We start from the raw sequence: 144,179 nt of genomic DNA, 5'->3' as shown, positions 1-144,179 counted from the left end.
AAATTTGCCAAAGAGTTTGTAACTAAACAGCCACCCAAAGATGCTGCCTGATGATTGTTTTTATCATAAAGGTAATAATGTTGTTTTTCTTTTCTGGGAAAATGGATATTTAATTTTTTATTATTTTTAAACCAGCCCTAGTATGCAGGCAATACAACTGACTGATATACAGATGTGTGTAGATATTTGCCAGCTTGAGTTTTCTGTAAGTGCAAGCAAAGATCTGCCCACTGAAATCTTCAGTACATGTGTAAGCAGAGATTTGCTTCTTCAGGTGTATGTGTAGGATCTTTGAACACCTGCTGGGTAAGAAGGGGTTCAGTGCTGATGGCAGCAAACTTCTGACTGCTGAGCACTATCTGAGCTGTCCCTTCATTGTTATACTTAGGGATTTCACAAACACTCACTCTGTTTATGAAACACTTGGCAGGTTGTGGGAATATCCACCTAGACAGGGATGATACCATGACACTGAGGCACATCCCAGCTTGTGAGAGTGATACATTTAAATATTTGGCATATTTGAATGAATCTTGATCACTGATTCATGTCTTGCTATCTGGTTAAAACTAGAGTGGAAGATCAGGACAGGATGATACCACAGAAGCTGCGCCTTTTTTTTGGGTTTTGGTTTACTTTAAGGACGCATGTATTTCCCTAAGGACCTGGTTTTTGTTGTAGGCAATGTAATTAATTATATCGTGTAATCAGATACATTTTCCATTTAGAGACTGTGAGAAGGTTGTATTGAGGAAAACGAGGTGTCTTAATTTGTCTGTTCTTATTTCCAGCCATTTGCATATGTGCAAGCAGCAGGAATTGTGCTGGCTGGGCAGGTGACCTGCAGTACCAGTGGTGATTATAGATGATGCTTCTCTTCTTGCATATTTAGGTTTGATCAATTCTCTTCTGTGCTCTTCTACTGAAAAAAGGTATTGACTTCTTCATGATCTGACTTCAGTGCCCACCAAATCTATTTGCTCAGGGATAGGTACCTGCCAAGGAGCATGTTTCAGTGGTTTTCTGTAAGCAGCATTAGCGGCTTCCCAGTTCCTAATTCACTTTTTGGTGCTGTTCCTGTGTGATGTCGGTGTGATTTGAGAGCCATCCATCTGAGATCATCACTGCTTTGAAATCAACAAAAACAGTGTTTAAAAATGCTGCCATCCACTTGTTGGATCAAGTGAGGTATTGGCATAATAATTTCTATATTAAGGTCTTAATTTGCTCCTTCCTAAAACTCAAAAAAAATTGTTGACAAAATAAATGCATTTTAGGGCATAGCATGAAGTCACTGTTTTCCTTGAGAATTTAGGAAGTGTAGAGAGTAAGGACTAGCACTAGTGATTGGAGGAAGGTGTTATCCTTAGTTGACTGCTTTTCTAGTTTGCACTATGTGAAATTGATGTTGACAAAACATTCTTTGAAAAATGTCATAAGGTGCTTTGTGTTGCAGACATATTCTGCTTTTGTCTTGTTAATCTAAAACCAGCATAAAGAATAGGCAAGGCTTACTACCCTGTGTCCCACCTGTTGTGTGGTGTTTAAGCAGACCCAAAATGTGCCATTACAGTCACCCAGGAGCACGTGTATCCTTTAAAGATACTAGGAATGAATCACGGAGTTGTGAGTTACGGGAATTGAGTACTCACACTTATGTTAAATGCAAAAGTTTATCACTGCATGTGTAGTCTGGTGGGAATAAACAATAGTATCTACTCAGTGAATGCATTTGTGCTCTGGACCTTTCCTAATTATCAAACTGAATCAGCAATTTAAGATTCAATAGTAAAGATGTCCAAATATTCAGCTACCTGCTACCTGCTTCTACACATGGGTAACACCAAAAAACATGTGCTTTTCAGTGGCAAAATCACTGGAGAAGAAAAGCCTTTTTTTTATTTTTCTTAAGGTTTAAAACCTCCAGGGCAGTTAGATAACCATGTTTTTCATTGAACTGTGTCTTTTTGAAATTCACAAGCCTGACATGTCATTGGCATGACGTGTCTCAGTCCGTTACACAGAAATGCCACATTACACTGTGTGACGTGACAGGCTGACAAAAAAGGACACGACGCACCAGCCCAATGGGATGTCAAGCCTGAGAAATTTAAGCCATGCTGTTGTTTAAAAAAGCACAGAGCAGCAAGGGGGGCACACTCCATGCTGATATCCAGTACTGTTGGATTTTACACTTTCTAAAGGTTTTCTTGGTTCTGTCAGGCTTCCTTCTTGTGTTTGATAATAAATCATGTAAATCCAAGTCTCTGCTTTTGTATGTTTTATCTTGTGACACAGTCTTGAGTTCCTCCAGAATCCTTGGCAAACCTTTGCAGAAATCCTATAGACTTGGAGTGGTTGTGACATGGGGATCTGATTTCCAGAAGTGCTTTGCTCTACGTTTGGGATTGCTGCAAGCATAAACAAGGATTGTTCAAAGATCACAGTGATAACATGACATGCTGTAAGTCACAGTTCAAAATCTGTGAAGGGTTTTAAAAATTCTTTATGCTTCTGAAGAAAGTCTAGATAGAAGAAGTCTATCCAGGAGAGGACAAATGGAAGGATGGGAGAGCTTAAATGAATTAAAAGATCATTAAGAGACAAGTTTTTTTTTTCTGGAAAATGCTTTCCCTTGATACTTGTTTTCTTTAAGTAGCAGCAAAAGTATTTCAACAGTCTCTAAAGAGTTTAAGAACAATATACTTAATTACTGTGAGTAATTTCAGAGCTAATTAATGTGATAAATCTCTATAGTGAAATATTCTTAGTCAACGTGAAATAGATTGAAGTCAGTGCAGATGTATCTTCCAGTTAATTTTACATTTGTTGTGGAGTGGTGAAAATAAGCATAAGGCATATGTACACATCTTAGTTCGGAATTTGAATATTTGGGGTTGCATCATGTATGTATGCTTTTTATGCAGTCATTTATGTGCAGACTTTGGCATGGATTTTTTAAATAGGTTGCAATAATGGGTTGATTTAAAATAGACAAATTTAGTATTCTTAAAAATCTGGCATGATTGTTCATCTATTAAAAAAATAAGTTACTTAAAGGCAAAGAGTGCAAGAAATAAATTGCTGCATACATTTTTGTGAGTTTCTTTGTATTTTATGCATTGTAAAAGTTTTATATAGAGATAATCTAAAATTAAGTTTGCTTCGTCTCAGTTTCTAAACATATGGAATGAACCTGTACTACAAGAGCATAAATCAGCTAAAATACACTTTTGTAATGTTAGTGGGAGTGCTTCTGTAATTCCTGGTGCTAAACAATATCCTTCTCTCATCAGTATGCTTGGAACTGATGAAAGAAGTTGGTCTGTAAGTGCAAATTCTGCTTTGCAGAATAATTTCCCATCTTTTTGCAAATAGACTTTCCTGAAATACGATTGGTTTCTGTTTATGTACAGCTTTTGCCTTGACTTAGGTGTACTTTGGCTTGTGTCCAAGAATATATTCTTTTTTTTCGTGAGAATTCTGGTTCTAGCTTAAGCCAGCAGTGCTGTAGAGAATCTTTTTCTCTTCCCAAAATGTTCATACCCATCTCCTAAGACACGGATACAGTGTGTGAATAATTGTCCATGGCAGGTCCCTCTGACTTTCCAAACCTTTATTTCCCTGTGTGAGGGCAGGCAAAGCATCTGAGGTTGTGTCCTGTGGATGTCTGACTTCATCTGGTACTGAGGTCTCAAACTACCTCTAGGCCATCTTGTACCGATGGCCACTGTGAGAATAATGAAGTATAACATCAAAAAAAGGGGCTTGAGCAGCAAATGCTTTCCCTTTTTCCCCAGGGAACAGGGGAGAAACTTGAGAAGGGAAGCAGAGGCCAGGAAGGAGTACCATGAGATGTCATTGCCAAGCAGAGCAATGGAGGTTTGGTACCTGCACTGCCTCTTTACCACTGCATCAAAAAATTAGTGACTGCAGACTGGAATTACCTGTTCTGTCAGCTGAGGGCCAGCATTTTGGGGAGGGAGTAATCTTTACACAAATGCAGGCATGCATAGATTTTGACACGTGGAACTGTAATATATAAAGCAGTGTGCAATTTCAGCAGAGAGAGGTGTAAAAGGTAGTTGTAGAATTGTAAGGTCTGGCTAACCAGCACTACCTAAATTGTTTAGCTTGTCTGTTTGCTGCAAAAGCATCTAGGTTCTGTGGCTGAACTTGAGACCACCAAACTAAGGTCAGGAGCTCAGACTTTCTGCAATTACTTCTGCATAACGTGGCTATTAAGGCTTGCCTGTGCAGCTTCTACTATGGGACCTCTGGGGAGAAGGCTTCAAAATTAAGTTCAAAGCTATTAAAATTATTTTTTAAAGACTTTGTGCATGCAGGCTCATGTGGTAGTGCACCTATGTTACACAGTCATTGAGAAATGAGACAACTATACAGGTATCCTGTATTTTTCAAATGGAAGTAATAACTGATGTCCCTGTATTTCTGAAGCTGGACTTTCAAACGTGACTGTTTTTATCCAGATTCAGTTCTGCCATTCTCAACTCCCGGGTGTAACTCAGCCTTAGAGCATAATGAACCTATTAGTATTTTATGAATTGAACTCTTTTTCTCTTGGGGGAGGAAGGGCCTCCTGAGTATGTTAAGCAAAGCAGAATTCATGTGAATCATATGGCTGAATTACAGTACGTCTACTTATGCCCTTGAACTTTATGATCTGCTGCAAAAGACACGAACATTTGAAAAGGTATGATCTGAGATCAGCACTCAATATGTCAAACGTTAATTAAAGCTTACGAAATGTAAGTTTGTTATTGAAACAAAGAGAAACACAGAACAGAGTCTGCTGGAACCCAGGTCCCTGAGATATTCAGGAATTCTGCTTTGAGAATCTTAAAATCACCTCCCAAAATACATTTCCTAAACGTTCTCTGGTGTTTTCAACTTCTGTATTTTGAATTCTGTTTGGAGAGTCCAGACTCTCTCTACCTTTAAGTTTTATGTTGCCATGTATTCCTGAAGCACAAGAAGGATTTGAAACTATAAAGCCTAATGAAACTGCTTTGGATTTTTAGCTTTAATGAACAAGACTTCTTTCAAGGCTGATATGGTGTAGGTTAGCTTGATATGTTTTGGTTTGTTTTTTTTTTTCTTAAAGGTGTGGGTGTTAGTTGTTTCTCCCCCAACCCCCTGTGTTTGTTTGTTTGTGTTTTTTTTGTTTGGTTGGTTTTTGGTGTTGTGTTTTTTTTTTTTTTTTTTTTTTTTTGTATGTGTGTTTTGGGGTGGGTTTTTTTTATGGCCAAGTAAAATTCACCACAGCTGCTTTGGTAGAGGCTGTGCTCTTTTGAGGACTTTGCTTTTTAGCCATATCCTTTTTGTTATTGTATTTTGAGGCATAAGATATACTTGGGGGGTTTTGCCTGTGACTTTTGGAATCTTAACATTTAAAAAAAAAAAGTGTTCTTGGGTTTGGAGGACTGATTTTTTTTTTTTTTTTCCAGAGCCTTTAGCCTCAGCTTTTGTTTACACAACATTATTCATGTAATTTGCAGATGCAAATGGTAATAAACGTTTTTTGCTGGACAAAGCTTAGAATTTGTGCTCTCATTCACATAATAGTGCAGCACATGAACTGAGTGGCTCCAAATTCTGCTTGAGTAGAAGCCTGGTAAAGCACAGGAACTCTAAAAGTGCACGTATGTTTTCTTAAATCTGCACAACACGATCCGCTGTGAAGACAGCATTCAGCTGCATTTGCTCAGAGAGCACACTGATAGACAGATGGGCTTAGAGAACAGAAGTGACAAATGTCATAAATTTCTCTTAAAGAAAAGTGCTATCGTTTCTGCTACTTGCTTACATATGTTTTCAAGCATGACTGTCTTAAGTGTTGCTAAGTTACATCGCACTGATAATTCAGTTGCACCTTGGGGCTTTCAAGAAAGGGTTAAATTCTACAAGAATTCTGTTACTCTGAGTTTTCCTACTGATTCATGCTCAGCTAATGCAGTCAAAGCAAGATTGTTCACGTGACCCTACTCACTGGACAGATAATTACACTCTGAAAGAATACAGGTTGTCATGGTTTGTTTGGTCTGTTTGGGTTTTTTTCAGTTTTTAATTGGAGCACATTGCTGTGAGTGTTGTCTATTTTCAAAAGGTTTTTCTGAGCACAAGTATAAACAGGCCTTTTCTTAGATTGTTCTCACTTGCTATGAACTCCTCCTAGCTCAGGAAGTTGATCACTTCTGTCCTGACAGGGTTCCCAGAGAGCGTTGTAAAATATGCTAATAGTAGCTTGCCTACCCAATTGTATCTGCTCTGGCTTTCCTTTGTTAGAATCCCCTCCTTTATTAGAGGAGACCTTGTTCAAAAGAAAAATAAAACAACAAAGAAACACCTCCCTTGTGTTATCTTCCATTTCATAACCTCAAATGTTAACAATTGAATTTCTCTTGAGCTCATAAACCACCTGACCAAGAGCTGCCTCCTGCAATGTAGGAGGGGAGAAAACAATGAAGCTGTCCTAAAATGAATTTTCCTTCAGGAAAGATCAGGTGGAAGGTTACCCAGGCTGGCTGAACTTACTCAAGGCTTCTGCTGGCTACCACTTCCGAATGAAGGTTTGGGATTATGCAGCTGCACGTGTGTGTACTCACTCTGGTCGTGTTTAAAGTAGGGTTCACATCTTGAACTGTCTGGCTGTTTGTTCACCCCTGAGCCTGTAAACTTGTGCTTGATGTGATGGATCTTCCTATTCAGACTGAGGAGTACGTTAACTTTTCAAACTGAAAAATATTTTCTTCATCTGACTAGGAGTGTTTACTGCGTTTTTAGAGTTGGTTTGATGGGAACTGTAGATAAATGCCCACCTAAACCAAGTGACACCCAGGGAATGTTATGTGTTCAGGCGGTTGAGCTGTGACAAGTGAAAATGGGAATTATTTCCCTTTCCTTTGCCTGAAGCATACACAGGTAAAACAACCAGATTAGATGCTTTTTGTGATCATTCCCCCTTTGTTTCTTCAGTGAACAGTACCTTAAGGGTGTAGTGTCTCTTGAATGTGTACAACTTCCAAAGGAGATAATGTAGGATACTTTGACTAGGCTCTCAAATTTATGATTAAATACTAATGTTAGTGTAGCCTGTACAATTTCTTTTCAAATGTATAGTGCATGATTTTGACATTGATTTGTCACATAGTAGAGAATTGGAAGAAAAAGAGCATTTGTTAGTATGTTTTGGAATCAATTTTTTGAACAATTTTGAAACTAAAGTGTGGTCAGATAATTACTCCTAACCTTTGAAGCATTGCCAGGCAGAATGTTATATTACTTAGGGCAGGAATAGTTTTAAGAAGGAATCCAGGGGCTTTCCATAGCTATTTACTGATGACAAAAGATAACTGAAAGATGGAAAACTGTAAATGTGCAGAAAATGTGTTCAAATACAATCCTCATGGGCATCTTCTTTCTCTTAGATATGTTCTTATGGTATTATATGCAATGTATGATATCCTGTGGGATAATTAACAGCCCTAATGTGCTGGGAATAACCAAATTACCTGGTCCTGCATGGCTGTGATGTAGGTAGTGCAAGATGTTTGCAGTCCTTGCAAGGGAAATATATTAAATGTAGACTGTTTCTCATTTTAGGTGTGGTGTTCACTGGGGTTTTTTCTCAGTAAAAGAGAGTACTGGCTAGAAGGTAACAGTAGTGGACCTTGGTGTAAGTTAATTGTACCTTCTGCTCAGATGCTGTCTGCATGGGTAGCTCTGAGCTTTTCTGGCCAGTGTAAAACTTGTATTTTCTTTTTTTCTTTTTTTTTTTTTTTTTTTTTTTTTGGTTGGGTTTTTTTGTTGTTGTGCAAGTGTGGAAGGCAAAAAGCTCAGGCGATGACATTACTGTCACCTGCTTAAAACAGTATGAAGTTCTTCAAGAATCGGCATAATCTCCAGGGCTCACTGTTTTCCATGAAACCATTTATTTCAGTCAAAATACTTCATGTTCTTCTCTACACAGACATTTCAAGAAAAGTTAAAAACATGCCATTTTAAAGGGAAACCTTACCTTTCTTTGCAGATATACCTTCTTTTAAGTAGACTGTGCCGTTGTGGAATGAAACCACAGACCTTATTAGGCACATATGATTCCCATGGAAGGTAAATAAGCTGAGATGCTTCTAATAAAAGTTGTAATTGAAACTGTTTTAAATTGGTGAACAAGACTTTTTGTTCACCTTCTTGATTTTTAATTCATTATTTTATCTAGCATCTTCCCCAGTAACCTACCCTTTAATTCTGTTTAAATTAAAACTAAGATAATGTCTCCCTTTTAAAATTTTTTTCCTGCTTTGTTTTCTTTTATTTTATATGTGTGATTTGCCCTCTCAGAGCAAGGGGAAGCAATCTTGCCCATCTGCTTGTAAAAGCATGATGAATCTTTTGAATATGCGAACGTAAGATCTGTTGTTCAAGATGTCATGTTTTTCCTTCTGTTGTTAGCTGGGAGACAACACGGAATACCCTGATTTACCTGTGTAATCCCAGTGTGTCTCAGGTGCCAGGACTTGCTGTTGAGATCAGCATGTCTCCTGTCAGAAATGGTTGGAGTGAGACAGGGACGGAACGACCACTGGGCGCAAAAAGCTACAGAGGTCAGGTTTCAAGGACAGCCAGCGTGGCAGTGATGTGGCAGTGACAAGTTGTCAAGCGAGCAAATATGAAAGCAGGGTTGGGAGGGAGGGAGAAGGAAAAAAATCTTGTCATTCCTGATGAAATATTCAGTGTAGCAGGTAGAAATGGGCTGAATGGGTTGCACTCATGAGTTTGGGGATTCCTTGCAGTGGAGAGGTGTCCCAGGGTTGTGAATGGTCTCTACTGCCCTGATGGCTCTCCACAAGAGATTCCCAGCATAAATTGCCTGCTTTAAATTTTTGATTAAATATTGCACTCCTGTTTATAGGAGTAGCAACAACAGGCTTGGGCCAGACACCTTTTAGAGCCCTAAACTGCTGGTAAGTCATCTGTATAGATCCTTGAGTTGCTATGGAGTGATGTGTTGCGGAGAAATTTGGAAGGAAAACTGAAATAATGATGCCAGTTCTGAATGATCATAAATAATCATCATTAAAAACTCTGCTGTGTAATTTTGTTGGTTTGTTTTCAGACACTTTTCATTTTATTTTGAATTTTTCATATTGCATTGAGTTGAAACACTTCTGTTTGTAGTTCTGTGTATTCCATAGTATATGAGATAAAAGCATACTTTATTTGTCCCTGAAACAGACCGCAGTAATATGGTGACTTTTATCTCCTGGCATATTTGCAGAGTTCTTGATACCAGTTTTCTTAATGGTAAGAGCTTTTCACTACATGCACATTATTCCTTGGATCAGTAAGACTTTCCCCAGCCTGCATGTGTACATGCACACTAACCCTGCATGTATATGCAGAATAAATGTTAATTTAAGATTGATTAGTGTCATCTCATTAAGAATAAATACTGCAAGAAGTGTGTCGTGATTCCCAGTGAAGTCCTTGAAGAGCTTGCTGTAATATGAGGAAAAATGGTGTATTCCTCTGCTGCAAGTATGCCTGCATGTTCTGTTGCTATGTGGGATTCAGCAATTTAGCAATCATAGTTTTTTGTTAATGTGCACAATTGTTCTTAAATTAGTAAATATGATCCAATGCTTTATTGTGGATATACATGGAAAAATGCTTCAAATATGTCTTGTGTTTTAAATTTCTTCAGGGTGTGCTTTTAACTGCCATCAGTTACTTTTTAAGTTTAACTTTTCATTTCTTTACATGAGGGAGCAGCTATATATTGACAACTAGTGATGCTGAAGGGAGAAATAGAAGGTTCTCTTTACTGTCCTACTCTCTTCTTTCTATCTAAAACAATTTAATTATTTTTTAATTCATCTGCAGCTGCTTAGGTTATAGTTGTGGTAGTGGAAGGGATAGAAAGAATAAAACCAGCCTAAATCCATAGTCAGTAAGTCAGTATTTAAAAATGGATAAATATTACTTTTTAGCCTTACAGAAATAGGCTTTAGTTGCTTGAGAAACATATATGGAAGGAAAAATTCCTGAGGCAAAATGGTCTTGGAATGAAAAGAGAAAACAAGTTTAAATGAAAACAAAGCTATGAAAATGTTTAATGATTCAATGTGGATTTGTCTTATGAAAGAGCAATATAGCTAAAGAATAACCTTAATAATTTAAATATAAAAACAGACACAAGAAAAATGACAGGAGTCAGTGTGCAGAGTGAATGAGAGGAGCTTGCATGGGGCCTGTCAGCTGGGATCTCATCCACCTGAGGGCTGGGGAGCATCAGCATCTTTGCCACAGCAATGCTTGAACAACCGCGCTCGCAGCCAAATCACCGCGTCTGTCTTGCTGCGGATTTTTGGCAGTGGATTCTTGGAGTTGCAAGCTGGCTCTCACACTGCCATGTGCTCTCACTCCCTGCTGATGCATGCTGCAGGTGATAACACAAAGATACCAAAGACTTTTCAGTCAGTCTCCCTCTCCAGAGCTCCATGGCTTCCAAGTAAAACAAAAAAAATCCAAAGTACAACAGAGGTTTTTGAGGTGGACTAGAGCAAAAGACCCCAAATGATAAATGTTGAAATCCAGCAGAGAAGTTGTTCAATACTGATAACCTGGGTGTGTGATATGTTCTTTTCTCAGCATCAAGTTAGCCTGTAGTGCCTGAAGTGCCTGTAAAAGAGAATTTGGACTCTGATTTTTAAAAAGCAGGTTTCTAGCTTTTTTTACTTGTCAAGTTTCCTTGGAAATATAAACTCATGCTTCCCATTAATTGGAAGACCTTTTCAGTTACCCCATTATGAAATATGAAATTTTTCATTTCTAGATAAAAGGAATTGCGAAGGACACTCACCTCCTGCTTCAGAGGACTGCTCTGCCCTTTGTACCCCCTCTATTTCACTGATTGTTTAGGCATCCTGTAGGAAGTTGTACATTTGTGTATATTCCTTAAAAATTGTGAGAGCTACCCATTAGTTATGACTTACACGTGCACTAATTGACCACATAATTTTTGCTTTTAGAAGCGCTGAAATTGATTTTTTTTTTTTTAAATTTAACATTCAGAGCCTTTACACAGTCTCATTACATACTAGGGGATGTGGTGTAGTCTCTGGTTTTATCTGAGAGTTAATGTGCTTCCAGTTTTGTTAGTTTGGCTCCTGCTGAGGAACAGTTGAGTACCTGCAGTTTTCAGACACTCGTTCCTGAGGGGTCTTGCTGTCGCCGATCTTCACCTTGTGAAGACTGTGCTCACAAACTTCTTTTTCTATGAATAAGTGATAAAGTGCCAGTCAGTGCTGTCTTTAGGGTCGCTTTGGAATTCAGTTTTCTGAAAGATGGCCAGTAAGGGATATTTTCATTCATATGGGAATGAAAAGTTGCTGCAGCAATCTCATGTGTATTTCTCCTGTGTCTGATGCAAGCCAAAATACTGGGAGAGACAGAAAACTCTGCTTGTCTGTAGCCTCTTTACTTCTCTCTTTTTAGAAATCATGAATGTTTTGCCACCTTGTGAGTTTTACCTGGGAGAACTTCCAACTCCTACCCAGTGTCTGTGTACATTACACAGTGACTGCTCTGGCCTTTGTGTGGAGAAGCACAGCAGTGATTGTTTTGCATAATCTCCATAATTTCCTTATTTTAAGGCTCTGACTTGGTCAAGTATTTAAGCACATGCTCACTTATGGCTGTTTTGCTTCACATCAATGAGTTTGTTTTGTTTTGGTTTTTTTAACACAGCTAAGAAAGAAATCAGAGGCCTCTAAAAATCTAAATATAAGTCTGTAGGGAATTTAGAAAAACTATCATTTCACCAAATCCTGTTATTGCTCAGGGAAATCTTGTTTGAGTCATGTCTTACAGAAAAACACCTTGCAGGTAATGTGTGTTCTGGCTTGCCAAGCTGGTTAAAAAAATCTTTCCTTGTCTGCACTGTAACATTCAGTAGTGTGTATTAGTAATAGAATAAAATGAAAAATGTATTTCTGTAACACTGTCATCTCTCTCTCTGACATGCATCTTGAGATGATTTGCAAATGCTCAGTTGTGTAAGTGGCTTACAGAGGAAAATCAGTTAGCCTCTAATATTATGGTGATGCATGGCCAGTTGCTTGAACCCATTAATGAACTAATCTCTGATACTCTAGTAAATGTTATTCTTGCTCTTGGATACTGCATTTGTTTCAGGTAAAATCAAAATTTAAAAAAAGACAGAATTTTAAATGGATTATGGCCCTTATCCTATCTTTTTTTCATAGGTACATTGAGAGAAATTAGGAAGCTTGCTGTCCAAAGCAAAATGCTGTATCCCTACTTTTTTTTTTCCATGCTAAAGCAAGGTTAGGTAAAATCTTCACTTTGCTTTTGGCTGACCACTGAAGCTAAATAGCATCCTCTACACACAGAGCAACCTTTTAAAACAATATACCAGGACACTTGTATTAAGCACAAGGTAATTTTTCTTTATTTCCCTTTCTATCATCACTGATTATGAAAATAGTTTTGTGTAAGTACAGATTCTCTCTCCCTTATAATCAGCTACCTCCTGCCTGATTCCTTAATTAATGACATAATTCAGTGTTCTGGACATCACAATCACTTCCAGGGTAGTGAAATATGATCAGAGCTGCCTGGAATGTGTGTAGCAAACCCCCCAAGCGAAGGTCGTGCCTCTGTTGTGTTTTCCTATCCACAGAAAAAAATATGCTCTCAGTCTGGATGATTTTCATTTCTAGATTAAAGAAAGAACAATTGAAAATCTCTGGAGAGAGAGAATAAGTATAAAACTTCCTAGGAACAGAAAAAACTCTGGTAATCTTCCTTAAGCTGTCTCAGAAGTCTGATTCTGAGTGCCTGGTAGCACTGCCCACTGCAGAGTGTGGTACAGAGGTGGGGAATTAAATCTCAACGTGTCACTTGTCTCATTTTTGGTAGTTTTTTTTTCTTTTTTGAATCTGACAGGCCAGGACTGAGAAGTTCCTGTATGTTTCACTTTGCAGTGGCAAACCATTTATCTGCAGGTCTGTCTGTCACGGTTTAACCTCGGCTCAGCACCACCCAACTGCTCCCTCCCTGCCCAGCTGGTGGGATGGGGAAAGATGTAGAGAACAGTAGAATTGAGAGAACTCATGGGTTGGCATAAAGATAGTGTAATGGGTAAAGTAAAAGCTATACACACAAGCAAAGCAAGGAATCCGTGGTCTAGTTCCCATGGGCAGCAGGCAGGTGTTCAGCCTTCTCCAGGAAATCTGGGCCCTATCCCACACAGCAGTGACTTGGGAAGGCAAACCCAATCCTTCCCATCCTGTCCCCTCTCTCCATTGCCTCCTTCCCTCATGTTTCCAGCATGGATGTGGGACTCACTAATATTAGAGGTCTTTTCCAACCTAAATGATTTTATATGGTGTGAAATACACCTTGGGACAGTTGGGGTCAGCTGTCCCAACTGTGTCCCCTCCCAACTCCTGGTACACCCCACTCCACTCTGTGCTTGGGTGCTGTGAGAAGCAGAAAAGGCACTGCCAGTGTGTGAGCCCTGCCCAGCAATAACAAAAACATCTCTGTATTATCAAAACTGTTTTCAGCACAAATACAAAACACAGCCCCACAGTAGCCATGAAGAGAATTAACTCTGTCCCAGCCAAAACCATCACACTTTGCCTTGAAGGCTTCTGGCTTGTCTGCTTAAATGTCAAGGGCAGGAAAGAGAGAGTAGCGAGTGCTTTACACCAGAGATATTGACAACCAACAGCCAGAAGCCCTGGGACTGAGGGGGACCCAAATCCTAAAATCATTCACTCTTTCAGTGGAGTTTATCTAAACCACATATATTTCCTATAGTGTATCTTTCCTTCTAGTCTGTAGAGATGTTTCCAGTAGAGTTCCAGAATCATTTACAAAGCTCCCGTAAAAATCCCCAAATCTGCTGTTGTGTAGCTCTATACCTTTCAGGCTCCATCATATGGTGCTGTTTCGTTGCTGGTACTGAGTGTGTAAGTCTATGTATTTCCTCAGTGCAAAACCACCACAGAGCAGTGCAGAGCTCCTGAGGTTTTGCCCTGTGAATGCCAAGGTACTTTGTATATTGTCTTAGTTTCTTTTCCTTGAGACATGGAAGAGGTACAGCCCATGTTTAAGTTGTCTCTGATTTAGGCAAATCTTTTCAGTTCCTTTGAGTTTGTTCTAATGCCTGTTCACAAATCTAGCGAAAAAGAAAAATTTTATTCCAATTTGACATAATTCCCTAATCTTAATATTTGTTGTTGATGAAGATGTAAAGGTGAATGATACTTAACACCTCTCAGGTAAAATGCAGTGAGTTTGGAGATATGTAGCATTGAGTAACTTAAAAAAGGTGTTAGTAAGTCTGGGGAATTCCTTAGAACATAGCTGTTTAGTACTTTACAAAATGTTTAGCTGCTCTTTTTTTTTTTTTTTTAATTTTTTCTGAGTTACTGTGTTGGCTTTTCAACCTGAATATCCGTAATTAAATATAACTGGTGAGAACACAGAGAAAGAGCAAGATTTCATAAAAGTTAGTGGAAAGCTTGCAAACTTCCTTTTTATTCCCTCTCTTGAAATAGTCAGGAGCTGCATTAGGCCATGACTGGGGTGGGGATTATATATCTGAGAGGAAAAAAGGAGTCTTATGGCAAATGGATTCTCTCCATGCTGGAAAAAATATTACCAATATTTCACACACTTAAATAATTTCCATGTCTATATAAAATGAAGATTTTTTTCTTCTAGCTACTCCTTTTTTTTGTCTACCTCAAGTCTCTGAACAGGTTGAGTTAATCACTGCTTTTATCAATATGTAATTCAGATACGGTGGTTGCAAATTTTGATTCCCATTTCTTTTGAGTTCCTTGACGAGAACTAAGTAGCTGGGGAATGGTTCTTATAAAATTATACATCGAAAGTAGTGCAGGCGCAACGGAAATATTAATGAACATGATTGTTTTGACACATAAGAATTAGAGCATGTTTAAATATTATACATAGTGTATGAACTCCTGGCACAAAATTAGAAACGTGAGGTTTTTTGTCTAGCAAATGCAGTACAACTTTAAGTTCTTCTCAGGCTTAAAGAAGTCAGTTTACTTAAGTCAGCTTTTGAGGCCTTTTAAAGTCTGTATTTCAGATTAAATGCAGCCAAAGAGACTGCACATAAGAGTGGTTTGGTGAACTCCAAAGTTCTGCAGTGTCCCAATTTTAATAACCAGATTAATCCACCCTAATTTACTCTATATGTTCCATGTTCATGTTTATAAAATGAAATTTACTGTTGCTTTTTGGCAGTGTTAAAATTTACATTTGGTAAATTCTATACTTTTGGCATAATATATACTTTTTGTTCTTTTGACCAGTTTTTTTATGCAAATAACAGTAGAAATACAACACATTTTTCTGATGTCCTAAAATAAAATGCAAAATTTACAGGGTTATAAAACCATGAGTTAGAATAGATTTAGAGGATCTTGAGCCAGGGCTATTTTCAGATGTTTGTATTGGGGTGCGTGGGATTTGCAGGATGTTTTATGCTAAGAGCTTTTCAAAGTGTTTGTTTAGTAATACTCTCTGTTGTGTTTTTTTCATGTTTTAAAAACTGTCCTTCTTTTAAATGGCTAGATATGATACCAAAATTTTAATGGCCAAATGTGTCCTAGAAAGAATTAAAATATTCAGCTGTGGTTGGAACAGTCAGTGGGCTGATGAGTATATATCATTTTACATTTGGGGATCATGATGGAATTTTGTTTCTTAGCTTTATTAATGGAGGCTTTTGGTTTTTTTGTTTTTTTGTTTTGTTTTTTTTTTTTTTTAGAAGAATAAGAGTTTGAGGTATGGAAATATGTGCTGGAAGGCTTGTTTTTTTAGCAGGAAACTAAATATGTCTTAAAGGATAACTTTGTTTAAATGACTGAACTTATGAATGGTATATACTTGACCTGCTTTTAAAATTACTTATTTCTTTTTAATATAATGTAATTCATGCTGTTAGCATGTCCTGGTTTTGAAAATTGAAAAATCAAATATGTTCATCAGCCAGCTTGCACTTCTATCCATAGGCATCTCTATGGAAAAGTGTCATCTTGGTATCCTGATCGTTCTTGGATTAGACTGAACTCTATGAATTACTGGTTCACTTAGATCTCTGAATGACAATGGAGTGTAGTTACTAGAGATATAAGTTTCTGGTTAGAAGATGGTCAAATAAACAAGGATGAAAGTGCAATTTAAGAACTTAAATTTCTTACAGAATGTATGCTTTTTTTTTCATTTTCATTTGAGTAAACAAAAATGATTCATTAAGTATCTATTCCAAAGCCCATTGATTTTAAACAAAAGAGTTTGCCTTGTGTTCTGTGTCAAAGTACAGACAATTTTATTCTGGTGGTTATCCTGTATGCAAGCTCTAGGTTCAAATGCATGACCTAGGACAGCTCTGTCAGGGTTGCACAGAGCTTCTGTGTGGTCTCTGGATGTGCCTCTTGAGCACAGGTATCTGACATTCTGCTCAAGAATTTGGAGAATTTGCACAGCTAGTAAAGATGCTTTCTAATGGCTTGATTGCCCAGATCAAACCTTTAATAACTTGTTCAGCAGTCTTAAGGAATTGTCTTTGGAACCTTTTAAGGAGTGTGAAATTCAGCTTTCCTTGGCAGTATTTCACTTAAATGTTGTAGGAAGAAAAACATTTTGAGTACAAGACATGACCACTGAAACTTCCTTACCGAGTCCTGGACAGGGACAAGTAGATGTGCTCAGGCCCAAAATATCTATGTGGAATACTTTGGAATGTCTTTTAAAATTAATCTTTTCATCTTTCCTTTCCTTTACAACTGCATGCTTTGTCAGTGAAGTTTACCAGTAAATTTCAGTACAGGATGACTTATGTGCTTAATTAAGTTTCTGTACTATATCTTAGACTACACGCAATCTGTGTAGCAGATGCATGTCCTCAGTTTCTGTTCCTCATCAGTAGTTCCAAAGAGAATTTGGTTGTTCAACTCCATGGCTTTATTTTGTAGGAGGAAAGGCTGATGAAGGGGAGATGATCTGGGTTCACTTACCTGCACCCAGAAAATAAGTACTGTGAATTCTGGAAGTTATTATTACTAGTAGTTATTGTGCAGGAATAAATAGTTTTCCAGCTCTCTTAGGTTCCTGGTGTTTACTTGAGATGGATACTTCCCTGGTTTTGTTTTCTGTTTTAACAATCTGCACTGGCAAGGGGAGCAGTGATTGGCTGAACATGCAGAGATTGGGGGAACCTGAAAGAACCTGTTGAGGGAAACCAGCTTGCTGCTTGCAGAAGGTGCAATCTGCAGGTAAGAACTTTACCTAGGCCTGGCTTGAGAGAACTTTCCCTCGTGTAAGTTCAGGCCTAGGTGAGGACAGAATGGGAGGTTTCACGGAGTTTGATCCCCTGAACACACACAGGCAATGGCTGTGCCTCAGAGCAACAAATCCTAGTAAATCGATGGATCTGCTCCTTGATGCCACCTGTGGAGGGGCATGTATGATCCAGGGCTGGGAGAGGGGTCTGTGTGCATCAAGGAAGTTTGTTGCTGAATTTTTGGAAGCTCTTGGTCTGGTGTGTTTTTCCCATTGCTGAGATAGCTCTAATCTGTTTGGTGTCTGGCATTTCTTCGTTTGACGACATCATGGTGTTCCTAAAAGGGTATGTTTTGCTCCTTGGAAAAATAAGAAATTTAATTTTTTTTTTCTGTAATTAAAAACCCCAAACCAACAAAACCAACCAAACAAAACCAAAACGAAAATCCTACAAAAAATCTAAACAACTATCCAAACACAGAAATACAGTGACTCCTGTAGAAGTAATAATTATTCTTTCTTTTTGATATATTTCTCCTGTGGCAGATGTATGTGATACACTGAGGTTTGTGGTGGATTGTTTTGTTACTTACATTCAAGATAACTGCAGGCACTGATGTTAAGAATGAAACTTGTTTGGTTTTTGTTTACATTCTTGTTCTTAAATCTATTGGCTGTTTGTTTTCAGATTGGTTTCGGTTATTTACTGTTTTTCCTAAAATGATATTTTGATGCTCTTTTTCTCTCTGCTGTTGCTCCTGATGGTTTGGTATTTATTGGAATGCAGGAATCATGGTGAGGATATTGATCTGTGCTGGTCTTTTCTTTTTCTTTCACATGGTCATTTAGATTGAGCCATCTGCTTGCCTAATAGTGAGAATGCTGAAGAAAGACATTTTCTTTTCAGCTCACATATGAACTGTACTTTCACACAGAGGTTACTTGCAAATAAGAAGATTGAAGTATGATTTGGTGGCATTATGTATAAAATAATGAAAAATATGTATAAAAAAATGAAAAATATTTTCTTTGATGCTGGTTCTTTGTTGCTGCTCCACTATCGATTCAAACTGTGGTATATGAAGTGCATCTTTCCTGTAATCACTGCTGCAAGTGGGCAAGAGAAAGGACCATCTTTGTTCTACTAATTTTCTCACAGTTAATAGGAGAAAAAAAAATTGGTAGATGTCCTCCATCCAAGGATCTGAAACACTCTGCAAGATGGCTTTGTAGCATTGCTGATTAGGAGAGGGAGCAGGACACATCTCCTGGAAAGCTGCCCCATGCTGAGGACCACCCAGTGAGCCTGCACAGGCATGTAAACAAAATCCACACAGTCTGACTCCTGGCCCCACCCACTTTAGAGAACTGAATTTTATTTTAAGCAAAATCTATGTAAAATAAATCCTCAAAACGTCGAAGTCTGAAATCAATCGAATATTTTGTGTCCACTCTGATTGAATGATTAAGTGGGAAAATAACAAAGGTAGGAGGTGGACATGTGGTGGACATGGTTTAGCCTGATTTCCATTTTATTCCTGGTAAACTGAGCAGGTTCCTCTGTGCATTGGTCATAGAATTGGCCGTGGAACTGTCACAATGCTCCATCAGGTTCTCCAGAGAGGTGCCACAGGCAAGTTTGATATTTCTGAAACAGCAGGGAGGAGTAGACAGGGCAGAGGTTGTTCTGCAGGATATTCCTGACTTCTTTCTCCTCCAGGCTCAAACATAGTCGTTTCCTGTGTTTCTTTGAGAGTCTGGGGATGGGAAAGCTCTGTTGACATCTGTCTGGAGTAACCCTATTACAAAGCTCTAGACTCATAATTGTCCTCTCGGAAAATTTTTGCCTTTGACTGCAGAGGAAACCTGTGCAATCTGACACATGAGAGGTGTAAGTTTTGATTTTCAGGACTATCAGTAATGCTGTTAAATGAAATCCTTCAGTAGTTTGACTGCTGAACAATATGGGTAAATCTGGTTCACGTTTATTTTCCACTAAGCTGTGTCTTTCTTACCTGGTTGCTGTCTCATTCTTCCCTGGTAAAGCTCTGTAATTTCTAGCCCAGCGCTTGGGAAGACTCCTTGGCACTCAGTGTGGTTGTATTAAAATTCTTGTTCTTTGTAACTTCTTAGCCCTCTAGCATGATGTCTCTCAAACTCTAGATTCCCTCCTGATGTCTCCAGTGGAAAAGGGTGGGAAAGCATGTCTGAGATTCCACTTCTGCAAATACTTCTACTTGTAGTTACTTCCACAAGTAATCCTTTTGAAATCAATAGGGGAACATTCCCAGTAGTAAAGTTAAAGAGTCTGAAATGTCTTACACAATAAAGCCTAAGGCTGGGAAACATTACAGAATGCTGTATGACTTCATTACAAAGGGCATCACCACAAAAAAAACAAACTCCATCTGAAGTAACCACTAATGAACTTATGTTCAGAAAGTAAGACAGTAAGTAACTTTGGAAACGACTTGATTTTCTAGTTGTCTTTATTTACAATATCAACAGGGGCTTTGTTAAAATATCAGCTTAAATATTTCAACTTTGAAATAATGCTTGTTTCAAGAGCAGATGATACAAATAAAATGTGATCTTTGGTAGGTTCTATGCAATGCTCTCTGCTCTCACTTACAATCTTCCATGGCCACTTCCCACCCGCTGGCATTACTTCATTCTTTCCCACCCCCATTAAAAACCACCTGTTCTGGTGGGTGTGTAGCTGTGATATCTACCAGCATTCTTTTGGATTTTTAAAAATTAAATAAGTAGAAGATAAATATTTTAAAAGTGTGCTGCTTTTAACCAAATATTGAAGTAAATAAAATACTTTGAAAAGCAGCTCTGAGTCAGGACTTCAGTAAATTACAGTTTAATCAGCAAGGCTGAATTATGCCTGGAAGCACACTTGTAAAACTTTGGTAGAATCTGCTCCCATATATCCGGAGCAGCAGTACACTTGTGATGTACTTTTTTCCTTTGATAACAGATTTTCAGAGGCCACAAATATTGGTTTAATTTTTTCTCTTGAGTATTGAGGAAGTTTTGTATGCTGCTGGAGAGGAAAACATTTGGCCTAGGTTATTCATTATGTGAAGTCATAAGTGAAAATACAAAAGCCTCTTTCCAAATTCTCAAAAGCTGAATAATGACTCACTATAAATGTCCACATGCAGCAAATGGAACCTGAAGCTTATGGCAGAGAACAATTTTTTGATGGAAAAATCTGGGTGAAAATGCTAATTTCTGGGTGGTGAAATAATTTTGTGCAAAACCTGCAGTTCATGTTTGAGCCCACACATTTTCATTTTACAACAATGAAGCAAACCAGAGAATTTGTAGAGTATAAAAGAAAAAAGTTCTACCCTATTTTAAAATAGTAATTTCTATGGTGCCCAGTTGACAGCTCATAGAAATATAATACTATAAAACTGAGGTGGCAGATATGTATGAATGCCACTAAATACAATTTTATAATGAAAATTTTGTCTTATGAAGGTGAAACTTTTAGATCATATTAGAATTCTAAATTTTTTATGCATAGCAATCAAATGACCTCTCCATATTGCCACATAAAGTATAGATTTAAAGTTAAATGATCCAGTCAGTCATTTAGCATTTTCTTAGGCCATCTTTTGCCAGTAACTACAGTTGTTTACATATAGTTCTGTTGTTTCTGTTTGTATTACTTACATTTTAAGAATTGAAGGAAGAATGACACTTTTAAAAGCTGTTTTTAATAACCTTTGTTTATTTTTAATATGTAGTGTTCCAGGCTCTTGCTCTAATGATTTTTTTCACACTGCATTGATAATTAAATTCATTCATTTTCCTGGCTGCACAATTCTTTTTAAATAAAAAGTTATGGGTAATAATACCTATTATGTTGAAAGTACAGAGGAGAAAAGGGCAAGTTCAAGGAGAGCTGATGGATTTTGCAAGTTACAGGTTTAAATAAAATCAGAAATCTCGAGTCTTTTCTCTACACTCTAATGGTAGATTTCAAAGAATTGTGTTGTTTTTCTCGTGCAGTAGTGTGTGCTGTGTTTTTTGTAGTAAAACAGGAACTGTGGGTATGCGATGTGTGATCCATTTCAGGATATTTATAATAATTTTGGAAATGGTGCTAAGTGTTGGTCCTCTTGGATGACTGGAGACTGTTTGTGTGTTGCTACCCCTCACATACACATGGTAGCAATAATCTTCACACCTCTTCCATTTCCCCCCGCCAGAGTGATTTCATGTCAATACATTGGGGAAAATATTGTGAACATGTGAAACGTGAGTAACAGAAGACGCCTATAATAAAAAAATCACTCCATTCTGATCTTATTTATTGGCTTATAAAGCCTCTGCAATTTTTATCTGTTTAATGAGATTTTAGTTTTTGCAATTTTTAATTTATGCAAAAGGAGTTTACTACTTAATTACTAATAGAGAAGGCATTCTTAGCCTCATATTTATTTTTTGTCATGTTTACAGAACTCAAGAAGAAAAAACATTATGTCCATTTGGTCAAACACATACTTTAATTGTATTTTGAAAAAAAAATCAGTGCAAATGAGTTAAGAATTTAAAAATTTAAAATACATAATAATGTAATTTTGTAAAATTTACTTTGTGAGCTGAAATATCCCTAGTTTTCAAAAGTAATTAATAAAAAGAGTAATTTTGAAATTGTGACAAATAAAACACTTGAATGAAAAGTGAGAGAAATCTAGATAAATTTGTAGGTATTGCTTTTCAGCATCTGAACTCAGGCTCATGAATTCTTTTGGGCTCAGATGGGTGAAATTTTTTTGATTTTTTTGATTTCCTGGGTACATGGTTATTGACAGGCTGAGCATCTCTTCCTCTGAAATAGCTTTTTTTTTTTTTTGAGCCCTCCTCTCCTCCTGTCTCTTTACCTTTTGCATTTTATTTGTATTTTTTTTTTCTTGATTAATCCTCAGGGTAAGTCAGTTTGACTCTAAGGTTAATAGGGCTGGTAGAACCATTGGAGTAGAGTCTTGTGGAGGCCCTTGGTGGAGTTTCAACATTAAAAGCCCCTTTAGGTTTTCCTTTCTACCTGCTTTCTTGCAGGTGTATGGAAGTTATGAATGAATGCACAGCCACAAGTCTTAATCCCACTTTCCTCATCTGTTGGAGGGCTGCTGATATAATTTTTTCCCAGCACTGTGTTCCCTGAGATTTAGGTGTTGACCATTGATGATGAAAATAAGCTTTGGCTGAAGATTGCTACTCAACTATCTTATTAAATAAGAATATGCTGTCCTAGTTAGAGAGTAAAGATTTAAATCTTCTATTATTTCAGGAGTTGAAAATGTTTTTTCCTGTCATTTTCTTACTTAAAATATATCTGCTGCCTCTATTACCTTTAGTAATTCTCACCGTCTCCTAATTTTTCATACATATCTGTAATTAGTGTGGATGGTTCTGCCTTGGGTATCCTCATTTCACAAACTTGTTAAGAACAAATGAGTGACTTACAGGAGATCTGAGCAATAATCACTGATCCCCAAGTTGAACACCACAAGACCTGTACCAGTGTCAAGTGACAACACTGATGTATTTGAAAAGGCAAAGACTGAGATGCCATCTGAGACACTTGTCCTGTACTAAGGAACAGGATGTTCTCCCCACTAAGGTCCATCACAGAGGGAGTCATGAGGGAGCCCAGATGATCTTTTTAACTCATCTGCTTACATGTGCTGGTATTATGATTTCCTGTCTCAATTATTTCTGCTAGACATGCTTGTGTTTGTTCAGAGCTAAAGACAAGGGTGTTACATTGAGCTCCTGCTCATGTGTTGGTGGAGATAATGAACTCCCAGATGCTGAATCTTAGAGTTTGTCAGAAGTTGTTAGTCAAATCCTGCAGGAGTACTGAAAGCATTTCTTATGGAAGCCTGGAATCAAAGTAGGTTTGAATCAGCATCATCAAGTTGGATGCATGGTTCCTGTTTGGGTCGACTTCTAATAAAAAGCTTGTGAATTAAAAAGAGGGCAGCTAAGAGGAACCAAGCTTAGGAACACTGAAAGAGTCAAACCCAGTAAAATTTAAGCAAACTTTTAATAAATATGTTGTGAGGGTCCTCAGATTATTAAGTAGTGGGATATTGAACAATTCTATTAATAGTGGCAAAACAGGCTTTTCTGAATGACACTCTGTAAACAAGTGAACTGAAGTGAATGTCTGCTTGAAATCCTATGGGGAATGTGACTTCTTGGGTAATTCTAACAGGGAATTTGACCTCTTTATCAAAAAAGACTGACCATCTTGTTACAATTCCAAGCAGGCTTGAGGTTTGGCAGAAATCTGTATATGATCTGTTTCATTTTGTAACTGTATTTTGTCATTCAAAGGGTGAGAAAGCTGAAAATTGTGGGTAATTTAATTACTAATTTGTTTTTCTAATGGTTGGAATTGGTACATACTGTATAGGGTCATTGTCCAGTGAATTTCCTTAATGATACCATATAAGAAAGGGATTTTGGTGCTCAAATTAGGTAACAACTGAGGAAAAGTGAGCATGTGCTTTGCAATGAGAGGTATCGGCTGGCTGCCTGCCTGAGAAGGATCCCTGCTCCTTCAATAAACTGCTAAGGTCAGTCTAATGTGGAGGGCAAACTTGTGGCATCTAGATCATGTGTGCATATATATGTGCTTGTTTCAAACTGTAGTTTGCTGCTTTTTAAAGAATTACTAATTATTTTGAAACAGTCTCCAAATACCCACTGCCAATACCTTGAATCAAGGGAAAATGTGAGGAGCTATGTATTCCCTTCTGCACCCTTTCCTGTAAATAATGTTCATACAGTCTGTAAAGCTTGTTTGATTTAAAATTGTGACATCTTATTGTGGAATATGCTGACGTTTTACGGAGGAGGGACTGGACTATGGCATTTAAAATTGAAGCGTTGCTGCTTTCTCTACGAAGTGAGAACCAAGTAACTGCCTCCTGCAGAGTGTGCATGGATGGGAGAGAATTCTTATCATGGCACATGGAGGTCTCTCCTATGGCCAGGAATTTTCCTGAAGAGCTTGGGGTATACTCAGTTTCTTCCCCCTTTATACAGTTAAAGTTATTTTTGGAGTGTGACATTGGCTCCTATTGAGATGAAAGGCTCAGGGACCTCTGCTGCAGGGTCTGAAGGTCCCTGCCTGAGCCTGTAGTGTCCTTACAGGTGCAGTCCTGGGCCTTGAGCTTTCCTCAGCCTTGCAGGAGATGTTCTCCCTTACGTGGGATTTTCACTTAAAGAAACCTAAGTTCCTTTAACAAAAGGAAGTTTCTTCCCATTTTGCAGTCTGTAATGTTTTAAGTACCAGGGCCTTATATATCACTTCACCAATATTCTTAAAAAACCCTCTGTAAGCTTGCCTTGCAGAAATATATCACAGCTTAAAGAAAAAGGGAACATACTGAAGAATCCTTTGTGGATATAACAAACCTCAGTATGTTTTTCAGGCTGAAATGTGATTTTGTTACAATACATTTGTGAAAACCCAATTTTGCTATTTAGTTGTGTTTATCCTAATAACTAGTTATTTCACTGGCTTCCTCAACAAAGAGAAATAAAAACCAGGAAGAAGTTATCCAGTTGGTGGTAAAATCACAGTGTAGGCATACTTACAGGAACAGAATTACTACAAGTCTTGTTTCTTTGATGAGGGAGTTCTGTAAATTAGCTCATTTTTGTATTCTTGCAACAGACACATGCAGAGAACTCTACCCTGCATCCTTCCTGCATTAATAAATAATCATTCTGCATGTTTTTGGCTCTAATCACTTATGAAGACAAAGGCAACTTTAGTAACAAAAATGTTTGTGTGGAAGGTATTTGTGTAACTGTGACTGCAGGTGAGAGATCTGTATTTCGTGCCAAGTGCTGTCTTTTCCTAACATTTCTGGTGCTTGATCTGTGCTCCAGTGAGTTGGTGTTTCGGTGCATCTCTCGCTTCACAGTTTCTCAACTTTTCTTTGTGAGTGATGAATGTCAGTAAAAAGGGCAAAACCACCCCCCAGCAAATTACCCTACTTACATCCAGACAGTCTATGGCAGCATTATGATTTCTTATATTTGGAGTCTTTTTTTGAAAAAGTTAAAAGAAATAATATTATTAATTTGCTTTATATTAGTGTAATGCAGTACTTTGAACAAAAGTGTATCAAATTCCTCACATTTGAAGTATCTGGATAATAGGCTGTTAAAATGATTATTCCATCAAAATATATGAGCAGTTAAGTTTATGATTAGCATCCCATGGTATATACTTAAAGTTTATGCCTATGGTATATTTTTAAATGCTATGTTATTTCTTATTTCAACCTTGGAAATACTGCACATATGATTAGCAGAAAGATAATTATTTTTTGTTGCAGGAGCAACTGATTGTTGGCAATGTGAAAAAGTCTTATCCTATATCTTTATATTCTAATGAAGGTGTACAATTGATCGCTGAGTTTATCCTATGAATATATTTCACTTCCATGTATGCTGTTCCAAAAATACAACTTCAGCTGTTTCAGAATGCTTTAGAAATAAATTCTCTTCCCCAGTTTTGCATGATTTTATAAAATTAGGTCAAAGGAATTTTCAATTGAAAACAGTACTTTGTCATATTATCTACACCACATGTCTAGAAAATTTATAAATCCAGTGCTCATTTGAGTAAAGTTCCAATTCATAATGAATGGTTTAGACAGCATTATCATCAATTTCCTACAGGTGCAGCTGTGGAAATCAGTGACTTCAATCAAAAGCCTCTGTCAAGTTTCACTGCACTGTCATTTTTTACATTCAGGTTTTGCTGAAATTAAAAAAAAAAGAAAATTCTGTAAATGTCTTTACATCTCTTCTGCCTTTGGGTGGTGCTTTTGAGCAGTGCTGTGCGGTTGTTTCTGTTCAAAGAATTTAACAGCACTCATTTTTACACTTTATACTAACACTATATTTCTTTCGTGATATTATGGAGTTAAAATTGCACTGTGTGTTTTAACACACATTACAACAACCTCTTAAGGCAAAAAAGTAAATTCATGCAAATGAGTTATGGAAAGTGAAAAGAATTGTGCTGCTTCATTCATTGCAGGGATAGTTATTGGAAACAGGCATTTTTCTTCTGTGGACCCTGTGCTTACCATGTCTCATGCAAGTTGTCCATTGATAAGTCATCTTTTGAATACCAATATGTAAAGGCTTTATAAAAGGGTATGAAGAAAGAATACATGGTCTATATAGCTTGCTTTAAATATTTAATTTTTTTTCACTTGTCTTTCAAATATTGTTGATACAGCTTGTTCCTGTTGCTTTGCTAGTATCTGAAAATTAGAATAATTGAGAAACTTTATATTCTTGAGTTAGTTGTACACTTCCTAGTTTATAGTACTTCATATGCCACTGGCTTTCTAGGGCCTTTCTATAAAACACTGCAATTAAAATCCAGTAACATTCAATAAAAACATAATGCTGATCTTTCTGAAGAATTGCGAGTGTACAGAAAAGTGAAGTATACCAAGCTGAACCATTGTATGTTGTGAAGCTAGGAGCCCAGGGCTTCTCCTGCCTTCAGGCACACAAGGAAACAACCTGCACTTCCCACCAGATCAACCTGCAGACTGACAGGTCTGTCTCTGTGACTTGGGAAACCACTTGTTGCAAGCAAAATCTTTTTGTAAAGCTGTAGAAACTTAAATCCTGAGGAGTTCCTGCGCTTTCCCTGTGGGAAGATGGTTTGAGCTCTGTTAAATTTGAGGGATTGTCATTAGGTTGTGAGAAAAAAAAAATCTTTGTTTTACTAATGCTTTCTTACTTGCTATTTTGTTCTTTCTTTCAAGTACTTGTGTTTTCTGTCTTCACGAAGTGTAATTTTTGACCGGAATTTTAAAAGTCTTAGGCTGTGAACATTGCAATTGTGTTGCAGATGGAAGAGTTGTTAAACTTTTTCTGTTTTAGGTTTCATTGTAAGGGCTATAAATTGCAAATTAGTGAGTCTTTTTTTCTTTTTTAGAAATTTTATGTATCTAGAAGTATGATAAAATTACAATTTTTATTAATTGCTGATGCTGTCTTTCCAATATTGGAGTAGGGCTCCTTTCTATGTAAAGTTGAGGGCTACCTGTTTGTGTCTCACCCTCCTGGAGAGAGCAGCTAGAATGGCCAGGCTCCTGTGATTTCACCTCGACTTTTAAACTGTCTCTGCCACTGTAAAATTCCTCTTAATTAAAGGAAAGCCTTTAAAAGGTAAAAACCATAGAGTTTATAATATATATGATTAACTTTTAGCATATTTAATTTCTGCTGCGTTTTTTTGCAGTTAGGCAGTGATGGTAGCTTTACTCAAGGCTGCACTGAGAGCTGAGGCAGAAGCACCCAGAGCTGTGCCCGGGTTAATCCATGTAAAGGTTTGCAGGATGGGGCTCCTTTTGCGTGTGGCAATTCTGTAACATCAGGTCTGTTCTGCAACACAACAGTTCTTTGTTTCTTGGCCTTGCTGAATTCAGTTTTGTGTTAAATGGTCTTGCCTGTTTGTCTTGTGTCTTTCAGTAACAACCCCTTGCAATCTCTCTTAACTGCTTTGGTTTACTTTGTTACCGTGTTCAAGTTTAATCTGAAAATAATGTCTGATTCCTTCATCCTCCCTAATGAGTTATGAGTTTTCTCTGCCTTTTTTTTAATGGTCAAAATATAAAGCATCTGTGTGCTGTAATTCTCTTAATACTTAAATAAACGATGTTCAAGAATATTAAGAAGAACTGGGAAGAAAAATTTAGTGTCCATAAATCAATTAAACTAATGCATACAAAATAATCAGTAGTATATGGAGCCAGGCATTTCAAGCATTTCTTTTTTTTCCTGAATATATGTTGATAATTCAGTATGTCTCTTTTTTCCTGTGCTGCATAGAGGTTTGTGTGCCAAACTGATGCTGTCTCAGTTAATAGGCGAGGAAGAGTGATAATTTTTAAAACCATTTTAAAGAAAAGGAATCAATGTAATTTTTGAAAAATTGTAACCTAAAATAATGAATTTCTCAAAATAAGCATTCAAAGCAGTTTATTTAATAGGGTCTTTTTTGGAGGAGGGGAAAAGCCCCACTCCCTCTCTAGCAGTGCAGCAGCACCCAGGTATGCTGGGATATTAGCAAAAGTGTTGACCACGCAGAATGTGACGAGACAGATGTCTTCTCATTGTGTGAAGCATGAAGGCCATGATAGATGATTTCAAACAACAAAGCGCAGCCACTGAGACAAAATTAGTGTTGTTTTAATTACCAGTGTCTGTAATGTTTTCTATCCATAACTGTCTTGCAATAGACTGTCAACAGAAAGAACGGAAGGAGACTTAATACTTCCACCTAGTATCTCTTATGTGTCTTAAGTTGCAACTGTGTGCCTTTATAAAAAGCACTTAAAGCTTTCTTTGAAGCATTTCTTATAGCTTAAAAAAAAAGAAAAAGTTCTGTACTTTAGGAAAAGCATCATTTTTTCTTCCTAAGAAAAGAAGTAAGCAGCTCCTATTAAATGCTATTTGGAAGTCAGGGTGAGGGGTAGAAAATGGAACATGGCCTGACATTTTTCAAGCAAAGTTTACACTCAGTGAGCTGTGTTTTTTGTCAGTCACAAATAGCATTATGACACTAATAGTAAAGAAGATTCTTTATTCCTGAAATATCCTTGAGCTGAGATGGGGCGCTCTTCATATATTAGTAAGTGTATATATTGTGAAGATGAAGCATTTCTTACTTTCTGGGCTTGCAGGAGATGAAAGATAGGCCAGCTTTTGAAAATGGTCTACATGGCACATGCTACAAATGAGCAGGGAAAGCAATCGAGCTAATAGATTACAGTAATTATCCAATCTTTGGCTAGTTTGTATTGGCAAACTATAAATACAGTACACATTAGAACAAGGTGCTTACAGAATGTACATGAAAGGTCAATGTAATTTGCAAGTCGCTAGTCATTAGAATATGCTAAAAACCATTGCTTCAGGGCTCAGATTTTAATGATGAATACATTGATTATTAAGTAGCAGAGGAAAAATGTAGCAGAGCTACTGTAGTGCAATGATAGGTCGCTTTATTTTGGGAAGGAAATCAACTAAGCTTCAGAATGCATGCATTGAGAAATATAATTGCAGTGAGGAAAATTCCTCAGAGGAGCTTGGCACATATTAAAAGCAAAAACTTGAGACATGTTTGTGATAAGATTACTAATAAATCTCTGGTAAGTCTTAGACTCCTGACAATAACACAGCAACAGAGCACTTCATCTTCTCCATGCTTTAGAATTTAAGATCGGTCACAAACAATCTAAATTACGACTGATACTAGGCAGATGCAGTGCTGCGCTGTGTTGCTCATCATAAATCTACTGTTCCTTATATGCAAATAAAACTCCATTTTAAAAGATAATTTTTCACATGGTAATCTCCTTTATTTGTGAAATACCAGTGATTCTTAATGTTAGGAGAGCCATCTCAGGAGTGCAGTGTAACCATTGCTTAGGGAAAAGAGAAAAAGGAGGCAAGTTTGTTTGGAATAGTTTGGACATCAGTGCATGGGATGTTTCAAATAACTTATTAAGTTAGACACAGCACTAACACTGTTTGTAGTTTAGCTGTGGCCTTGTTTTCTTCAGCAGCTGCCTGAGTAACTTATCTTTGACTTTAAAATTTTGTCTTGTTTGTATCAAATCTTCAAGGTTCTTTAACTCCTACAGCAGTAGAACAGAACATAACCAAGATGTGTAGACAAGTGTTTGTCTTCATAGCAAATGATAACCCCCTTTAGCTCACCATTTAAAGAAGCAAGCTTATCTCCCTTCACTATTTTGAAAATAGTTGTGTGTGTATTGCTGGTTTTCTCTCTATCTCATGCAGATGTAGAGCTATGGGAATAGGATATAGAGAATGCAGATTTAATTAATTGCTATACAGGTGTTCTCAAAACAGGCTGTGTCTTACAGGAGGGAGATCTGAAATGCAAAAAAAAATTTGCAGATGGGGGAAGGATGTTAAAAAGTTTATGAATTTCCTTTAAAAAATTAATAATCTGTTTTCATGAATAGATTTTAAATGCTTCTGTGAATCATAACTTGTGTACTGTAAAGGGGAAGAAGCATGTAATAGCAAAGTACATATCAAAACTGTTCTTTCACTTGGTGTGTTTGATAAGTCTTAAAAATAACTCATGCTAAATTGAATCAAGCTATATGTTGTAAAAGCTGAGACGTGAGGAGAGAATGGATAGGATTGAGGAGCACTTAGCAGAACATTAATCAGATAGGCCACATTCTCCTTGCTATAACTAATTCTTGCTCCTTTGACTGGTCTGCATCACTTAAAATTCTGATCTGGCTAAGGTGGTTTCGTCTATGATTAATAGTTGATGTTGGTGTCAACATATTGAGTATTTTGTATTTCTTAGGAACTGGAATAAATCCTGTCTCTTGGTCATGTTTTTAGAACTCGACATGTGATAGCTGCAGGTTAGGAAAGTTTTTAAAGAGTAAAAAAAGTGAAAGTATCTGTTGAAAAACAAACAAACAAACCCCTACTGTTGAAATGAATTTGAATTATTCTTAAGTAACCAATGTTAGGTCAGTAACCCAGTATACGTCTTTGTTTTCGGATTGTCACGTATCCATAGATGTTTCTCACAGTGTGATGTCCTTGATCACGCTTCCAGTTTTTTCTTTTGAAACTTGTTGGCAAATCCCTACTTCTGAAACAGCAAACTGTGCTGTAAAAAGATTAGATTATGCATACTTAAGAGTGTTTTTGGAAGCAAATACTGGCTGTTGGTTTCCCTGAGTGATTTTGTTGTTGACTGTCTGGCTGAGGTGGGTATATGATTACAGTCACAGTAAATTTCACATTCAAAAGCAAATGAGCACTGGTTTTAGTTCCCTTGTTCCTTATTTGTCCTATTGAAACAGATACTCTTGTACCTAGTGCTGTGTAGTACAATGATGTGAATTCATCAAAACATGCATTAAGGGGCAACACTACACAAGGGTAAGGATATAAATATATTTTACAATTCTTAGCTTCCTATCATAAGAATAGTTCACGAGTGAATGTAAATTTACAGTAGGTGCTTATCAAATGTGAAAATGCTTGCAAATCAGAAACAAACTTTGGGACTATAAACATATTTCAATGACAGTTCACGCAAAGAATATGTTTGATAGTAAGAAATAACATTCTCTTTTAGTTTCTACATGGAGCATGTTGACACATTATTGTATATGGAGAATTATAACACTTCTGAGTCAGAACACTGCACACAAGCTTTAATCCTCTAATCAGAATGTTTATTATTAGGGAACATGTAATGACATAAAATATTATTTTTTATTTATGAAGCAAGAGAAGAGCATTATCAAGCATAAAGTGATAATAAAGAGAAAGTGCAGTTAAATCAGTTGATTTTACTTCTGTTTTCCATAGAGAAGTGTCATACAAGCTATCAGTCTTCTATGTTTTTACTTGATAAAAATATTGAAATATACTAATTTCTTGCATAAAAGAAGTTATCTGACTTCTGAAAGTAAGTTTTGAATACCACTGTGACCAAGTGGTTTTTAAAATACTCGATAAAAATATTGAAATATGCTAATTTCTTGCATTAAAGAAAGTTATCTGACTTCCAAAACTAAGTTCTGAATACCACTGTGACTTGTACATGTGTCCCATGTATATGTGAGTAGGAATATTTTAGTCCACTAAAGTAGAACCCTATAAAATCTTTCGGGTTTGACTGTAAGATGCACTTGTACAGACAGTAATTGGCCTGTTACAGAGATATTAATTAACATGTTAGAAATGTTTTCTTTATTAATGAGAAATTCACACATACTATTTAAATTAATTTGTATAGTTTAAAATTAATTTATTGTGGCCTTCGATGACCTCAAATCTACTAAGACAAAGCTGGAGTATTGTACTAACTGTTAAACCATTCATTAAACATTTTATGCAAATAGTGTTTGTTTATAAACAAATTAACTGCAAGGATTTTCAAAACAGGTGCTGTGTTGTGAATGCGTACTAAATGATGTGGTACTGAAAGAATTAATTAGACCTTCAGATGTAATTAGTTGCAATAATTTGCGTGATTAGCGGCTTGGTTAAGAAGTAAGACACACACATTGTAATGCATGGAAGAGTCACTGCAGTAGCTTTGTCTTTCATACGGTGAAGATGAGATTTCCTCATGTTTAGGAAATTTTTCAAAAAATTGCTGACATAGCTGGAGTTAATTGCCAAGTATCCTGTAGGGGGTAACGTGGTTTTTTTTCCCTTGGCTTGTTGCAATGCATATGCATTGGAAGCAATACCATTTGTTTGTACCTCAATGAATTTTTAAAACAGAAGGCTGTTAACCCTAGATCTTCAAGTCTCCAGAGGAAGAACTGATACTTAACATGTTCAGGGTTAAAAGATAGACTGTGTAAGCCATATGAAACAGGTCCTGTGTTTCAAAATCAGTTCAAAATAATTATTTAATTTTCCCCCCCCTTGAAACCATAGTTTTGATTTTTCTTCTTGTGTATCCAACAATGCAGTCAACCATTGGAGGAGCATGAAGAACGCCTTGGAAACTGGAATTAGTCAAAACCAATTAAAAAGAAAGTCATGATTACTGGTACTTAATTTATAATGATCACATTCCTAGTTATAATAAATGTACAGTACATTTGTGACTTGCAAGAAAGAGTTTTCCTCTTGATAATGCCTTGATGCCCAGTGACAATGTTAGAGAGTGGGTTTGAAATGAATTAATATGGGTACTTGATTTTTATTTTACCTGCTTGAAAAGGTGGATTGACAGTAAACCACAATAGATTCACTTCACTAGTGGTTGCTGGTGGAAGTTGTTTTTCTATTTGAAAAGATAAGGCTGAAGATTTTGTGCCTTGAGGCATAAAGAATGCACAAATATCAAAGTAATGCACACTTTGACAAAATTTATTGCTTTGACAATACCCTTCTAATATTGTTAGAAACACACTTGGGGGGCCTGCATGTGTGTTTTGGAAGAACAGGTATGTTCTCTGTGAATCACATTGTCAGAAAAAGCAGAGGTATCTAGAAAGAAGTTAAAGAAGAGTATAGAAGAAAAAGAAACAGAGGAAGTTTATTAAATCAGTTATAACGTAAATAAGTGTAATTAGCAGTGTAGAAAATAGGAGGTGATGAGAGGCTTCTCAGAATAACAGACTCGCCTGTGGTGAGTGTTAGAAGCATTCCATAGAGGTGATGCTGAATGATCCAAGGAATTTGAGCTTTTTTAATATGGAATGTTATTTAATCAGATTAAGCTACAGCAGTTTGAGAGATGAGATGTGGGGGAACTTTGTTTCATCTCAGATGGAAGTGGTTGCATTAGACCTTGTTAGTTTTATGAATTAATGTAATGCTCCTGAGGTGTGAGGTAGAAGAGACCTTGTTTAGAAGCTAAGCCTTGCCACAGCTACCAAATTGTTTATGTTCTTTTAAGTTCTTGCCATATGATTTCCAAGAGTTTTTATGCAGCTGCAAATCTGATATAAGCACCAAGACCCAGCAGGAGATCTCTGGTTAAATGATGACCACAATGATACTGTATTTGGATTAGTGACTGCAAAGTATTAGTGGTCACATATCTAAGAGGAAGTAAAAACCTGAGCTTTTTATTGCAAACTCAGTGTGGAACACAGTTTATCTTAGGACTGAGGCAAAACGTAAGTGCAGTACTTCTTGCTGCTTCTTTTCTCCAACAAAATAGCATTTATACTTTTAATTTACACTCTAAACTTCCTTTATTTTTAAAAAGCATGGAAGGGAAACTGAATAAAATGAATATTAAAAATGACAAAAGAACAAAAAAAAGCATCATTAACTGCTGCACAGCTGCTGTGTGTCTGCTGTCACGGGGATTACCCTTAATTACTATGGATGAAGTTTGCTATCATTGGTTCTTTGGATGCCTCACAACTGGTTTATTTTTAAAGGATTTCTTTCTATGTATGTTTTAATAGAATATGCAGCTGTTAAAGTTTCAAGGAAAGAAATCAGTTTTAGAATTGAAGAGCTTGAAAATCATTTGACAGAGCTAACATAGGGATCCACTTGAATGAATTTATTTTTTTCCTTTCTGTAGTCCGTTTAATTCAGTTCTTTTATTTTAAGTGTGATGTTTGCAAAGTAGTCTTTAAAATGGGCTCTTCTCTATTGTGTTTGACTTTGAACAAAATTTACATTTGTATATCATCAGTAGTTGCAATGCATAGCTCAAGGCAACGAAAAATAGAGTCAAAGAATATGGGAAATTTGATTAAAATGAATGAGCAGTAGAAGGTCTTAAGGGTGGACATAGCTTACTCATTGATTTATTTGTATTGTTTCTTGGGGCAAAAGAAGCTAATTCTATGGGATGTTTAGAAAATAGCTTTTAAATATGAAAATAAAAAGGTGTTTAAGTCAATAAAATTAGGCTTTAGACAATGTAATCTGGCTACCTCCCTACTTCTGTATTTAAGCCGTTCTGTGTGAGGGGCATACAATGCCAAGCATGTAAACATTCTGAGAGAACCTTTCTCCAAAGAATTTTCCCTGTACCTGTTATGATTTGGGTTCAGTTGGATATTTATAGTGTTTTCTTCATTTTACTCACTTTACTTCACACGGGTTTCTTGGTGGATAATTAATAGTTTGCAAGACTCCCCTTGTCTTTCATTTTGAGGCCTTGCTCTCCTTTCTGTCCCAGTATTTTGAACAGTCCCCATAGCAACTTTTATGCCTTTGAGTCTCTTTGACGGATGGACATAGGTACCTTTTCCGTGTTTTGGGATCTTTCTTGTCAACATTTTCTTTTCTCGGTATAACAGAGATAAAAATCTGAAATGCTTTGCCTGCTAGTTTCTTGCTGGAATGTTTAATGCAGAAGGTCAGTTTTTGCAAGAGAATTTCAAATGGAAAATCACCTAAAGTGAAAATCTGAGGCAGAGGGCCCATATTGCTGGTACTAGTGAAAATCCATTTCATAGCAAATGAAAGGTTCCTAAGTAATTTACCTACCATAATCATCTTTGAATAAAATAAAAAAAGTATATGATTAGCTGGTTTGTAACACCTTTTTTAAATGGCTATTTTTTTTCCAAAGGAACAGAATAAGGAAACAATTGGAAATAGTTGAATGTTTATTCATGGCTATTTATTTCTGATAGGGATATTATTTTTTCTTAGTCCCTTGTTGTATTCTAAAAATAAAGGACATGGAGAATGCAGGTGCTTAATGGACCTGGAAAATGTTTTTCTAGAGTCAGCTCTCCCAAGCCCCCTCCCCAACCCCAGGAAATTATCATCCCTAAGCATCCTAATGGATGCGGTTGTTTGCCAAAGTTAATTGGGGAAGTTTGAGAGTTCTACTGTTTGTGGAGGAGCCAAAGTTATAACACTGCCCAGATGAGCCCTTTCCATTTCCATTTAACATTTACTCCCAAATAGAGATAGCTTAAAATGAAGAAAAGTTGTTGCCAAATAAATAAAATTATTTTTAAAATATCCCCTCAAAACTTTACATGGTCTGATACCAAAAGTATACAAAAGACCAGTTGAATTTCTTACAAGCAGGATGATGCTGAGTGTAGGATTTTACACATCAAAGACAGGTTCAGCCTTGGAGTTGGGAAGTGACTTCCTTGTGTGGGTCTTAGGTTTTTGTATTTTTGTAGCACAAAGAGCTTCTTTCACTAAAGGCTCCTCTCCCAACGTGGTGAATATTGTACCATTCCCTGATCAGCCCCACCAAGTTTGTGAAAGGCAAGGAAATATTATTCCAAGGAAATGTGTGCTATGCCCATTTATAAAGGGAAGAAGCTGAATCAGAAAGCTGAACTGACTTGAGTAATTTCTTGCATTCAGGTTGAGGAGGTTGTACCACTGTCCTACATATAGCAGGTAGAACTTTCACCTACTCCAGTCCATTTTACAGCTGTGTACTTGTTCAAAATGGGACAATTTCATAATCTGAAATAAGTGATTCTATGTGGCTGTTTTTTCTGCAGGTTTTTTTTTTTTTTAATATCTGCAGAGCTAAGAGGGCACCACATACCCAGATTCTAATATTAAAGGCTTTCTAGGTCTTTTTTCATTTATCTTTTTCTGATTCTGTCATGAAATCTGGAATTCAGGTTTCAGAAGCTTACTTCCTAAGTCCAGATTTCTTTTCTCACTGATTGCTAAAATAGACAATTAATGTGTGTAACAGTTCTCCATTGCCAAGGAATTAAATTTTTGGAAGCCAACATATTTTTTCTTAAATCAGTTTGGTGACATTTCAGCTCTTTGAAAATCCATAAACACTTTCCAGATATGCTGAACTCTGTTATGGGTGATCACTCTAAGAACAACCCTCACAACCTGGGCTCCTTTTTGTATCCCCAAATTTTTGCCATAAAAAGAGAAAATGACTAAAACCTAAAACGTATTTCTTCAACAGGAAAACAACGTCTCCAGTATAGTTTATATTCTGAATTTGTTCATTTTTGGTAGTGTTAAAAATACCAGTAACACACACACAGAAGGGACTTCAATATGTCACCAGCAGTTATGAATGTAAAACTATCGGACCAATGTGGCATTTACCTCTCCTATTCAGATATTAATATATAGAAACTGATGGCCTTTGTGTATTAGGCAGTTTGTAAGGGAAGTGAGATGATTCCCAATCTAATTTTATCTGTTAGAGTCCTCAAACTTGTAATTCTGGTTACAGCTAAATTATTTTGCAGTGATTTTTTCCCATTTAAAATAATTAGCCCTGAGAAGAAACTACTGTACAAACCACTTTATGACACTGCTGTTCTTCATATGCCTGTATGTGTGACAATTGTTGAAATCCCTGTTTTGTTTCTATGAATTGTAATTTTATTGTGTATTTGTCACTTTATTGGAATTTTCCATAAGCATAGGATTTTATGCTCAGAAACCATCTGTAAACAATCCTGTAATTTTTAAACATACAAGGGAAGCTGCAGTCATATTTTTTCCAATGCTCCTATGAGCCTGATTCTACATGGAGAGCCTTAGCCTAGCCTTCCTTTCCTTTTCTAAATGCCCTGGGATGCTGACAGAAGCAACTTCACCAAGACTAAGTATCAGACAACTACTGGTAGCAGACTACCAGCAGGTCACTGGTATTTTAAATGCTATTTGGTTTTAGTGAGATTCAGAATTGAAAATCTTTAAGTGTAGTGGCTGCTCAGTGTGTATTGTCCCTATTTTCTGTACAGCTGAAGTATCAGGAAGTTTTAGGGAAAAATGACTGGCTTAATCAAGGGGTTAGACTGAATGAGCTTCTTGTGTGTAGGAATGGAAGGTTTTAGTTGGTCTAAAGGTTAAGTGTTAGATGGATTCTGTGAAATTTAAGTCTTCATATCCCTATGAAGGCAAAGCTTCCCTGGCAGCTGGAGCCTGGGTAGGGAAGCCAAGCAGAGGATCACTTTGTGTGTTTGTCCATTTTATCTTTTCCTCAAATACCTGCAACAAGGTGAAACACTGCAGCTTTCTGCAGTATCTGGGGTTTTGTAGCCACTGAAGAGCTCATGTCACACAAGGCACATTTCTATTTTTCAGTTTAGAAATATAGAAGATGGGAAGAACTGAGGTCACCTCATCTTGTTTTAGGATGGGTGGAACTCCCAGCTAACCAGGAATGATGTAAAAATGGAGGTATTGTCAACTTTTTAATAAAGAATAATGCTAGGTACTTATGAATAAAGCAGTAAATATAATTGGCTTCCCATTCTTGGTTGAATAAAGACCCAGAAAAATATTTTGAGTGTTTTGCAGCTATTTTTAACCACAAATGTGAAATTGCTTAGTTTATTTTCATTCTTTTGCTTAAACATACCAAATGGAAGCAATTTCACAACTTCAGTTGAAATTAAACTACACTTCCTTTTTGATCAAAAACCAACCCCCCTTCACCCCTAGGCAAATCAAAACAATTTATAAAGTACCTGTGTATCATTCCTAATGCTTTCCATCAGATTCCGGCAAAGAATGTGGCTTGCAAATATTAAGTGGAGATGTCTTTTTTAGTGGCTGAACTGAACCCAGGGGTGCCTGCGAGCTGCTGGTTCATGGTCCATGTGCTTTGTGACTCTCTAGAAGCTTTCCAGAGTTCAGAGGCTTTGTATTTTAAATTAACCTGTGACAAATAAGACCATGTAAGTGCAAAACTGTCTGTAGTAAACCATAAACCTGGTATAAAAACAGTGGATAAAATGACTCTTAAATAAAGGAAAAAAGAGAGAGGAATATCATATTCTTCAGGGGAAATTTAGGAGGCAAAATAGAAGCAGTCTAATTGGATTTCAGCCAATCTGCAGTTGAATAGTGTTTATTGTGAAAAATATATTGTCAAAATCTGAATATTTATGATAGCAATACTAATGATTAAAAGAACCATGGAAATGTTTAATGAGCCCAAGTCAGTGCAACCACAGTTTATCTCACTGCAAGGCTGTCACTGTCAGCTGCAGCAACAGCATTGTGTTCAACATTCCAAGATATTGGTTCAATGCAAACAAGGTAAAAACAATCTCTGTATATTGAGAAAATTGTGTTGCTCCAACATGAAGATGTTTTACATATCCTCCATGCAAAGAGGTCCTGACCAGATCTGACAGAGTAAGGAAGCCAAGACGGAAGTATTACAGCTAAAGAGTTTTTTCTTAATTGACATGGATGTTTCTGATGTAAATTTTGAGCTAATTTGCTATATGGAAATGTATTTGGAAAAACTATTGCCAGACAGGATAATTGTAGGCTTTTCCTACATGTGCCAAAATCAGACTTCCATTTGATTTTTGTTTTTAAAATTCTTTATTGTCATAAATTAAATACTATATTTTAAGAAATGAACATAAATTCAGGTTTGACATGAGCCATGGTTAGTCCCATTGACTTTGGTGAGATTACAGGAGACTTCTATGGAGAAAACTGTGCCTGATATAATCATCACGTCTTTTTTCTCAGTTTAGGTTCTTCACAGTGAAGCCACTCTCAAAGTATTGGGTACCTTTGTTCCTATAGTATCGTGCTCAAAATTAAAGTGCGTGTTCCCCTGACAGACATTTTACATGCAAATAGTTTTGTATTGCTATAAATACTTTGTATCTTAGAAATGCAGTGTTTGCTATCATGGAGATCATAATTTTTGTGAGCTGAATTTGCTCCAGATGATAGAGAAATTATAGGCTCCGATATGTGATCAAACAGCAATATGGAAAGCTTAAATAGAATGCGCCCTAAGGACAAAGGCTGGTTAAGACTATGGGGGATAGAATAAATGGGAGTTTTAGTAAAGCTATCTCTGATTCTAACAGATAAATTATGCTCTGCCTTTTTTGTATCTCTTTGGGACTGTACTACATAAATTATGACCAAGTATAATTTAGGCTTTCAGCCTATATTTCTGAACATCTATCTTGTACATTTTAAGTACAAAATTACCATTTTGCAGAAATATGAAATTGAGACAAATTTTTTTCATCTGTGCGCATACTTGATAGCAGCCAAAGGGTTGGAGAGGACCTCGTTACTATCCAGAGGGTGATGTTGGCCAGATGATTGCATAACTATGTTAAGATCTACATAAGCATGAAGTTTGGGGGACACAAAAGTGCAGAATTGGATACTATTTCAGAATAGATCTCTACTGCAGCTTTGATAAGTAACATGCATTTCTGAATAAAAAGTAATCCTTTGTAAATCCAAATTCTTTACTGTTGCTGCCTGTTCCGAGCTTCCCTTCCCCCTCCCAAAGACACTTGCCTCTGCCACGTGCTCTGAACCCCTTTGTTCCAAGCGGGGGCAAAACCAAATGTAACTCAAACTCTTTAGCAGTGTCTGACTGGCCCGTCACCCGCCCCTGGTCCTCCCCTTTCCCCTTCTCCGAATAAAAGAGACGATCAAGGGAGGTCCCGCCCTGTTCTGGTCTGCTACCCTTTCTGCGAACATCTGTTGTCGTCTGTTTCTTTTGAAAGCCTCTAACTGCAGGAAATTGAGCGAGCAGAGAGCTGTATTTCTCCCTCTTTGCTTCTGCTAGAGGTATTTGCTTTGCAGGTGATACAGTTACTGATTTTGGAGCTACTAAAGTGCTAGGTTGTGCCCCTGCTACCTCTCTGGGTTGCTCGAGGCTTTCTAAGGCATTGAACTACAAGCACTAGCCGGTAAAAAGCTGAAAAGATACCTCCTCGCTTTACTTGTTATTAATTGCATTTAAAAAGTTGTATATAAAATTCCCTTTTGAAGTACAGTTGCAGTTGCCCGACCTGAGCTGTGGCACACCTGGAGACCATGAAGTCCAGACCTTCAGGGCACTGTGAGGTCAAAGTTTGCATGGGAAGGTCAATGTGCATGTATGAGTAAAGCAATTGAGCCTAAGAGCCCTTTTTTTATGACTCATTTCAGCACTGCATTCTGTAGCTTAAATTGCTGTGTAAAATCACCTGGAATTGTAGAGTTCATTTCTCCCATCGTAGTGTGCAATGTTGTACCACTAACTGGAATTCTGAAACTAGGAATAGCTACATGTTGCATTCTGTTGAGGGTGCGTATGTGTCTTTCACAGGGATAGAATATAGAAAAAAGAAGAAACTTCTCTTTTGAGGAAGGCCAACATGCAAGAAATGTATGTTTTTGACAATGGAGTGCAATTTAAAGCTGACCCAAGTTAACTTTAAATAACATGCTGACATCTTGAAATAAAGTTTTTTAATCCGTAGAAATAGAGGGCTGTCCCTTTAGAGCTGATGTAACTTTTTCTGTATTTAGTATAAGAAAAATCCATCACTTTTGCTCATGCACGCAAGGACCACACTTGTACTTTGCAAAGGTTTTGAAACCATAAGACTTGGTAGGTATGTGTAATAAGGTGAATTTATTTGGCTAGGTTTTGCATATATTTGATGATCCTAGTTTTGGAAATTTAGCTGTAGCTTTCGTGATGTGGGAAAAATGAATTGAGAAAATGTCTATTGTAGAAGTCAAATGAATAATGGTGTTGTAGAAGAAAATTTGTCCCCAAAATACAATAGGCCAGTTTTTTCTCTGTTACAGATTTCCTATCCATTAACTTGCTGCTACTCATATGTATAGTGTTGGGCCATTGCAATGTTTACCTTTTTCTGTAATTGATATTCCATTTAAATCCACTGGCATTCACTGGACTGCTGCCTTTCCCTGCTTTCTTCAGTAAGTAGAGGCAAAACTGAAACTCAAGCAGTAATGCTAATTGCTAATAAAGATTTTGTTGGCAATCACTTTAACTGATGGTAGAGATTAGTCTACTATCACAGATACCATGAGAGGCAGCACCAATAGCTTGTCACCTTACCTTCTGTAAGGAAAACAGTTTTCTGTTATCTATGTGAAACGGTGGAATATTTAAGTTTTAAAAGTGTGAGAATGTTGCAGATTCAATCATAATTTTCACCTATTTTTCATTAGAAAAATTGAATTGAATAGAGAAGTAGCAGAAAGATTTCAATGCTGCTGTCCTCCATTTTTTAACCTTTTTCAACATCTTCTAAAGTAAAAATGGAACGTAAAAAGGGAGTAGTTTCCCTGGTTCCTTCATTAGGATTTTTTAAAATACAGTCATTTTTTTTTTCTTCTCCCTACTGAAAGGTGAATGAAATTGGAAAAGGAAATAGTTTCACTCTAGGACCGCTGTAACCTTGCTGCTCCGTGATCGTATTTTCTGGGGCAGAACTGAACATTTTAAAAGACTGAACACAGTCTTTGAACTGTGCATTACATCTTCAGTAGCTACATTTACTTTGGTTAGTCTGTCTCCTAAAGTTTTCTTGGTCAAAGACCCAATTGCTTAAGGATATTATTGTTGACATTACACTATAATCTTAGTTTTTCAGGAGGTAATCTCATCTCTTCCTTCATTATTCACGATTCTTCCCAAAATAATGTAACATCTACAGACCTTATCATTGGTTTTTGCAAATTATGACTGGGAAGATGATTTTGTGTCAGAGGTCAGATTGTTCCAATGTGTCGTAGAAAAGGATGAAATGAATTCGGTTAAATTTTAAAAGCCCCACTTGTCATTAATTATACTGTGTATTTTAATTTTTTGGTCATGAGCTTTTAAAACCAACATCTGAATGCAAAAGGAGGTCTGAGTTAGCTGCAATAGTTTTAGATTTTATTTGAATTGTTACTAAGTGATTTCATGTCCAGAGAGCCTTCAACTCAGGATGTGTAACATTTATCTGCCTAAAATTAAAAGGAAATGAAAGAGATTTATTAGTGCTTGTTTCTTGAGGATGGTTTTCCATTTTTGGATTGGCTCAATGATTGAGGATAAAAGGCTTTCATAACGATGTTGCACTGTACAAACGACTCTAACCAGAAGTGCTGTCCTAAATGCTGCTGACTTAAGGATAAAAGTACTAAGAAGAGAGGATGGCCTCTCTGCAGTTCAAGTTATAACCAGAATCCTCTTCTAAAATTCAAATTTAACTGGTGTGGTTAAGGCTGGGGTCACTGTCTGTATTTGAAATATGACATGTTTGGACTGAAGTTTAAGGAAAGAAATTTTAAAAAGGGTCAAATGAATTTTGAGGTACCAACAGGCTGATCATCAGTAAAACTGGTGGTTTGGGCAGCAGTGCTGCAGTTTTTGGACTGAAGGCATCCAGAAAGGGCAGAGTTATTTTTAGAGAATATGGGGGGAAAAACCAAACAGTATAGGTGAAGCCAGGGAGAAGTATGTGCATCTTTACTTTGAAAACCTTGTTTTCTTTAGGCATTTTAGACATTCTGATGGGTTATAAATCCTTTCTTAAGATGGGAAGGAGAAATTCAGCATTCAGAAAGTCAGTAATACAAAAGTATATTGGGAAAGTGAACATAAATTTCACTCTCCTTATACAAATATGGATTATTTTTTTGCAAGTAACAAGAAAAGTATGTGCCTCATAATATTACAATTCCAACCTAAAAAGAACTTCAATTTTGTCATTGGCAGTTGTTCCTTAAGGGCTTCTTGATAAGAAAGACACGCTATAAGATACACTGATATCAGTTTCCTAGGCAAGAGCTCTAATTTTCATGTAACTTTATCATAATGATAATAGGGATAGTACTGTAATTTCTTGTGAATCATAGATAAGTGTTATAATTTCTATTTCCTGAGATAGAGCCCCTTTTCTAAATTCTACTTTTCTTAGCCAAAAAAGCTGTTTGTCTAATCTGAAATCTTCAAACACTAACATGAAGGTACCAAAAGTGATGGCAAAATGAAATAGTTTTGATTGTGTACTATATGGCTATCACTTTTTGATAAAACATCCCCCATTAAAATTGGCTGCTCCAGTCCTTGTTCTCTGTTTGGGTCTGGTAAGGGCTGGAAGAGGTGCTGCTGTGGGATCCTAATGCAGCTCTGATTTGAGGGCAGGCAGTGTTCTGAGCAGCACATTGTGTTGTACTGCTGGTGCATGACCTGTAAAGGGCTGTTGCATGTCGTGTGTAAATTGGAAAATCCAGGTGCCAGCTAATTTCTGGAGCTGGGAAGGACACAAAAGTGGTTTTAAGGTTCTGTCTCAATTGCTGTGCTAGAGAGGTGTAGAATTAGGGCTAGTTTATGATGTTGTTTGCCATAAATTCCTTGCCTTTACTGACTTTTAAATTTTTTCTAATAATGTTATAGCATATTGTGGTTAATATCAAGAATATATTCTGAGATACATATATAGAGAGATGTGAAAGCAATCCTTTTTTTTCTCTTTTGAATTTTCAGTAAACTCATGAATGCATGGGCTATTTGCATTAATTAACATTGTTCTAGGTTCTATGGTGAATATTTACATGTGTGGCTTTTTTTGTGAATTTTTTTTGATACTCACAGTTCAGTAATTAATTTGTGTGATTTGTTACTCTTCCCAGTTTGCTTTCTGACTGAAGGCTTATAGCATTTTTTGATATGTGTACTTCTGAATGTCTTCCTTGAGGGGTTGATCCTTTCTCAGTGGAGGCATTATAAGGAAGGTGTATATTAAAAATATGTCCAAGGAATATTATGAATTCTTCATACATTCATTTCTAATTTTCTTCCAAAACATTCTAATTTTCTCCTAGTGACTAATTTAAATATATGATTATGATTCTAGCAGTTACCTCCAAGTAAGTGCAGATGCAAAGATTCAGAGTCAAAGCATGAAAAAGAATAGTTAAGTTGTATCCTGAATGCCGATGTGACCTTTACTTGATGGTTAAAATGGTGACATCTTTATGGCTGCACACGATTTTTAAAAATAGAATTATAAACTTTAACTGTAATAATATTTAAATTCTTAAATGGATTTAAAAAGGTAAACTGGACTTATTTCTTGATTTTTATTCATAAAAAAGTGTAATGTCAGTCTGCTAATATAGGTCATGGTACCTCTGATAATTTCTGGGTAGCTGGGCCTGATCTATAGATGCAGTCGACACCTCACTTTGTATTTGGGGATGAAACTCGTGTATAACAGCACTACTTTCTTTCAAAAGCTACTAATCAAAAGGATTTTATTTTTGAAAATGTCAGCAGTCATGCAGCATAATTCTCAAGTCTCTTTTTGTTTTGTTTGAACCTTCTTCAATTACATCTTTTCCTCCCATTGGTTAATTATTATTGATACTGTCATATGGATGTCACTTAATGATCTGTGCTGTGTGATATGGCATGACAATAACACATACTGTGTTCAGCAGGGTTTTCCTGTGGGATTTATAGTGTATTTGGTAAAAAGTACGCATATTACACAATTAAAGATCAAAACTTTTACTATTAAAAAGGTGGATTAGTTGTTGAGAAAGCCTTAATGTGAAAATCTTGAAAAAACCCAAAGCCAGTGTGTCGTGAGTGGCACCCACCTAGAATTTAGAAAGGAGAAGGGTGTTGTAAAGAGCACAAATGAGGTGTTCCTGCTCATGAGCAGTGTTAATACCCAAGTGCTGCACCACTGAGGAACAAGATCTTTTGGAGCATTGGATCCAAACCACGACTTCTGTGTGATGCTGTGTAAGTTTCTGGGGCTGCCTTTATATCCCGAAAGAGATCAGAGAGCCCCACGTGTTATGTTGCTAATTCGTTGGCCTAGTAATTTATTGATCTTGAAATGATGAGCTTGATCTGGTCATCAGATTGATGATTTGTGTGTATAGATGTGTAGAGAATTTCCTGGTGTTTACTTGGGAGGAACACGGAGAATTTTGAATAGTCCCTCTAGCTCTGCATGGCACTGGCAGAAAAATTGCCATTGCCGATGAAACAACTTCACAAATCTGCTCATGCTGCTTACTGAAGTTTGCTTTTGCCTGGTTTCTGCTAGTGGAACAGGGGAAAGTTTGCCCAGGAAAACACTGATAGCAAGTGCCAAATCAGAATTAAAAAACTACTTAAAAACGTGACTCTTCTGAAAATGCTCAGGAGCACAGTTTGATCTGATGAGAATCTCAGCAATTTTCTCAGCAATTTACTCATCTGTGGATGGTTTAAGTAAAGCTGAAGACTTTAGCAATAATACTGTATTGTGTGCCATAAAATTGCTCTAGGCCTATTAAGTGGCAGCACTAAATGCAAGTACTAAAATGGGGGAACTCAAATTGGAGCCTAATAAAATATCACCCCATGTTTGTTCCTTGTATAGAACAATGACCTCTCATAAGCCATTGCTTTCTTACTTTTCTAAGGGTTACTCTGTTGCCTTGATTCCTTCCCTGATTATCTTGAAGCCTGTCAAGTTGGAAAGCTCTCCCCTCCCTTGCTCTTTCTTCCTAATAGACATGAAACAGTCCAGTCAATAATATTTTACTTGTCTTCCCACTGCGTGTCTCTTCCTCTGATCAGTTTAGGCGGGTTTGACTGCAAAAAGTCAGAAGGGAGGTTAAGATCTGAAAGTTCAGCCAAATGTTATCAGCCACAGAGATGTTGCTAAGGGAAAGGCCTTACAGCCCCTAAGACCGGAGCCAATAATAGCTGCACATAACTGATAACATCAACAGCTGTCAAAGATCCAGGCATTTGTGGTTCGTCTGTAAACTCAAACACCTGTATTCAGTCAAGCTTTGATTGTTATCCCCTCTTTTCCTGTCATCTTGATTCGTTCCTTGAAGGTGCTGCCAGGATATTCTAAGCTGCTAGTTGATTTATAAAGTGAAAGAGCCCTTCGAAAGTTTGGCACAGTCTGAAAAATCGGCTGAGGCTCTCATTCATAGGGTGACAAGTTACTTTGACATTGATATTGACAGCATTCTTTTAATTAAGTTTTAGACGACGTAAGGACAGGTTCAGATCCTTGAAAGCATGGGTTAAAAGTAGGATAACAGCTTCAACATGTGTCACTTAGGAGAACATTATGTACTTTAAGACGGTTTCTTTTGTGATGAATTAGATCAAAGTGACTAATAAACATTCTCCATGAAAGCTCTTCAGAACACAGTATATACATGTTTGAGATATTTAAAAGATAGAATTTCAAGGACCAGGCTGTAAACTAACCTAAAATAACTTAAATGGACAGCTGATACTGTTGTCTTGCTATTATAAATTAATATGCAGCACAGAAAAAAAAAGGAGAAGTTTTATTTTTAAAGGGAAGGCCATGGTAAACAATTCAAGGGTGTTTCTCCTTTACTGATCCTGTAGGGAGTTGTGCAAAAGTGTGTGTACTGCAAACTGACAGAATGCACAGTTTTGAATGGCTGGACTGAAATGGATCAGATATATAAATTATAAATATTTTGAATTAACTCAAACTACTGCAGTTCTATTGGCTTCCTCTGGCCTGTGCCTCGTAGTAAACTAAGGAGTGTGGCTACAGTCCATGCAATGGAGTTTGGTGTTTTGGTTGTGTTCCCATACTCTCTTTTTTGTTTGTTTGGATTTTTTTGGTCAATTCTTAAGCAGTACAAATTGCTTTCTTACTCATCTTCATTATTTGTAACTTTATCCCAAAGAAGTGATAGAGATTGCAGTGAGAGCTGAGAAAACCAAAATTTTAAAATAATTAATTGTACTTCTGGTCTATATTGAGTATTGCAGGAATAATGTTTCTGGCTAGTGCTAGGTGCCTTCAGAACGGAAATGCTCCTTTTAAAAGAGATTGTGGTGATGAAAATAATATAAATGTTACCCCAAAAAAATAAAAAAATCATGGGAGAGATTACAAGGGCTGTTTTTGTCTCATTAGCATTGCTGTTTGCAGTTTCAGGGGACCAATCTTTTGCAAACTGAGTTCAGAACACGAACTGAACTTGTGTGTGGGGCTGAGCACAGAGCTGAGAAACTTCCATGAGTTAATAATCATAACTGTGAAATCATGCAGCTGCAAATTTCAAACTGATTTTTGTCAAATATTTTTAAACAGAACGACAAAGAGAGCAACCTAAGTCTTAGTCAAAAACTCTTTTTCTGAGATTCATTGTTAGTCCTTAACTGGTGCCCTTTTACCCCTCAAATTGCAGGAATGCAGATGAAAATATGGGCTGAAATGTTGGGAACCTCAGAGTCAGTGAGACTGTGACAGGCTCAGAATTTAAGGCCTGCCTTTTGTTCTGGTTAGAAAAGATCAGTTAACAGCTAAAAATTTCTTACATTCTGTAATATAAGGTGTGCAAAGTCAACCTGATAGTGAATGCATATCCCTGATGCTCCTGAAGGATTCTACAGTTGGGTGAATAAAAAGCTAAGATTTTCTTTTTTTTTTTTTTTTTTTTTTTTGTGTAGAAGTGGGAAGAAGTGTGTGAGCTGGGGAATGGAAAGAAAAGGATAAAATATCTAGAACTTTTAGCAAACCAGAGCTCGATACTTGCCACCACTCTGGCCTAGGAAGTTTCAAAACACAATGAGAATGACTTTAATGATGGTGGCAGACTCACCTTTTCTATGGTGTGGAGCAATCCTGCTCATGTGGAATTACTGCACAGCTCTTTCCTTCTTCTGCTGTTTCCTCTCCTTTCCTTTCCAGCTGTTTTGCCTTCTGGCTCCAGAGGGATGGTTTAGAGGCAAGCCCAGCTTGCTGATGCTCTTTCTGATTGCAGCAACAAGTTGGAGTACTGGAGAATCATGTGAAAAAAATTATTTTTGTTATTTTCTTTCATTTTTTTCCCCCTTTACACTTCCCTTTTCAAGAAAATAAAGTCCATTATGCTTCCTGCAAACAAGACTGTGGAAAAAGTGGAAAAAATTGCTGCAACTCATACTTTAAAAGATAACTTCAGGAGAAAATGGGTCAGAAAGTTTGAAGATATACACAAAACTGTACTGTTTTGTAACATAGATGAAGTAAAAAGAAAGTAAAGAATAACTCCAGTGTAGTTTAGCAGATGTATCCCATGTGTTTACATTTATCTTTACATAAAGTGAAGGCCAGAACTGGGAGCTTCCACAGTCTCAGTGGCTCCTGTGGTACTGCAGCTGCCTGTCAGTTTGCCATCCATATGGAAAGTACCCATCAAGGTGAATTTAGAAATATTATCTCGACTCCTTATTTGGGCTGTTGGTGGTTTTGTTTCTTTTTTTTAATCCATAGTTAATGGTGTTGAGTGAGATCTCAAACATGTTTCCTGATTTTCTTGAAATAGGTGCCTTTGATTTTGTCAGAGAAAAAAGTCTAGGAAAAAAGTCTTAAAGTGTGGATCAAAGTGGACTATAATTATTATATAAACAATAATTTTATAGACTTTGGGTGCAGCAACAGTTCAGGCAGTGCTTTGTCTTTAAGAGTGTGAACTTTGAATTTAGGGAAGCTTTTTGAGTTTGGACTTGGTCACATTCTGTAGGAGTTGGGGACTTTGATATAGGCAAGACATCAGAAATACTGCTGCAGTAGTATATAGCCCTTTTTCAACCTTTGGAGCATGGGAATGTGTTCATTATACTTTCATCATCCTTTCCACAGAGGAATTGGTGTGACATCCCAGTAGCATACAATATTGTCCTTGATTAAAGCCTGTGTTTCCTTGGGAATGTGCAACTTATTTCCAAACATACTGAAACCATCAACTGTGTGTCTAATTTTCTGAAATTGTACTTAGATTCTTAGGTGCTTCTGTTGCAAAAAATAAGGTGAAGAGTTTTCCAGGATGCCTTTCCCCCTTATATTTTTAATAACTTTACTTGTATCTTAATTTTGTATGGGATGCTTTTGAAGTGACAAAGTGATTAAGTGACTGTATGAAGGACAAGAAGGAAAGTTAGATATGCAGTTCAAATAATAAAAAAGTTGGGATTAAGATGAATCAAACTGGGGAACATGAACTAGGGTAGAGCAATGCCTTGGGTTTTTTTAGATTGTTGATAGTACATTAGCTTTGTCTATCTGTGCTATGCTGTAAGGATTAGGTTATATGGCTTTCTTAATATTTATTTTCACTTTAAAGTACTTTGTGAAATATGGATGTACTGAAATGGTGGGAAAATAGTTCCAAATGATTACATTTTCCTGTTTTATTTCACATAAGTATTCTAATTATCCTCTTGCCTACTGCAGAAATGGTCAAAACCAATTTGAATCTTCCTTTGAAGCCATTTGTTTGTGAATGTCATTTTTTAAGCTTGGAGAGCTCAATCCTCAACCTTTCTATTCACCCAGCACATTTGTATTATGTTCTTGATAAAGAGAGTTTGTGAGATAGTGATGAAACTTGCAGCAGAACATCCAGGAGCCAGGGTGGAATGACAGGATGTTTCCCATGACTCCACGTCTCTAAGTTAAGGCAGCTCATTTGAACATCTATTTATTTAGCTATTTAGTTAGTTAGATCACTGGTTATTTGTCATTGGAACTTTTCAAAACAAAACATTTTGGAACAATGGCAGGTCTCTGGCATGAGGATAAGTTTTCAGCATTACTCTTATGCACCCTGCATATGTGTTCTATACACCACAGACCTAAAACGTTACTGGGTCTGTTCAATGGAACTCATTAACTCTTTCCTGGGATTCCACTGAGGTGGAGTTTCAACCCTACCAGGTCCCTTGTGTGAAAATACTCTTACATTTGTACATTGCAGCAGCTGGGGTGGTGCATAGACACAGATATTGTATATTCATTTTTAATGCTTGGGATTTTTAATGTCCCATTTCCCACATATGATAAGTGACAGAGGGAACTAAAACATAAGATGGATTTTTGGTAGGGCAAAGGTTAAATTTCATGGCTTCCTGTCTTCCAGTACCTATTTCTTTAAAATTATGATTTATTTGTAAGATATTTTCCATCTTTCTAGCAATATACCAATTGAAGTATGTGTGCATGCTATTAACTTCTTATAGGGCACATATAAAATTCCAGGTAAGTGGGAATCATGTGACTGGTAAGGGGATAAAAGTTCTCTGCACCATTCTGCTTCAAAATAGAATTATTGTGCCACCTAATTTGTTGTTTTTCCTATTTCTTACAGAGAAAAAGAAAATTGCGTGACAAAGGTTAATATAACAATCTTCTCTTATTACAATGATTTATGTATGCTGAGCATTAACAGCAGAATGTCATCCAACTCTCCTTTAATTTGCAGACATCTGGATTTTTCTTTGTTGGGATCACAGTGGTAGATGACAAAGCTGTACTCTTGAGAAATAGGAGAGAACGCTGTCATTCAGAGCTTGTTATACCACAAACACTGAACTCTTAATACTTATCTCTGGCAAGTCAGTGGACTTCAAAAATAGAGCTCTGTTTTTACCCAAATGATCCTCACTAATGAAATACATGGGGAAGAATATTATATTTGTCTTAAAATTATTCTGATCTTATAATATGTCAAATGACTGTAGATAGTGGTTCAAACAACCTAAATGTGAATTCTGCGATTTTAATTCAGTGGTGTCAATGCTGCAATTTGCAATGATTATGGTTTAAAGCAGCCAGTTTTGTTTCTTTCTGTAATGTGAGATATAATTTATGTTTCAGAAATGTTTGAAAAGTGAAGGGCAGGGTAGTTTGATTAAAGTAAAATGCATTTTGACATGTTTGAATCAATTGTAATGAGAATTTTTCATTTTATTGGTATTTTAACCCAGAATGATCTTGATACTGTGCAAAGGTATGGCTTGTAAAAAACCAATATTTCCTTATATTGGGTTTCACTGCTCCCTCTGTAGATCATCCACCTCTGACATGAAATGCAGATTTCAAACATTACCCCTCAATGGAAAATGATCATTTAGCAAAAGGAATGTTCCTATCTGAGAAGCAAGATGAGAATTTTGGCTTGCTTTAAATGAATATATGAGCTGAAATTTAAGTACAGTATAAATGCTTACAGTAGCCACAAACCTTATCTTAGCATTATTATCATCTTCACTTATCAGTTATAATTCTTGTAATAACCACAGGGTTTGCTTTCTTCTCCTCAAACTAATTTATGATATTTGATAAGGTAATAGTTTTTAAGTTGAAAAAGATCCTGTTCTTGAAGGACTGGCCATATCAGTAATCCTGGTAACAGGCAAAGTATAGAGGGAAGAAATTATGTTTCATATGTATATGATTCAGAAAATTAATTATCCTATTTTCTCTCAGATGATACAATCTTATATTTCAGGTTGTCATTGGGCTTTTTTTGTTATTTATTTTAAATATTTTGTGGCTATGTTTTAAATATTTCTGCTTCACAAAGTGTAATGAAGATTTGATGCAGGAGAAAGTTCAGTGACTCCAAAGGCATCCTTTTCAAATATGACTCAAAGTTGAATCCCTTTATGTGGGAATAAGTTTGGCTTTCAGAAAGTTTTACTCAGTGTTTAGCACCCAGGTAGCTTTGAATTCATGGTTCAATTCCTATAAAACACAGTGGTAGTGACTACACCAAAATCTTTTCAGCAAAATTCTGATGTCATCGCAAAGACTCTTAACAGAAGGGGAAAAAAATAATTTTTAAATTTACAAACTGCTGTTTATGACCTTTCTTGAAGTGGAAAATGGATGTTGTCTGCCCAAGTCTGCGTACTTTGTTCCTGTTAGTTCTTTATCTTCTGATTAGTTATAGAAAGCTCCTGCATTTCTGGGATCTGCTTTAGCTTTGCACTACAGGTAATGGGGTGTTGGTCTTCTTACTTACAGAACAATGTTTCTTGGAGTAATATTTTTTGATGGAATAAGTTCACTGGTTAAATATGATTCACAAAACTTCTCTACTCAGACTAAAATGTAGCTTGGAAACTCTTGAAGCCAAGACTGACATTAAGTTAAAATAATAGTGATGAAGACCTTGAGAGGAAGACAGAAGATTTTTTTTCTTAGAATTATTTTGTAGTGATGTCTCTCCATGCCTGTGAGAGAAAAATCTAAACTTTTTTCATAACAAAGGTAGTAATCAGGAAGGTATTTTATAGCATAGCTGAAATGTTAAACTGGGTTGTAAGAAAAGAGCATAGACTGTTGTTCTGTTTGAAATAAAATCATTGTTCCAGGACATATGTTTCATATGTAGCTGATCTGTGCAGTTGGCTACTGTTTGTTATTTAACACTCGGAGTGTGCTATGTAAGCAGACGGTTGTATTAATCAAATCAACATTATTTTGCTCCCATACAACACTTACTCTTTTCAATTGTAGACTATTTAGGAAGAGGAAAAAGCAAACTCACCTGGTATTGCAAATGAAGACAGGTAATTTAACACCAAAATTAGCTTAGAATATGCAGTGCCATGAAGTGCTGTATGAAATAACTACTTTAGGGAAAAAAAAAAAAAGAAAAACACATTAAAGAGACCTTCCCTTTGTGAAATACTCGATGTGATGGATTTTGAAATAATCAGGAGCACCTAATCAAACAAAACAACAGGCACTTGTCCTTGTTTTTTAAGTTTTCCTAGAGAAAAGTTACCTGGAAATCTTACCTGTGCTTCTCTGGTAAATGTCCCATGAGCATTTGAACCCAGCACGTGCATTGGCTGATGCCTGAATAATACTGTTGAAAATATTTTAGTTACATTAGTGTAAAACAGTACTTGTTTTACTCTACTATCTCTGTTTACTGGTAGCCCATTGCTGTCGTTTGTGGAAAATTTGGGAAAATTTTCTTTTATTAGACAGTGAAGAAAAAATTACTTCTGACTTTAAGGAAATCATTATATTAACCTTAGGACTAAATAGAAACAAGAAATTAGAGAAGTTGCATCTGGTTTTATTCAAGAGAAGACCTTTGTTGCATAAATAAATCTGGGTGGTGTTACAACTTTCTTCCTCATCATCAAGGATAAAGTTAACTTGCTGTGCCTGTCAATTCGCTAAAAGGAAATTTTGCTGGCTGATAATAACCCCATTTCAGAAAAAAACAGAGAAGTCTGAACTCTCCCTGTTTGGGGAATATGAAATAAAAAAAAAAATGGATATTTTAATGAAATAACTCCTGACTTATCCCCCCATTCTCCCTATGACCCTTCTTCCCTCTTGTCATAGTAAAATAAAGCCCTTTCCAGCCTAACGTCATGTTACAGCATTAGTGTGATTCCTTTAGTAATTAATAGAATTTAGGCTCCAGCATAGTCAGTTTTGATTAAGCAAACATTAAATTAATTCAATCTGCAAACACTTAACTCTGTTAGGACTATTGAGGGGAGAAAGCATTTGGATGGACGGCAGGACGCATCTTCATCGGATTGCTCGCCACCTCCGAGTAGTTAACAGAGAGATCAATACAGCTCCTCCAGCTATAATAAAATGGCTTCGACAAGCTCATCTGGGGCTGAGAACACAGTATATACATTGATTTCCTGGCCTGATATAACCCATTTACCTATTCAGCTAGTCCGTTAAGGAAGGTGTAAGGCTACAAAGGCCCAAGGGAGCAATGATGCCTGTAAGTAGGTTAGCAAATACTTGGAAATGTCTTAATTTGTTTTACAGTTACTACTTCAGGGAGATGCATTTTAAAATTTTTTTTTTAGGAAAGGTTTACATGTTATTCTTTTGTAATGGGTTTTAAGTTGGGAGATAGAGAGTGCTCTTTGTCTAATTTCTGTCTTCATCGAGGTCCTCACTGTTCTCAGAAGCTTGAATATTTGTGTTCCCCAAAACTGTGACTTCTCTCCCTTCCAGCTCTGAAATGTACACATTATAAAGAACATGCCAAGCCAAAACTTACCCTCTGTCATCCTCTACTTTTTCATTTACTTGACTTTTTTTCTTGAGTCTGACAGAGAAAAAAGGCATAGAAAGGGATTTACTCTATCAGGATCCATGAATCAATACTACATTGTTCCGGGCTGGGTTCTTGCACTTCTGGTTATTTCTTTATTGCTACTTTCTGAGGTCTAAGTTGCAGAACTGGAAACTGGAAGGGTGATTCTTGTCCAGCTGTACTACCAGATTCTGATGAATTCCACTTTGTCTATGAGCCCATGGGTACAGGAGAGGAGAAGCAACCAGGCTGCTGGTAAATACTGAGTTTGAGTGTTCCAGCCAAGGGTAGTCTCCTGTGAAAGAGCCTGCTAAGTGGCTTAGAGAACTGTCCAATTCTTCCCAAACTCTACTTTTATGTCATGTGTGAAGTGACCAGTATAATTTTCAGTAGCCTTTCTCATATAGTTTCAAATGTTGTACCATCTAGAAATTAATAGCAAAGACTGGTTTTTGTGATCCTGTGTCCTAAAATACATGTCTAGGCATGTGAAAAGCTGGGATTTTTCATGTTTATTCATTTCATTGCTCTCAAACTCAGTTTTTTGTTTCTGTTTCATTACTGGCTTGTTTTATTCCCTCTGTGCTTCTGCACTGAGCGGGTGGGTACTCAAACCATTCATGAGGAAAGATATATTGAAAAAGACAGAATGGTAAAGCAGCTGATAGGCAGTTATTAGATTCAGATAAACTGTAATCTTAAATCATCTTATGAGCATGCTAATTACACATTGACATTACCTACATAGAGTACCGTTGCTTTGTTAACGTGTTATGCAAGGTCCTTTATTAACACTGCAAGAAAGGACTTCCTCTCATTAGATGGTTATGCAAAACTGTAATTATACTTGCCTGTGAAGGATGGTGAAGTTATGAAAAGCTTGCTTCTGGAGGTCTTTACTGGACCCCCCCCCCCCCCCCCCCTCCGTGCAAACAATATTCACTCTTTCTGTGGAGCGGGGATGACACCATTTAAAGTAAGAAATTTGTTTCCATCTCAGGTTTAGAATTCAGTTAATCTCTTTATCTTTCTGCTAAGATAACTATCATCTGTGTTATTGTAACATCGAAATAATAAAAATTCTGTGGTAACTCAGTATCTGTAATTTTGAAGAGAAATTTGCATGCTGTCACTGGGGATAAAATTAGCAGTGAATGACTAGTTAAAAGAAATTTTAAAATTCAAACAAAATATTTTGGATGTGAAAGTAACTAGTGGTTTCAAATAAAGCTTTTTTTTTGATTGAAATGCACCTTTTTGCTACTGAACACACGTTTGCATTTTTAGGTTTGTTAAACTGTGATACGGCCCTCCTGTGAAAATTCTCCATTGTGCAAGCAATACCCCCAAGCTCTTCAGTACTACTGCAGAGTCATCTCTCAAAAGCAGTATAATTGTAGATAGCCTTAAAGAGACAAGAAGAGGGATTTCAGATCAGTTTTCACCCATAACACTATGGCCACAAAGCTTTAGCCATGTACTTTGAAAGGCTTATTTGGAGAGTTCCTACTTCTTCATAAATGGAACATTTGCACACACCTGGCTTTCCTGGGATACAGTCTAGTGAGTAGGTGGGCAGAATTGCTTTTACAGTTTTGCAAGAGTGTGCTTAGATTTTACTTATTTATATACTTTTTATTTTTCCTGTTTTCTTTTTCAGGAAAAGCCTGTAAAGCCCCTCTTCAAAGCCTTCTTTTTTGGAGTTGTCATGCTAAAGAAGGATGTAATTAGTGCTCTGTTATGTGCATTTCCAATGGAAATGGTCACACTTGGGTAAGGAACATTTTGTTCCTACTCCAATAGCATCTCTGTATTTTAATAGGTTTGTTGTCCACATACATTTTGCACCTGTTATGAAAATATTCCATGTCCTTAAAATCAATCTCTCTTAAATTTAATTATAGATTAAGGGCCTTAGTTTTATGTTATGAAGTTTCAAAATTTGGTTGCAGCATTTTGTTTGAACAATGCATGGGTTTTATACTAATTATGTAAATCAGAAGCATGACTGCTTCTAGTTTTAATTTATTAATTAGGAGATGAAATTATGGTAATTGAAGTTCGAAGGCAGTGCACCCAGAAATTTTCAGTATGCTTGTAAGGCCAGTGAGCTGCACAATGAAGATATTTTGAGAAAGGTAGAGGAATTCTTTGATGTTGTAATTGAACCAGTTTTGTCCACATCTTATATATCGTTGACTTTAGGTTGGCAGGTGACCATGTGCTGGAGGCCTCTGCCAGGATTATGGACAATGTAGATATAATTTCAGGGTACAAGACAGGCTTAGTGGACAGTGAGCAGGTGATGCTTCTTTCTGATTATCCTAAAATATAGAAGAAGTAAAATGAAATATAGTGGAAGCGTATACATTATATGAGATGTTAGAGAGAAGGCAATCAAGTGTGAAATAACAGAAGGAGAAACCAAAAGAGAAGAGGCAACTGATGAAGAGTAGCGGTACTGAGGAAATAATTTGGGTTGGGGCCTAGGAAGAGACTAGAAAATGTTATGCCACTCAGTGCAAGTGGAAATGAAAATTTCAGGAGAATTTAATTGTTGAGAGAGAAGAATATTGATGCTGTGAAGTTTGGAAGGGTAAGTTCAGAGACTTTATGGGAGATATTTGGTGGTCATTAGCAAAGAATGGAAGTGAAAGCAAGAGTTTGATAATACTGAACACTGTGAAGCAGAAGAGTTGTAGAAGAATTTCTAGGATGGTCTCCTGGCAGCCTGGTGAGTAAATCCAGAAATAACAAAGAAGGTCTTACCTGGATTAACTCATCTTGATTAACTACACTGCTGTTTAACAATAGAGCTCATGAAACTCTTCAGTTAGGTTCCCACTTCCTTTCGTGCTTTCTCAATAAACATTTAGTTTACTGGCTTTAAACATCAAGGTGGATCATGTTTTTCACATAATGTGGACTAAAATTCTCAATTGTCAGTGGCAAAAGACCACACTTACTTCAAGTGAGTGTAGAGGCTGCCTGAGACAAATGCAAACGACACAGAACACTGATGCTGTTGTGGCCTCAAGCAAATACAGAAGTCGTACACCAAAACACTGCATTGCTAAAGGCAACCAGTAGAGTACTAGCACAAAAACTAATAGGCTGGAAAAAAACAGCACTAAGAATATCCCTAATGGCTTACAGAAGTGCACCTCACTTTGTGCCAGGGCCATGTGTAACTTGGCTACAGGACAGGACGGAAAGAGAAACTAACACTGAAAGTGGGGAAAATCTGAGCGAGGAAGTTATTCTTAGAAATCTGGCAAAGACAGAAAAGACATGTGAACCCAGGAACATCAACCAGAAGTGTTGTCTTTCAATACATGATTCTGACCACAACTCTTTTTTGTCTTTGAAGATGTTGGGAATGTGAACAGTTTATTAAAACAAATATGTTCAACATTAGTGATGAAAAGAATGGAAAATTTTATGACAAGGTTAAAGGTTTGGACACATGAATTTCTTAAATACTGTGTGTGTGTAGTTTTATCCTGGGCCATCAGGTTAAAACATCAATGAAAATTTAAAAAATGGCTGAAGTCCTTTCCTTTTGTAACTTATCTCGTAATCTAATATTTCATGAAAGATTCCATTGTTAGCTAGCCTGAGTTTTAGAAGAGGACATCAATGCCATTTGAGGTAACAGATAGTGAATTATCTCTGCTTCTGCATGGAATCACCACATAATAAAAGACCTCAGGAGCTTGATATCTATTAGGAATGTTAGAAAATACTAAAAAACCAGTGCTGTTTGAAATAACGGGTCTTTGGATCATTCTGAGAGGCAGAGGATAAGCTAAGTTTTGCCTAGGTTTCGCTGAATAAATTAGGTCATATTGCATGTGAGCTGCTCAAGTACAGCCAGGTTTTATATCTGGGGATGCACGTGTTTTTTTGTGTGGAATGGCTTTTGTGTATGAGTTACCATGGCTTGGTTCACTTAAATGTTTTGCAAATCTTCACAGACCTTTTTGAACAATCTCATTTTTTGGGGCTGAGCTTATGATTTTCATGGTTTAGAGCATTTTTGTGAATACATAGCATGGTATACTCAGCCTTTGTGAGTCAGTGACTTACATTGCAAATATAAGTGATTTAACTTCTGCCTGAATAGTACCCATCATATAAGCCAAGACATTCTTTTAATAAGTGAGACTAATAAATAAAGCAAAAGGATTGGAGTCAGAGGGTCCAGAGCCCTGCCGTCAGTCTGACTCAACTCAAGCAATTACCTAAGTAATGCAGCAATAAACAAAAAGAAATCAAATGGATTTTTCACTTCAGAATTAAAAAAAAAATGTTTTGTTTCTTTTATCCGTGACTTCTAAGGCTGCAGCCACACACAGAGCTAGGGCAGCAATTGCACCTCACACTTCATAGAGTGAGGCATATATACTGCCTGGGAAACAAAACATCTTACTTTAAAATAAATTTAAAAAAACATTATGAAAATTAATAGCAAGGAAAGTACATTTTCTTTCTTTCCTTCCTTCCCTTCTCCTTTCTTCCCCCTGAACTTTTCAATGTATAAAAGAAAAGCAATTATTATGCAGCAGAAACAATATAATAAATAAATTCAAAGGCAAAGAAAGTAGGATGCCAAAAACTGAAGCATAGAAGAGTGAACTTCTGCATGCATGGCAGTGATATACAGACAGATTATATATTAATTTGTGTGGTGAAAAATTTGATATGTAAAAATTCATTCACCAAGAATATAAAAGTTTCAAGTCAAACATTCTGGGGTTAATTGTAACTTTATGTTGTGTTTTCATAAGATTTGCTAGGTAGCTCCAGATAACAAATTCTGACTCCGTGTTCTTCAACTTGTTTGTTGGTTTGTTTGTTTTTTTTTTTTTTTTTTTTTTACTATGGGGTAAATGATTTTATTTTTGTATTAAAGTTCACCTTATTTATGAGTCTGTTGGTTTTTTCCAGAGAAGAAGAGATAAAGACCCTCTTGCTTTTTTCTCCACAGTTAATTTGAAGGACACTTGTTTGTCTGTGGTCCATGGTATCTCCCATGACCTCAGTCTCAGCCCTGAAAATGTTTATGCAAGAGTAGAGGGACCTCATTCTCATGGGTTGCAACTGGTCTTCCAAAGAACACACTTTAAGGAAAAAACTTAAAGTAGGAAAGATTTTTTCATATTCCTCAAATTCACATGTACTTTAAAATTAGTAGTTTTCTGAAAATGGCTTTTTTGATGTTTCTCCCAGGTCACAGGTCTGTGTGTGGTATTACAGTAAAACAGGTTTGTGACTGACAGACCCTCGTGTGACATGCAAACATACTTTTACCATATATTTTTTGCATTTTCCTAAGCATGTGGCCATATTTTTCCTCAAAATTTTGAAATAAACCCTGAGTTCTCTATTCTCCTTGTCTTATCCCTCTCTCTGTTTTTCAGAGGTGGGACCATTCTATTCAGCAGGATTTTTACGACTGTGATTGAAAGCATAAGCAGAGATATAGGTGGCTGATAGCAGCAGCAGGTAGCATGGATGAAACTGGATCATGGCAAACTGTTTTCCCAGTGTCTTTTTTCCAAACAGTGTCTATGGGAACAGGGAGCTTAATGAGCTGGTTATGACACAGGATGCGTAGGCAGACCTTGCTGTTATCTGTTTGGTTCTGGAGAAACACTCAATCACAATTGAACGTAAGAATTGGCATTGGAAATTTGGCAGAATGCAATACTGTCCTAATGGCAAGATTTAAAATGAATATTTCAGTTTTGGTGCCAGAATATAGTAACTAGTGGATGAAATTGCTCATAAAGCATTCAGCAGCCTCATTAGGATGGGTCATATTGTCTGCAGGCAGAAGTAGGCTTGGAAGATGAATCTTTCTCTGTCCTTAGAACTGTTGTTTAAAGAATAAAATCCAGCATCTGGTACTAATTTAAAGCCTTGTCCATGCTGTAGAATTAGGGTCTTAGCCAATTATTTGAAAGTTTTTGTTTCGGTTTCTAATGGGCAATGGTGTAGCTCATAGATGCCTTAGTAATTTAGGTGGGTACCACAAAGCCTCAGGTAATTGAGCCCGTTCTGTAAATGTGTGCTTACCTTTAGGTGTATGAGTAGTAAAATGAACTGGAATGGGATTACTTTACTTTTGTGTTAAACACTGTTTCTCCCTAATTTGTGCTGAAATGATAGTCTTGTCAGTTACACAGCAAGTAAAAATACTCCTAGTAATTTTGCTTTATTGGCATAACCAAAAAGAGGATGTATTTTCTGATGATGAAAAAGCAAAACGGGGACTCTTAAACCATACAATCTCTTATATAGTTTTTCCACGTAAGTTTTAAATGCAAAGGTTATTTATTTGAAAACTTAATGTGCCCTGTCCTGAGGAATATAATTTCACAACCTTCTCTTTCTGGCAGTGTCGTGTCATTCCATGGAGAAGTCTCTGGTGGTGAGTTTAAACAATTTCTTTTCTTTGCTAACTTTCCTACGTAGTCGTGGATTACTCTAATAAAACTAATAATAGAAACTGAATATGCATGAGATTCCTCTTCGTCACTTTTGCAGTGAGTAGTGTAAGCAGAAGCCATTGATATCTGGAGAGTATCAAAATTAATACAAGAAAAGCTCAGTTAAAATGTTTATCTAAAAATATTTCAGTAGCTTTCATTGAACTACCTTGTGGTCCCGCTGCAGCCAGAGGAGTGTTTCACACATGCATAGAGATGTCACACTGAGCTTTGCTGCAGCGTTCTGGGGCTGCCTCAGAACTCTGTGCTGCTATTAGAGTAGAAAACATGTAATGTGTTATTTGGTTTGAAACCATAAAAATGATTTTTGTTTGTCATGCTATGCTCTGCATGGTCTCAAGGTACTTTGCTGTTTAACTTGAATTTCAGATCCTGATGGCATGTGGTAGAAATGTTAGTCGTGGTTTTTTTTCCTCCTTCTTTTTCTTATCTACATAAACAACATAATATTGTCAGAAAATTGAAAATGTGCACTTTGTCCCATCAGCTAAAATGGGCTGTCAGATAATGCTTTTTTTTCTCCATTGCATCAGATGAGTGATGTAAATGGTTTTTGGCTTTGGAGTTTTTTGCAAGGCACTAGAGTAAATGATCAGAGTAGTAACATTTTTAACCTTATCTATCATACTGAAACATTTTTTCTGCCTCCAATAAAACATGTCAGAGTCGATTAAGGACATTCTTCAATGAGGTATAATTCACAGATTTTAGTAGCGAATCCAAGAGCACTGAAGTATTAAAGAGGCTGTGAATACTTAATTACGGATATGTTGCCATCCTACCTTTTACTGAATTCCCTTAACACTTTGGTGCTCTGTATCTGAAAATGCTCTTTTCCTCTGATGGTGAAGTAAAAGGAAAAGCCAGGTACAATGGCAGAGCATATGTCACATTGTATCTAGTGACAGTGCAGTGAGAGATACTGCTGTTCTAGTACATTCAGCTGTGCTTATCTGGTACATGAGTGCACATTACTTTCCATGGGCTTGGATCACTTTGGACAGTATCATTAAATGCCACGTCATTACCTGTTACGGAGTAGTGCTTTTGCTTGAAGTGCCTCCTGGGATACATGCAACAGTAGGAAGAATGATGGGTAAAGATGGAAGCAGCATTAAATTTTCAATGGAAACACTATTGACTTTGACTTTTCAGAAGCCTTATCTGTTAGATGGTGTTTGTCACAGAACCTGTAAAGCTGTGGATGTTCGTCAGTTGAAAGTTGCAGGCAGTTGAACGATATGGACAGGTGAAGGCTCCAGAGGGATCAGCTGGGCTAGCATCGAGCTGGAGGGGGTAAATTGAAGGTTTATTTATCCAATTCACTGTCAAGGTCAGCTTGCTGGAGAGCTGTCCTATGTGTGCTTACAAAATGCCAAAATCCTGGCAAATTGTCTGAAAGAGCCTCCAAATCACTGACCTTTGTACGGCTCACATCAACATGCCAGTGTCTTTTAACAGTATCCTTAGAGTGCATTAAATAGTTTGTAAAATCAAGCTTTTAATGTCAGCAGAAGTAACTTTTCATTTTCAGCAATAAGGAAAAAATAAAAGATACCTAATGATGATAGAAAGAAACATATGAAATAGAGAAGCTGTTTCATCTGAAATAAGACTTTTAGCACCTACTACTTTTGCAGTGTGTACTTCAGAGCATGTTTTAGAGAGCCTGTTGTTTCTTTTCCTCACCCGATAAAACATCTAAAACGTTTGGATTTTTTTTTTCTCTTTCAAATATGTGGTCTTTAGCATACTTCTATTGCAAAATCTAGATTGCCTTTAGCCTTCTTTAACTCTCTCAGGTGAGTTGCTCAGATTTTAAGCTAATTAGAGCTTAATTTATTCTTTTAATTAGCTACAAGAGTTTTTAACTGTCTACTTTCATGTGTTTCTCCTGTATTTGGTATCTGTTGGAAACAGGTCAAGTTTTTTACTGATAACTAGGTATACTTCTAAGTAGGTTATATGTATCACTTTGGTAACTATGTAGTCTTTTAAAAGTGTTTTTTTTTTTTTTTTTAATATAGGAGTCCTTTTGCATATAAGGCGTATAATTCTCTGCATAATACCAACCCCTGGAATTTACATTGGGGAAAAGGTGGGATATGCCTTAGTTTACTGTGAAACATGCACCCCCTGTTCCAAAGCCATTTAAATTGTCTATGCTTAACTGAAGTAGCATGAAAATAAAAAACACAGCAGGTTTAACCATAATTGGCTTAGTCTTATAAAGGGGTAAGGGCACACTTGTCTTAGTGAATGTTTTTTCACTTGCTTTGTAGTAGGTTTTGGTTCCATTTAAATATACAAGACTCATCATAGCCAAATGAAAGACAGATATGTGTTGAGATTTTGTTTTACATGCTGATATTTTGCAGTGTGCTTTTGGTTTCATTTTGTCATTTTTTCTTTTCTTTTTTTCGTCCCTGTTCATTAATGAGATACTCAAAAAAGTGTTTTTCTGAATTCAGCTTTGTAATTTTCTTTTTTCTTCCCATTGTTGTTTGTTACCTCTCTGGGCAAACTCAATTTTCCAAGCAAGGCAGCTCAACTCGCATTTTCCTAGAACGAAATATTAGTGCCAACACACCACATAGCTCTTTTGGCATGGGTGAGAATGGTGAAATTATTGACTAGGAATGGATGGAATGGATGAACTGGAAAATCAATTTTAACCCTATTTCGAGAACCTTCATGTGGAACTCTCTTAGTACTCTAAACTGATTTCTAATTATGCTTGTCTGTTAATGCAGTGTATTTACAAATTTTATCAAAATCAATTTCAATGTTTTGAAACCCCGTTGTTGATTTGTAGTTTAATAGTATATGTACGTATCTCTGAACATTTTCAGAGTTCGAAACAGAAATAGTTTTTGTAAGAACAAAGCAAAAAATGAGCCCTTGAAGTTTCTTACCTCCAGCACAAATATAAATTTTGGTGTATGTACTAGTTTTGAATATATGTAATTCCTATTAATTTTATGACTTGTGTATAATCACTGTTTAAGTACTTTTTAGACCATAGAGATTTGATATGATGGCTGCTGAGGGCTGCCTTTGAGCCATAATATATGATCACGTGAACCTGCTGTAGTTCACAGATCACTGACTTGACAGAACTTTATTATTATTTAATATTTATGTTACAATATTGCCCAGAGTCCCCAGCCTTAGACAATGCCCTGTTACAGTGGGTATTGTACAAACATCCATGTAGACATGATCAATGTCTCAAGGAGCTCAGAGCTGTTGTAGTTATAAGGTCACGCTGAAATGAAGTTAGTCTGCGTAAACTTCGCAAAAAAGTTTTGCAATATGCCAGCTTCGAAGTAGAAGAGATCAAATCAAAGAGAGTGGAGAGACAAGGATTCCACCTGTGTAACAAAGCAGAGCCTGCATTTATTGTTGGTGAGTACACATTTAGACAGAACGAAAGCAAGACTGAATTATGATACAGTGCCTTAGGGCACACACTGCATTTCAAATTCAGGCATTATTTTATATGCTTTCTATTCTACTTTAATTGAAATTGCTGCATTTTCAGATTGAGATTTAGCAGAAAAAAGAAAGAAAAGATATTTCCCAGATAGTATGTCTGAATTGCATAACTGCTTCTCTGCACTCCTGGCAGTCATGGTCTGCATTAGAAGGGTTAACAGGTATGATTTACATTGGGCTTGGCAAAATGAGAAAGTTTGTATTTTGAGTCTGTATTCTGGGCTGGAAATGTTGATCATGAAAATGGAAACGTTATTGAACAGAGTTTGTCTCTCTCAGACTATATTTTCAGTTTAAGCTTTGCCTTTTCATGTGGCATTAATTAGGAGAAAACAAATGCAGAGTAGAGATACAGAGCTGCCATTATTTTCTACCCTTAAAGTTTTGTCTTAGTTCTTTCGTTTTGGTCTGGTCTTTGGATGCTGAGCAAGGATGATTCTCTTTGGGGTGTTTATCTATTTATTAATTTGTTTTTTCGGTTGTTGAAATGAGCAGGATTTGTCCTTTATGTCCTAATATTCCTCTAGCAGAATTGGAAAGTTTCCCTTTCAGGGAGAGACATACTACCTCTCACTAAGAAGTTGAATGTTTATGATGAAATAAAGAGGATTTCTTCTATTGTTCAAAAATACTTTGTTTACTATTTCTTTTGATTTACACTAAACTATAAGTAATTACTGTTTAGACTTCAAGTTCCTTTGGCACTAATTTAAAACGTACCATTTTTTGCAGTAGTTCTTACTATGTAATGTTTTAGTTAAAAAACAAAAAACCCAAAATGTTTAAGGCATCTTGAACTAGCAATAATATTATCTTTTAGGGGAGTCTTGGTTACACAGAGGGAGGATATTGCCTTGTAGTGTTCTCTGGATGTTGGAGGTGAATTATAGCAGCTCTGAGGATGACTTACTTGGCTCCTTTCCCTTTTAGTTAACCAACACGTTGACTTCTACACACAAAAAGTTCATGTGCTTTTCAGCTCTTCCTCTTATTCTTGCAGACTATCTGATCATTAAGAGTTTGGTTCAGACTTCAGACACAAACATAGTTTCTGAAGGCAGTGTTTTGCTGCAGGGCATTTGGTTGCTTTCATTTGCTGGGTGTGGGATATGGGTTTTGTTAAGAAGAGCTCAAGGGCAAGGAATGCTGACAGAATAGCCAGTGCTGCTCAGTTTGCTTGTGGCTGTTCATAGCTCTAAAACACTGGTTCAACAGTCCATGTTATCACACAGCATGAGCCAAGTTTCCCTTTTGCATGCATGATCCATGTGCTAATCTGTGGAAATGTATAGAAACTCCTGTGCCTGCCTGATGGCCACTATGAATTCTGTAACCCAGGAGTTTCATAAAAACAGGAAACATCTGAGCCATAAAGAATGATACTTTTTTCATTTTTCCCCTCCATGTGTAATGTTAGGATACTTAGTCTGTTTTCCCCTTAAATTCAGATGGAACAAGCTTCTTTGACATATCACATATTCCTCCTCTCGTGCTTGCTTCTTGTGACTTTCTCCAAGTGCAGTTCTGCTCTCACTGAGCTTGAAGCTCTCTTTCAACAGTAGTGTTAAAGCAGAGAGAGACTTGTTTATGAACACTTTCCTTTTGCAATGGCTCCTTTTTTGGACCAGTGTATGTAGAGGAAAAAGGCAGTGTACAATACCTAAACTAAGAAGTTCTGTCTATTCTGCAGCAGCCAGTAGTGTTCTGTGAGCTATTGCATTGGTTATCTCATCTTTGGATGTTGGTGGTGGTTTGAGCACCTTGGTGTGTGCTGTGATGATTGAGAGCATCCCTTGCTCCTTTTGCTTGGAAGTCTGCAGAGGTTTGCATAATAGATTGTATAAGCACAATGACTTTTAGAGCATGAGGCCGCAGTAATAGGGCCATCATGAACATGCTGAGGTACGTCCTAATAATGCACCATAAAATTAATATGTACCTGTGCAGTAGTTGCTGAGGGTGGCTGCTTCTTTGCAGATCAATTCAATATAGTGTTCTGTCTCCACAGAATTTGTGCAGTTCATTTTCTCTGGTTAAAAAAGCAGATATTCTGGATGTGTAGCAGAATCTGATGATTTGATAATCCATTAACATTTAAAATAAGAGGAAAGTACAAAGCTGAAAAGAGACCTTAGCATGAATTTGAGGACATTTGATGAAAGGTCTAAATTTAATATTATATCTTATTATTGTCTGAGCCATCTGGGGTTTTCTTTGTAGCTTCTACATCACTGAATGTATTCTCATCATACAAGTTCTTTTTTTAAATATGCAATTTTATTTCAAGGCAACTCTGCCAAACGTAGATATTTGACAATTACTGTTCAAGAATGTAGGAAATGGGAGAGATTACCTGCAATGATTATGGAATGTGAAGATCTTAATCTCTTGGGCTAAACAAGGAACAATGGATACCTTAGGTCTTTAATGCACAAAAAATTGGATGTGTATATGAAGCTTTAGAACTGAACTTGATCTACTTTATGTACCCAAAGTGTGATGGATGCATCAGTTTCTTCATTATCAGAGAAATAGCTCCTAGATCACTGGGTGAAATATCATCAGTGTTAGTAGGGCCAAAAGGAGAAGTTGCCCCGAAGTGAACAGAATTTAGGTTTCTTGAAATAAGTTCATTAGTCTGATGCTTTTATTAAAAAACCCAAAGAAACTCCAACAGCAACAGAAACCCCACGACCCCACCTCCTCTCCCCCCAAAAATCCCAACCCACCTGCTGGTGAGGACCCCATTCAGTGCAGGTGGCTGGGGATGGCTGCAGGCTGAGTCTGGGTGGAGCCCAGGTAAGAGCCTGTGACCTGCCAACCCTTTGCATGGCAAAAGGCCCAGGGACCTGTGGCATAGCCAGGTAAGGGACAGCCAGAGGCAGGGCTGGAGCTGAGCAGGAAGACCCCAGACTACGGAGTTTTAGACTGCAAGGGCATAAAAGCCCAGCAGTTCCTTTCTTGGGGTCCCTCCTCAGAGGCACCAGCTTGGGTTGTTTCTTGTTACCTCTCCGTCGTTCTATTGTTTAAAGGATCCAGAGGGCTGAGCTGCTGCTGTGGGGAACTTGGAATAGAGCTGGTGAGGAAGCCTGTTCTGGCTGTGAGTGGGGTGTGTGGAGACCTGCTGGGTCACCAGGGCCACCCCTGCAAAGGGCCCTCGGTCCCAGCAGTGACAGTCTGGGGTGGTAGGGGCGTGGCTGATAGCGTGGCTCCTGGATGGGCAGACAGGAAACTTTCCTTAACACAACTTCTGTGATTGGAAACAGTTTTCACTCAGGCCCAAGTAATAATTTTGTTTTATCACATACACCTGTGTCTATTTATAACACACGGAGTTGGTGGTGAAGGAGAAAGAAATTCAAATTTGTATGTGAAGAATATGCATCTATTTCTGATTTCAGGAAAAGTCAAATAACATACATATACACTTTGAAAGACTACATGTTTTATGATACAAAGAGTCTCAGAAGAGACTATTTGAACATTATAACTTTATGCCTAACTGTGGTGCTGTCAAGAGAAAGCATAATGTTTTCACATCTAAAATTTAACTACAGTGTATTTATTGTTTTGCTCAAGAACATTAAAAGAATCTTATCTGTCACCATACAAGAGCAATGAATTAACTTAAATTACAAGAGTAAATTAAATGTCAACTTTATTTCACTGAAACAGACTGTTCTGTTAGCAGAGGTTATAACCACTGTCTTGAAATATTTGCTGTTGAAAAATGATTGACAAGTGTGGACAGAAGTGTGTAAATCCAACAGGTTTTTAATTTACTTGATTACCGTATTTATTGCAAGCAAAGGGATAAATTTGAAAAAATAACTTTATTGTTGTACTATGCTAGCTCAAATCTCCTGCATTCACTGTAGTTTCAAACTTTACTGCTCTGTCTATTCTCATATTGGCCATGTTTTTGTAACTAGAGTATAGCTCTGTGTTTTATTTTATACTAGTAAATCACTGAGACCCAGTAAAAATGTAAAAAAACCCCAATAGATAAAAATGATACATACTTTTGGCTTAGAGTATGTGATCTATTTCTCCAAAGTATTTTGAAGACCTCTTCAAATTCTGTGTGTGCTTGTAAATTGCCTGTTATTAAAATAACTCTTTTAGATGTAACAAAAAAGAAAGCAAAAGAAGTTATAAAATAGTGTATCTATTGCTGTTGAAACCTTCCTCACCTGTGTGTCTGTATTTGTTTGCCAGTCTTTGAGAGCAGAAATTTCTTGGAGCAAGACTATATGCAGCTGTATGCTGGGATTAGAGAATTATAGTTCTTAGGGAAGGTCCAGAAAGACATAACAGATAAGCGAAATGTTATTTCATGAGGTCTGCTTCCTTGTGCGGGATATTTCTCCTTGACGGGAACATATAAAAATGTTTATCTAATGTATCCACTCTGTGTATAGTGAAAGAAAAGGGAGTAACAGGTCTTTATCAAAACTATTCACGTGGAAGGGCATGATGTAGCATAAACCAAAGGAGGAGTTTATTTGTGGCAAAATTATGGGCAGCTCTTGCGCCTTTCATCTCCAACAAATGCACGTTTGCCTGAGTTGTGCTCATAAATGAGTGCTCTCCCTGCCTGGAATATGGACTCCTAGAATCAAACAACTTGAACTGGATGAAAAATGAAAGGTCTAAAAATTATGCTGCTAAAGCAAGGCGCTATTTTTCCTTGTGGTCAGAGCTATATGAGAAAAGCCCTCAATCTGCAATTTTCAATATATCTGTTCTGGGTGAAGATAAAAGAATTGTTAATTGAGTGTACAGTATGTAAGACTCTGGGCTATGTAAGGGTAGGTTATCATTACCTCTGTGTTGTCAGTTGTAAATCTAACTGCTTCTGTGGTCTAGAAAGTTTCTTCCCATAAAATGATGGTCCAGTATTTTTTGAGCCAAGATACTCTCTCTCCAGCATGTGTCAGAAATAGTGACATAAGACAGAAACTCTCATAATACTAGCCATGAACCAAAAGGAATGTGTCTTGTTAACAACTTTGGAAAGAGCCAGTTCTCATTGTAACTGCCTTCTAGCAGCTACATGGAAGAGAGGATAAAAATTATAAAATATAACCATGATGTATTTTCCTGATGAAGCAATAGTTTATAATGATAGTCACTATAAAGTTAATTTTTACTTGAATAGAGCTGAGCTTAATGGTTTTCAATTATACTAATTTGAGTCATGGGTTTAGTTCATGTGGATTTTGCAACCCCTGGGTTTTGCTTTTATGTTTTCTCCCTTAAATGCTTGGCTTTTTTTTTTTTGCATTATGCCCTTCCCATTCTTTTTTAGCAGAGAACATCAGGCAGTGATGGGATGGCTCCATCCCCTTTCATTTGTATCAGAATTTAATCTTCTCTGAGGAAGAAGATTAAACATGTAATTTGAAAATAAAGTCTTATGTTCCAAATGGCTTTGTCATCAGGCACAGGCTCAAGGAAGAATGTCCAAAAGGATGTTACCTTTCTCTGACATAAGTTAAAATCTCTATTTCACCTAAGTTTTTCCAAGGCACTCTCTGCATTGGCAAGGAATTAGGCTCCTTATAAGTGCATAAGTTAAAGTTAAACTGATTTGTGCTGAGACTTTGTATCTACAGTAAGATGTTTTGGGATCTTTAACTTTAGACTATGGTTACTGGTCACTGAAACCAAACATCCCCATCATGTCTACATTTGGAGATGACTGAAAAAGAGTTGTTGATTTGCACCTTTTACTTACATTGACTAATGGAGTACATCTGGTACACATCTGGTAGGGCTTCTGATTTTTTTTTTTGGCCTACAAAAGGAATCTGGAATCAGGTCATCAAAACAGTTTTATTAAAGGATCCAACTACAATAAGAGGGAATAAATGCATCCAAAGCTGTGCCACTGTTCTGGATGTGGTGTTCTAAAATGCTGGTGTAGGCACAGCCTATGACTAGTGCCATGATGTGTCTGAACAGAGGGTGAACAATTCTTTGTTACATCTTTTGCCCATTATGCCTCTCTGACACTACTGTGAAATATTAATGTGTGTCCTTTCTTTCTGATTTTTTACTTGTTTGTGTTGTAAGTCCCTCGTCTTTTCTCTACTGTCTTGCTCCATTTTATTTTTTACTTTCGAACTTCACCCCTAATCTCCCCCAGTGGAGGCTGCTGCAGGCTCTCTATTTATTCATTCAAACGTGCAGTTGGCCAGTGTTGGCCACAAACCTACTAGCCACTGTTTTTCAGAGTGTACGTTGCATTAAAGACAACTGAGCACCTCTGGGGCTCTGCCTATCATGCAATTTGAGGAATTGTGGTATTTGTTTACTAATTTAAACAATCTTAGTCTCAGCTTTCCTTTTCAGAAAGGTTGTGTTAAGAGGTATGGAAGTAAGAAAAAGAAGGAAAGTCAGTCCCCCCATGCAGATGTGACTGCAGAGACATGGTCATTCACTTTGTGTGGGGAGGCTTTTGGTTGCTGAAAAAAGGAGGTCTGGTTAAGATCTCTGGTCAGGGGTGTCTGCAAGTGTTAACCTCAGCTTTTGTCCTTGCATGTAACAAAAACTTTCCAATGGCATAAACAACATCATCTACATAGTTTCGGAAATTCATTTGCTATTTAATCTCATTTTTATTTCATGTTTCCTTAGAAGTATGCTTTTTGCCTCATAAAAAATGTTAATAAATTCTATCATTATAATTTGCTTTGATGGCATATTTAAGGGTATGTCCTCATGGAATGTCTCTTGGAGAGATGATACCCTGGAAAGAATATGTCTAGAATGGACAGTACTGTCTGACCTCATTAGCCAGCAGTCCAGGGAGCAATTGCAAAAGACCTAGATTGCAGTAAAACCTTGTTTCTCTCCAAGACAGGCAGTAGATTGTAAGACTGGGGTGTCACCTTGGTTGTGTCCTGCAGCTTTCAATCTGCAACACATGGACAAGCCTTGAACAGGCACTGTGTCAAGCAAATAGCGTCAGAGTTTGTCATGGGTGCCATGGTTTATTACTTTCTTGATGAAATGGGCATTTGTCCAGTAAGAACTTGAGCTGTACCTCTGATTTATTTTGCCTGAACTATTTAAGTTACCCTACCTGGTGCTAATTTCGGCTGAATTTGTGCTACAGGAGAAAGGCTCCACATCTACTTTTTATGTAACTGTAATCTTCAGTCCATGGTTGGCTAAAACATTAGATGTGTTCACTGACCTCTTTGACATCAATAAGAATATACTATCTAAATCAGTTAAGATTCCATTTATTCATATACATTATATGCATTTTAATATTGACAAGAGAAGACAAGTCTTATCATTAAAATGATCTTGGATGTAATGTTTTCAAATTGTTACCATAATAGTTCATTACATGGTGGATCTGTTTTGAGTGCCATAAATCATAGCAACTGATGGGAAAGGAAAGAGTAGGAGTTAGAGAACTACGAAAGAAATAATTCAAAAAAATAGGTAAAATACTGTTTACTGTCAAAAAGAGGACAGGAATATGGTACTTTTCAATTACTTTTACCCATTTCTTGAGTTTAGCTTAGCTCCAAATTAATTAAATGTGGTGGAGGGTGGAGTATTCTTTTGGGCTGCAGATTCATCTAAAGTTGAGAACACATGGTAACTGTTGCTTTTATTTTGTGGAGAGATCTTTTTGTCCTAACCCAGCTCATACTCTGTTTCCTGAAATCATTTAGCCTTGCTCTGTTTAAAATGTATATCATCTTCCTGATAAATGGTGTCTTTCAAACAGCACATTTACTTTTTCTTGTATCATTTCTTTGAATGATGTGGGTATTACAATGCAAAGGCAGTCCTATTTTCTTAAATATGATCTAACTTGTAATGCAGATCAATATGCATCAATATAACCTTTAAGATAAACTCTATATATTTGGCTTTGGACTTCAAGGTATCCTTTTTACTGGGTGAAAGAACAAGCTACACCACTGGAATGTTATTAATACATTTTTCAGTATTTTTTGGCTAAAACTTAACTTGAACTACACAGATAAAATGCTCAGATAATTTTAAATATTTATCTTGGGGTGTGAAGAAACCAAAGTTAAAAAAGAGATTTGGATTTTTGCTTGTGCTTTATGTTTTTTTTGTTTGTTTTGATTTTTTTTTTTTTTTTTTTAGTAACTGAAGGCAATTATATCTTTATTGACCCTCTGTGTTTACCCCCTCCTTCAATGTCAGGTACTTGCTTATTATTATCAACATGACATCTCCTTTCTTTGAAAGGTTGTCCGTCACACTTTGAATCACCTCTCTCCATGGTTACATTTTCTAATCAGTTCACATGATTGAGCCTACATCAAGTGATGCTTTACTTAATTCCTTTCCGTTTGTATGCTGTGATTCTTGGAGGGACTCTCGTCAAAATTTTGGAGGGCCCTGTCAGTTTGAAAAGAACATGACCTTTAAATTGTATCAGTATGTTTGCTGGTGCATAAGGGAAAGGAAAAGGTTTGTAGTGATGGAAAACCACTCTAAAAATGAAAAGTAATTCTCTCAGAAGCAACACGCATAAGAAGTTAATTTGTTTATATTTAACTGACTTAAAAAAAAGCATGAAGGGGACACGTTCTTTGGGCAATAAGGGGTCCAAACAGAGTGTACTTAAATTTGGCTTAGAAAATTTTATCTGTTTTTCTTTTCTGCATTTATAATAGTAGACAAAAGTAGAAATATTCAAATGCGATAGAATAAAGGTGTAATTCTTTGAAATTATCAAGGCTGTTACTTTGCTGCATTTTCAGAACTGTATATGTGGCCATGCTATAATTAATGATTGACAATGCTAATTATTGTACAGTTTGTCACTTATTAAAGTGGCAGAGTTAGATTTTATGTGGGTATAAATATACATACATTTATGTGTGCATGAGAGGATACTTCAGGTTAACATAGAATGTTGCATTGTGAATGCAGGCAGTCTGAAAACAAGGAAAATCCGTCTGGGATGCCTAATATGGATAGCTGAGGAATATAATACAGATGCATGCTGGTGAAGCTGAGTAATGCTGGGAACTTAATAAAGTTTTGCAACCTTTATTAAGTATACAAACTGTGGATGATCAAATACCCTGCATAACTGAATCAGGGATATTGACTGTTCTTATCTCCTTCCCTCTATGGTAGAATAACACATGTATGTGACTTATGTTATTCTTAAGTACATTTTACAAATGTCAAAATGTGTAGTTTCACTGAAGCTGTTGAGGTCTGGTTTGCCATGCATTTATATATTATAATTACTTGACGTTGATGTCCAGAAGCTGTTTGTCCTCTAGCTTTTTTCTATATTTGGTGTGTTTTTAATCATACTGCTACAGATTCTTTGATATCTGATAAGGTATGAGGTCATTCTGAAAGTGTTCCCAAGGTCAGTAAAAGGATTTCTCTTTTCTTTGTCGTTGTGGCATGCTCAAAAAATGTGTAGGAACTTGATTATCTTTGAACTTTTCACCCTTCTGTCAACTTTATAGAAACGGGCCAGTAGATTCAGAAGTTATTGGGTGGAGATGCATAGGCAGGGTGTGATCACACAAAATTGCTGTAGTGAAGGTGTTTGTGCTGCTCCCTTGTCACCCTAAGTCACCTGCCACTCTCTTCAAACTTAATAGTATTCTCACTGAATCCTAAGAAGGATCTAGACTTTCCTGCCAAAGATCTTGTTTTCTGGTAATGGATCTCATTCTTGCATCAGGAAATCAACCTACTCAAGGCAATCTGACAGAATCCATGCTGACAGAGCTTTGGTTTTGGGTGTGACTGGAAAGCGATGAACAGGTTAATCCTTGCTCTGAATTTGTGTTTAGACAGCACTGTGTGAGAGTTGAAGTCTGGTCTTTGTTCCCTGATTTTCAGCTTAAGGAGTAGAAAAACAGACCCCAAAAGTTAAACACTTTATTAATTTCCACTCTTACCAAGAAGTGCCCCAGTGTCAGCCCCAGGCTTGAATGCTCACAGACTCTGCCCCTTTAACACAGCAGCCGTAGGTTGGTTTTGGGCCTTGAGAGCAGAGGGCTCATCTCTGAAATCTGCCCTGAGTTTAATTATTTGGCAGGTTTCACTTTCCTAATGATAGTGGCAAAGCCGTGGTTGTCTGCATCTAAAATTAAGGCTGTTCACAGAGTTCAGATATGCAGGTTTTTGCAGCATTGAGGTGTGTCAACTTTTGTGCTGGAGTTGTGTAGTTTTTGGTATGCAAATTACAGGTGGATATGACACTTGGCAATTGCACACACACTATGCAGCATTAGATTTCCCCATGCAAAATTTGGAATGATATAGTATGTGGATTTCAGATACTAAAGGAGATGAAGGCAGCTGTAGCTGGGGTACAGGCATGCATGTTATCTGCATTTTGTAGAGGCATTTTGTGTAGGATTTTTTTTAGCCTTTTGTGCTAATTCATGTTTCATGATTCATTCATACATTTAACCCGTTAATGCAATTCTAACCTTTCCCTGATTGCTCAGATAAAAGTGTTTTCTCTGTGTTTCAGGGAGTATGAAATAAGGTGGCAGAATGATAAATACCAATAGTGGATTTCTGGGTTGGTAGCAATATTCAGTAGCGTATAACATGGCTTTCACTTACACAAAGAAAGGTCATATATTTTCATCTGTGACATATCATCGTTTGCTGAGACATGAACTTCACAAATATGTGAAGCCATATATTCTACAGTTGTTTTCTTCTGGGCCATAACCTCTAGGTTTTAGTTACTGTAACTTGATGGAGCCCCAGGCTCATAATATTGAGGGCAAGTGATGTTTGGCATCTCCTACTGGAAATCCCCCTTTTGATAGGGGCTTTGCTTTTTAGGACATTTGAAGCCTCAGAAATCCTGCAAATCATATTCTCTGTTAAAAAAAACCCCAAAACCGCACATCACAAATTAAATATTAGAAATTGGGCCTTGACTGAGTCAAAGGAATTTTGATTTTGGATGATAATTTCTGTCGTTTTTCCTACCAGAGGTGAGCTAGAAATGCTTATGTTGCACTATATCTTTTTAAAGAGCAAGTATAGTGCAAATTCTATGCAGCTTTAAAATACTAATACATGTTTTTCTTTATGCTCCCTTTTTTCCTTAAGAAGTTGATAACAGAAATTGTGCATTGCTTCAGGGTCTTCTGGGATGGCCTCAACACCTTTTATTCATTTATTTATTTATTTACTTACTTCCCCCCTCCCCCTTTTTGACTCCTGCTCTGGCTAATTGCTCTCCTCTTTCCCTTAAAAGAATAAAATTTTGTGTTTTAACACGTTCAATTTCCTACAAGCTAAGGGGCTCATATTGCAATGCTTTTCTCACTTTCCCTCTTATGGATATGTGAAATATAATTTCATATCTTGAATTGTATAACACACAGAGTAATAGCCTATGTTCCTATACCCTTATCAACTTGATTGGAATTTTCCACATGGAGCAAATGCAGTGCTGAACCCCTGAGGAGCATCATGGGGACTAGATCCCAGAGTTCCAACCTGCTCCTTCCTTAATCACAGGCAGTATTCATTCAAAAGTCTCTCTTAAATTAATTGAGAGCATTGCCTGAGAGGGGTTGAAAGATTGAGATCATTCTGAACAGGAATGTAGCTGTGCTATACTGTTAAAGGATGCCATGTCTTAAATATACTGGAAGTCATAAACACGGCATTATAATAAATTACAAAGCAGACTTTTGGAAGATTTGTTCTACCTTTCACAAAATGCTAATGTTTATTTTGCTTTCATTTCATCGCATTGTCTTTCATTTAAAAATTACAGCTTTACTACAGTGAGCTAATTTCATAATACCGTATTAACTTAATATTATATAAATTATGTTTGTCAGATTTGGGCATTGTTGTAGATGTACAAAGCCCAAATTTACTACCAAAGCTCTCCAAACACATGTATTCATAATTTGCTACAATGAACCATATGCCACAATATAGTATTAAGGAATTACACATTCTAATGCCAGGCACAAATCCTGCTGCTCTTTCTGCAACTGTTCTAGGTACAAATAGAAACAATATATTTCTAGCCTTTTTCCCCCTAGTTGCAATTATGAGCAAAAAATGTTACAGTGTGGGAATATTTTAGCCACCTGCATTTTGTTGTCTGGCTAATTTTTAGCTGCGTGTTGCCTTTGAACATTATTGAAAATATGCGGAGATTGCAGCAATTCCTGGGTATATTTTCTCTGCAGACTATTATAACTTTAGGCCTGGAAGGAAAAGGTAATAGAAATTGGCACAACGAATATTACAGAGTATGGAGAGCTACAGTTTTCTTTTAGTGGAGAATGGGAATGCTCCTGCCTAAGAGGTTTAATTGCAGCTGCCTGCAGTTTTGCGTGTGATGTTTTCCACTTGCAAGGTGTAAGGTTCTGCAGTGTAACCTGGCTTATTCTCTCCATTCAAACAAAGAGCAGAAATGCTCTCTGTGAAGGGAAGGGGAGAGCTTGTACAATTGTGGAACATCTATAGGTTTTTAAACACATACTGTCTAATCAGCCTCTGACAGATCCATTGTAAATCAAAGGTCTGGTAAGTGGGGATGCCAGAAATGTTTGATCTCATTCCAAGCCTTGAAACAACTTGCTTATTTTTTCTGCAGTTTGGCTCCTCACTAAAATAAAACATTGAGAGATGAATGTTCTGACAGGTCATTGTGTGTCAAACTGTCACTCTGTAATGGTTACATATTTCAGCTGGATTGAGGTGGTGGTGGTTGGGGGAGGTCTGAGAGAAAGAGAAAAAGAGGGAGAGAAAGAGACAAAGAATAACAAGATTTCTGCTCCTTCTTACGGCTGATCTTCATTTAAACCAAACACTTGTCGTGTTCAGGGGAAGTTTTATAAATTTTTAATGATGTTGGGTACAACTGGTGCTTTGAAATTTGCTGTACTTTAATTTTTTCTTCGTTAGCAAAGGTTCGCTAATGCATTGAAGTGCTAAGAGCGTGTCCTAGGGATGCCATGATAATTGTGTTGTTAATAATATTGTGGCACTAGTAATGTTCTCCTGGTAATCAAGCCATGAGATTTTTTTTTTAATATATTCAGTTATTACACTGCATCTCGTACAAATCATGTCAATTACAATTGCCAGTCTATGACAGTTAAAATAATTGTATACGTTTTCCAGAATTTTCCATTGGCTTGGCTAATCAAGCTAAAAAAAAAAAAAATCAACACATTATTTGCATTAATTTTGTTTCTAGTCTATTTCTACTCCTAAATCATTTGTCCATCTACTTCAAAAGGCAGAACAGTAAGTATTTTAATAATAAATATACAAACATATTCATACTGTAACATAATATAGGCATACTTCTGCAATAGTAACACAAGATATTGCCTAGGATGAATCTCTGTGTGTGTATAGATATATATTTGCTAAAATTATGCTCATGTAGAGTGTGTTGTAGTCTTTCAGAGATTTATAAAGATAGATATTCAGAGGTGTTTATTTTCATGGGTTTGGGCTGTCTGTGTGTACAACTATGTAAAGAAGCAAGCCTGTCTGTAGACATTGATATTTTATGCCTCCCTTAGAGATGATTGCATGTTATTGCGTTCGAATATTTATTTACGTTTTAAAAAAATCAGTTAAATAGTTGCCAAGTGAAAGAGAGAGCAAGTTCAGTGTCCAAACATTAGCCTTCTGTAACACTGGCATCTCCTGTCTAATGCTGTCGTTTTGTTTCTTTGAAAACAAGAGACAAACAGCAAAAACTGGCTCAGCATTCTGTCACCAGAGCAGGAAACATCCCATTGTGTGGTTGAGTACCGTGTCCTGGTGGGGAGGGGGAAACTTGGGCTTGTTTTCTCTTATAAGAGCTTTAATTTTTTTTCCCCCCTTTTTCTTTCATTTATTTTTTAAATTATTATTTTTAAAGACCATGGTAACACATTGCACTCTCATTCCAAACTGTGGAACTATTGTTTCTTCCACAAGAGGGTTTGGTGGTTTTCAGTGTATATTTACAATAGCTACTAAATGAACACAACAGGGGTGCAGAGGAAACAGGGAGTCAGCGTATGGATTGCGAAAATATACAGAATGATAATATTATTTCCTTTCTCAGGGAGGTACAGCATGTAGAAGGAGTGGTGGAAATGAAACAGCAGAGAGGCAGATCAGTAGTACATGAGCACTAACCAAGTACAGCCAGGGGTAGTATATGAGAGAGAATAACAAGTAAGGGATGTAGTAATTACTACATGAGTAATGAGGCGGAATAACGAGTAGGCATGGAAGCATTTGAGAAATAACAAGTCAGCTGGCAGTGGTATTTGAGGAATGACAAGTGAACATGACAGTATTATTTGAGGAATAATAAGTGAGCTTGGTGATATTATTTGGAGAATAACAAGAAACCAGGGGTACTTTCTCTAGGCACTTTCCCCTGCTGTTATCTTGTGAAGGAGGTGCACAAAAGAATAAGTGGTCACAGGTTGCAAGGGTCAAGGAAACAAAATGTTTTTTTATGCAATAAGCTTCTACTAAACATGGCCTGAACAAATCATCCCTCAAAATGTAGAATTTATTCCTCAACTTTGCCTGGAGGTAAAAGTGGAAAGAACAGATTTTTTTTTTTTTTTTTTTTTCCCCACTCCTCTGGCCCTGTGAGTCCTGACCATAGAGAATGAATGGCTTTAGAACTGTACCCAGACAGAAAAATCAATGCTTCATATCAGGAGGCTTCAGGGGTTAGACTCCCATGTTCATGTCAACAAGGCTATTGGTTTTCTTAATACTCCAAAGTTATCGTTTCCCTGCTGCAGGAACCTTCCACTGTGACTTGTGTGGTCACAGCTTAACAAAAGCACTTTCCCTTGGCCAACCACCAATTGGCAAAATGGCAAATGGCAAAAAAATTAATTGTTGATGAGGTCTATATTTTTTTCAAACCAGACCATTAACAAGCACATGGAAATCAGCATTTGCTGATGGGATTTGCTCTATAAAATTATGCTGGTTGTATATGCTATGGGGGTCACTACAGTTTCACTGATATGATGATTCATGTTTTGAGCAAAACCATTACTGGGATAAAAATTAATAAGTATTGGAAAACTGGAATTAAAGAAGGTGGAGATTTCCTCCCCCTCCTCTCTGCCTTGGCTGGATGTTCCTGCTATTTGTGTGGAAAGGCCTCTCCTTCCTCTGGACAGACTCCTTCAGGCTTGGTAGTGTCTCTGTTTTAATCCGAGTGGGTCGGTTTGTTCCACAGTCATCGCTTCTGTGTTAATCACTTCTCCCTTGTCAAGAAAGTCTTACAGTTTGTCAATAGAATTATGTTACATGAGGTTAAAATTATGTTGCTTCAAATAATATTTTTTGTCATCATAAGGTATTAAATAGACTACCTGAAAATGAGACCCTCTTTGAATCTTTGTCTATTTAATTAGTGTAACAACTATATTTGGCTTACTGGGCAGGAAAAAGCCAACCTTATGAGCTCTAGGAGGGAAAACTGGCTACTGAACAGTTCCAGTATCATCCTGGTGTGCATACAGAAAAGTAACAGACTTAAATGCTGCATCAGGTTAGAGGGGCATTTTGTGGTCTGGTTAATTTGATGGCTTCCCCCTCCTTTAACCCCCCTTTAAGTATGTTACTGATGCTTTTTTTTTTCCCCAAGATTTTTTTTTCTTTTCCTGTGCTGTCTTTAGTGACACAGTGCTAACACTGAAAATGCTGGCGGCTACAGTGAGCATTGCTCACCCAGAGCAATCGGATGAAAAGGCAGTGCAGATGTAATTTGTTTTCAATGGCTGTTTCAAAAGAATAATTGTGGTGACATTGTGGGATCAATATTATAGATTTTTGTTTTCAAGTACACTGTATGTGTGGTGCTAAGGGGAGGCAGGAAATATAACACTGCAGCCTGAATACAATAAAAATGGATTGAGGTCTGTGGGTATTGTCGGCTGGTAGCCATCATGGGTTTGGAACATCATTGGTGGGATTACAGTGCCTGTCCTCTGGGCTGGGATTTCATTGTGAGTGCACACACACATTTGCTGCAGTTTTCCTCCTCAGCTCCTTAAGGGACCTGCTCACTGCACTTGTATAAACTCCCTGTGAATGAGGCGCTGTAAATGCTGCCGTGGCTCTCACCTCTAGCAAGTGGCAGGATTAAGGGGCTGGGGGTTAAAGTTTGCAGCCGTGTCCTTTAATTTGCCACACCATTCACAGTGTGCCCCTGCAGAACCTGGGGTGGGGAGGGATGCATGGTGCACCTACGTGAGCATTTCAATTCTCCTCCTGTTCCCCCTCTCTCTAGGCCACCGTGCTAGATAAAACTTCTTTAAGGCACCTGAGAGAGAGAGAGAGAAAGAGCACCTCCAGAGAGCAGCTTGCTGATAGAACCTACTTCTAACAATATGGTGAGTGTCATTTTAAAATACCATGAGAAATATGATGTGGTGATCAAGGACTTCCTGCTTTAAGGGTTTCATGTATCAGGGTAACTAGACAAAAAATGTAGTTCCCAGGGTGAAAATTATATTAACAAAGAATTAGTAATAAAGCCGAATAAATGTAATGAGATGTGAAAGAGAGTGCATAGCACATTTTTTTTCTGTCTTTCATAATTAGGCCCTGAAAGAAATGGAAATTCAGACAAAAAACACCTTCCTCATTACCAATTTAAATATTACAAATTAAAATGTGTTGTTATTGGACAGCTGATTGTTTTGCTTTTTAATTCAAGAGGTAAAGATGCTGCCTTTGGTTCAGGTTGCTGTTTTAGAGGAAAGGATTTTGCAGAATGGTTTTGGCTGATTCTCTTTTTCAGCTGAGATAAAATTTCAAATTTTCTCTCTGCCAGATTCTCCCCTTTCTTTCTTGGCTGAAATGATAGTTACCCAAACTCTGCTGACAGTCTGTGCACTACAGGGGTGGCCCAGAATCATCCTTTGTTATTCTCACAAGCCATTTATCATATTTATTAAATCACATAGATTCCTACCATAAGTTGGAAAAACAGTATGTGCTTAATTTGGACCAATTAATTCCACAACAAATACACTCTCTCTTGGCCTCTTTTATAAGCCAGAACATCAAACAGCTGTTCTCTCATCCCTGCAAAACTAGTATGTAACATTTTTAGTCAGCTTTTACTAGTGAGTATTGGATGAAACAAGATAGCAGACACTTATAGGGATCTATTTCAACCAGTAAATCCTGGTAATTTATTAATTACTCAAAGATTATAAGAGTAACTCTATTTAATGAAGTTTTTATTTCTGCATTTTATAATTCTTCAGGCTAACAGTCAGTAATGTCCATTTTTTTCCTGTATCTCAGTGTTATGGTACAGAGCATAAAACTCCTTTCTAATACCAAAATATTGCATGTTTCTATTTGAAAAACAAAATATGCAAAACAACATTGTGCTCTTAGGGCAGTTTCAAACCTCCAACACGGGTTCCAGAACAAAAGCTACCCTTGCACTGTCTGCTATGGCTGTCCAGTCCTCCCATGTTTGCCATGGCATGAACACCTATCCTGAGGATTTCTCTCTCTTACTTACATCCTGGGGGATTTTGTCAGAGGCTGAGGAAGCCAGGTGATACTGTGCGTTTACAGATTATCCTAAAAGAAGTGCGCACATAGGCCTGATGAGAATTTGGAGATGAGAAAAGGTTAGAGGAGCACTGAGCAGCTCATCAGAGTTGGATACCTGTGTGATGTGCCCTCTGGGGGCTACAGTGGCTCCACTCTGGGTCTGTTACAGAAGCTTTGTGTGTTTTCTCTCTCTGTGTCTCTCTGGTTCTCCCTCTCTGATTCCTGCCCCACGGTTAGAGGAGGTGACACGAGTCTGTGAGTGGCACCATCAGCATCTGTGGATTGTTGCCAACTGGGGTAGATTTGAGCTGATGTTTAAGTTGCACCTGATCGCAGACTAATGCAGATGTGCTTCCAAAACACATGGGTGGAGCAGTGGCTGTGCAGTTACTCTGCTGCTGCTTTAGGTACTGTCTTGTTATTTTGAAAAGATTAAGAAATGCAGTACAAAGCCTTTAACTTTGAAAATGTAAAGGTTTAGCCAGCAGAGCTAAACTGCAGAGCCTGTAGGAACAAATGGGAGTAACTTTTCCAATGTTTGCTTTGAATTGCTTTTGGGTTTGTCTTTTTTTGTTTTTACGATCTTCGATAGGAAAGGCTATTTGAAAGTGGCTCTGGGGTGTGTGTGAATGGTCTACAAGAGGTGGGGGAGTTAAAAATATGTTTCAAAACATTTCTTTCTCCTCCATGTTGGCTGACAGAACCAGGCCTGCAAAAATGGGATTGCCCATCGCATGCAGGGATGTGCAGGAATTACTCGGGGCTGCCTCTCCCTAATGGTGAGGAGGCAGCAGAGCAGGACATGGCACTCCTGTGGTGAACACGGATTCTGTCTTTGTATTGGAATGTGGTGCTGTAAATGTTTGCCAGTATGGCGCTCCAGCTTTTATTGTCAAACAACTGAGATATCTGAGGTGCTGCATTGTGTGATGGCTTGGCAAGAGCAACAAGACCTTGCATTTGGGGATTTCCTCCTCAGTGGCAAACCAGGAAGAACCAGGAATGGGTTTAATTCAACTCTGATATCTTTGTACTGCTTGGGCCTATTTCTGCCTGCTAAATCTGGCATCTAGATTGCTTACAGAGATCTTTGTTGCAATGAGCCTTTATCCATTTTGTCCAAAAGCCTTGTCTACTTTTACTCTCCCAATCCCTTGCTTCTACTGCCCTTCCCCTTTTCCTTTTGGTGTCCTTCACCATCGCAATTTCTTTAGTAAATTGAAAGTAGCTTGAGGCAAAGCTGACACACAGTAAGTAAGGATCCTCACCTTGCCTTTTCTGCCTTCTGAAAAGTAAAATAATATAATACAGGAAAAACAATCCTCCCCTCAGAGCCAGTTCGATAGACCTTTTCCCATGATAAATATCTTCCAGTAGTTACCTAGTTTGTGTTCAGGGACATAGGTAGAGCACCTGAGTTTGGGAATCAAACCTGGATTTATGGAAAAGTGGGCATGTTAATGGCTTTGTAACTAGAATAAGTCAAGCAATCACTATCTGCTGACTAGTAATAAATCTGAGACTAATGCAAAGTGTTAGTATTTTATATTGCTTACCTTTTTGGTCCTTTATTTATTAAAAAGATGTGTCAAAAATGAAAGCTGCATATACACCATAAACTGTATTTCTTCATTTCTATGTCTGTGGTTGATTAACCTTAATGCATACCTATTTTATTTTTTTCTGGATTCATTTCTGCTGATTCTTTTGAAGGAAGTAAATAAATAGTGTTTGCCTAGCTAATCTTAGGTCTGTTCTCTTCAAAATAGGTTTTTGGTTTTTTTTTTCATGGAATAAAGGTAAGTATATACAATATATAATGACATAACCAAAAGTTTCTAATTATTTGCACGACTTTGTTTTGAAATACCAGTTTTGTGAGTTTTAAACTAATGCAGAATTCACCATTTTATTTTAAACTCATATGTTTGAGCACAGTATTTTCAGAGGCACCTTTGAGACTCTCTCATCTTGTCAGTTGCTAATGCTCTAAATGTTTTCAATTTCTCCATTTATTTTATTATTTTTATTGTGAAAAAACATTAGCTGACATCAAATTAATTTAAAATCATAAATTTTTGAGGAAAAATTTTGCCTATGGTCAAAGTTTTTTGTCTACAGTTACGCTTGTATCTGTATGGAGTAGTTGCCTAGGTGTTGATAAGCATGCATTAAGTATATACAAAATTGTTCTTAAATTGTTGTTTTTAAAGGTCACAGGTGGGGAAAATTTGGTAGAGAGGGCATTGGCTTTCTCCTAAGTACTTTGCCTGAGCATGAAAATACATTATTTGATATTTATTTTGTTAAGGTAATCCGACTTGTTGTCTAAGAAATTCTCCCTGGAAAAAGGCAGTTCCTTTCAGCTCCTGGATGTTGGTCTGAAGCAAGGGAACACCAGGGTAAAGGAATGGAGGATAAGGATGTCACGTGTTCTTGCTGTATTCTCAAAATTTCTTGTCATGAAAATTATACCATGAGAAATGGAAGGGTTTGTATGGATTTTTCTCTTGTATGGTTAGGACAAGGCTTTGTTGGATGTCACTCACTGGCAGAGATTAGGAATTTAAGATGATCTTAATGGCCACAGCAGGTGCATGTTCTTCTCTTTCCTTGAAACTTGAATGAGAGGGGAGAGTTCCAGCACAGACACTGTGCTGATGGAATACGTTGGGTAATCCAACAGCTACAACTGTGCTCCTACAGAACAAATAAAGGATTTGGAGAGTCACCCAGCTGTAGAAAAATTGAGTGTTTACCATCACAGGAAATAGACTTTCATAGTTATTTTTCATGGCCAACATTACTTCTTGGAGAGTCATCATATTTTATGAAAACTTTTATTAGCGTTTCCGAATGACCTTACCCCCATTGTATTTTTATCAGTCCCAAGAGCCATAATCTTTTTAAAATATTTTTTATCATTATAAACACAATAAAGTAAGCTGTCTTGCACCTAGATTTGTAGATCTCATTAGAGCTACTTTTAAAAAAGGTACTCCATCTCTTGGGAAGATAATGACAAGTAGTAATCCTGACATGCAAAGTTTTCGGACAGGAACAGTTTGTTGAAATAGATTGTTTAATCCTTCCAGAATTGTTTTGGAGTGAATGTACTTTTTAATTGCACTTTTGGACAGCATTATGACTTGAGTGGGGGAAAGACAGGGGCAGCTGAAAACAAATGCTGTGGCAATATCAGTTAGATGGTACTCCAGGTGAAAAAATAGCCAAGTATTTGCTTAAGATTTCGAGTGTTGTCAAAGTCAAACAAGAAAAATGGCAGTTTTAAAACTCATTAAAGTTAACATTTGTCTGTATTGTAAATGAGGTATATTCCCTAGGGTAGTTAACAGCTTTGGTGGCACAAGATGGGGATAATTTTTCAGATGTACTCTTTCCAGTGGGCCAGTGTCCTAGGGCTTTGCTTTAAATGGCCTTTTTATGCAGTAGGATAATGGGCAGTTTGTGCATTGCTAAATCAGCCCTATTTTGTTAGGAATGTTACAGTCAGGGCACTTACAATTTGTCAGAGGAAATGCAGAACATCTCTACAGGAGTCTGTTTAAGAGGACATCATTTCTCGATAAGCTCTTGCTTAGGTCAACATGCAGCACTGCTCTTACACTATTCCCCTGTTGCTTCTGCCACACGGGAATGCTCTGATTTATTAGGATTGCACAAGTCATGTCCTCCGCCTGACTGAAGCCACAATGTGGAAATTTTCTCTTCCCTCCCCCTTTTCAAAAGGAAATGTAGAAGGTTACTTTAAAGGCCTCCTACAGTATTTCTGAGGGGACTGTTTCAATGAAAGGAAATCCCCGTATGCTGCACAGGATCTTTGTGGCACAGCTGCATGTTATAAATACATCAGGGCTATCATCCTTTTAGAAAGTGTGCTGTTTGAGAGGGCTGGCTGTATGACTATTATCAAACTACTGTGAAATGCTTGTGGTGATGTGGAAAGGCAGAACAAAAAAAATCTGTGAATGTGAAGTGATACAAAAACATCCAGTGACTAATGGCATTAGAGTTTTTTAACCAGAGCATATGAAAAACCCAGAAATCAACAAAAAAAATCCAGAAGTCAAAGTCAGTTGCAGTGATTTTTATTTCAAATGTATGTCCTGTCAACTTTTTAATTACATTTAAAATTGTGGAGAAACTTCTCCTATAATACTGGCTTAATGAATGGTGATTCCTTAGTCAAATCTGCTTTGAAAACAGTGTGCAATCCAGTGTTGTGTTAATTTCCCGTTTGATAAAGGTGCTAATACTCTGTCATTCAGGCTGCTATTACTAAGAAATTTTTGGTTTGTTTCAGCATTGTGATGTTTTAAACTCAATGGAGCCAAGGACATTTTTAATGAAAAGAAAAAAAAGCGATGAAAAGCCTTAGTAATTTTGTGTTTGTTGCCAATTGTAATATGAGAAGTGCAGAAAATATTTTGAAGGGGTCAAAGCTATTCATCTTTACTGTTTTTCTTTTTTTTATTTTTTTCCTGTAACATAGAATTTAACTGTCTGCAGGCATTTAAGCCCAGAATATTCTACCTTCTCTGCAAAGAGAAAAAACATTAGAGTTTCTCTTAAAAGACAACTTGGGTGGCTGTGAATAACCTTCTCTGGAATTGAAGTAACTCCATTATTCTGATTCACAGGGACTTATTCCTTATGGCTTCTTTTCCCCACTTTTCAAACTGCTGTTCAGTACCCTTGCTTCACCTCTGCCTTTCTCTTTGTAGATTTTCCTGAGATGCTCAGGGGTAAGAAGAATTTTTTTTTTTTTAATGTGTGAGTAGAAGTTTGTGTAGGTTCCCTGGATTTGTGAGACATACAAAGATCTTTCCTTCTTTGTAACTCGACTCTTCAAGGTCTGGAATGATCACATGAAGCAGGGGAGATAGTCCTGGAGTTGGTAACAAGGCACAATAAAGAAGATATGATGGAAATCCCTTCATGTGACTTGTTCTATTTGCTGTCTGCGGAGAAACATTTCTGCAAGTGATGCCACTGCTGAACCTGAAAATCATGGAGGGCCTTATTTACCCACAAGAGGACAGGAAATCTGTGAGCAATCTGCTTGAGCAGAGGGCAGGGCTGGGAAGGAGAGGCTGAGGAGTGGAATGCTGCACCATGGGCTGTGTACTGAGTGGGTATTTCCCACTCGGGACTGTGTGTGCAATGACTGACAGCAGAAGTACCTTCTGCTGGCACTGCAGAGTGGTGTGGCTGCACTTCGGTTTGATATATGGATAGCTAAATCAGTATGATTAGACTGTGCAAATTAAATTTGTGTAACATCATACAAGCATTGCCTGGAGAAGAAAGAATTTGATTTTCAGAAATGCTGGATACTTGCAAAGTTTAGCTGCCTATGGATTGCTTAGAAAAAAATGAATCTTTGGTGTGGAGCATTTGTATAGCCAATGACAAAGAACTGGTTTTTTAGGTAAAGGACAAGGAAAGAGACAATTTATAAGAAATTATGAGAAGTAGAGCAAAAAAAATCTTAATATTTAGACTCAAGCAAATTCTATGAAATAGCTGCCATGTTGTGTTCTTATTCTAATACCCAGAGTAAAATCCACTTTTATCAAAGTAGTTGTGGCATTTTTGTACAAGTGTTTGAATGAACATGTAGGAAATTTATATTATCTTAGGAAACTTGTCGCTCTAAAGTCACTGCTTGACATTCAGTTATTTTCAGTTTACTGTCACATACAAAATTATTCTGAGAGCCGCCATTCATTTTCTAGAGTATTACAAAGAGCACTATTTGTGCTCCTTACTAAAAACCTTCAAGGAAAGAAAAAGTACAAGTACTTACTTTCCCCCAGAAATCACCTCTCTAGGATGCAGTTAACAAACTAACATTTTTATATACCATCAACTTCTGCAAAATCATAGTTTCCATTAAAAGTATCTAGGGGTTTTTGTTTTCCTGTGCTTTTGGTATGGAAATGTTTCAGATTACCCTTAGATCATCAAGGTAAAAGGTACAGAATTACCTTGTTTAAAATTAATTAATGAATTGTTAACTCTGAAACCTAATGATGATATTAAACGGACACTATTCTTTTTATGTCATATCATGTCCTTTTTGCAGAATCATCCAAGTACTTTAGTATCTGTTCTTTAATAATGCATCTCAGTCTCCAGGAGCTGTGAAAGACAAATGTCTTCCTTGTCTTCAGAAATTCAGTGAAACTAAACCTTTTCTTGAGAGCTTTTTGGGAACCCCCTTTTTACATGGCCTGAGTAGATGACCTTCTTTTTCAGGACAACATAAGCTGAAAATAATACGGATTTCAGCAAACAATAGCAGAATATACTGCCTATTTTATGCTTGTTTCATCTTTTAGGGCTGTGTTTAATGAAGTTTGGCAATCTTTCAGATTTACTATGCTTTCATTACTGAATATATTAGTAGCCCAAAAAGAATCTTTTCTATGCCCAAAAGACATTGAATACAAGCAAAGGAGTAGTAGTAGAAGTGCCTTTACTGATAGGTGACATGAACTCTACCTGCTCTAAATACAAGTGGAAACCTGGGCTGTTGAAAGAGTCTGGTCAGTGATAGGAAGCAGCTTTAGGTCACTGAGCTCAAAATGTGCTCTATGTTCAAACTTGGTGACTGTAGAAAGCATAGAGAGGGACTCTAGAAGACATCTTAGATATACACAGAGAGAAATGATGTGTTAATTTACCAAATCATTTAATTTCAAAGAAACAACCCATCTGTACAACTCAGAAAACCCCCAAACATACACAGAATGTTTAAGGATTTTGCTTTAGTTAAAATAGTAACAAAAGTGAATGTGTAAAAAAAGTTAAACTCAGTTGCAACAGCACTGGAAGTAAAGCTAAGGAAAGAAATGGGCAAGCAGAAGGTGTTGGATCACTCATGGCTTGGTTGTACATTCCTTCGTGAGTGGCATAAAACAGCTTTTTAAATTTTGTTTTTGGTTGCATATGGTATAAAGTATCCTCTTGAGCTGGTGAGGACTGTTAGAATCAGGCACTGATGTACAGCCCAGGGAGAAGAGGGAGAGTCGTTCCCTTCCTGTGTTCATGCCTGACCTTGTATTCTCTGCACTGCTGGTAGGCAGTTCTGAGAGCTGCCAGTAGTGTTGATGACTTCACTGAGCTGGACGGGGGGGAAGAAATAGAGCACTGAGCTCTTCTGCTGCCTTTTTACTCTTGACACACCCCATATGCTGAGATGGTGGGTGGCAGTGGGAGAGCTGGCACGTTAGCAGCAGTGTGCTCCCTGTGCCAGGGGAGTAATCTGTTGGCTGGTTAAATCTCATTTCTGATTCATCTTTACTTCCTGAGTAGCACTAAGAGGCGAGATCCTCACAGAAAATCCAGCTCTTGGAGTGTGTGATAGTGCAGTCTAGAGGAGACTCTGAAGCTTGTGCCTTGAAGCTCCCTTTTGAATACTGATTTTAATATACTTAGAAATAACCCCCAAACTCCAGTCTTTCTAGAATTGCAGCGCAGTAGTAATTTTTAGGGAAATAATAGAGCTGTTTGCCCTTGTTAGGTTTTTAGATATGCACATGCACGGGAAAACTCACTACACCAGAAGATTCAAGTAGGCAAATCAAAGCAGAAACAAAAAAACTTATTTCTCTGTTAATAACATTGCTTGTTAAACAGAAGTTGGCATAGAATCCCGGTGTGAAATTGCCAAGAAAAGATTGTTAATTTGGCATAAGCTTTAAGTTGTTTCATTCAGTATCACATGAAAATGAATAGAATTATATGTGTGTTTGTACTGTGCACTGCTAGTGAAAAGGAGGATTTGCAACACAAGGAAAATAGGTGTGCACTGTCAGGGGGAGTTCATGTTTGCTTGACAGCCCCAGGACTTGGCAAACAAGTGCAGCAAAGTTGGAGGCAAGCAGCAGAGAAAACATCCTGCAATATTTTGCTGGAAGAAGCAAAATAGAGCAGAATCAATCATCTTTTCAATGAGAGTTTGAGGTGACTTGGGCCCTGCTCTCAGCTCTGCAGAGGACTTGTGCACCTTCCTCTACTACATGCAGAAGGCTATCCTTCCAGCAGGATTGGTACCGGGCTCCTCTTTTACTGCTGAACCCTCCATCTGCTGGGGCTGATTTACCCTCTGTGGGGTTACAGAGGCTGCTGTAAAGGGAGTGGTCCTCATTGCCTTGGGGCAATCATGTCTCTTCCTCATGCATCAAACTTTTATTGTCAGCTTTAACAGTCAGCCCAAAAAAGCTGCAAAAACTGGGGAAAGGGTGGGAAACACCCTTCAACAGAAGAGTTATTAATTGACTTTTTGCCTTATGGTAGTGCTGTAAGTATCTAGAAGTATTTGGTCTTACTTTTACCATCTAATATCTAAATTTTCCTTTCTTTGTGTTTGTCTGTGGATGAAACAGAACCCCACTGTCAATAGTGTAAAGTTTCTGCTCAATTCATCTTGAATATGTACAAGGCTGGTTCTTTAAACCTACCTTTTACGTGAGGGGTCAAGCCAGAGTAATACCAGATAACCCATGGAATAAAATCCGGATTCCACTGAAATCAGTTTGATTTTTCACTTTTGGATTTGTTTGGACTAGGATTTTAACTGGTTAGCTGGAGGTAAGATGTATCTTGTAATGGATTCCTGGTGCTGAAACATCTTTCTTCACACCTGGAATAAGACTGCTGATAGCATAGGAGTTTGCAGCAGCATACAAGGGATGGCAAAAATAAAAGCTATCCAAATTAAAATAATACTAATAAAAGGACTGCCTTGCTCATCTCCTGTATTGTTCCTGATGTGACAGGACGTCTTCAGTCTGCAGAGCAGTGAAGCAGTTCTGCAAGGGCACCTCTGGCTTTGGGGGAAGTCTCTTCCTCCTGCAGGTCCTTGCTGTTGGAAGCTTCCATTCTCCTGCATTATTGGCCCCCCCTTCCACGCCTTCTGTGTGTGCTGGTGGAGGAGGTTTTGGCTGTGGGCTGGGCATCCGCTGCAGGCTGTGCTTGGAATGAGCTAATTCCTCCTCAGCCTCTCGGATGCTGTACAGCCTTCTCACCACCTCCTGCAGCTCAGCCACCTGCTGCAGGGCCCTTCCCCAGGCTCGCCTTCTGCAGACAGAGGTCCAGGCTCCTCCTGCAGCCTCTCCTTTCAACATTCCACTGGGAGCATTGGCCACTGCCAGAGTTGATGGTGCTCTTAAATGTTACAGCACTTGAATGATTCTTAGTTCACAATCAAACACATTAATTTAAAAATTAAAATCCTCCATTGGTAATGAAGTGGAGCAGCTGCAGAAATTTTTTTGTCATGTGTGACAACCACTGGTGGAGAAAGCAGAGAGGAGAACTGGAAATGATAGTCTCCTAAATCATTCCAAAAGGATTTATTAAACAATATCAGAGCTAGAAAGTTGTAAGGGTTGTAAGAGCTGTGATTTTGTATAAGAGGTAAATTCTGTTGGTGTAAGAGTTGTTGACTTTTTCTTAAGCTTTTGAAATGTGAGAATACGGAAGTCTTGTTTTGAGTAAAGAGAAATCAACAGCTTGTACCAAAAGTGTTCTGAAGATATAAGGAAGTCCTAAGTAATTTTGTTTAATATTTAAATCATTTCTGAGGGGAGAAGCAGTACAGCAAAGGCAGAAGGTATCTTTGAACCTAATTTTGTGTTAGAAATGCTTTTGGTACCTTTTTGCAGACTGGTCTGTGTAGCACCCAGGCTAGAAATACAAAGTGAGATAATAGAATTGTTTAGGAGAGTCTTGTGCTTGCCTTTCTGCTCCTCAGTGGATGTGTGTGGGTTTGGCTGAGATTCCCTTTCTGCTTTGTTTTGTTCATTACCTTGTTCTGTGCTGCACAGAGTGAGAGCAGTGAGTTATCAGGCGCGGGACTGAAGGGGAAGATGAAGATAGCCTTCTTGTCCCACAAGAAGTGGGAGGTGAAGCAGCAAAGACAGGAAGACTGATTCAGGAAGATAACACAGTATCTTACAACGTGGGGGACTAGAGAGCTCCTTAGAGGTAAAAGAACTGACAAAATTTCACAGCAGGCACTAGTGGGAGATGAGACTCCAAGGGGAAACATCATGCCATGAGAGAAACAAGCTTTCATTGATCACAACGTGCCAGGATGTCTCCATGATAGCCCTGTCTAGGAAACCATTAACTGGTGAGGAGGAATACGATATCTGACAACTTTTTGTTTTGTTTTAAGAGGTACACATTAAAAATACATCTAACGTATGGGACACAAAGAATCTAAATAATGTTATTAAACTTCTGGTAGATGTGAATCTCCAGGGATGTTTACATATGCTTTTGAAGAAAGCTGAAAAACATTAGATTTTGCATTTCCAGGCTTAATTCATCATTTTATTTTGTTCTGATTAAAGAAATCTATGCAGAATTATTAAGTTGCTCAAAATAAGCCCAAAATAGAGGACTGAGTTTTATAAACATTTTACATATTTGTGTTTAATTTGTTGAAAATAGGATAAAATCTGCTCTCATTTGGCATCCTGAATACAAATATTAGGAACCCAATCCCCTGATGCAGTATAATTTTTAACAGTACAATTTAAGTCTTCCAAAAGATATTGTGCACACTTTTATTTTATAATAAGGTGGTTTTTTTTTTGTATAGAAAAATAATTCATGTGTTTGTCTTTGTACCTTATGAACTGAACTGCTGTGTGTTGGTTTCTTTGCACATCTGCCTTCACTGCAGAAGAAAAAGAAAATGAAGTTCCACTAACAGTGTTTGATTTGGAAATACATTTATTTAGCTGGCTCAAAAAATTAGGTTAGGAGATGAGTGCATGGAGGGTCTTTTACCTCTAAAATATAAACCTTCTATCTCCCAGTGCAGGAGTGTTAAGTGCATAGCTTTTAAGTTGAGAAAATATGCAGTTCATGTGAAAGGTTTGATAGCACTATATACCCACCAAAAGCTTAAATGTGCCTGACTGGTTTTATGGAGGACAGTAAATTAGTCTTTGCTTTACCTCTGACAGGTGAGAAGCAGTTCTTGCATGACCGGTGGCTCTCACCACACGTCGGTACCACACAGGTGAAGCTTTCCCTTTCAAAATGATGACTGGTAAGAAAAACAAGATGTCTTTGCTGGTTATAAATTTAACTCTTCTATGATTAGTCTGGGCCAATTAGGACACCCCTGGGGTTCAGACTATGGCTCAAGTACAAGCTTGAAAGCCTGATTAGCTGAGGTCTCTTGATACTTGTTCTTGGTAGTAAATGCTGGCACATATAGTATTGATTTTCATTTAGATATCTTAATGTTTCCAGACAATCCTAGCAGATGTGGGCTGAACTCAGATCTACGAGAGTGCTGGACTGCGATCTGCAAGCATTTTTCTTGCCATTTTGTTTCATTTTTCCTAAACTTAACTGATTTGAAATCAGGAGATATAAATGAAAAATGCAGAGTTTGCCTATCAATCATGGCATGTACAAACATTGCTACTGCCCTTTTCTAACATCCTATTACCACTGGGTAGTTGGCTAGTCAAACAGGAATAAAAATTACACTGCAAACATCATAAGTTAGGCTTGATTTGTTGAGCAAGAAGCCTGACAATTCTGTAAGAGTTATATACCTCAGCCTCGCTGAAAATCAGCCTTGTTATGGCTCTGGTACGTCTATAAAGATTGTTCATTTCATATAAAACAGCTACCTGCACTGAAAGGCCTGAAAGGAAGAATGATGCTGGTTATAAATATAGAGGAAAATCTATTTGTCTGCCCCTTCGTGCTGTTAGCAAGTCACACGATGCAGCCCGGCCATGGTTCCTCGGCAGCAGGGGGAGTTTGCCATGGCCACCTTTCGCTTTCATCTTCTGGCCTGGGCTGAAGCACATCATCTCTCTTTGTCATATGAGATAAAGCAATGAAGTGTGACCAGTGCCACTGCATTGCACTCTGCCCACCAGGAGCACGTTAATGATAATGAAAAACTATACTGCACTGCATTTAAACTAAATGTGAGCGTAAGGCTGTCTGTCGGCAGACTGGTGGAACAGTTAATGTCATAAAAGATAAATAGAAATTATTAGAATTGGCTTGGAAGGGATTTTTTATAGAGCAGGGTTGTATTCCTTTAAAGTTATACATTATCAGACTGTTAAATCTAATTTCAGACTACTGGGTAATTAAAATGATTAACATTATTTACTCATATAGTTCAATTCATTAAGGTTTTAAACACCCTTTACACACTATTTATGTTGAAAATAGAGAAATAATGTGTTAAAATGTCTTGGACCATTAATCATTCAAATTTGCTGTATAACTACTTTCTCAAAACCTTAGCACCACAGTGAATATTTACAAACCTCAGAGGCATTTTGAAAGGATGAGCAAAATCAAATTCCACCCACCTCTGATATGTCCAACAGACCTTCGGTAGTTTCCAGGTCTATTGTGTTTGCAAGAAAAATCAGGCAGAAACATCCTAAGGTTGTCTTAAAAGTTATTCTCCCCAGGGCCTTGTACAAGTCTTGGCTGTGTTCATCTGGGGGCTTGCTCCCCTTTTGATATGTGAAGGGAGCAGCATGGATGCTGTTACTGAAGCTAAGAGGAGCTCCATGGATAAAGTCTTGTGTACTGAAATGGAAATATACTCTGAGTCTGGCACTTAGTTTTCAAGTGTGTCAGATGGAATTTCTTATTATCTACTGACAAACCAGTTTATTAGATGGATATAAGAAGAGATCTTCAGGCTAGTAAATGCTGCCATTAGTCAGAGGTGAAACACCCACTTCCCTTCTGTGTTGGCATTTATAACAACCTCTGAAATACTGTGGGAAAAGTCATGAAAGTCAGTATACAGTATGTGACAAGACAATTACAAACTGCATATTGATGCTGGTCTTTTGAAAAGATTGTCTACAGGCTTTTTTTAGTGCTTTGAAACACCAGGGGTTGGTTTGTTATCTTGTTTGTTTTTATTCCTGTGCCCACTGAAAATAGCTTTTTGAAAGAAATGCTGTAAAATGTAGGGGGCTGTTGGATATAGTCTAGACTGGGGTCCCATGTTCTGGGAAGGCAGATTATTGTGTCTGTCTGTCCCTGGAAACACTGGAGGACCATGGAGTGGCTCATAGTGCACCAGGGAGGGATCTCAGTCCTTGCCTGTTGGAGGTTCTGAGGTGCATATGTGGCTGCAGGAAGCTGCTGAGTCACGGAGTGTCCTGTTCCCCAGAGGCCAGATCTGCTGAACAAGTGTGGTCATTACTCTTTTGTGGCACCAGTAGTAAGAGGAAGAGGTAGTTTTAATTAGCCTCTTTGAAATCACCCAAGGACTCGGCTGATGTGTCAGAAATGTAGATGGTATTAAACACGATGACACAGCTGTATTTTCCCAGCTGGCAGCATGACCCCAGCGCCAATGCTGTATTTAGTATCCAGGGTCTCCCACTCTGAGAATATCCAGCACTATTCAGACTCTTCCTGCATGCTATTTCAGGAGTCACGTGCTCTGGGTAGACAGTGCAGAAGTGGCTTCCTAATTTAGATGTTCGGTATTAGGCTCAGTCATCTTAACACATTTACTAAGGAGCTCTGCCTTCTAAGATATTCATTTACCAGGATGCCCAGATGCAGTTAGAGACAAGTGCAGCAATCCCAGGATCATTAGTGAATGGTGTACTGACAACAAAGGTATGTCCGGTCAAGTGGATCATCTACCATCTCCTTGGAGAGGAGAGGGTCAGTGAACTGTTGAGGATCCACACGAGTCTCCTGGAAGAGACCCTTTTTTACCTCTTGGATTAGCCACTTTCTCCCTTCATTCCATCACTCTTAGGCTCTGTGTAAAGTTGCCTGACATAGGGAGGGGCTCACTATGCAGCCTCAGACCATGGTGTTTTCTAGGGCCATGTCTTGTATCTGATACAGTTCTAGCTCTAGAAAATAAAGGCAGCTGTCAGCCTGTACCAGTGAGGATGTTTCTAATGTTATTCATCATTCATTTCAAGAGTAACATGAGCATAGCCTTTCCCTTGAGAGACTGACAGCTGTTATCATCTCAGCAATACTCTAAGCTTTTGCTGACTTTAGGGAACAGAAATCCCAGGGTTACTCCTGAATTTCATGTCAGTCCAGCCCACCAAAATGGCACACACAGGTACTGTACCACTGCAGAATAAGGATCATAATTAGCAGCTCCTCCTGTGAATATTAAGAATATACTTCTTTCAAGCAATTAATTTGCTTAAGTTTTTCCTACCCCAAGTCCAGATGGAGGGAGGCAAGGTGGAGAGTAGCCCCTTTAACTTGGACTGAGATGTCTACCTGTGTTCTTGGTGCTCTCTGCTATGTCCTGTGTGTCTGTCTTACTCAGAAGCCTGGGACTTTGGCATATTTGTGATCTCTGACATCACTGTGATAGTTATGACTTCTGCCTCCTCTTCCTAAACTTGTAAATTTGGGTGACAGAAGGTGGGATAAGGAAGGGAATCCAAAGGACTGAAAGGTGCTTCCCTATTCACAGTAGTAAATTTTCCTGTTGCACTGGGTTTATAAACCAGAAATTTATCCATCCCTTTGATGTGTGACAGAGTTTTGGCCTTCAAGTTAATCTGGCTGTGTTTGGTCACAAAGTATTAGGATTGATGCTGGTGCCCCCAGTACCTTTGCCCGAGCTGAGCTCTCCTGGGCATTGTTGGACTTGTTTCCCCACGGGGCTGTAGATGAGTTCTGCCCAAAGGATCAGTCAGAAGAATATGCTGAGCTGAAAATATAACCCCAGAATACCACAAACCCTCACAGATATCAATGAAATACAGAATAAAAAATTTAGTCTGGGTCTCTGCCTTTTCTATTTTGCTAATAATTAGAAATATATAACACGGGAATGACTTTTATTGTTGGTATATCTGGGAAATTATTTTTCCTTTGAGTTTTTTTAGACTTCTTATACCGCCCATTGATTTTGATTATTTACTGTTTGACAAGGGGAACACAGGCAGCCCATGCTGTGCGAAAGATCAGAGGTGCCTTCATTCCTCAAGGCTATTGCCTTCTTTAATTCTTCAGTGTAGGATCAGCAAACTGATTGCATTTTCTTCTGTTTGACACTTTATATTTCACATTTCTTCATCAGACTATGGTAACATGCTCTCTTTTAGAGCAAGCTGCTCCGAGGACATAGCCTTTTTGTCTTGGCCATTATTATAACTCTTTGGTGACTTGTAACAGCGACTTTCAGCCACTGTCTTGATTCATCGTCTTTCTGTTAAACTGGATGGAGTTGAGTATCTTGTTAATCCACTTTTTGTGCTTTTCTTTTATTGGTGTTATATGTATTTCATATTTAATCATTGCATGATGTGGCTTGAGGGCAGTTGTTCTTTGATATTTATTTTTTCCTAACCAGGATAGTCTTACAGGCCTAAGGGGAGATTTTTGAGCCGCAAACACTGTATGCCAAATCTGGTAGTAAAAAGCACAGTACAAATATTTGCAAATAGAAACAAATAAATGTACACTCTATTTGGGCTTGTAGTTATGTGTGTGTGTTTTTGAAAAACAGCTCCTTGGACAGATATGTTTTACAGTGGTGGGAAAGAAGCCAAAGGGATAGGAGCATTTAGAGTCTTGCTACTTTCTGAGTGATCCACTTTCTATTGGCAAATAATTAATGTAAGTATCTGAAATAGAAAAAACAGAAGTTCTGTCAAACCTGACTTCAGGTTATGGTTCCAAATATTTTGATCAAATAAGCTTCTCTCTCCTTTTCGGTATTGTAAGATAGGCAATGTAGTACATATTTCCAGTGACTAATGTTTGTGCTGTGAGTCCCTGTAAATGAAAACTTGGGTGATGTTAGATCAAAGTCTACAGTAATTTCATAATTTCTTTAAGAAATTGTTTTCATCTCTAGTTGGCATCAGTCTAAATGAATCAGTAAAATGGGATGATCTCAGCTCATATAAATAATAGCAGCCCTCTCCTGTTAGAAATGTCTTTCTTCTGGAAAAGCCAGTTGTCCCACATTAATGCATTTCTAATCAAAAACACTAAGCCCCATATGGTATTTTTTAACACATTTGAGAACCCTGGTTAAGGCAGAGCTCTAAATGTACTGGAAACCAAAGTACATTGTTTTTCAGCACTCAAGAGAATGTGCAAAAAGTAGACCCTTGTATTTCTGTCTTACCCTGCTCATTAGTTTTACAATTCTGGGTCTCATTCTCTTTTGTATTCCTCTTTCTCTGTTTTTTTTTTTTGTGTGTGAAATGACCTTCATGTTACCATATAGCAGGGTTCATCCTCTCTCTCCCTCTTAAACATAATGAACATGAGGAAAGCTCTCTGGGACATGAACAAAAACCAGGAGGGGACATCTCAGAATACGAGGGGATGGTGAGGAAAGAGGTCCACAATACTTCAAACTAGCAAAATATTAGAGCTTAAGATAGAGCTTGCCTGTAGAAATGCTGCTCAAAAAGATTTTGCCCACATTTTTGTGAAAAAAAATCTAATAAGATACTTTGGGATTAAAATATATTTGTGTTTTTGCTTATCCTTTAAACGGCATCTATTTCCTCTGTCATCATTAATTGCCAAAATTTCATATTGTGACACGTAAGGTAGAAAATAAGCATGAGTTACTAGAGTCAATATTGTATATTAGCTAAAATTTCTCATGCTGTGGAGGCCCTTCAAGATATATATGCATCCAAAAAAAACCCCTACATTTCAGGTTTAATTCTGTAATTTTACTGGTTTAAAGCAGGTCTTTTAGCACCAATTAAAAGTGTTACCATGGTGTTTTCTAAAATCTGCTGGTTTTCAGCACAGAATCCTATCAGAAGGTTGGTGAGAAGGTCAGCCCAAAGCAGGGTCAGCTGTGTGGGGCTGCCCAGGGCCACAGCCTGTTCAGTTTTGCAGTTTCAGGGATGGAGCCTCGCTGGGTCCTTGGGTCAGTATTTGACCACCCTCTTGTTAAGTAAGCAAACAATTTAGTGAAGTTTTCCTGTGTTCCAGGCATGTGGAAACCTGTGTCCAGACTTTCCATGTAAAAGTGGAATGAAAAACACTCAGTACCTTCGCTCCCTCTTTGTCACTGAATCTCCTGTGCTGGTTGATCTGCGGGCCCACGCTTTTTTCAAACCTCCTTTTGTTGATCTTGTGCTTAAGTAAACCCTTCCTAATATCCCTCACTAGTTTCAGTTTGATTTCTGTAATCCAACCTTGCATTTTGAGCAATATGTTTGCTTGGTAGTACATTCCCACTGTCACCTTCTGTGTGTGTCCTTTCCATATCAGCAGAAGTTCCCTGTTCTTGCATGGTGGCCTTCAGACACACATGCTCAAATTCCTGCCTTTTGGAATGGGCTGCTTCCAGCTTTAAGGAGGTTTTGTGCCACAAAAAAAAAAAATCCCCAAGAAGGGGGGAAAAAATAGTTTTTGGTTCTGGTAATTGCAAGGTAAGCAAATATATTTCTGTGTGTATACTAGGAAACAAAACTGCCCTTAATGGCAAATTTGGCAACAGAAGGAGGAATGATAGCGAATGGGGAGTGGTAATGAAAGGGTTTAATTTCAGCATGCACAATTCAGAGCTTGAGGAAAAGTCAGATAAAATTCTGTCTTAACAACCTATAGTTCAACTATTCTTCCTAGCAGAAATAGGCCTTGTGCAGAGTGATGGTCTGGCTGACAAACAGGCCTGTGTCACTTCATTATACTGAACATCTTCTGCTTCAGAGTTTTTACATTCATTTTTAAAAAGTAGAATGTAAAGAAAAATTAATTACTGGCCACTACACAGTGCTTTTTGATGGAATGATCAATTTACGGGGAGGATAGAGCTTGCCCTCTCTCTGGGTGTGCATGAGTTTTAAACAGGCTAAAGCATGCAGGATGGAAAAAGACCTTATCAGAAGCACACTTAGAAAGAAGTAACTATCTGAAATTATTGTTCAGCACACCTGGAGTCTCTTTCAAGCCATGTGAGGCCACTTCCCGCAGTGTCAGCACCAAATGGTTATTCCAGGAGGGTAAGAGAAGCTAGAAATTTAGTTAGCAGAAGGAAAACCAGGCATGCCAATGTGCTTCCTCCAGTTAACTTAAATTGCCCCTGCGACCCTGCAGCGCTTTACACTGATGTTCTGCTGTAACATTACTTGAATGACATTTTGTCATTTGCTGAATGTTAACCTGCAGAAACGCTATCTTTGCTCCTTTACTTTGAGACAGGATGACATGCGCTGCAGCCCCCAGTTGTTGGGGGGTAATTTTATGCTCCTTTCCTGACAGACAGGATTCCAATAGCACCATATGTCAAAAACTCCAACCCATTCCAGTCATGTACCCACACCGTCCAGCTGTCACAGCTATAATTATTGAAACTAAAGCCCAGAGAAGTTTCTAGTTTTGGAAATGCTCTAGTCTCCTTAGATCTTTACTACTGATGTTATAGCTGATTAGGACCCTGCCAGCCTTCTGTTGGTCTCTTGAAAACTGCTGTAATTCCCATTCATCATGGAAGCTAACCAGCTGCTCCAGAGCCATCCCCTCAAATGTGTTGCTTGATGTACTTTGCTGTTGTCCTGACCTTGATACTTTGGATGTTCAAACAAAGACTCCTTATTTTGTTGAAGGTGGTCCAAAAGGAGCCAGTTAACTAGATTCTGCACAGAAAAATGGAAGCATTTTTTGTTTTTACCTGGTGTTGCTGTAAAGACTGATCCTAATCCACGCTCTGTTCTTGGTCATCCTGCCACAGCTTCCTGGCCATTGCAGATGGGGGAGGGAGAGGCAGAGACCCCTGGAATGCTCTCCTGTTGGGCTGACACTGAGCTTTTGGCAGGAACATCTGTCTTGTCTCTTAGCAGACATGAAAGGGACTTCTGTAATCAGGGTTTTGAGCCTTTACAGCCACTTTTGTCACTTTTAACCAGATGTAATGAAATTCAACATCTTTTGATTCTATTTGAAACTTTGGTCTGAGTAGAGAGTTCAGCTATTGGCTTTTTCTATTAAAATCTTAAAGCTGAAAGCTTTATGATCTTGAGGTGTTTGTATGTTTTAGGCTTTTTTGACAGCCTTTGCATTCATATCTCTTGCAGTGCAGATATGTGTAGTACATAAAGTAGCACCTTTTTAGATTGCATTTTCACACCATAGTCTTTATTTTTTTATTTTTTTTGGCCTCCAGGAATCAGCTCCCTTGTACCTGTTGCAGTAGCTTCACTGACAGTGTTAGTTACACTTTTCTGGTTTGTTCATTCACTTAGAAGGCATTTTTTATTCTAAATATATGAAAGCTTTTATATTTAAATAAGAAGCACTTAAATTAGCTGGCTTATATTTTGATCAAATAGCAATTTGTAATCTATTGCCTGGACTCCAATATGCTGCTCTCAACCTGGATTTTCTAAACTCTTTTGAGATGCAAGGTAAGAAAATGTCAATATCTTTAAAGAAGAAATGTTTTATGGATGAAGAGAGATTTTTAAAATGTGAAAAGCAAGACTGATTTGGAATTCTTCGACTGGAACAACTGACTAATTTGGTGAAGAAAATGAGAGAGAAATTTGCTAAACATATTCTTTAGCAACTTTCTTCTAAAAATGAAGAAGCTATTCCAACACAAACCATCACACACGGACACACAAAAAAAGGGAATTTGATATTGCTGCTGAGAAAGCTCAGGATGACTTTGTCTATTGGAAGAAGATCAAGTGTGTTGTCATGCAGATCACTGGCTCCCTTTTACAAGCAGCAAGGATGGTGTAGATTTAAAAGACAGACCAGATTTTTCAGAACACACATAAGAAATTATCCCAAGTGGAAAATAAACTGTGCCTAATTTATGGTTAATTCATAGTTTTAGATTTTATTTTAATGGCCTGATTAGGAAAGAACTAAGAGATTTGATCTCATGGACCCCGAGGTCCTTGTTGTTTCCCAAATCTCCAGTTGCAGGGTCCTGTTTTTTTCTCATTAACCAGCTCTGTGTGGAAGCCTGACGTCAACAACTTCTGGACAATTGATTGTACCTGAGCCCACTTTTGGCAGTCTTGGTAGTCACCTTATGCTGAGCTGAATAACAGTTGAAATGTGACTGGTGAATAGGAGACTGAAGGAGAACAAAAAGGGAGTGATCAGCCAAAGAGCTCAATACATGAGTTAAATGCATCATATGCTTACATGGATAACCAAAGACACTAAAAGAAAGTAAACAGAGGCAAAAAAATCAACTGGAGAAGCAATCAGTGTAAAAGCAGCAGCAGAGGGATGTGTAAAGAGAAATGTGGCACAAGGATCATGTCCCAAACAAGGGAGACCCTGAGCTGGGTGTGCCAGTGCTGACAGAGAAGCCCCAGCAAACGGCTCAGGACAGCCAGCAGAGAATAAAGGATGGAGAGAACACGGTGAAGTGCTCTGCACTGTGGGGTACAAAACATGAGGCAGATTGTTAGAAAAGTCCTACTAGAACTGAAGGAGAGAATACACTTTGGAATTCTGAGACATGGTAAAAACCTCAGTAAAAAATGGCAAAGGTGAAAGCACAAGCTCTGTCTAGTAGACAGCGAATATTGAGTAAAACACGACTTGTTCAGAACAAGACTTGCAAAAAACATACAGGACTGAATGAGTAGGAGAAAATAAAAAGAAATTAGGTCTCTTTCAGAAAATAATAAAGTAATGCTTGCAGAATGTATGAGGAAGGCACAACAGATACTTTTATGGGGTATTTTTAAAAAGATGGAAATTAGTGTAGTTGCAATATAGCTGAATCTACTAATAATTGCCTTGAAAATAGATTTAGCAAGTTATCTCACAGAAATGGCATATTTTGGAAACTTAGGGCCACCGAAAGCCTTGATTAAACTAATAGAAAACATGTACAGTTATAAAAGAGGCCAATAGAAGGAATTTCTGTAATCACAGGAGTGGGTTGAGCCAGGTTTCTGTTACTGCTGTTGTTCTGTTTAGTGTTGGTTTGGAATTAAAAGATGAAGGGAAAGGGGGGAAAGAATCATATTTTATAAGAAAACAGTGAATACACAGCTTCTCAGAGGATATTCTTCTTATGGCTTCATTAAAGAACCATCAGAGGTTCCTTGGGGAAACTAAGACCAATAAGCAGAAACTCAGACTGAGGTTCAGCACACAGAGATAAGGAATGAAGTCTGAGACAACTTAAAAGGGACTGTGAAAAGAGAGTTTGAGGAATTTCAGATAACTCTTCTTTTGCTTTTGCCTCTTGTTTGATAATAGTGCTATTTCTTTTTACCAAACCAAGTCTCTTGCTTCAGGAAAACTATCTTCAACATAAACTTGTTAAAAAGGGAATGTGTGGGCAGTAGCACCCTGGAAAGCTGTACATGGAACTTCAGTCTAATGGATCTTAGTATTAAGCAGTCTGGAGAGGCTGACTTAGTGGAGAGTGCTCTGATGGCTAAGGCACTGCAACTAACTTATATCAATTTTGAATGCAGTTGTATGTGTTTGAATGTTCTCAGTAATAGGGATATCGAGTCCTTTTCCCTCTTGCTAAATCTAACAAATAATTGGGCAATTTCCTACACTCCTCAATCCAGGTAAATGATAGTTAAGTGCCCATTTTCCCCTGACTGTGTGTGACCTGGGAGATTGTGGGGGTTTAATGTCTTGATTTAAATGAAAGTTGGAAATGTTTACAGAAATTACTTTTCTTGATTATTTGTAACTTTCTTATCCTTCAGCAATGTTGTAGCTGGAGATCACACAGAAGGTGCTTAACTCTCTGTTGTACCATAGTATTGCCAAAACAAACATAGGCTTAGTGTCTTGCAGCAGAAGTGCAGCAAAAAATTCAGATAGGGAGTTTACTGGCCTAATAAATACTGTGTTGAGTTGGATATGGAACCTGTATTGCATGCAAGTTTTGTGATTTATTGTACCTATGCTAGCTAAGGCAAAGGAAGCATCCAACTCTCCTAGGAAGCAATAGAATTATGCCAAGATTTTTTTAAACATTATGTTTTATACTTAAAAAAAAATCTGACATATGAAAATTTATAATTTTCACTTTTAGGCTTGAGTTGAAATGTAAAGAAAACCTTGTTCTTATGAGATACTTTGAAAATTATTCAAAGACAGCAGTACTTTTACAAACTTATAATTTAAAAGAATGTAGCAGTAATTATGTAAGTGCAGTGATGGATTGATAGCCATCTGCTTGGTCAGGAAGACTTGCTACTTTAGACTGATTTCATAATTACCTTTAGTTTGAAATAATTCCAGTTTTTTACTTTAAAAAAATAATAGCATGTAATAAAAAAAAAAAGAAGAGCTAAGAAAATAGTAGTTGTTATTTCTTGTCTTGGTTTTTTGTTTTTAACTGACAGTGTGGTACAGAATTCTGCTAGGCAGAAGCATGCCAAACTGATTTTTATAATCATTGCTATTATTACTGTTTATTACAATAATATACTTTAAATTTACAGTTTTGAGCCATCACTGCTATATAAGACTATACGTGTAGCTATACATACCTAATTATTTGTGGAAGGTATTAGTATTGTAAACACAGCTTATCTTTGTTATGAGAGTGGCATTAATAACAGAATTTCATAAATGCCAACATACAGTACGATAATTTCAAGACTCTCTGAAAATATGGTGTATTGTAGCTGAAGATGTTCACAAATGCATGTTGTGTGTGTGGATGGGGAGGGGGAGGAGGGCTGTTTTGTGCTTAGAATGCTTTCTGATGCATAAATATTAGCATTAAATAATTTTGAATACCTTGTTTTGTAAAAAGATTAGTAGCTCTTCTCTGCGTGATAAATTGTGCAAGAGTTATTGTTCACACCAGTCTTTGCACTGTATTATCCAGTGTAGCTTTAAATAACCCAGCCCAAATTACGCTCAGCAAGCTGTTGGGAAAGCTTGGAGGAATCTCAGAGCTGAAGGGCCAATTTGTGCCCTGACTTACATCCTGTGCAAGTGCACTGACTTCATGCTGCCTCTAAAGGATATAAGAAAGGAGAGAATTTAATCTGTAGCTTTTGTTTTATTATTTTTATTTAGCTTCATTCTATTTTTTTTTCTATTTTTTGTTTATGTGTGGTTCGATCCTCCTGCACAGGAACCTTGTGCCTGTGTATTGCTGGTTTATAGATAGCAGCATTTCACCCTCTCTTGCTTGGCATCTCAAATGTGATATGGAACTCTTATTAAAAAACAAAAAATAAGAGAGCTACAGGCTTGTTTACCAAAACTCTGGTTTGTATTGGATCACATTTGGAATCCCAAGCTTTGCACTTGAAAATATTGCACAATAATGTATATCCTTTGTGTAAAATATACTTGTTATCTCATTGTGGCTGTGAACTTGTTTCTTTAAATTGGTAAGTCTTAAATTGGTAAGTGTGTGCCAGTTCTTATTTCTTTTTTGTGCATCTGGATTGTCTTTTCTCAGTGACCTTTTTGCAGCCCATGTTGCTCTGATTTCAGAGCTATTCTGTGTGTTAAGTTATAGGCAGTGTAAATGTGGCTTCTCTAAATTTGGGTTGAGTCACCAAAGATCCATCAAGCTGTTGTATTATGAAGTGTCAGTGTGTTCTTTGGCCTGATATTATATTTCTCCCTATCTTCTAATGGTCTACGAATGACATCTTATGCTAGGAAGTAGAGCAACTGAAGTAAGGGATCTTTGGAAATATCAGAGTCCTCTCACTTAGGTCTTTTCTTCTGCTTTTGCTCCCTGATGACTCCTGCAGCAAGAAAACCTCAAATTGTGGGTATTGTGAAGTGACTGGCAGCAAGTAAGACAAGCAGAGACATTCAGACATAGACCTAGTATTAATTCAAGCTGTGCAAATAATTAAACACGCCAAGTGAAAGAGGTGAACTGAGCAGTTTCCACTGAGTTTAAGGACAAGGTGAAGGATTCCACTTTACTTAATGACCTTAAAAATAAAAAGTATTTTGTAAGGCCATCCATCTTACAGTAATTAGAACTAAGTCTGTTTAACAAGGAAGGTGTGAGGCCAGTTGCTGAATTTGCCTGTTTTTCTGTCCCCCCACATACCTTGTGTGTGTTCATTGGTGAGGGAATCCAACTGAAATGGGTGGGACTGCTTTAGCGGGTGGTGCTTCATCGTGTGGGAGTGGATTTTGTGAATAGGTCCTCCTGAAGTGCTCTTTTATTAGTCTGTTGTCTGTACTTCCAAGTGCTGAAAGTTCACCTCACCATTGATTATTTCAATGAAAACAGGAAAAATTTCAATGGAAAAGAAAAAAACCAGTGCAATGTGTAAATTGTGTCTAGTTCACAGATCCTCCCATTGTTATTTCCAGGTGAGGAGGATGCTCACCCTGTTCAATTGCTAAGCTAGAAGAAAGCTGTTGTCTGACTGGAGAGTAGAAGAGATTCAAGAGTAGAAGTTATGCTACAGTTCAGTGCTTGCCACAGTTTGTTTTCACAACAGTTTAATTTGGCAGTAATTGAATTGGAGAAGCAGGTTTGGAGTGACAAGAAACAGAAAATAAATGCATTTTTTTGGTGATTAATGACTTCAGAAATAACTGGCTTAGAATAACTTGCTGGCTCTAACCCTTCAGTCAGGGTTACTGTGTAAGCTGAGTTTGGCTCTTCTGCCATTTTACATTTTCTGGGCAGTCAGTTACAAGTTTGATTATCAGAGATTTTGGCAAAATTATAACAATTTGAAAAGTTCACTGAACCTGCAAAAACAGTGAGTAAAATTGCTGGTAGGTATCATAGACTAATGAGAAAAATTAATGTGGGTCAAACATAGCTGTGGTTAACCTCTGCAACACACCTAAGATATACAGTCTTGCACTAATTGATCGAAAGAAATTGTGATCTCCACTTGAAATCCGATTCAAATTATAATGTACAAAAATTCTTCCAAAAGGACAATAACCTTTGTTTGTCACATCACAGAAAAGCAGTCTGAGAAAGCAAGAGCCTTGTGCTTCCACATCAGGATCTCTTTTCTGTGCTGTAATACCATTTGCACTGTACAGAAAAGGAAAAATCTGTTTTCATATCATTTGTCTCCATCAAAACCATGAAGTTTGTCTCCTAGGATTCCTCCTTAAGTGGTCTTTAGAAATTCTTGCATAACCTTGGCACATCTTCTACCCAAACTGTTCTCTCACTACCTTCATTATTCCAGACTAAGTTTTCTGCCTTCTGAAGAAGTTAGAGAAGCAGGTGTCAGTAAGAATTCCCACTGATACTTCAGGTTCCTAAAAGTTTAAGCCTTGTGTAGGAAAGTTGTCATGAAAAGAAGAAAGGATGAAAATTTCAGTTTGCTCCAGTTACAAGCCAGCATTAATAAGTGCCTTGGTCTTCTGTTTCCTTATAGAAAGTTTTGGAAACTTACTCCTGTGCAAGCATAATTTTTGAAAGTTCTTTTAAGGAAGCTATTAACTCTGCTGGCATATGGAGAATTTATAATTTCTGCAAGTGTTATATAGGAGAGACCCTCTCATGTAAGCATCTGATGCATTTAACTCATGTTATGAAATATGCCTCTATATCTGGCAATGATTTCAAAATTTCCTGAGCTCTCTGTTTAAACTATAACAGAACTTCCAAGCACAAACTGTCACTGAAGGGGAGCTAAAGTTATAGTATGTTATGCTTAGGTAAAAAATATTAACAGAATATTTTAATTGTTTAGGCAGAGCAGACACAAAGTGATGATGTGCGCTTTTTCCAAAGTTATGTTAGCATTTATTTTTGTATTCCACACTGATGATTAACCTCTCCCTTTGTTCCCTATCTCCCAAAGACTTTTTCTGACGTGTTTCTGAAATGCATTTCTTCTCGTGCAGATAACAAACTCTGATTCTGCTGGCCAAAATTTTGAACTGTTGATTTGGGGTTTTTTTGCTATTAAATGCCAGCTGCTCGAGGAACTGGGGCTCTTCTCCTCCACTTTCCTCCCTCTCTGCTCCCACAAAACCAGTCCATGTCACATGGCAGTTTTCCTGAAGGGCTATAATCCTCCCAGCTGACCACTCACCCATGACCAGCTGCCTCACTTGCACCTCTTCTAAAATAGGTGGTTTTTGAAGTGTTTTGCTCTTTTCTCTTTGAAGTATGAAAAGTGTATCCTGGATGTGGGGCTTATGGATGATTCCTGCAGTGGTAGGAGTGTAACTGATGACTGGTGAAAATAAGGACATTTTTGTTGCAGAGCTACTGCATGTGTATCTAAATCACATGCTCCTGATTGTGTAGTTTCTTTGTGAGATAATATCTGTGATTACAGTTTGTTTTCCTGGAACTTAAGAGTTACCAAGTGGAATAATGTTCCCAAACGCTGTGTTGCTGGAGTACCTGCTTCTCTTGCTGTTTGGTGGTCAGAAAATCTGACTCACCAAAGCTCAAAGAGAGCTTTGGCTGCTCATGCTCTTCCCTCCAATACTGTTTAACTCTTCCCTGGGTCTATAGAAAGTTCTGCTAAGACATGAGGATTAATAAGTGTCTTTCCCCTAAAAATCCAAGGCATCCAGGCTATTATGGCATTATTGTTGAAGGTTGTTTACTATGCTGCCCCCTAAAGAAGCTTCATTTTAATTTGTCTAAATTAAACACTAAAAGCAGCTCAAATAGTGGGTTTTCTGTCAGGAGGCACAGTCAAGTATATAGGCCTGTTACTGAAGCTGACAGGGGCTTGAATTATTGCTATGAATGATTTTAGATGTTCTATAAGTTTATATAAATTTCTTTTCAAAGTTGGAAAATTTTCTTTCCAATCTTGCCACGTTTTAAAATGAGAAAGTGAATTTTTATTGTCCTGTTGCAATGGAAAGGTTTACCTGAATAATTGCCACATGAATGACTTTAATTAAACGAAAAATTAAGTAAATGATGGAATGATAAGATTCTATTTTATTCTATGAAGTCCTTAGAAAACCAGCATTATAACTTTAAAAGTGAAGGAGATAAAGATGTTTACACTTAATTATGTTGATTCTTTGCCACTTTCCTTTCTCTTCCTTAAAAAAAAACCCACCACAAAACACTGTTTTAGCAAAAGCTGTTTCCATCATATTATTTTTTCCAAGGTAAATACTCAGTGCCTAGACTTTTAAACAAGTGCTTTATTCTTGAAAATTAAAATAAAATATTTTCATGTAATCAGTAAATTTTGTTATGAAACTTTACAGCAGCTATATTAAACGATAAGAATAACTACTATTTTGAAATTCTGAACATCTCATAATTAGACCAGCCTTTAAGAAATATTCAGAGTTAAGGCACATTAGAATGTATTCCACAACATGGAGACAGCCCTGACAAAGAAACATTATTCTTAGATTTACAATTAATTACCCTTATGTCTATACCTTGCATTCAATTTGCATATCTTAAAAGTGCTGTAAATTTCATAGCACTCCCTTGTTATTTAAGATCATTCTGCTTTAGTAAAAGTTTCCACAGTGATAACTTTCTCTTGATTATGTAGTTGTGAGGTCAATAAATTTGGCTTTACTTGGCTCTACAATGTTATAATTTTTCTTTTTTTGTGTTGTTTTTCATTATTTTGCTCCTTGCTCCTCCTGCCCTCTCATTTATAATCCCCTGAAGAACCAGTAGATAGAGAAGTCTGGCTCGAAGACGAAGTGAGTGGTCAGATCCTCAGATGTTATCTTTTTCCCAGAACGCACTGGTACTGGGTGTCTGATATGTTCTATACATCTTTCTAGTGTCAACCTCATTAAACAAATACACCTTGATGTATAGCTCTCAAGAAATGAAATTTCATGCAATGAATTTGCTCTATATCAGCTCATGTTGTCCCTCTCTCTCCCCCAGTCTTTTCTACTCTGGGAGTAATTTTGTTCTTGATTTCGAGCATAATTTTACATGGTGAGCGTCCATAATTTTGCAAGCAGAGATTTGTCAGTGTTTTCTGGTATTTAAAGAAATATCAGATTTTCTGCTCACAACTTTGGTGTTTCCTGCTTTCTAAACATGGAATCCTTGCCTCTGGGTAAGTTGTGGTACATTTGGGAGGGTGGGTCAGAATGTTTACTTTGGTCAGATATGTATGGGGATTTTCTCCAAATATTAGACATGTTGCAGCATGTTTGTTGTATATTCCATAGACTTCTATGAGTAATTATATATCAATCTGTGTTTTATGCTCCAATTCAAGGTTAACACAATATCCTATAAGCCAGAAGGACATTGAACACTTTGCAAGAACAGTAAATATTACCCTCATCCCTTTTTCCCCCCTTTTTTCTCCCCCTTCAGCTTAAAAGAATTTTAAAAAGAAATATGTTTTCAAACTAAAATAAACCTTCTTTAATGAGACTATATATTATTTACAGAAAAATGCCACTAAACTCAATTAGTACTGGTCTCACCAGCAGGTAGCATTGAAGTTCTTGAATTTTTTTTTAATGTAGTTCATTGAAGTAATTACTGAATCTGGGGCAATATTCTATTTTTAATCAATTTAAAAAGTATAATGTATGAGAAAACTCAACACACTGTATGGATTTTTGTAGATTCACTGCTGCAAAAAACACACTGACAAATGCATAAAGTTTATGCCCACCTTTCTTTTACTCAGAAAAAATGTTAGAGTGTCACTTTAAACAGGTAATTCCTTGTTGCCACTCCCGTATTATTAATTGCTAGCTGATTAGAGTTATTTAAAAAGTTATTATTGCAGCTTCTTTCATTTAATATTTTATTGTATAACACTATTATTTAAAACTACTTTGCTGGATAACAGCAGCCCTCCAAAACATTGTCTGTTGCTCAGAAACAGAAATAATAAAAATAATGGAAAGCAGAGCTATTGTGTTAAACTAATGACTGGTTATCCTTCATATGTTAAACAAAACCTCAGAATACAGTACTTTGAAATGCTTTGACATTGAGTGATCCAATCATTGTGAACTTTAAAGCTGAGTATATGTTTTTAAAATGGAAGAATCTGTCTCTTTTCCCTTGGGACATGATGTTGAAGTTACAGGAAAGAACAGGGTGCAAGATTTAACAGATATATCAATCTCTGCTTTTGAATTTCTCTCAGGCCTTTTAATATATAAGTAATTTTGAAGAACTAAAGTAACCACTTTTAACCTTACTTTAATGGGCCTAATACAAGCAAGTGTTGAATGTGGCACTATTCTATTAGATTATAAGATAACATTCCTATTAGAATAATTTTTAAAAACCTTCCCAAAATTCCAATAACAGTATTTCATGGAATATAACTTGGTAGTGGAGATTAGCTAGCCCTAGAATACCTTGGCAAAAGTGTTCAAGTAGCAAGAGTTTTTCTAGTCTTATGTCCTATATACATCTGTTAAATTACTCAGAGATCTCATTAAATAAAGCTAATGTACTTGTAAAACAGTAGGGAGAGACAGTATATCATTGTAACTGTTAGAAAGAGCCATTCTGGCAAGGAGGGAGCCAGGAAGGCTTGGTGTATGCTGGTCAGTGGAGATGTTTCTAGGCCATAAATCTTGGCCCTTTCCTGCCTAGTTATTGTGTATTTCTTTAGGTGAGAGATTGATTGTAGCAATGGAAGATGAATTTGCCCATAGACCCTTTCTTTTTTTCTGTATACTCCTGATGCCTTGCCAAGGTGATAATGTGCTTTTTTTTTTTCCTGCAATCATTTGTTTCAGATTAAAAGCGTGAAACTGCATGGGGAAACACAAGAAGGCTTGTCTCTGCAGACAGGCAAAGGTGAGGGCATGAAGATGTATAACTGTCCCAGGTGGGAAAAGAGTACAGTTTACCCCCTCAGGATTTGAAACAGGTTTGTCTGAAGGAGAATGAAGCAGGGTAAAATTTATAGAGAACCCCAGCGTTTCTTCATTGTTCATTTTGAGAATGGTATTTTAATTATTTTTTAAAATATGACTGTGTTATGCAACTAAAATAGTTTGTTTTACTAAAATATTCCTTACCTGTCTGTTTTCTGCTGAGCAAAATGGCTCAAGAACTGCCTCCTCTGTGTCCTGCCCTGCTGTTTGTGCTACAGACTGAGCAGGGGATGCTTTTCAGGAATATATACAGATGCTGAATTTATAAGGATCAATATAGTCACAAATGTTGTACAACGTGTCAGGATATCATAAAAAGCAGGCAGTTCTACATAAAATACTAGCTTTATCTCAGAGATTTGAAAGCCTCATTAAAATGTGGATAAAGTCCATATATGGAATGGCAGCATTCAAAAGGTTGAAGTTGTATATCTGTGGTGCAGAAGTTTTAACCATTATATTTGAATGTCAGTTGACTCATTTGATCACAGTTGATATTAATGTGTAACAAGTGAAGAGGATGGCATGCATCATATACATCTTATAACCAATAGGATTTGTTTAAGGTTTGGGGAGTGTAATGTAAAAAGTTGTCCCTTAATTTTTGAAATCTGAGGTTCTAAAAGAGAGATGACCCTGTGAGCATCTTGTAGCAATCAAATTTTACATCACAGGACTTCCAGGCAAACTTTATAAGTCCTGCTAAGAAAAGACCTCACTGCTTAATTGGGCAGAAAGATGGGGTGGTTCAGTGGCCTTTCCTGGTGCTGGAGGGGCAGTGAGAGAGTGGGATTGTGGCTGGGGTGGGAACCTGGTCAGAACAGAATAGACACCTTAAAAAAACAAGAGGCTGTGTCTGCAGCTGTTGGCAACCTTAGCACTGAAAATTGCAAATATCCGGGTTCTTGCATGTCTATGGAATTTCACTGTTCTAGCTTTGCAGATAGTTTATTTTCACTAAAAGATGGTGTTTGCTCCTGCTTGCAGTGCTGCTTGCCAGATTTGTGACACTCTGATAGCACGCTGTACACATCTGCTTGGCAAAGTTATCTGGTGGTGAGAAATCTCAGGATTCTGAGTGTTTTTTCATGGAGAAACTTTGAAAGTCAAGTAAATACTTTTATCTTGACCTTTCTGCAAGGCTGCCCCATATTCACTAGTTGTCAGCACATGTTTGTCTGGAGTCATTCGTCACTGCCATCCGTCACTCCTCTGCCATTCCCATCAGTCCCATTATCTGGGATCAGGAGAGAGCTGAGGATGTAGCCTGAAGGATCATTAAACCTCAGCTTCCAGGTACTGCAGGTAGTCCAGGTGGTCTGTTGTTATTTATAATAAAGAAACAACGCAGCAGAACTGCCTGGCAGTGGCCCATGAGGCCCAGAGAAAGGACGGGCTGAGGGATGTCATCACTGAAGGACAGCTAAAAGTGGACTTTCTTTCTCCCACACTGTAAGCAGACAGGATTTATTGAACATCTGTTCAGTACATGGCTGGGAAGATTGATTAATTTAATTGCTCACACTTTGCTTAAGTAACATTTAAATACTTAATGTCAGGTTTGAAGGATATTACAACATTTACTAGCACACCTTTTTAAAGAGGCAGAATTTCTCATTGCTTTTTGTGTCTTTCAAGGAAGTTGAAATGCATCCTGAAATTTACTTTGCCCAGAGGTCTGGGAAAACTGGAGCAAGTGGGAAAAGCTGCTTCCTTCATAAATGCAGGTAGATATTTTTTGTATTTTAATCATTGTGGTAAATCAGTAATTTAATGAGGTGGGATCATCCTCACTGAATGGTGGTAATTTTCCTTCTGGTATCCAGGATAAAGACAATTCAGCATATTGTATATTTTGGTACCCTTTAACATAATATCATGGTCAAATTTAAGGAGTAGATGAGTTAAAGCCACAATAATTTATTGCACGTTCTATTCATAGAGGGTATTTGGGAAGAAATTCCTGAGATCATCTTGAGGAGTCCCACCCATGTACCAAAGGGCAAACAGTAAGCAATGGAACATTTAGTGTTGCTTATTTCTATGCATTTTGTATACATCTGATAATTTCTCAGTTGTGTAGCTCTGAAAAGCTTATCTGATCAAAGTCTAACCAAAAATGATAAAATCCAACTGAAAGGGTTAGCAGGCACTGAGAGTATTTGGCTCAAAAACTAAGCCTTGAGCAAATATGCCACAGTTCCCCATACTTTTGGAGCATTGAATGTTGATATTATTGCCTGTGTGTCTGTAGCAATGTCTGTGACTACCAGCAAATGCTTACTGTTTAAAGATAAAGGGTGAAGCTCCTTGTTTCGCTGCAGTGTAGGAATGCCTGTACATTTGTCACCATCAGATGTTAAAGTGAGAAAAAGCAGACTGATAGATAGGGGTGCATGTGCAAAGACTGATTCTGTATGATTTTTTCCATCCGAAAAGTGATTCTTTTTTTCGCATCCTCTATGCTCTAGTAAAGATGTTCCTTGATCTCTTAGTACAGCAGTTCGTTTTAAGTCTGATATACAGTCAGATATTCTATTAGATACAAGATCTTTAACTATTTGTCTTACTTTATGTGTAATTTGCTTTGGAACTGTTAGTCCAATAAATAGTAAATGATACTGACTTACACAGCCATGTATTTTTATTGTCTAAGATACCATGTATAATGTTCTCACAACAATGCTTTACTCTGAGAGGGTAGGGATTAAACACTGCTCCATGACTAATTTACTGCCTTACAACATAAAAAGCAAAGCTTGGAGAGAAAGGCCTCACATGAGGCTGCATAGAGCAGAGCAATAGTATCATGTAGTGGTACTTAATAATGGCACTGGCATTTTGTTAGCATCTCTACAAGAAAAAAATTGTTCTTAGGGAAGGATAACCTACAGTCAAATCTGATTGAAGTCAAAAGAAACATTGGCTGATTTCTTTGAAAGATGCCCGTCTGTCCCTGACTTTGACTCTACACAATACATCCTGCAACAACGAGTCAGATTGTCAAGGCCAGAACCAGGTGCCTATGTTACTTGTATCCTTCTACATCAGTCATACTGTAGGGAGCAGACAATTAATTCTGGAGCAAAATTGAAAGTCAGAGGCAGAGTGTGAAAGAACAGAATGACAATAATAAAGTGCCCCTGCCTCACATTAATCTCCCTCACTTCAGGGCTGTCAGAGGCAGCCTGGCGGTGACTAATGCCAAGCTTTGCATACAGTGGTCACAGACATGAGCAGCATGCTCCCTTTACAGCATCCGCGATTCGCTTTGTTGAGTTTTTGACTCCTGCGGAATCATTGAAAAAACATCGCCGCTGGTCAGAGGGAGCAGGACGAAGTTCCTTCATCATACACCTATTGATCGATGGGCAGCATTCCCAGGCTTGGCTTAAAAAGAAGAGGGGAAAAAAAAAAAAAGGAGAAAGAAAAAGAAAAAAGGAATTCTGACAAATGCGGGGAGATTAAACTAACTTTTTGAAGGGATGAGCTCAGCAGATAAGGGTTAATAAGTTTATCTTTGAGTAAGTGCATATCGTGTGCAAGTCCAAGCATCAAGACAAAATGATCTTACACCTCTGTAGACACACTAATCCATTAACATTGCAAAAGACTTTGATGCACATTTGGGAATTGTGTTCCATTGATTTTATTGTCATCTTTGTGCACAAATAGTAAATAGGGTAACATTTAAGGAACAGTGTAATTATTCCCAAAAAGCAAGACATCAATGTAAAGTTTATTGTTGTAGACCAGACATTTTGACAGGAATACTGTAATATCCCAGAGGTGTCACCAGGTTACTGAAAAGGTTAAAAATTGGTGCATTGTGTCGGAGAAGAAAGGCAGTAACAACAAACAGCATTCAAAAAATCACAGGCACTTCTGTAAGAAAGTGGAAATGTGTCATGTAACAACACACAGCTTCTGTAAGTGGATTGCTGCACTGAGGAAGAAAGTGAAACACACCTAATGAAAATGCTTCCTCCACTGCCAGCATTTCAAGGCTCGCTCTCATTACTGAGGTTGCAAAAACAACTTTCTTCTCAGGTTCCTCCTTTTATTGTACATGAACCCCACACATGCTGTATTGTGGAGTTTGATAGGGCTGTGTCTGAAAATTTCATTTATCTTCTCTGGTAGCTGTGGGAGAAAATTCCCACTCAAGACTGTATTTGCCATTCTCTGCTGTTTTTTCCTTACTAGCCATGTGTATGTATCCTAAATCAGGAGGACAATAGTTTTTTTTTATAGAGTGCTATTTGACAAGGAGAAAAGTACTCTCTGTCTTGTGTTATAGTTGACCAGCAGAGCAGCATTCATTAGAATCTGAATGAGAAGAGGGAAGGGATATACAGCAATTTATGGTATGTAACCAAGAGCAACATGTTTTATGTTTAAGTATACTGTTGTTTGGCATTCTAGAGGACTAGAAAAGAAGCACATAGGTCCCCTTGTATATTGAATATACCATGTCATTGGATCAGGATTAAAATGTATTTACAGTGACATTTTGAGCCTTGTACACTGTCAAGAACTGTAGGGTTTGATTTTTTTTTTCCTAAGCAAATTCATTTCCATTAATAGCTCCCAAATCCTAGTTCTGACTTAGAACATTTTCTTAGCATTTCCAATAGTTTTTTTTTTAGCTACTCAGCTGGATATGCAATTGTCTTTACTTCAAGAAGAAAATAAGAAGTGTAGAAAATGTCTGTCATTGAGGCATCAGTATGGTTTGAATTTGGGAACCTAAACACAGCTCTCTAGTGCTTGTTTGTGCCAAGGGAGGAAGTCTGTTATCTGGCAGCAGTGACTTTTACCCTGCACTTGGATTAGCCCTTTCATGTGCTGCAAAACATATTTTACAAGCTTTATACAAAAGCATAAGATGAAATATGCAATGTGGTATGTGCCAGACATTTCCAAGAGTACTGATATGAATACACTTAACAGTATGTCAGTCCCTCACCTTTGGGCTCTGTTTCCATGTTACTCTAAATTCTGGGGGTTTTAAACCCAAAGCACTTTATGGCAGGGGTGGTGTTTTGGGAGGCTGGCGAAGCCACCTTTCATTTGTGCAGTCCCTGGAGGTTGTCATTCAGGCTCCTGTTGGCAGAAAGAAGCTTTCAGTTTCACACACACAGTGCCACTCCTTCTCCACCCCTTCCTTCCCTAGTGAGTTTAGACCTAAGTTTTTCAGTCTGTTCATGGATAGTCCTCCTCTCTGGTGCCACAACCAATGAAATAAATCCCAGGACTGTTTTCAACTGCAGACCTGCCACTAATAAGTGGTGATTATGGCATTCCCTGCTTTATATCCAATGCCTTTGGAGTTTTTCAAATGAGGTGGAGATCTGTTTTCCGGAGCCCTCTGTGTGTGTGTGTGTAGCATGGTGGCTCTACTAGTTCTTCGAGGAGTCACAGCTAGGAGCTGTCACTCGAAATGCAGTGTTCTAAAGTTTTGAATAAATAATTGCTGTGTGAATCCTGCATCCTCAGCTGACCTAGATGTGGTAGATCTAATTATGTCAAGGCTGCACACTTTTACATGCTTAATTTCTTTTTTTTTTTTTTTTGCCAATACATTTATTCTATTTCCTTTTAATTGGGGGGTGGGGGGAAAGTGATTTTGCTATGTTTTTCTTTATGTTATAGGGTCGTAAGGTGTCTGACCCTTACTCTCCTAACATAGGTAAATCTTGGTTATATTTTATAGAAACTATGAAAAACTTATGTATAAGTGGAAAAACAGCACGTCGGTTGTTCAGGAAAACCAGCATTGTTATACAGAAGACAATGAATGAATCCTTTTTTCTTGCTTGCTTGTAGAATGCATGAGCTCTGCTGACCTCAAATCACTCTCAGTTCAGGAAGCTGTGAAAAAATATTCCTAAATTTCTCACTGAAGGTGTACCAACTTGCAGAATGATATGGAGCTCTTTTGGATACTGATGGGACATACTGCTGATTCCATGTCCATAAAATCTGGAGAGAATTCAGGACAGGCAGACTGGTTTCCCTTCAGCCAAGATGAAAAAGCCTGAATTCTGCTCTCCAGATTGGAAGATTAAGAGGTGCTTAGCTCCCCAGATTGCATTCCCACTTCTATGCACAAAATTGGCCCTTACTATATTTATATCATTTTGAAACAGAGAGAAATTAATGCAGTCTCTAAAATATTGCCCATTAGGGATACATTTAAAGAGAAGTTCTATAAAATTTGGGAAATTAACACATTTGCAAATAAGTATGACATGTTAATAATCATAAAACAAATTCAGGAAAAGTTGTATTCCTTCAGTGAGTATTCTCACTTTGCCGTTCATGTCCAGCTCATATGGGCAGTCTTTTGGTACAATCCATAAAAAGCAGGAGCCCTTTTCCATAGTGGGAATTTATCCCCATATTTGTGACATGGATGATGTCCATTGCTTAAAGCGGTGTCTTCTCACAATGGCCTGTTCATTGTTATGTTTCTGTGGAGTTTTTTTTCTGGTTTCAGGGAAATGTGAGCCCCGTTACACATTGCCAACTTTTGAAGGAAAGGCAAAGCTTCTCCTTAGGTGTAATTAATGTTATTATTGCTTGTGGTACAAATAAGGGGGATGTCCCATGATAACAGAAACAGGGAGTTCTCTTAATTCTGTTTCCACCACTTGTAGCAATTTTCTCCTCAGGCCCTTCAGTGTGCTTTTGCAGGCAGCAGTGACCACCAGTATCCATCTGTGTTGGACTTTGCTCTGATTAGAAAGGAATGAAGAATACAGGAAAAACCCCGTGAATTAGTAAAAAGGGATCAAATAAGATGGCAGTTCTTAGGATAATTCAGGTGGGGAGCAGGAGGTCACCTCGGTCAGCCTCCAGCTCACGCTGGTCTGTTGGTGTTTATGACTGTTCTTATTTAAGCAGTCTAATATTCTGAACCTGGTTCTAACTCTACATTCACTGAAGCTGTGGGGAGCTGGGTTCATCTTAATGGTGAGCACTTCTCAAATGTCTGTCTAATCTGCCCGAGAAGGTTGCATTCAATTCCCTGTAACCTTAGAAGTGTTTTTGTTGGGTACAGATACAGCAAAGACAGACTTGTCTTCTTACTCAGCTCTGAAAGCTTTCATTTTGTTTGACAACATTTTATACTGAGCTTGGCTCATCTTCTCACAAGGAAAAAGTATGCAAACTTTACATAGAAGTGGGCAGATAATTTGGCTACATTTGTTTGCTATAGCAAACACCAACTCACAGAAAGGCAAACACTATACTGATTTTGTTGAGACTTGAGGAGGAAAACATGTCTAGCGCCCAGTATGGATTTTTGGATCAAAATGACAAAGGAAAATGCAGAAGTAACTGCAGTTTGAGGCCCAGAGTTTTTGTATGGATGTTGGCTATTTGGATTTCTCATCTCATTTTCTTGTTTACTCACACCATTTCTCTGTCAGCCCTACAAATTCAGTTTTCTCCAGGTGAAATACTTTTGAAATTTTAAATGTTTTGTGGCTTGGAAGAAACAAAACTCATTTCATTTCCATCTGTACCACATCTAGACATGAAACCTCATCTTGTGTGGGCTGAAGTTCCACTTCCAGAGAAGCGGCATGTGGCTGTGCTGGTTTGATGACCTTGTGCCATCCCTGGAATACAGTGGAGGAGACTGCTTAGAACATTTTGTGCCACTTTGGAGTGAATTCCACAGCCCAGGCCCTGCACTGACACATTTCCATCCATCCCCTGCAATGCATGTGGCAGCAGTATTCCATCTGTTTCTAATGAGGCATAGCGGGGGAGGAAATCTTATGCATAAACATCTCCCACATCACTTATGATTCCATTGAAGAACATCTCTGCAACAGTATTTGTTTGTGACAAAGATTTTTAGCCATTTGTTTACTATAATACCTGTGAATGTCGAACAGAATAGATTAGCCAGTTCCTAAACCTGGCAAATTCCTTGGCTGAAATTTTTCCTGTATTTTGAGAGCCAATTCCAGCACAAATTCTTGTTGTAAAGGTCTTGTCTCTATTCTCCAAAGTATGGATGATAATTTTGTATGTACCTATTCTGTTATAAGGGTGAGGCAGTTGTAGCTAGATTTAACACTAAACAAAGAGCAAGCTGTTTTTTATTTAATTCCAGTTATAAGCAAGTTATAACAAAATATAAATGGAGGGTGAAACAAAGGAACAAAAACTACCACTTTGCATAGTCTTTCTTTTAAAATGTATGTTTCTTTGTACAGAAACGCGTTGCAATGTTTTTTTAGAGGGAAATAGTTTACAGTGATGTGTATGAAATAGAATTTTGATAGACAGAATAAGCTGCAATCCAGTCCTAAACTATAGATTTTCAAGCAGATTGATGCAACAAATTGTTAGCAAATAGCAGTTTGCAATTTGATGCTAATTAGACATAAGGCAAATATGTGCCATGACAAATTAGCAGCAAACCATACTGAAAAGGATTAGCAAGAGCTGGCACAGAGACTGCTCGATTTTGCATACTTCCTTGTCTTAGTCTAGGAGGTCTGAGCCAGTTTTCCTTCTCTGTAAATAGGAAACCAGAGCAGAGATCACAGGCATGCTAGAATGCCTTTAATTGCATATTTGAAATGTTTTAACTCTCTCTTAATCCCATGGAGGCTTTTCTCCATACCACCAGCTTTATTATCTTGGGAGATGATCAAGTACTTTATCCATTTAATATTATAACTAAATACATTATGAGGTAAGTAACTCATGGGGTTATTTACTTTAGCAAGTCTATTGTACTTATAGATTTAAGAAAAAGCCCTATTCTTATTCAAAACACCTTTGCTTAACTTCCTGCAAATGTGTTTTTCAGCGGATTTAATTATTCATTCATTAATAAATTAATTTTTGCTTGAGGATTATCACATTTCTTTATTGATGTGCACAATGCCATTGTAGTAGTTAGTGCAGATCAAACTCATCACCATATCCAGACAAGATAATGCAGTTGTGTTTTCAAACCACAGAAAAGCAGGAGGTAATTTTTAAGCCAGTTCTTCAGACCTGTGCCTGAATACCAACGATAGCTGTAAGTATGACTTCAGAGCTAAAGCAAAAACTGCTCTTGTATCTTTGAAGGGTGACATAATTTCATCAGGATCAATAATTCTAAACAAAAGCCACAGTAAAAATACCAGTTTATTAAATTTAAGCAGCTTATTCTTTCTTTATGTGGCTGTATGTTTTGTTTTTTATGTTAAGAGTTTCTGAGGTAAACCATCACATTCCCCAGGCTTTCAATTCATATTTGCTGGTGTGTACTTCAGTTTGGATATGTAAAATGACATGTTTATACTTCAAGGAATCATTGGGTAGATCAGAGGTTCTTAAATATGGTTTCTCTTTCAAATCTGACTTTCTAGGGCATACAAGACATTTAACTTACTAGGCTGATGTGGTTGTAGTCTAAAATTATATATATATATCTTACATTCCCAACATTCCTGTGTCTATATATGGATCAAAAAGATTGTTAGAAATAGTTCAAAGGTGCTAAAACATTATGTAGTTAGATGTAAACACACATTTCGGTTACCAAAATAAATGAAGTGGGAAAATAAAAGGATATTATGCACAAAAGATTGTTCTTTCATAAGTTTTAGAGAGAATTCCTCAGACAATTTAAACCATGATCAGTAACAAGTTTTGCCACAGCACTGTCTTCCCACATAAACAGCATGATAACACACTATTAAGGATTTACAAAAAGGTGATGAAAGTAGTTGTGCTGTTTAAAAAGAAAAAAGAGAAAACTCCAGGCTTTTCCTGCAACTTCTGAAGGCATTTATATATAATTCACATAAAAGGCACTGTCCTGTAAAGCTTCTGTGTGCACTGAGGCCTGGAGAAGGTGTTTCTAGTATTGCCAGGCGGTCTCACTGAATGCTTGCCTGCTCCCCTTTGCCAATATTTTTGCCCACTTGCCACATCACATCAGAAATTCAGGCAACAATGTTTATGCTGGTGCAAAATCTTAGAAAAGTGAATTGATTGCCCTCTGGACACACAGCTTTATTTCCTTTTTGTTGTCCATGCACAGACTCGTGGCAAGTTCTTGGTAGGCAGTTGTTTGCCTGTATTGAAAGAGTGTAGCAACCCATCATTAGGGAAATGTAGACTGAAACCTGAAGTAGCTAAAAGGGATGTTGTTAAGAATTTTAGGATTACATGCAATGTATAAATAGTTGTAATTTCCAAGGGGAAATTAATTTCTAGTCAAGCCTTTTCATACGAGCATCACAAGAGCATCACAAATTTTCTGCACATAATGTAGCTCCCAAACACCTCCAAACACATTGCTCAATTCAGTGACAGCTTTCCTGGCCGTGCCTAAGCAGATTTTACATTTTCCTGTAGATGCAGTGTCAGCCCAGACATTGCCTCTGAGAGCTTTGCTGCTCGTGGCTGCTGTGGCAAATCTTTGTGTTGGAGGACAGATGTTTCTACACCGTGCTGGGGATCTGGGTCATGCAGCACCTACTGACTTGGAGCATGTTGGGAATCTCCTCTGAGGCAGCCACTCCTTCACAGCCACCTTCCAGTTCTAGGTCTTATCACCAGCTGAAGATAGGGTGTTGGGGTGGTTTTTTTTGTTTGTTTGTTTGTTTGTTTGTTTGTTTTTTGTTTTTTTTTTTGTTTGTTTGTTTTGTTTTGTTTTGTTTTTGTTTTTTGGGACTGGGGTTGACCTTTTCTCTTTTTGTTTCTCCCAAATGGCTTTTGGGGAAACATGAAATGTTTGTGATTTTTTTGAATGTAGGTTTGTTTCTAAAGAAGAAGAAGAAAAAAAACATGGGGTGGGAAAAAAATACTCGATGAAAATGAAACCTAAATACATTTCTTAAACTGCTAGAAAACAATACAAAAACTCTCCCCCCCACCCCGCCACCCCCAAAAAAAAAAAAAGAAAGCAGTACTTTTGTGGGTTTGTGCAGGTTATTTTGTCTGGCTTGGGAAAAGATAGTGAATGTTAGGTTAAAGCAAATTCATCCTGATAAAGCATACGGATTTTTTGACAAATATATTATCTCTTTAGATCAGGGGATTAATAAGATACATTGTCCCCAGGAAAATATGTGCACTCATGGAGAACCTCATTGACATTGCTACAGAGGTGAGTTCAAAAGGCCAGATATTAAAATGTTTTTTGAGGCTGTGCAGGCAATTTTTACTTGAAACCCATATAAGCTTGCATTTGTATCACTTATAGTGGGTGGCTGTACATTTACCTAAGTCATTTGCACATTTACTTGTTTAAAGATATGAATGAAAAATGCAGATGTGCTGCAGATTTGACTTCCACGGTCCTGTTTGTTTCTGTTGCATGTGAGGATGAGAGTCACAGGATGGTTGTGGCTGGAAGGGATCTCTGAAGATCATTGAGTCCATCCCCCTGTCAAGGCAGGGTCACCTGCAGCAGGTGACACAGCACCATGCCCAGGTGGGTTTGGGATGTCTCCAGAGAGGGAGACTCCACACCCTCCCTGAGCAGCTGTTCCAGTGCTCTGTCAGCCTCAGAGTAAATGCTGATGTGTGTTTAAATGGGTTAAGAATAACTTTGACAGTTTTACTTTAAAATCATTCAAGTTATCCTTATCAATACTATCAGTGTTTACAATGGAGATGGTACGATAGAATCTGACACTTCTCCCAGACATTGAAATATTTAAGGTTGTCTGGGGATTCTGGAATGCTCATAATAATCATTAAACATTTATTGTCTTTATCTGCATATCTAAAATTCATCAATGAGTAAAAACAGAGAGGGGAATCTTTAAGAAATAAAACAAAATATTATCCTGCTGTAATTTATAGTTGCTTTCTTTTATCTGTTTAAGATGCTTGAATTCACTTTGTTAGCAAATTTCTCTTGACAAGCACGCCTATTTATTATTACAAAGCATCCTTTTTAGGAATGTCTGAAATGACACATATATTGTTTTAAATAAGATCATAGAGTTAATTTTTAACCACACAAGCACTACAGTAAGAATAGAGCAAACAAAACATAATTAATAGTTTTATGCCATTCGTCAGGATCATTTTATTTGCTGCCAGCGTATGCCAAATGCAGAAACATTTTGACTTCAATTAAAAATTTTAAACAAGATTAAACCTGTTGTCATTGAAATCATAGAACATATATGCTTCTAGGTATTGTGTGCATTCCTGAATATTTGCATGTCTTCAAGCAAGGAAGTGTGACTGGGAGAGCAGAGGTGTGTGAGAACTTTGCCACTTCATTTGCAAAGAAGGTAACAGCAGTTTCTGCATCCACCCACTTACAATGACATAACTTCCCTCTGGCTTCAAATACACGTTTCATTCTCCTCTGGAAAATGAATTGAAAGAAGTAGCACCACATCTGTATTTTGTCTTTTATAGAGAAATTATGATACCACAGCCACAGTGCACTAGGTTCATGAAGAAACAATTTTATACTTTGAGTGGGGTTTTTTTGTTTGTTTGTTTGTTGGTTTTTTTAAATTGCTTAGGGATTTTTTATTATTATTATTTTTAATTTTTTTAGGAAATAATCGCATCATGTTTCACGATATTTGTATTATTGTTTCCTCACTAGATAGGACCTTATTATTGCCAGGGACCCAGCTGTCTTGCTGAGTTACTGTCACAGCAAAGGATATTTTAAACACCAAAGACATGTTTCATCCTGTATTTGTGGCTGGTCGGAGTTTGAGTTTGGGTACCAGTGCCACCTCAGCAATTTGAAACTTGGAGCATGACCTAGAGGAAATAAAGTAGTACGTATTGTCTTAACCTCCTGATTAGTAAAACACTTAAGTGCTTATTTAACTTTAAAAATGCCTGAACCCTATTAATTCCTTATTAATTACTGATTTGTTAATTTTGGTGGCTTTATTAAATTGAAGGCTTAAGAAATGAAGAGCCCCCCCATAGGATGAGAGGGCTAAGGAAGATCCATACTGAATAACTCAGCTAGCTGCCTCAAGGGCTCACAGCTCCCTGTTTACTTAGGCACACACCAACGTGCAGATTTCCTGCCTAGTGTCTGCACTGTAATGCAGATTATTTGCTACCAAGGTGGTAGCTTTGATGTGATACTGTGCAGAAGCATCCAAAACCAATCAATGCCCTGAAAACTGTGTGCCCTGAATGAGGCCCACACTAATGGGGCTGGGTCAGTGTAAACCTTCACTGTGGTCCTTCAAGAAGTGCTCTGGGTAATGCTACCAAAGGTTGAAACGTTATTAAGGGTTTGGAATAGAGATTGTGTTCTGCTCCTTTGCCTACGTTGCTTAATTCTGAAATTGATGGTTGGATAAGCAGCAGATGGTAGAGACTTCTGCAAACGAATGGTATTTTCAAATTAACTTAAATACACTGTATAGGACTGTGCCATAGAGCAGCTTTGTAAATTGTAGCTATGCACTTCTAGATACGCAGTGAGGACTGCAACCTCCAGTTTTCTAGCTGTCAATTTAGCTTTTGTTCTCTGTTCCATTTCTGGAACAGAAAATCTTCATCAATTTTTGAATTTAGATTCTGCAGAAATGGGGAAAAAGATATCTGGATTTAAAACACTAGCAACAATTAAAAAATACTTATAAGAGGGCACATACAGCAAGAATGGGGAAATCATCATAAATGGTACCTCTTAGGCTACTAGAAGTATTTGCTGAGGAAAGGGCAGCTACAGGAAAAAAAAATGCTTAATGAAATGCATTTGGACCCTCAGAAAAATAACAGAGAATGGAGAACTGGCCAGTGTTGAGCACAGGTACAAGTTAACAGGGCTCCCAGAGACTCAGGATTAACAGTGATGCAGTCAGTATATTTATTGGATTTATTTGCATTGTAAAGACTCCAGTGGAGGGGTGTATGGAATGCAAAATAAAAGGCAAAAATACAGATGACAACAATTTTTGCTTAGTCAAGTACACAGGAGCTTCTGAGGTATTCTGGAGATCTAACTGATTTAGGAAACTAGGGAGGAGAAATCCAAATATACTCAGTTTTGACAAATTTCCTGCAATGCAAATTGTGTAGAATTATTTGCGCTATTCATAACCATGGATTGAATGCTAAATTAGCTATAACTACTTGATAGAAAGAACTTCAGTGAAATTCAGATCCTACTGAAGTCTCTGGGAGTTTTGCCTTTTCTTTCAGTGGGGATAGAGTTTCCCCACGATCATCATTACTGCAGACAGCTCAATAGAAAAAGCTGCTCAGTTCACAGCGGTGGTCTGAGCAGCCAGCAAAATGGTTGGGTGAATAAAGAATGGGTTGGAAAATAATACTGCAAATATTATGATACCTATCAGTGATATCCTCTTGCCTTGAATACGCTGCTGAATTCATACCTTTCTGCTTGAAAACGTACATCATAAACAGAGTAAAGCAATAGTCATAAAAAGTATCCAGAAGCATAGAGAATTTTACATGCAAAGAGTAAAAATAGGGGAGCTTAGGTTAAGTGAATGAGAATATAAGTAAGGTTTTGTAGGAAAGGAATGATTTACACAAGGTAAATCTAATTTCTTTCTTGGCTCTGTCCCATAGTGAAAACAGAGAAATGTGCCAACAAATTGAAAATTGATAAGGAGGAGGTTTTGATGTTTTGCAGGATGGGACCTAGAGCTGAAGGAAATCTTTGGAGTGAAAAGTGTGACAGGATTAGAAAACAAAACAAAACCGGACATCCATGTTTGTAAGGCAATTCTCAGAGATGCAATGAAATAAAGTAAGAAAGGACAAGGTAATACTTATTCTTCGACAACATTTTCTGAGTCTCCCTTTGGGATAGTGATGATTTTGGTTTTTTTCAAAAAACCTGGAACCTGTTTGTTATAGGTCATGGGGTGGGATGCTGAATTAAGGTCACACACTTGTGTGCTTTGTGCAACTTCTCCCTCCAATGCCTGGGGCTGCCATGGGGGTGCAGGTTAGGGGAGGCAGAGAGGCTGCTCAGAGTCCTGGAGTATCACAGGCTGGCCCTGCCCTCCTGCTCTCAAGAGCTAAGGAGCTCTGTGAAGTCTTGTGCTGAAGGAGGATTTTCTTCTCCCCTTCAGAGCTTGGGGAATCTTCAGCCTTTGATGGAAAGTAGGATTTACACTTACATATTCATCTTTTGTGTTGGGCCAATAAATAAAGTCTCAAAGTAAAGACTACAGACTCTTCTGGTAGATAGCTTCAGTCTCTAAATGTCCTATTTTAGCTTTTCAAATAAAACACATTCTGACTTGACGAATGTTTGTGCCACAGAGTGTAGCAGGAGTGGGTTCATAACAGCCAGGTGTTGTCAATGTGCAAGTTTGTGGGTTTTTAAAAATTTTTTCAACAAGGGTTTCAGGCATTATTTTTATGCTACAGTAGAGTTTTGTATAAAAGCCAGAAGAAATAGCTTAGAATAGCTAGAAACGCTTAATGATCAGGGTGGTGCACAGCTGAAGCTTTACCAGCAGCGTCGCTTGCTCACTGATTTGTTGCCAGGTAGTGAGCCAATTAGCAGTGCTGGTTATTATTTACTTTTCATGCTATATATCACTAAAATTGTGTTGTTGATTTATCATTTATACTGTTGTATTGTCAGCATAATTTATTCAGATCATGCTGAGATACCTGAGAAATTAGGTAATAAAGAGAACGGCATAGAATATGTCTGTATTCAAAGATATTTACTTTGCTTTTAATGAGAATGCATGTTCAGGTAAAACATAGATCATTTAGCTATTATATTGTTTTTTAAATAAACCTGTTAAAAGTTTATACCTTGGGTTTTCTAAAAATAAAAAGGCTTGGTTTCAATTCTAATCTGATTTTTACCATTAAATGAGGAACTTTTTACAGATTAGGTTAAATAGCAGACCAAGTAATTGTGCCAACTTAGCTGATTAGTGATTTGCAGGAAAGCATAATAGTTGAGATATCACTGAGGTATCCAGTGTTCTTTATGTATTTGATACTATAATTTTTTTGGCAAATACAAACATAGATTTTTTTTTTATTGAAAATCATTCCTAGTTGCTTGAATTATTTAAACAAAAAAGTAAAATTGAAAGTAAGTCTTTATTTTACAAGAAAAAAAATATTTTGAATATGTTCAGCTGACTAGCAAAGGTCACTTTAAAATGCTTTGACTTTAGAATGCTTTTTGTACATTTTCCCTTGGCTAGGACTGGAATTTGTCAGGTGTCTTTGTATAGCTTCATCTTATAATCTCGTCCTTTTAATCATCCTATTTAGTTATTTTAAAATCTTTTGATTGACAAATAGGTCTGTGTGTGTTCAGTAGGTTGGCTCTAGTCAAGAAAGGTTCTCTTCTGAGTGTTCCATACAGGAAAAAGGACTTGGTACTTCCAGTGGATGTGCTTTTCTGTTATGACAATGGTTTTACTTTATAAATTTGTGAAAATTAGCTTCCAAATTAGGCAATAATTCAAAGCAAAGTGGAAGAGGATATTATTTTCCTTAAGCTATGAAAACTTCCTTATCTTTTTCAGTTGCCCTCAGTTTCTGTTTTCAATGATAACTCTAACACATCAGTAGAACCATATAAAAACCACTTATTTCCAGACTGTCTTGATGCAGGAATCTTTTAAATGGCTCTATTGACTCCATGACTTGAATTTTCTGCCAGTCTTGTGTAATGATTTTCAGTTTTCACAGGACTGCTCCTCTGCAGTGACTGTCTTGGGTATGGTCAGACCTGAGAAAGAACAAATCCAAGGAGCAAATGAAAGTAATCCTGGAGCAACCATCTAATTTTCTGTTTAACAACTTTTAGTTGATCGTTGCATATATGTGGTGTGCAGGAATTTTCATATGCCTTCAGGAATCAAGGGGGAAAAAGGTTCTGTCAAAGGAGAGAATCTTGAAAATGGTGGTTCTTAATTAAAGTATCTCTGATAATCCCCTGTATGAAGGTTGTATGATGGTATGAATGAAAAATGTCAAGGAAAAAATGACTACTGAGCTAGAAACCTTGCAGTAATGTGGCTCAGGCCAATTTGGATCAATCCTATGTCTTTACAGCTAAGAAGTGTGAAGAGAAATTTAAATGATACCTGTCTTATTTAATTGCTTGTAATAAGAGACACTTTTATTTTGCAATCTTGTATAACAGAGGCACAGCACTTGCTGTAAGTAGGTGTAAAAGCATTTACAGAGGCTGAAATCATGGGGGTACTATGGTTTGTGTGTTAAATTGTCTTAAAGGGTACAAGGTATGCTCATCCAGCTGGATTATCTAGAGGCTGAAGAATTTTGTAATTAAGAACTAGCAGACCTCTAGTAAAATGTTTATCATGTTACTAAGTAAAGATACTTCATTTACTTATTTTGACAACCGTAGGTTAGTTTCAGTTGGAAGTTATTCATGAAATATGAGTGCACTTAAGTCATATTTTATGAAAATACTGAAATCTGAACTTGAGACAGGCAGCACTGCCCGATAAAACATGGGGAGCCTGTGTGTAGAGGATGGAGAAACTCCTTTATTTTTGCCATAAGATGTGTGAGTCAGCTGGGAGTAAGTGACACTCCACTATGCAGGTTTACGGGGTGTCTGCTACGAGGATTTCAGGAGGTCAGCAGGTTTTCTGCTTTCCACATTTCTCCCAAAACCTCTGCATGTCATTACACAGCTGAAACAGAATACAGGATGGGCTGTAGGAAGATGCAGCATTATTTCATCTGTGAGAGAAAAAAAGTCACTTAACTTGCTCTTAGCTGTGTTATTTGAGATTCACGGGATCTCTTCTCGATTGAATGATAAATGCCAAATTCCCATAGAACCCACCCCTTATTCTCTTAAAATATAATGGCAAACATTTGTCTATGGCACTTAGTGGGTTTTGTATTTTAATGTTATAATATTGATGAAATTCAAGTGCTTTATTTTAATGTTATTTACTACAAAAGTCAATTGCTTAATCGAAAGCTGATTCCTTTAGGCAGAAAATTTGCTTCCCCAAATTCCAGACGTTTTAGTGTTTATTCTTTTGAACTTGGATAACGTATGTTCTACATCTTAAGCTTCCCTAGTCAGTCTCAGGATTTCATTAACATTAGTTAAAATATTAGCATGTTTCAGAACTTGTGAAACCAGCTCCTCTGTGCTGGTTCTATGACCAGTATTGTATTTCTCCCAGTTTTCTCAGCTGCCATGGACAATCAGAACGCACCTGGGAGTATCACTAACACTGATGGACATCTTTTCAGTGACTCTAAATGGAGCATATCTGACATTCAGCTGAGATGGTCCTGTGTCTTTAGAAAGGGCTTAATACCCTTTTGTACTATGAAATAAAAATAACAGTTGATAGAACGTAACATGTTAAACTTTTGCCAGTTTCATCTTGGCTTTCCTCTCCAGGAAAAAGCCACTTCTGTACAGAACAGATCTTTTGCAGTCATAAACTCTGGCTTCTCAATGAATTGATTTATATTAAATCTGTGTTTGCCAAAATTTTCTGTACTATATCAGGAGATAGGATAAAAGCAAAGAAAATACTCAGAAATACCCAGTTGCCTTTTAATGCCTTTATTTCCTTTTAATAGTATTTTCTTTGCATAGTTCTTGACACATGAGTTTCAGTGACTTTGTTCTCCTGATCATGTTGCATTAAGCCTACAGATTCTGGTGGGAAATACTCATTTGGAATGTAAGAGTCCAACCAGAAGTTTGTGTTGAAATGAGAACTACTAAGGAGATTATCAGAGTAACTGCATGAAGGAGAGCTGTCCTTTCATAAGCAGATTTGAGAAAGAGAGGTGTCACGTAGGATTCATGAGAGAGATGAAGACAGGAAGAGGCAATTTAAAAGGGAAGTTTGCAGATTACGGAAGAAAGTAGATAGAATGATAAGAAACAAAAATTTGTTTGGGTGGAGATCATGGCTTTCCCATGATTTATGGAGTTTTTCAGAATTCAAAGCAAAGCTGTGCTGACTTGTGGCTGTCAATATCAAGACATCTCATGAATTCAAACCAGAAAGGTTTATGAAGCTCTGGTACAAAGCAGACCTTTAACATGCCCCATCCCCACCTACCCTCCCTCCGCATTCTGAATATGTCTGGAGAATTCAAAAAGTTTCAAATTAAATCATCATTTTATAAGACATAACATAATGAAGTTAAAGCTGAAGGAGAGTTTATCCTGTCCCTGACTTCTTTTCCTTTACCAGGATGATTCAGGCCTGGATTTCTTGAACAAGACAGAACAGTAAGTTCATGCCTCTTCTCTTTTTGCTCCCAGCACTGTTGGCTCACACTTTTCCTGTGCACAATCCTTCCCTTGGATGTACATACAGGACAATGTGTGCTGTACTAAAGCAGATCTGTTTAGCTGAGGCTGAAGTCTTAGGTCAAGAAGTCTGTAGGAGAGGAGAAGAAATCTCATATTTCACTCTGTAGTTTCTCAGGGAAAAAAAAGTTGGCATTAAATATTGCTCTCTAGTTGATTTTATTGCTTCCAGTGCCTTCTACTCTTTCCTGTTCTTTTTTTGACAAGTGTGAAGCAAAAGTCAGACTGAGTTTTAGGAGCAGCTCAGGCATGTCTAGCTCAGTTTCCAAATTCTAATGTACATAGCTGCTCAGTAACCAAAGGTCTTGTTGATAGGCAGTAGTCTGAACTCTTCCCTAAGAAACTCCTGGAGCCCTAATGTCAAATCATTATCTGCTGGATCTGTGGAGATCAGTGGTAGGGCTGTCCCAGTGTTTTTAGGGTGGGTCTTAATGGTGCTCTGAGGGTAAATGTCAGAAAAAGGTGAAAGGTCTGCTTAAAGTTACCACTCTCAACCAGCTGTTCAGTCACTTAGTATCTTAACCATTTGTATTTGCAGTACTCTGGAAATACTGAAAAGCATAAAACAATAAGGGAAGGGTTAAACAATATTATTTTGTGTACTGTACTAGGTAGATTTATCTCTTTATCATTTTGTTCTCATTCTAAGATGAGGTAGAAACTGGGCAAAGAAAGATTAATGGTCACCACGCAGGCACACAGTGATTGGAGTGATGTTGCATGTGTTAGTCCCAATTCTTTCATTCGATAGCAGTATTTAGTTGTATACCTGCATTTTGGAGAAGTTTGTCATTTTGTCATTTGTTTTGACAAGGTAAAAGTTGCTCATTTAGATCAACCCAAATCATCTTTATCTGGATAATTCTGCTTCCTGTTTAATTTCCAAAGACAAAGTGGAGGTTGTCTTTGAGGATGATAGTTGTACCCAGTGATTTTGCATTATTCTGTGCTTGGCAGTTTTTTACCATAGGTAAAGAGAAAGGCAAGGTAGGGCGATGTAGATCTTGGCTTCATTAATTTGCCTTACCTGGGAACTCTGATTATCACGATTTTCATTTTAATTGTGACTTTTTGCTGCACAGTCCAGTTGCTTCACAGTTCACTGTCAGTCCTTCTGCCCTCTTCTCACAGAGGATGTTAAGAGCTGAGAAATGGGATTTTGTCACCATTCATTAAAATCCTTATCCTATCCTTCAGCTTCTTTAAAAAATGCTTTCCCTTAAGTCTCCTGGTTGTAAGAAAATCACTACTAAAGCAGTGCCTGCACTAGATTATTTCATTAGTGCTACTAGATACTGCTACTGCTTAGCTTAGCAGCTTCCTCCTTCACTGAGGATGGTCAAGCTATTTCCTTCCAAAACATGGTTGAACACATATCTGCTCTGTGTTTGGAGATGTAAACTGGTCTCCTGGAATAATTGAGAGCTATATGTTTGATAAGTAATTGCTCACCCACCCCCTTCCTAATTGTTGATTTTTCTTCTGTCTTTGTCAGCTCTGGAAGCCTTGTAACTCTGTTCTGCTCCCTTGTTTGAGATCAGAGTTATATTAAAAAACCTGACATATGAATAATATTTCTACTTAAAATGAAATAATTTACCTCACATGGCTGCTAACCAGCTTCAGAAAGTAACAAACAAAATGCTACCCGTCTGTTTCAAAAATCACATGCTAATCTGGAAATTTGGTCCCACTGGGTGAAGATCAAATGAACAATATTATCCTTCTGCACTCAGTCACACGTGCCCTGTGTACACAATCCAGAGGGAAGGTGTAAATAGGCAGTGTTTAGGATCTATGAATTGTTAGCTTATTCTGCCCAGCAGGCTGATGTGCTCAGGGTATAAACAGATCAGTCTCTACTTGATCTTCTGCACCTCATGCTTTTTGACATCACCATAAATTCATATTGTATTTTTATGGAAGCTGTAGAAAAGAAGTGGCACGGCTTTGGCAGCCCTGGCACAATTTTATTTTGTATTAACTGTAATATTATATTTTTCCTATGCTGCTGTAGTTCTGGGGCTCCTTTTATCATTTTGGTATTTAAGTCACTCTTGCATAATATGTTCTTTTTGTTAAAGCATCAGTGGTCTTTTAGTTTACCTGTGAAGGAGAAAATGACTGTGTTACTGTGTGTGTTTGATTCTGCTACAGGGTCTCTCTCAAGTCTTGTCACCGCAGAATATGGGAATAGCTGTCGGAATAAACGTCATCCTTAAATTCCATGGGTTTTCTAGCAAGTACTCATGCTATAAAAACTGTAACAGAAAGAGTTTAGTTTTTGTAGTTTTCTCTCTTACTCTTTTCCTGAAGAATACATTATCTTCATATCTCTTAATGGTGTGATAGCTTTCAAATGTGTTGTTGTCTGAACCCTTGATTAAACAAAATGGTGCTGATTGCAGCAGGGTGGCTAAATGTGGACAGAAGTGGCTATTGCAGCCTGCTCACTAAGAAGTCATTTATCAAAGTTTTATCTGATTTCAGAGGCATTAGGTTTATCAGTCACAGTTTATAAATGGCATGTCATCAGCATCAAACCGGAGCAATGCCTTGCTCAAGTGCTGCTGTAAAGCAAGTGGAAACATCCCTGCAGATGCAGTGTCCTTACCTTAGGAGCTGTGTCGTGCACCACATAGCAACCCTCAGCATTTTGTTTAGTTCTGGAATTGTTTCGATGTTGTTGTGTTGGTGATCAGAGTTTGATTTCTGCTTCTCACCCAACACCAAAAATGTTAACGATTGAACTCTTGGTGAGAAAAGCAAAGGCATTAGATGCAATGTGCAGAAATATGCAGTGGAATGTATTGAAATAGACAACTGGAAAAGTTGAAGGTGTTGGGGCCAGCAGGTGATGAAACTGTGTGACATTCGAGGGCAATATGGGGGGAGTTTTATTAAACCTATACATCCATTTGAGCCTAAATTAACCTTGGTGGTTTTTTAACCAGCCTAAGAAAAAAAAAGTGCTAAACCCTCAGCTAGACAGACACCCTGACTACTCACCTGATTTTGGGGGTATGTTTTAAAAATTTCAGCACTCAATTCTGTATTTGCAAACTTAAGCTCCAAATTATTTATTAATGGTGAGAAGATTGTTTTGGACCCTTAAAAGCATACACAACTTCTTTAAGTGATTATGAAGGTAAATCTTATTGTCTGGGGAAATGACTTCTGCACAGCTATTTCTTTTATTGCTGTGCTGAATCTGAAGGCATTACTCACTTTAATAAATCCTACTGTATCTCTCAGTCTGTGTAGGCTGATATAAATATCTCCAGTTATGTCATATTACCACCTTTGTACAGCTAAAGTTACATTCTTGATGACTGGTGGCTGATAAATGCAAAACCTCATTTGGTTTGTGAGTGATTGAATGCTAACACTGTTTAGATTTCTTAATATACTTGTATTAGCATGAATAAGTAATGAGCATGCCAGGCATTTTTGAATATTTGATTGTATCTTTATAATGGATTTGTGTCTCTCTCTTTGTGCTAATGTCATTGTAACTTTGTTGGTGTCATAATTCCAAACCCTAGCAATCGATCTTTATCAGAATATCTTAAGTCAATTACCCTCTCATGGCCAAATTACTGTGTCATAATACTTTTCTTATAAAAGTATTCTGCATATTGCATTTAAGGTACAAATAGGTACTAATTCTATCTGCAGTATATTCTTCATTTCCTTGTCGTGGCTTCTCTGAGTGTATCAACCTGTCCCGTCTCTATAAACACATGTATGCATACATGAAACATTAAAGCTTCTCCTAGCTCTGCTCTTTATTAATAGACTGGCTGGCCCTTACTACTCAAATTCAGCCATCTCTCATGTGCCCTAGGTTTCTGCTCCTTCTAAAGGAATCAAGCCCTGATGTTTGCTGTTGCTTGGAAATCATAATCCATTATTTTGGATAGTGATTATTGTAGGAAGAAAATACTAGTTTGCCAGAGACTTCTAGTTATTCTATTACCTTAAAAAGACTTGCACCTGCAGTGTAGTGGATTTTCTTTCATTATCTTGTGTCCTGTTTGCTGACTGACATATTTAACAAGTAAAAGAATTGGAAGAAAGGCTATTTTGTTATCTTAGTAGTTCCCAAATATATATTGCTTTTTCTATGAAAACATGCCTCAAGAGAAAACTGCTGGATCAGTAATTCTGGCATGGGGCGGGGATTATCTGGGCAGGCATGGTTCTGTCTCAGTGCTTCTGAATTTATGCTTCTGTTCTGAGGTCTCAAACAGTATTTTTGGTTATGGAAAATTCAAGACCTGTTCCGTGCACTTCTGTTCATGATAGACTTAAAACACTGCTGCTTCATGTCAGGTGTTGGATCCATACCTTCACTGTTTCTATAGTATAGCTGAAACACAGGCCCAGCTGCTGTATTTAATTGCTGGGTTTTATCAGCAGAACCAGTATGAGCTGGAATATAGGACTACCAGTGGTGAATCTGGCCCTTTCCTTTCCTTTAAAATCAGCAAGCCAAAATGCTTCCCATTTTTTAAGCTATATTAATCAAAATGCACTAATAATCATGTGAAGCAAAGTAAGTCTGTAACAAGGCGCAAACAGAACTGCTGAATGATGGAAAACCCCCACAAAATGGGATTAAAATAAATTACTCCTGCCTGCTAGAGGCTGGCAAAGAGATAGTCCTCTTATTTTGCTCTTCAGTCCATTGACTCAGTGGCGTCTGGATTAAACCGAACTTCACAGAGTCTCTCTGATTTCTAGAAAATTTCTTTTTTTTTCCTCATCTCCAAAGCTTGGATCCATGAAGTTGGCATATCCCTTCTTTTTTCTGGAAACTTCCAGTCTGGCTTTTGCTGCAAGTTATGCCCCTGCTGTCCCCAGTGTCCTGCTCTGGCTGTTCCCGTGGGCAGGGCTGAAGCTCAGCTCTCCAAGGGCAGGACAAGCTTCCTGCCTTGCTTCTGCACAGGGTTCAGTGAGCATGTAAAGCTCTGGAACAGGGCAATTACACAGCCTTCCTTTGCTGCCCAGCCAGAGAACATCCCAAATGGGCTGTTTGCAGTCCTTCGATGGTAAACTGAGAGGAAACCCATCAGATTATTCTCTTTGTCACAAACTAACTTTGCATGATGGGCAGAACATCTTGGTCTACTTTGTGTCTCAAAAAGAGGGTTTAAGATGTTAATAACAGTGAATTTTAATATTTTACATAATGTAATGCAGGAGAATATTGTGATTAACAAATGAGAACCTGAGAAAATGGCCCTCATGACCCAAAACTTTCCGTACTTCACTGAAGGGAATAAAAGAAAAAGCTTCTTAAGGATTTCCTCCTTATTTTCCAGAAAGAAGTTACGGAGCATACTTGCTGGGAGAAGTCCATGAAGGTAAGTCTCCGTTTTCCTGCAGACTTAAAACATGTGCTGTCAAGGTGTGCCAAGGTAAGCCCATGGGACTGTTACAAAAAGCCGTAATGAAAACATCTGGAAACACCTCAGACTTCCACAGACTTGTCTGATGAATCCAAAGATGGAGCTTTGGAAAAAAAAGATGAACCTTCCTCACCTGTTTGCTTTGAAACTCCCACTCCACCTTCCCTTCAGCCTGCAGCCTTTATTCCCTGCTTGCATTCACACTCTGCATTCCCTCTTGCATGTCATTTGTTCAGGCCTGTTTCCCATGAATTTTTATTCCATGTTCTTATGTCCCATGTTTCAGACACGAGCAGCATGGCCTCTGGATCAGCAACAGCTCACATGGAGTTTTACAGATCTTGTCCTATTAGAACAGGCCATATATTTTGTAGTTTATTAGAGTTATGTGGGAGAATCAGAAGGGTCACATCTCCCTCTGTTTTTCCACAGAAGAAAATGAATGTGGTATAGTTCACATTGATGCCAAGTACATAATCATATTTCCCTCCTACTTAGGAAACCTTAGCCTCAGAATTTTATGGTAGATGAGCAGATGCATTGCATGGGATGTTTTCCAGATTCCTTTTTAAAGATCTGAGTCACTAAGTGTTTGCCATGCAAAGTCCTTTACTCTGTAACGTCGTCCCTGGACCATTTGAATGTGCACCAGGAAACATACTGAGCAAATTACTAGACTGAATGGCAAATTTTTAGTAAAGTTTGTCATTCAAGTTAACAAAGTGACAAGAGTGCCAAAAGAAAAAAAATCTAAATGTAAAGTCTGTTTGTACTCATTTTTGAAAAAAGCCTTGCATTTTTGCTTCATGCGGTTTGCACAGCTCTGCTCTAGGCGACGGCATCGTGCGGAGTGGCTCTGGTGGTTTGAAGGTTTCATAAACTTACTCATTTGAAAGAGTGATACATAAAATCAAGCTAGTGAACAGTTTCAGAGCATTCCTAACCGGACAAAATCACTGCAACTTTTCTGCAATGCTTTGTGTTTGCTGTGTTGAGCATCTCTCCATTATGCAGGCTGGATTTTGAGGATACCTTTCTTTCCATGTACTTTCCTTTTCTAAGTACTATGCAGAGAGGCGTCACTGGGTAATGTTCAGCCGTGCAGGGTCAGCCCTCAGGCCCTCATCTTTGAGGAGTTGTGTTGCTTTTAAAAAAAGTTTACTTTTCTTTACTCTTGTGTCCTTACTACCGTTTACCATGCAAATACGTTCCCATGAATGTTGGTTTCAGTGTTGATAATCTCATGTTCCATTAATTCTCAGAAGATTTCAGTGAAGTAGTCTCTGGTGAAAACTATCCATTCTTTTGACTTTAGAGAAAGAGTTTCAGAACACTTTGTAAGCATATGTTTTTGGTGAACTCTGTTTATATGAATTTTTGGGGACAAAAAATTATTCAGAATGGTGCTTGGCTTTAAATAGCATGATAAGCTTGCAGATCACAAGAAGACTTATGAAATCAAGAGTTTTACTGTGTCCACACATCTATAACTGTCTTTTCACATCTGTTTTGTATTTTTGTATTTTCCCGGCACTTTCTGAGCCACAATTCCAATTGTGGTTTTATTAAATGAGGTAGAAATAGATTGCTCTGGGTACAGGTGAAAGCAACATCTGGCTTGCTAATGTTATGATTGTCAGAGAATAAAGAGAGCTTTTCTCTCTGATTGTAATGTTGTGCTTCTTGTCTTCCTAAAATGAAGAAAAAGAAAAAAAAGTATTTTCTTTGAGGCACTTTGTCTGTGAAAGGGCTTTGTGAGGATATGCCCCTATAGAAGTTATTGAGTACCTTCCTAAATGCTAGTAACCCAAAGATACAAACTTCAGCAATGGGAAAGAAAACCTAATTTCTTAAGAAATAGGTTGTATTTCATTCATGCTATTTGAATGGAAAATTCAATGGAAAATTGAAAGTGGCATTTTTAAAAAGAAGGCTTGACAATGATCCCACTTGTGTGGTGCAAGTAAACTTCCTAATAAGCCTCCTTGGGGTCTCTGTCTGACTTCTGTGTCTGGTCGTGGGAGCTGGCAAGAGTTGGAGCAGAATGAGCTGCTCTGCCTGGTAAAACCCAGCACAGAACCCTGTGCTCACTGCTGCACCTCAGCCTGGCACAAAAAAAGGCACCAGCACTGGAGTCACACAGAGAAAGCTCTTTCTTACTCTTTGAGGATTTATCTTTAGTGTTTGGTTTTATTGTGATTGATATCTGTCACATCTGGTGAGGAGAAATGCTACCTGCTCTTCTAGAGAATTCCTTTCTGTGATGTGCCTTCTCTTGGGGCACAAGACAATCTGTATGGCAGAGTTACAGGCCTTGAAAATAAGACCCAGGTGGCTGAGAGATGATAAACTTGGAGTTAGGTAGTCCTGGATTCCTGGCTCTGTAGTAGCCCACTCTGTGAGCTTTCATTTAATTCCCAGCCCAGATATAAGCTGGAAATCATATCCTAGAAATCATGTACTCTTTTGTTGGATACCTTTTAATTTTTTTTTCTTTGATAAGCTGTGTTATTCTTGTAGTGGGCTTTTTTGAGAATTGTTGGGACACCATGTTTCCCTCAGATGGAAAACTTTATTTAATTCAGTAGTATAAGATGTGTTAAGTTTAAAATTTAGTGTCTGTTTTCCTTAGGAGCTTATGGATTTATATGTTACAAACTTGTCTGGGTGAGCAGGACTCTTTTCTCAAGTTCCTTGGCAGAGTGGTTTCTCCTATATGTTTCCTGGTTGAAAATTCCTTCTCCTTTTGATTGTTGAAAGACCATTATCAGCTCTTTTTTTCCTCCCATGATATAAAAGCATGTTAGGGGAAGTTAATTAACAGTCTGTCCTTTTCCATATTTAAAGATTTTAAAAATCTGTTTAGCTCCTGGGAGAAGCTTATATTAAAATAGAATATTGCATGGAAAAGCCACCTACAGATATTAGTTCTGTGGTAAAAGACACAATAAAGGAGACAGTGACTTTCTGTCTTTCTTGCTTGGGATGTATACTAGGCATTTCCATGGTGATTAGTATTTTATAAATGTCAGAGATAAACGGTCACAAGGAACTGCTGAAAACAGTAATAAGTATTGTAATAAAGACTTAAACAATTCTCCCAGTTTCCTCTTGTGATTTCACTCCCGGTGAAACTACAACTTGTGGACCTACCTGACCAAGCTAAAGAGCTCATGTATAGAGCTGAGATTATTTTCTAACCACCTGGCATTTCTATATTTTCACTTAATTTAAAAATATGTATCACCATACAGTGGCTCAAATGATATCAATACATTTGTTATAATGTTGACATCATTCATTATCAAAATATACTCACCATTTATAGGAGAAAGTCATAATTAGTCCACAGATAATGAAAGTGGTAAATGCCACCTGCCAGGCGGTGGAGCCCTGCATGGAATACAGAGCCTGTCACTGGAGTGGCAGTGTTGGTGTCAGCTGGCAGGTTACCAGTGAGAGTAGAGCTGGAATGATGATATCGTTGGCACCATGAGTAATGTAAAGTCTATTTTGCTTATAAGCCTGTAATCTATAAAATTGAACAACTCCCAGACTGTACTTCATATCCAGGCATTTTTTTGTATTTGTACCCGGAAGCGTGTGGTACTTGGGAAAGGGAAGGTGGTACCAGTTTGTCTTGAAGCACCTTCTTTCCAGAAGTGTAAATGGAGTCAGTCTCTATTTACTGCTATGGAAGTGCTTCTATGCACAAATTGCATTTATTACAACAAATTCGCAGTGCAGGGGTGAGGCTTGCCAACAGAATCATTTCTCATCAGAGGGATGAGCTTAACGCACACAAACATAGTTGAAAACGGTTACCTTGATTTCCAGTCAAAATCAACATTGGTAAAATCTGTGATTAAGGTTTATCTTGTTTGTTCCAGAGGGGTATCTTTTCCTAATTTGCCATGGTTGAGCATCTGATTCCTATTGATTTCTCCTGTGATGGCAGTTTGACATGCAAATTCAGAAAAAAAGAGTGTCTTTGTGAGTCCAGGGTTTCCAGGACAGAACCAACACCCAGAGCCTGTTCCTGGTCTCACCATGGTGTGTAGGAACTCTTTGCCAGCTATATAAACGTCTTATAAGTGAAGAAAACACTTGTAACTTGGGGCTCCCATATTCTGAACTCTCATTTCATCTTGTCTGAAGCAGCAGTAGTAACATGAATATTTTACCTATTTTGTCTTTTTTTCTCTGCTGTGTTTAGTTTTAACCATATGACTTACAAGTGTGTTCAAAATGCCATTCTATATGGTTTAATCTCTCTGGTCATTACTGGATTTGAGTTCTTGTAACAAACCAATTGCTCTTAGTAGTTTCCCCTCATTATTAGATATTTGATGTGATATTTAGAACCTTGTAAGCTTAAGGTTTTGAGGCAACAGTAACAAAAATAAAAATTACCTTATCTCTTTTGATTGTTATGTGCTCTGCATTAATTCATACAATGGATTTTTTTATACCAAAGTTTTCTTAAGATATGACAAGTGATTATTTCTTTAAGTATGTACTCTATCCATTATTAAATTGATTATTCAAATCTCATTTAAAACAAGAGGCCAGATGGCAATATTCCAGTATTTGTTGCTACTAGCAACCAAAAGCCCCAAACTGAATGATTTTCCATTTTTCACTGTGGATGAAGGGATCTCTTCATTTTACATGCAATAAAAGAAGCTGCAGCTCACCAATTATGAAACCAGATTGTTATACTAATACTTTATAAAAATCATTCACTGACATTCTGTTACACTTGTTGATGACCTCCTGAAGTATGTGATCTAATTCTAGGTTGTTAACTTTGTTACCAATTATAATTTCTAGTTAGAATAATACTGTCATGAAAGGGAGGCTTTTTTTCTTTTTTGTTATATCTTGCTCAGATTATGAGACTCTAATTAATGAGATTATGGCTATTCTAAGAAAGTATAAGAAAAAATAAAATTAAGATGGACTCAGAACATAATTTACCTGGTGGCTGGTCCATGTGATTCAAGTAAAAGAAATGTATTTTGACAGTAAACTTTAAAGTGATATAAAAATGGCCCTTCAAAAAGTAACAACTGGGGAATGAGTGATTAATGTCTCTTCAGAAGTACCTGTGATTTAAAAAATGGGGACTGAACCAATACCTAGAACTTACTCGATGTCTCACTTGTTAGCATTTAGGAGTCCCAGACCACTTTGGCTAATTAGCCAAAAAACCACAGTGAGGCAGGGACTCTCTGGGTCTCTTCTTTAATGGGGACTTGCTGTGTAATGGCAAAAAGTGGTGTCAATCTGACTTGTTAATTAGTATCACAGAAGTGATAATGACAATAATAAAGACAAATATGCAGAAGCAATTTCTTAATTTTCATAGAAGGGGCCGTTTTGCATACAGCTAATTTCTTCGTATGCGCTTAAGTGTCTAAACATGTTTCCTACCTATGTGAACCTTGTCACTACAGATATGAAAGCAGGGTATTTTAATGATACCCTGTTGAAGCTCTGTTTTGGCAATAGAATTAAATGGTCTTGAGGTGTGTCTGTTACTTCTTGTTTGTTCTTGGCTCCCTGTGAAATGAGTAGTAAAAATCCCACTGACTGTGGCACACTCCACTGTCCCAGTTTTCCTGGGTTGCTTTATAGGCAGTAAAATTTTTGGTCAGTGCATTTCTGCAAAAGTTTAAACACTATATATTTCATTCAAGTGCTAGATATACTTCATACAAGTACTAGATATACTCTATACAAGTTATATTTAGTGCTATTAATTACATGCAACTTGACTTTTTGCTCACTCTGGGTAGGAGGTAAGAAAAGGGTTCCTAAATGGCAGGTGAGAGATTGCTTAATGTGCTGTTAGGAAGATCTGAGAGGTTGTAGTAAAGAGTCTAGTACAAGAAAGGAAAAAAGAGAGGCAAATATGAAGGTATCCTTTTGTTATTTATTGAACTTAGGAAGAGATTTTAGTAATTTAAAAATTCTCACAACTTTTGAAATAGAATACTTGGTTAATAGTAAACATGCTCAGTTCCATAGCCCAGGGGCTATTTATACTCTGGTAGTTTCAAGAAACAAATATTAGCTTATAAATGTAATGATAGCAAAACGTGCTAGCATACATGTTAAGTTTCTAATCAAACATTGCAAAAATTCATTAATCAGTATTTCATAGTTCATTACAGTCTGACTAATTTTGAAATCCTTCATGTAAATTGATTAAATGTCTTCAGTATTCAGATAAATGGGCTTTTGTTTTAAGCAACCTTTACTGTGAAGTCCATATTTCTCTAGGATTGAGTTCTGGTGACATTTGACTGTCATGTGTGACATACTAGACAGTTGACATTTCACCCCTTCTCCTTCCTTTCCTCTCTGTTCCAAATATCTCATTGGCCAATTGTGAGAAAAATATTCTTAAATCTTCTTTAGACGTACCAGGTCATGGTTAGAAAGTGCTCCATCATCTGCTGTCACCAGTCACACCAAAATCTTTTTCTTTTTTTTTTTTAAATAATACAACTCTGCCTGTGTTTGAAGGAACTGTTTTGCTGCATAAACAGCAGACGTGAACACCTCAGGTTGGTGATCAAGCCTTGTTCTACGCAAGACAATACACGTGAAAAATATTCTGAGGTCAGCAGCTGGGCTGCTGTGTGCACAACCACTTAACCAGGGGAATTGTCCATCCCTGTACCCCCAGCCCTGTGCAGTCCCAGCAGCCACTGCCCAATTCCAGTGCCTAGATGGATGGGCACAGCTTGGTTCCCTGAAAGGAGAAGAAAGGCTCTGCTTTCACTGAGCACTGTAAGGGCTCAGATTTTACAGTTTTATGTAAGACTGTGATGGGAGATTAATGGAGCTACTACAGCACATAGTGCTTTTTATTAGAGAGACCCCATTCCCTCTGTGTAAACATCCAGCAGCTCATCTGCATGGCAAGTGTGGAGAACAGTCTCATAGAGTCTTCTGCAAAATAAATCCTTGTGAAAGCAAAGTGCTGGCTGCAAAATAATGGCCATGTTCTCGTTTGCTTTACTGAACAATTGAAAATTTTCTATTGTGAGTTTCTGCTGTGGATTTTCAACTGGCTTTTCAAAAGTGTTCGTCACAGTTTAATTATTTCAGAGCTCATACAGAGTGAATGTAAGGGTCCAAGGGCGGCTAGCATGTATTAAGCTCTCAAGTCCAATTCTGACTGAAGATGTTTGTTGGTCATTTAGCTCATCATTGTGCAGTCTCGTGTATCCAGAAAAAGGACTCACTGTCTTCTCTTGAGTATTTTTTTTATAAACCTAGTATACATTTTTATGCAGATAATCATGCCTGTGCTGAGTCTTTTTGCTGCCTTTTGCATCAGTTTTGTCAATGTATTTGAAGACTTTTAGTTTTGAGATACATACATGAACATTTCTGGATTTTTGAGCTTTTTAGTCAAAACCTTTCAGTCAAACTCTTTAGTGTGATTCAAACTGTGATACTGTAGGTCACTAATTAACCCAT

General features: G+C 37.5%; 1 long non-coding RNA gene across 2 annotated transcripts; it reads left to right on the top strand.

The window, feature by feature from the left end:
- The first annotated feature begins 80,878 nt into the window (after window positions 1–80,878).
- On the top strand, window positions 80,879–136,639 carry LOC121664035. 2 transcript variants are annotated; one of them, XR_006015855.1, is made up of 5 exons: window positions 80,879–80,977; window positions 93,170–93,255; window positions 111,816–111,876; window positions 113,595–113,683; window positions 136,596–136,639. It is a non-coding gene; the product is annotated as an uncharacterized LOC121664035 (long non-coding RNA). The 2 variants fall into 2 exon arrangements; XR_006015854.1 differs by lacking the exon at window positions 80,879–80,977 and adding an exon at window positions 92,035–92,177.
- The last annotated feature ends 7,540 nt before the right edge of the window (window positions 136,640–144,179 follow it).

The sequence above is a fragment of the Corvus kubaryi genome, unplaced genomic scaffold (assembly GCF_017639235.1).
Source record: "Corvus kubaryi isolate FWS band 111438036 unplaced genomic scaffold, C.kubaryi_AGA036_p1.0 37300, whole genome shotgun sequence".
NCBI lineage: Eukaryota > Metazoa > Chordata > Aves > Passeriformes > Corvidae > Corvus > Corvus kubaryi.
Note: the sequence above shows the minus strand (reverse complement) of the source record. Positions and strands in the feature narration are given on the sequence as shown.